Raw genomic sequence first — 137,947 nt, 5'->3', positions numbered from 1 at the left:
GTCGGAATTCCTTTGTCTGAGAAGTTGCTGAGAGACTGACGCTTTGTTTGATCAAAATTTTTTCTAAACCTGTGAGACACATCAAAGTGGACATGGTTCGAAAAATTAAGCTGGTTTTCAGTGAAAATTTTAACAGCTGATGAGAGATTTTGAGGTGATTCTGTCGCTTTAAGGACTTTTCACGGTGCGAGACGTCGCGCTGCGCTCTCAGGCGGCGTCATCAGCCTGTTTCAAGCTTAAAACCTCCACATTTCAGGCTCTATTGATCCAGGACGTCGTGAGAGAACAGAGACGTTTCAGAAGAAGTCGGTTTCAGCATTTTATCCGGATATTCCACTGTTAAAGGAGATTTTTTTAATGAAAGACGTGCGGACGGGACGCAGCCGACGCGGCGCGGCGGCACAGGAAAAACACCTCCGTGTTGATAACCATTTGTTAAAATCCAGTTGGCTTTTGATGGCTTTCAGTGGAGTGAGTATATGAGAAATTGTTTATCAGCTGGAGATGTTCCAACTTGTCCTTAAGGCTTCCAGCAGAGGTGTTTTTCCTGTGACGGAGCGTCGCGGCGGCTGCGAGCCGACGCTGCAATCCGCCCGCACGTCTTTCATTAAAAAAATCTCCTTAACAGTGGAATATCCGGATAAAATGCTGAAACCGACTTCTTCTGAAACTTCTCTGTTCTCTCACGACATCCTGGATCAACAGAGCCTGAAATGTGGAGGTTTAAAGCTTGAAACAGGCTGACGACAGCGCCTGAGAGCGCTGCGCGACGTCTCGCACCGTGAAAAGTCCTTAAAGCGACAGAATCACCTCAAAATCTCTCATCAGCTGTTAAAATTTTTACCGAAAACCAGCTTAATTTTTCGAACCATGTCCACTTCGATGTGTCTCACAGGTTTAGAAAAAATTTTGATCAAACAAAGCGCCAGTCTCTCAGCAACTTCTCAGACAAAGGAATTCCGACGAGGGGCTGGACGACTCCTCCCACAAGGAGTGCTCACAGGCGAATGACGTCACCGACAGGCGTGGAAAAACTCACGCATGCGCACGAGGGTTCAAGCATGTCTGACGTAAAAACATATGAATGAAATCCATATAGTTTTTGAAAAAAATAAAAAGGACCTATACTTTACGGACAGCCCTCGTATACTGAGATAAACTGTGACTTCTAATACTGTGTTTTACTGCTTTTGAAAGATGATGACAGTGTTTGGGGTTTATTTTTTTATTCATTCATTTTTCGTGAGTTTTTATGTGTTTGTGATCCTTGAATTTACCCAGCAGCCCCTGTGGCGCTTAAAGTGAAACTGGTTTATCAGAAGCCGACAGTGTAATCTGATGTGGCCACGTCCGAATCAATACTAAAAGTTATCGGTTATCTGTAATAAAGATACATTTTTTTTCGGAGTTTATCGGTTTAGCATCACTAAAGATAACTTTTCAGTTATCGGATTAATGGTTATCAAAGCTAACATTTAGGTTAGCTGTATCCACCACTGCTGCTTGCTGTGCCCCCCCAGCTGGTGTACAAAGAGCACTTGCTGCCTTTCGCACACACTTTTTTAGATTTTGCTGCATGCACTCTGACCTTATGTGCATCAATTCAAAGCTTTGAATTAAAAGCCTGTTATTTTGACAATGTGTCAATTCTCTGACTTTATTTCCTCACACAGCTTGCTCTAAAATCCTTTTGAACTCCACACAGACCAGGCTCAGTTGGGTGACCATCTGCTTGGACCATACCAACAAATTAAACAACAGTCAAGACATTCCTTGACAGACATGTTGCACACAAACAAACATATATTGTCCATGTGTTCACAATGACAGATTAGATTAGATTAGAACTTTATTAATCCCTTGAGAAGACTCCTCACAGAAATTAACATTCCAGCAGCATTGTACAGCAGCACAGAGGGTACGAAGCACACAGAGTATCAAAAGTAAACGTAAATTACAATTTGCAAAATGTAAATACAAATATGAATACCAGAAATACTGCTCGCTACTGGCTTACTTGCTAGTACTCTTCCTCTCCTTCCTGTCCTCTGTCTTCCTGTAAACCCCCCCCCCCCCCACCGAGTGAGGAGTTGTACAGTCTGATGGCCTGAAGGACAAAGGAGTTTTTCAGTCAGTTGGTCCTGCACTTGAGAAGGAGTATGGACGTCAACCACTTGAATATATTAAAGGTGATCTGTTTGGGTCGTGGTCCTTAAATGCAGATTGGACTTGGAGCAGTTTCGGGTTTACTGTCTTTCTCATGGACTGTCTGACATACACAAGTACTTTGTAATTAATCTGTTTGCACTCTAGTTTATGAACATGTTCTCCCGGGAGTCACGTCCAAATGAAGGCGCCTTCTTCAAATGAACGCTTACAGCCCATTTTTATTATTTAACTCCAGCGTATGAGTCTGCCTCAGTAAAGGAAATAATCACATCTTAGAGCAAGAAATAAGTATTTGTCAAACATTGTGCTTCACAATAATAAAAAAAAAGAATAATAAAAAAAAATAGGTGGAAAAAGTGAAACAGTGTCCATCAGTGACTGGAGCTCTGCTAGTGGTGGTGGTGGTGGGGTTGTCCCTCATCGAAAAGGTCACCGGATCAATTCCTATCTGCTTTTGTATGACACACACTTCACGTTATTCAAACATTGCATTAGTATGCTCATTAAACTTAATTTAACAGAAATTAACAGAATGTTTCTTTTACTTAACTAAAATAAGATTTGGTGGTTGAATCATTCAACTAAATTTAACCAGGTTCAAGACTGAAACAGAATCCATGACTTCATCATAAATTAAATTAAGCATACTTTTACACATTAACGTCATTTCCCATCAGGTCCACGTGCTGGGCGTGGGGTTTGATTTACAGACTGAGCTGAGAACCCCAAGTGGAGAACGTCCCACCGGGAGTTTGAGTCATAGATCCATGATGACGTAGCTGACATTAAATCCATGTGATGGGTGAATGTGTGCAAATGGATGCTACAGATGTTTCAGCAGGATAAAAATCTTTTTCTGATTGGCTCTGTGAATGGAATCTATGCTGCACAGTCGCCATTTGTGTCATTTTTACCCAAGGCCATCAAATATGGTTTCTTATTGTGAAGGCTTTGCGTCTGTCTGTCCTGAGCATAAGTCCAGTCCTATTACTGCCAGAGACATATACACTTTTAAAACTGAAAACACTATTTTTTGAACCTAATAACACCTCTGAACTTATTTACAAGACATTTTGTGGATGTTAGCATGGTGACATCACAGGCTGGTAGCTAGCTGCAAAACTCTGTTTTGTTTGTGTGTAAGTATAACCTCTTTGTCATATATTATGTAAAAGCTAGAGAGAAATGAACACTTCTAAAAACAGAAAACACTGCTTGTGTAACCTGATAACACCTCTGGAGTCATTTACAAGACATTTTTCAGATATCAGTGTGCATGCTAACATCCGCTAACTCAAAGCTAACTTCCTATGAAGTTCAATTTGTCTCATTAATACCTGAAAATGCACAGAGGGTGATCTACAAATAATCCTTGATTTGCACAACTTCCGCTCTTAAAATGTAAATATTGTTTTTGATTGATAGATGGGCTTTATTAAACATGTACAAATTGTACGTAAGTCAATAGGATCTTAATAATTAAACAACTGCAAATTATAAAGAACAGAATGCTTATACAGCCAAGGGTATTTTAGCATTGCGTTATATTTAACAGTTTTACTGTCCTTGCTAAAGGAAGACGTTGCAGTCTTGGACAGACACCAGACACAGCGGGTGGGACAGAGACCCATGAATAAGACAGAGACAGTGTATAGGTTTTAATGAAATACTGGAACAATTAATTGTACAAGTAGTTGTAGCTAGCTGGCCACCAGACCTAAGCTTTAGAAATGAAAAAAAAAAAACTGACAAAGAAGCCCATTTCAAGCTACCGGCAACTTCAAAACTACAGACATATTGAGACTGAAAGGAAGAGAGTGAGAGAGATTGAACAAGTGTCTGCTTCAGCTAAATTCATACAAAATCTTTACCTCAGGGTTGGATGGATGTCACTCTAAGAAATTAAATGCTATATTTACTTATATCAGCCACTCCCACAAAATGTGGCTGTTTAAATGGGAAATCAAATTGTAGCAAATTGTTACAGTTAATTTTAGATTATATTTCCCGTTCATACATTTTTACAACAACAACAACGTTATGTTGGGCCAGGTGACATAGTTACATTAAAATATTGTATGGATGTAATAACTAATCAGTACAAATTGAAAACTGACTTAGATATAACTGACATAGATATAACTGCACAGACGCTTAAGTATTAGGCTTGAGACCAAAGAATCCTTGGTTCAAACCCCCGCCAGACCAGATAATCGTTAAGGGTCCTTGCTTAAGATTCTTAATTCCCTAGTTGCTCCCGGTGTGTAGTGAGTGCCTTGCATGGCAACCTCCTGACATAGATGTGTGTGTGTGTGTGTGTGTGTGTGTGTGTGTGTGTGTGTGTGTGTGTGTGTGTGTGTGTGTGTGTGTGTGTGTGTGTGTGTGTGTGTGTGTGTGTGTGTGTGTGTGTGTGTGTGAATGTTTTCACTATAAAGTAGCTTCTGATTCAGATAGAAAAGCACACTATAAATGCAGTCTATTAACCATTTAAAATCAATCTAAACATACTGTGAACTCATTTATTACTTGACTGTAATGTTACAACTTCATTGAGCTAATCTTGTTTCACTGTCATGTATCTAGTTATATATCTTTTATTGTTTTAAGAGAAAGACACGCAAAAACCATTTCGGGTTTTTTTTTTTTTTAGAGTGTCCTAACATAATCTCCGTTAAGCATTCTGAAAATAAGTTTGTTTACACTTTGTATGTATGTCCATTTCCTCTGCAGCAAACCCAACCCAGTCTCACAGCATGTTGTGATTCAGCAGTACGAAATATTCATTAATCTATTGTTTTGTCATATTGTCACAAAAATTGCAGTATTTTAATCATGGGAACACAAATTTATTCTAATTCATTCCGTGACGGGTGCACGTATTTAAAAGTGTAGCGGGGTGGGGGGGGGGAAGGAGTAGGGTTAGTAATAGTGAGTTTTAAAAAAACACTGTCATGAAAATTTGAATCATTTTGTGACGGGAGGACAAAAAAAAAGTGAGATTGGGCTGGAAAACCTCATGTCTGAGTCTGAGCATAGAAATAGCAATGCACCATATTCTGGCACATTTGTATCTCAAAAGAAATGACTGATGATGGTCTGAATGGTTTGATTCTTACTGTCAGCTCAGAATTTGTGCAGTGTCAATAATAACATGGAACTGGATCCATCAGAAATGCACTTGTGCACTTTAGACCACTCACCATACATCATCAAGATAGGGCCCTCTGGGTCCATTGTCTTCACAAGATTTTGAAATCCCTGCTTCTTCAGTTCCTTAAAACATTTTTAATACTTTTAGGATTTTAAACTAAAGTTATGGCTAGGTTCTTTACAGAAGTGGTATTATCTAATTGCACAGGCAGTGAGCAGCGTTTCCCTTCTGGCTTCCTCATCCATTTTCCCAGAAAAAGCTGAATCAGTAGTTCAGAAGTGTATAGCCTGTAGTTTATATCTGCAGCATTTTATGGAAATCAAACATTGCTATTTTTTTTAAGATCCATATCTTTGCATTTTTGTATTATGGAGTCGCGATTAGTCCACGCAGCTTGAAAACAACTGTAAACCACCTCTTCCACCATCACAACACCATCAAACCTGCTTACTATACAAATGATATTCTAGATTTGTGTGGTCCTGGGAAAGATCAGGTTCATCAATCAGCTATTAGTGATGTTGTGACTCAAACATTATCTAAAACATCACAACCCTCCATGACATTATGTGTCTTAAGTACTTATTTCTTCATAAGGGAATGCCCAGCGAGTCTGCTCAGGATCACACAGGAACATCAGTGACTATGTCATGTTTGCCTTGAGGGGAAGACATTGGGGGGTATAAGCTGTTTTTCAGCTTCAACAGCAGCTGACCACAAGGGAAATGGTTAACTTGCTGATGCCCACTCCTTGTGGTGTGCTCAGAACGCTGTCGTCTGCTCCGACATCCGCCCGCCCTTCCTTTGTTACATTTTGGTGTCTGCCAGCTCAGCTCACCAGCACGAGCTGGACTGCGGCACTAAAACCGCTGCTTGGTGCCTGCTTCCGCATATGCGCACATGTGCACACTGGGCGGATATGAGAAGTGCGCGTGTGCGTGTATGCGTAGAACCACAAAGCATACAGTAAGGGGCAGAAAAACAGATGAGTCAACCACTCAGTCATCCAGTCATCCTGTCTGTTTGCTGGAATGCTATTGGAGATGTTTGTGCGACTGAGTGTGGGTTTTTTTTTAATGTGTGTGGTGGTAGCAGTAGAGTATCCACTTTGGTTGAGTGTTTTGCCTTCAGTGTTCTTGTTTTCTCTCTGTTCCTCCTTCCTTTCTGCTGCCTCCTTTCCTTGTCTCCTTTTAACCTCCCTTTCTCCCCCTGACTCTCCACTTCTCTGACCCAGTAAGTAACCTGATGCCACCATCAGCCTCAGTGGGGTCTAAATAGACCTGAGTGAGAATTTAATAGTGTGGCCATGATACTTAACAAGTGTCTGTGCAGCAGGGTGACATCAGCAGAGGGGTATCTGCTGGTATTCCAGCCAACCTATTGGCATCACCACCAAGCACTGAGGGGGGTGGGGCTGCTTTTTCAACACTGCCTACACTTGTAAGGCTAGTACTCGTATCTCACTCGACCCATGACTGTTAAAGAGTAGCTGGAAACACAAAATCTCAACAAAACACACAAATTAGCGACAGTTTGTTCAGTTGGAATCTCATTAAACTGATATTAACGAGATGTTAGGGCATGTCGCCCTAATGTGGGCGGAATGTCACACGGACTCAAGGTGAAAATAGGGCCAATGATCACGAGTAATCTGCATACATAGCATGCAAGTGCCACTCGCTTGGCTGAAATGATGACACGTTTGTGAACAAAGTGCTGCTATTGTGCTGTTACTATGTGAAAAGAGGCTGTGGAAGTACCCCAGACTGTAGCCACAAAACACAACCCTCTAAATAATAACAATAAAATAAATAAATATTTAAATAATAATAAATAGATAATTTAAACTTCTTGTCAGTATTTTGTCTCCACTAGATCCACTGTCCTCTCCTCCTGTCAGGGTGGGCAGGAGCCTGTCACCAGGGACGGCTGGACCCTCAATGCAAAGCCCCAGACAAGGCTTTGGTGTGGGAGAACTCATGGTCTTTATTCCAGGCTTGGTTTCGGTACACAGGTTATCAGTCAGCATGGCAGAGGTACAAACAGGATTAGGCTGAGACGTAGTCACAAACGAGCAGGGACAGGCACAAGCAAACTCAGACATCTGGGAGGAAGCAAAAGGCGTGGTCGAGGTACAGAGCAATGGTCAGAACAAGGTAAGACAAAAACAACACTGTGAAGGGCGCTGGAAAGAGTACAGAGACTACAATCTGGTGAAGAAGTGAAGGACTGTGGAGTTTAAATACTTGTGGACTAATTAGGGAGAAGTGAGGGACAGATGGTGTAAACGAGGTGCACGTGAGGAACAATCTAGAAGGGGTGTGGCTTCTGGCTAAAGAGTAAGACAGGGCAAAAGTGTGAGGAAGGGAGTGAGCAAAGTGGCGTGATGTAATAGACAAAGACACGGGAGCAGGTGCAAGAGTGTGAGTGAACAGAAACAAAACAGACTGCATCAAGGTGAGGGAAAAAACATAATGTCAGGTGCAGGGCGTGGAGTGAAGAGAAGTAACTGGGCGTGAGACTAGGAATGAAGACATGATGGGAGGTGCAGAGTGGAAACAAACAGCAAAAGCAGAACAGAAATCAAACAGACGACAAGAATAGAGCATGAACATGAGAACAAAACCAGACATAAAAGCATAACTGAAATCACAAATGAGAGCAGCCAATATAAACTACTGAAAAACAGAGAATAATGCAAATAATATCAAGATAACAGATAAACAGAAAATGCAATAACTAACGAATGGAACATAATCAAGTAAGCAGCACTGCAGGTAAATAACAAAAAACCCTGTGACTAAAGTATAATAAAGTAACACAAAATAAATGGCAAACAGAGTGCAACAAATAACTAAAGGAAAATAACCAGACAAGAAACAAGACCAGCAGAAGCATGACTATGATACATGGAATGAAGGAGAACACAAACGTGGAAAAAAGGCTTCAAAATAATAACAGCCAGGCCTAACCCGGCTGAATCATGACAGCACCCCCCCCCCACCCCACCCCCCCTCAACGGACCGACACCGGCGGGCCCCAGGGAACCACAGACCCAACCCGACAACGGGCGGGAGGCCGGGGGACCCAGGAAGGGGGGAACCCAGGGACAGGGGGCAGTCCACCAGGCCCAAAAGGCTGGAGACCCTGAAGAGGACCGAGAACATGACCAAAAACAGGCCAGGGAACCAGTGGGCGGAAAACCGCTGCAGGAGGTCGGCCATACAATGGGACCCAGTGCATGACAACGTCATGGGACTGACCTAAGACAGGGTCCAAGGGGCAACCATGAGGCTTCTCAAAGTGGCCAGCCATATCAGTGACCGGACCCTTGGGGGCATGGGACACAGAAGCGGAGATACAGGTACTCAAAGGAACCGGTCCGGGGACTAGACGCCTGGAACCACATAAAAGAAAAACAGCCGTCGAAAAGGGAAATAAACCAAGTGGCAAAACCACAGAACTGAACAAAACAACGAAATCCAGACTGCCCCAAAACCCCACCCAGAGAGAAGGCTGTAGCTAGTCTCCAAACCCCAGGACTGTAAAACCATCCAAGTGCTTGAGGGCCAGGAGCATAGTGTATTCAAATAGGGCTTCAACCAATGAACCAAAGCACTAATATGAGCGGCAAAAAGAAGATTAAACAAGGCACACGAATACAAGATCAAAAAACTTATTATGTTTAGCAACCACTTGCAGGATCTAGTATACTGCCAAGGAACAGAAATATCACCTGGGAACAGGCCCCCCCTTGTGGATCTTGTTCCGCAAATCATTCACACTGATCATACCAGATAAATCTGTAAAGTGATCCAGCCCGAAAGAATAATTTGAGAACCAATGAACGGACACAGCACCTGTCTGAAAGATGTTATAGTCCCCACAATAACGGCCATCTGGGAAGGAACCAAACACAGAAAAGAATCTGCAGATCTGGAATGCACACAGGGCAGTCAGCAATAGAAAAAGGCGTTTGCATGACGCATGTTTCGGAATGTGACAAGACAAATTTAGCAACTTCGTAAACAATTTATAAGGAAACCTTCTCTGGCTCGGAAGCGGTGCTTTTAACGTATTTCTCACCGAGTCATAGGAAAACTGTTTTGGGTTCAGACAAGGCAGTTTTAACAGACTTCTGAGAGCATCACAGGCATGTGAACCGAACAAAAGCAACCCGAGGAACAACGAAAAATCACTGACCGACCTGCAGTTTCTGTATTTGGAGGTAGTCTTCAGGACAGACGCTGGTGCAGCTTGTAGATGCCCTGGAACGGATGAACCATCAGCGTGTGGGCGGGCTCCTCCCTCTGGAGCCTGCGCTGGTCGAGTTTCCCAGTGTGGAGAGACTCCGTCAGCGGCCAGCGAGAATGAAGCAAAGGCAGAGCCCAGTGGAGCTTCAAAGACAGTAGGAGAGGGAGAGACGGAAGATTGGCGTGACGTCACCAGTGAGGTGGTCGCGATGCACACGGAAGCCGAGTCAGCTACAGGTGACTGAGAGGCAGAACTGGCTGTGGGAGATTCAGTAGCTGATGAGGACAACGTGAACGTAGGCTGCGCCGAGACGGCCTCAGCTGGTACCGCTGAGAGAGCAGGGACAGGTGACGTGGAGCGTGCCGGGACCAACACCGCCGGTGTCATTGAAGCAGTTGATCTGAGTGACGTCACCGGCAAGGCTGCCATGTGGCTCGCGGAAGCAGACGCGGTTTCAGGCAGCAAAGAGGCCGGGCAGGCTGCAGGTGACTCGGTGGATGAAGGCGATGTGGTGTGCGCCGAGACGTCGCTGACTTCAGGCAGCGAGCCGCGCACCATGACGGCTTTCTCTTCGGGCAGCGGGCCGCGCACCATGACGGCTTCCTCATCGAGCTGCGGGCCGCGCGCCATGACAACACCATCAAGCGGCAGGCCGTACGCCGCGACCGAGGCGGGACACACAGAAGACATGGGCGACTTAATTTGCTCATGAGACACGGGCTCCTCCAAGCTCCATGACGACAGGACTTCTCCCGATGGCTCGATTTGCGACCTCAGTGGCAGGTGTTCAGCCGAACTTGGAGTGGTCGCAAAAGAGGGTTCGGGCAACACTGGAGCTGGAGAGATCGCTGTGGCTGGAGCTCGTGATTTTGGCAGTGGCGTTCGGATTCTCCGAGGTGCAGGGACTGGCGCTACATGGAGCGGCCGCGCTGTGGAACCCGCGTCAGGGACGCACAGCTCACCAGGAACAAGCCGCGAGGCCTCGCGCACTGCTTGAACTTTCCGTGGTACTAGCCTTGGGGGAATCTGGAGTGTGGCTGGATCGTCTGACTGCATTTTAGGAACAAAGGGCAGCAGGTAAGCAGTTTTCCATGGTGTAGTGTCGTACCAGGCTGGAGCGAGAGCAGCGTCTGAAAGCGTAATGACGCGCGGCTCCTCACAACAGGTGGTGGTGAGCTCAGGAATGAACATTATACGATCCTTCGCTTATACAATCCTCCACTAGCTGGTCTCTGGGATTCACTCGAAGTGCTCCTCAACGCGCGCTGGGGCTCCATTATCCACTTGAAGTGCTACTTAGTGCACTAGAATGGCCACCTCTCCATGATTTGTTGAGGATAACACAATAAAGCATTAAATTTATTTCCTCTGTATTCCTTAAACTCAATAAAAAATACTGGGCTTATATTCAAAATGTTAGACCTGATTGTACATTAAAAGGCCATGACCCTCAGGAAATGTGCACAATGATCATTGGGAATGGCCTCAGAGCCTGAGATTAGGGATTTTTGGCTATTCTGAGGTCAAGACTAGATGCTAAAGGTGAAAATTTGTTGCTTCTCGATGATGGAACAGCCTTGCACAAATTCTGAAGGACGTTACATACATGTCTGCACTTTTGCAAATGTTCATTAATTTGAATTTCCTCTCCTCATAGCTGTATGGGTGTTAGCGTGTCCCTTGGGTGGCACTGCATTTACTGTCCAGGAAACCACAAAGTTAAGAAAGAGAAGTCCGATTTCCACCATAGTGAAATGAACCACAACACGATGAGCACAGCAGTTACAATATATGTGAAATACGTAAATAGGAAACAAGTGTTCTTACATTCTTCTTTTCTCTCTACACTAGTTGTAACTTTACTATACTGTGTTTGTTTTCCAACATTTTTCATGTTTTGAGCATCTATAAACCATGCTTTGTGACCCACACAGTAGACTGACGGATGATGATTGATGGAGGTACAGTAGTGTTCAGAATAATAGTAGTGCTATGTGACTAAAAAGATTAATCCAGGTTTTGAGTATATTTCTTATTGTTACATGGGAAACAAGGTACCAGTAGATTCAGTAGATTCTCACTAATCCAACAAGACCAAGTATCCATGATATTCACATTCTTAAGCCTATGAAATGAGGCTATTAGTAAAAACAAAAAAAAGTAGAAAAGGGGGTGTTCACAATAATAATAGTGTGGCATTCAGTCAGTGAGTTCGTCAATTTTGTGGAACAAACAGGTGTGAAGCAGGTGTCCCCTATTTAAGGATGAAGCCAACACCTGTTGAACATGCTTTTCTCTTTGAAAGCCTGAGGAAAATGGGATGTTCAAGACATTGTTAGGAAGAACAGCGTAGTTTGATTAAAAAGTTGATTGGAGAGGGGAAAACTTATACACAGGTGCAAAACATTATAGGCTGTTTATCTACAATGATCTCCAATGCTTTAAAATGGACACACACAAAAAAGAAAACAGACGCATGGAAGAAAATGGAAAACAACCATCAAAATGGATAGAAGAATAACCAGAATGGCAAAGGCTCACCCATTGATCAGCTCCAGGATGATCAAAGACAGTCTGGAGTTACCTGTAAGTGCTGTGACAGTTAGAAGACACCTGTGTGAAGCTAATTATTTGCAAGAATCCCCCACAAAGTCCCTCTGTTAAATAAAAGACATGTGCAGAAGAGGTTACAATTTGCCAAAGAACACATCAACTGGCCTAAAGAGAAATGGAGGAATATTTTGTGGACTGATGAGAGTAAAACTGTTCTTTTTGGGTCCAAGGGCCGCAGACAGTTTGTGAGATGACCCCTAAACTCTGAATTCAAGCCACAGTTCACAGTGAAGACAGTGAAGCACGGTGGTGCAAGCATCATGATATGGGCATGTTTCTCCTTCTATGGTGTTGGGCCTATATATCGCATACCAGGTATCATGGATCAGTTTGGATATGTCAAAATACTTGAAGAGGTCATGTTGTCTTATGCTGAAGAGGACATGCCCTTGAAATGGGTGTTTCAACAAGACAATGACCCCAAGCACACTATCAATCAATCAATCAATCAATTTTTTTATATAGCGCCAAATCACAACAAACAGTTGCCCCAAGGCGCTTTATATTGTAAGGCAAGGCCATACAATAATTATGTAAAACCCCAACGGTCAAAACGACCCCCTGTGAGCAAGCACTTGGCTACAGTGGGAAGGAAAAACTCCCTTTTAACAGGAAGAAACCTCCAGCAGAACCAGGCTCAGGGAGGGGCAGTCTTCTGCTGGGACTGGTTGGGGCTGAGGGAGAGAACCAGGAAAAAGACATGCTGTGGAGGGGAGCAGAGATCGATCAGTAATGATTAAATGCAGAGTGGTGCATACAGAGCAAAAAGAGAAAGAAACAGTGCATCATGGGAACCCCCCAGCAGTCTACGTCTATAGCAGCATAACTAAGGGATGGTTCAGGGTCACCTGATCCAGCCCTAACTATAAGCTTTAGCAAAAGGAAAGTTTTAAGCCTAATCTTAAAAGTAGAGAGGGTGTCTGTCTCCCTGATCTGAATTGGGAGCTGGTTCCACAGGAGAGGAGCCTGAAAGCTGAAGGCTCTGCCTCCCATTCTACTCTTACAAACCCTAGGAACTACAAGTAAGCCTGCAGTCTGAGAGCGAAGCGCTCTATTGGGGTGATATGGTACTACGAGGTCCCTAAGATAAGATGGGACCTGATTATTCAAATCCTTATAAGTAAGAAGAAGAATTTTAAATTCTATTCTAGAATTAACAGGAAGCCAATGAAGAGAGGCCAATATGGGTGAGATATGCTCTCTCCTTCTAGTCCCCGTCAGTACTCTAGCTGCAGCATTTTGAATTAACTGAAGGCTTTTTAGGGAACTTTTAGGACAACCTGATAATAATGAATTACAATAGTCCAGCCTAGAGGAAATAAATGCATGAATTAGTTTTTCAGCATCACTCTGAGACAAGACCTTTCTGATTTTAGAGATATTGCGTAAATGCAAAAAAGCAGTCCTACATATTTGTTTAATATGCGCTTTGAATGACATATCCTGATCAAAAATGACTCCAAGATTTCTCACAGTATTACTAGAGGTCAGGGTAATGCCATCCAGAGTAAGGATCTGGTTAGACACCATGTTTCTAAGATTTGTGGGGCCAAGTACAATAACTTCAGTTTTATCTGAGTTTAAAAGCAGGAAATTAGAGGTCATCCATGTCTTTATGTCTGTAAGACAATCCTGCAGTTTAGCTAATTGGTGTGTGTCCTCTGGCTTCATGGATAGATAAAGCTGGGTATCATCTGCGTAACAATGAAAATTTAAGCAATACCGTCTAATAATACTGCCTAAGGGAAGCATGTATAAAGTGAATAAAATTGGTCCTAGCACAGAACCTTGTGGAACTCCATAATTAACTTTAGTCTGTGAAGAAGAATCCCCATTTACATGAACAAATTGTAATCTATTAGACAAATATGATTCAAACCACCGCAGCGCAGTGCCTTTAATACCTATGGCATGCTCTAATCTCTGTAATAAAATTTTATGGTCAACAGTATCAAAAGCAGCACTGAGGTCTAACAGAACAAGCACAGAGATGAGTCCACTGTCCGAGGCCATAAGAAGATCATTTGTAACCTTCACTAATGCTGTTTCTGTACTATGATGAATTCTAAAACCTGACTGAAACTCTTCAAATAGACCATTCCTCTGCAGATGATCAGTTAGCTGTTTTACAACTACCCTTTCAAGAATTTTTGAGAGAAAAGGAAGGTTGGAGATTGGCCTATAATTAGCTAAGATAGCTGGGTCAAGTGATGGCTTTTAAGTAATGGTTTAATTACTGCCACCTTAAAAGCCTGTGGTACATAGCCAACTAACAAAGATAGATTGATCATATTTAAGATCGAAGCATTAAATAATGGTAGGGCTTCCTTGAGCAGCCTGGTAGGAATGGGGTCTAATAAACATGTTGATGGTTTGGATGAAGTAACTAATGAAAATAACTCAGACAGAACAATCGGAGAGAAAGAGTCTAACCAAATACCGGCATCACTGAAAGCAGCCAAAGATAATGATACGTCTTTGGGATGGTTATGAGTAATTTTTTCTCTAATAGTTAAAATGTTGTTAGCAAAGAAAGTCATGAAGTCATTACTAGTTAAAGTTAATGGAATACTCAGCTCAATAGAGCTCTGACTCTTTGTCAGCCTGGCTTTAGTGCTGAAAAGAAACCTGGGGTTGTTCTTATTTTCTTCAATTAGTGATGAGTAGAAAGATGTCCTAGCTTTACGGAGGGCTTTTTTTATAGAGCAACAGACTCTTTTTCCAGGCTAAGTGAAGATCTTCTAAATTAGTGAGACGCCATTTACTCTCCAACTTACGGGTTATCTGCTTTAAGCTACGAGTTTGTGAGTTATACCACGGAGTCAGACACTTCTGATTTAAAGCTCTCTTTTTCAGAGGAGCTACAGCATCCAAAGTTGTCTTCAATGAGGATGTAAAACTATTGACGAGATACTCTATCTCCCTTACAGAGTTTAGGTAGCTACTCTGCACTGTGTTGGTATATGGCATTAGAGAACATAAAGAAGGAATCATATCCTTAAACCTAGTTACAGCGCTTTCTGAAAGACTTCTAGTGTAATGAAACTTATTCCCCACTGCTGGGTAGTCCATCAGAGTAAATGTAAATGTTATTAAGAAATGATCAGACAGAAGGGAGTTTTCAGGGAATACTGTTAAGTCTTCTATTTCCATACCATAAGTCAGAACAAGATCTAAGATATGATTAAAGTGGTGGGTGGACTCATTTACTTTTTGAGCAAAGCCAATAGAGTCTAATAATAGATTAAATGCAGTGTTGAGGCTGTCATTCTCAGCATCTGTGTGGATGTTAAAATCGCCCACTATAATTATCTTATCTGAGCTAAGCACTAAGTCAGACAAAAGGTCTGAAAATTCACAGAGAAACTCACAGTAACGACCAGGTGGACGATAGATAATAACAAATAAAACTGGTTTTTGGGACTTCCAATTTGGATGGACAAGACTAAGAAGCTTTGCCAATTATCTATGAAGCCCACCTCATTTTTTGGACACCACTCAGACAGCCAGCAATTCAAGGAGAACATGCGGCTAAACATGTCACTCCCGGTCCGATTGGGGAGGGGCCCAGAGAAAACTACAGAGTCCGACATTGTTTTTGCAAAGTTACACACCGATTTAATGTTAATTTTAGTGACCTCCGATTGGCGTAACCGGGTGTCATTACTGCCGACGTGAATTACAATCTTACCAAATTTACGCTTAGCCTTAGCCAGCAGTTTCAAATTTCCTTCAATGTCGCCTGCTCTGGCCCCCGGAAGACAATTGACTATGGTTGCTGGTGTCGCTAACTTCACATTTCTCAAAACAGAGTCGCCAGTAACCAGAGTTTGATCCTCGGTGGGTGTGTCGTCGAGTGGGGAAAAACGGTTAGAGATGTGAACGGGTTGGCGGTGTACACGGGGCTTCTGTTTAGGGCTACGCTTCCTCCTCACAGTCACCCAGTCAGCCTGCTTTCCCGACTGCCCGGGATCTGCCAGAGGGAAACTAACGGCGGCTAAGCTACCTTGGTCTAGCTACACTAGTAAACAAGCAAATTCTTGGTTCCAAACCAACAAAATTAATGCCTCGCAGATGTGAAGAAATCATGAAAGACTGTGGATATACAACTAAATACTAGTTTAGTGATTCACAGGATTGCTAAAAAAGCAGTTTGAACATAATAGTTTTGAGTTTGTAGCGTCAACAGCAGATGCTACTATTATTGTGAACACCCCCTTTTCTACTTTTTTTTTACTAATAGCCCAATTTCATAGCCTTAAGAGTGTGCATATCATGAATGCTTGGTCTTGTTGGATTTGTGAGAATCTACTGAATCTACTGGTACCTTGTTTCCCATGTATCAATAAGAAATATACTCAAAACCAGGATTAATCTTTTTAGTCACACAGCACTACTATTATTCTGAACACTACTGTATGTGCTCTTTGAGTGTTTTCTAGTTTTATCTTTCTTTTTTTAGATTGCACATATTTGCATGTCCTCATTTGTCTTTTTATACCTTTTTTCTGTATATAAAGTCATTGGCCTGTAACTATTAGTATCATTATCTTTTTACTATTTTATTTTATACGTTGAGTCTTTCTTGTGATGCAATTTTCAAACTGTGATTTTAAAAATGTTGTGCTCAGGGAACAACTTTACTCTGTTGCAGGTACTGGCACACACAGATGACTGAGAAATTTTTAAAATAGCTCTATATGTTTGTGATATGGCATCTTATTTATGATTTTTACCTGAGCCCATCAAATATGGCCATCGGGTATTGCGCTCAACCGTCCATCTGTCCGTCAGTTCTGTCTGTCTGTGCTCAGCATAAATCCAGTTCTATTACTGCCACAGTCTTCAAATTTATAGGGAACATTCTTGGGACGCAGACCTTGAACAAGATCAAAGATGACTCCCCTTAACATATTTTAAGAGGTATTTTAAGAGGTTAAAATGTCACATTCTGTTTCAATCCATTCCGGGTATTTCTTTTTTCTTTTTCTTTTTTTTTTTTGAGTGGTGGGAGTGACAGCTAATTAGAGTAGAGCTGCACCACAATGTCAGTGGCTGGCATCTCCAGAGCTGCTTTGTTTTATGTGTTTATATTGACTTCGTCGCGGTCACGTCACTGCCAGTTTGCTTCCACGTCAGCTCCGTCACTGGTGTGAAAATGCACGGCTGTCGATGTGTTTTACCAGAGAGATACATTGCGTTTTTGGGAGTGGTATTTGCTCTTGAATACAAGATTTAAGTAATTATTTGTTTGAATTTAGTTATATTTCTGTTGTTGGGACCTCAGTGTGATCTTCAACTATTCAGAGGGTTTGGATAATATTGCCCGGGAATGATATAAAACCAAATTAGCAACAGCAGGACTGGTATCTTGTCCGTACTAACTCGAAGATGGAAGATGGAAAAATGGTCCCACACAATCGCCAGATGTTCAATATCCTGATATTTATTCCTACCACATAGACACACCAGGTGTTTTTGTTTTTTATATCATTTATGTCATGTATGCATTGTGAATTGTTGGTCTGCCTCAGGAGGGGCCAGCTGCTGATTATTTTCCCAAAGTAGCGCATGATACTGATCAATGTGATGCCTAATCCTCTTGGATTTTCTTTCTCGCTTTGTTGTGACAACACACAGCCTCGCATTGGCAAGGCATAAAAAAGAAAAATTAAAACAGCGGTGAAAATGAAAAAACTTGCATCACCTTCATTGTCCGCTAGTGATTTACACCCCAGCCGCTGTTGCTAAGCACGTTGCTAAGAGCTCACAGAGAGACTGCCACCGAGTCCATACATGTCTCTCATATATTATGTCAAAGCTAGCATGAAATAAACACTTCTAAAACTGAAAACACCGTTTTTAGAACCTAATAACACCTTTTACCATTTACAAGACATTTTGCAGCATTAACATACATGCTAACTTATGCTAACTCAAAGCTAACTTGCTAGGGAGTTAAATTTGTCTCATTAATACCAGCAAATGCACAGAGGGTGATATACAAATATTCCTTTATTTGCACATTTGCCTTCATTTACACTTTTGTCAAAACCTCATGTACACGCACAGGCACTCAAGGCCTCCTGCAGACGCCGTTAAAACGTAAATATTGTTTTTGATTGACTGATTGATAGAGGGGCTTGAACATATACAAATTGTACATAAGACAGTGGGATCTTAATAATTAATTACACAACTGCAAATCATAAAGAACACAATGCTCATGCGGCTGAGGGTATTTTAGCATTGTGTTATTATTTTATTATTTTTAATTGTTTTTCTACTATGATGACATTATGCAGATCGAGTATATGGGTTGAAGACCATAAGCGGGGTGAGTTTTGTTAACACCGTAACCATAAATGGCATTAATTAAATGCATTCATTGTCTGTTGTCTGTGGGGTTGACCAAATGCAGGATTTGCGGTCATGCAGTATATGAAATGAAAGAGTCACTGTCCTAAAAAGACAGCCTCTGTGAGCACTGTCCATCCTGACAGTGAGCATCACCACAATACACTTAAATGCTAAATGAAGTCATATTCATACCTTTTCAGAAAGCTACTCTGGGTCACCGAGTGTTTTTAAAAACACTGAGGCGATTCAGCCTAAATAAAACAATTGCAGATTATCCAGAAATGTTCTGTTTCAGGGCCTCGCCTCTTTAAATCTAAAGAAGCTTTTGCACAGAATACAGGGAGATTCTCACAGTCAGAAGTCTATGTATCATTTCAGTGCTATATTTTGCTTAGAGAAGGAGAATTTTTTCATCTTAGTCATGAGATTGTCAGATGTTGGTGATGATTAACGTGAAACCCAAACCTTACTGTAATCAGCTGTGGCCTTGGTGACCAGCAGACTTCAGATTTAGAAATGAAAGAAATGTACTACTTTAAAACTCACTTAAAGATAGATGTAAGCTCAGCTGCACATGCTCTTAATTTCCATCATCCTACTAGCATTTACCAACCATCCTGCAGGTGCCAGTGTACAGCAGGTGGCATATTACCTATGCAAAACAAACTTGCTTTTGTGATTGAGCTGTTCCAACAAAGTTAAGCAATGGCTAATAATTTATTCTCATTACATGTCCTTTTAATTTGGTGAGTTATAAGATGAAAGTATTTATTACCCTGCATGTTGGTGAAGTGGCAAACAGGGAATTATTTTCACTGCTGTCTCTGTATGTCTGTGGACAAAATAACGTAAAAAAAATATTTAGAGTTGATGGGAATATTATCTGAATAGATATCTCAGGGTGATTAGATTTTGGAGTAGTTTAGTCCAAGGTCAAGGAAACATGGTCTAAAAACACATTGTTTTGGTAACAACCAAGAAGCCGGGGTGGATCATACTTGGTGGTGATATTATTTGGATAGAAATCCAGAGGTGATTAGGTTTTTGGAGTAGTTTGGTAAGGTCAAGAAAAAAATGGTCTTGGAAAAATATCTTTTGTGTATATCTCTACAACCAAGAAGCCTAGATGGATGATCTAAAGTATATATTGATCAGCAAAATGTCATGACCAGCTCTGTTCCAGGCTTTGATCCCTTTTTTGCCCCTTTCTTTGTTGCATCTTCTGTTCCCGCTTTGATTTATTAGTGGTTTATTTTCATCATGAGTTATTCTGTTATGTTTTTCTTATCACTTTGTTACTTTCCATACTATAGCCATTATCCAGTTCTGTTCTAGTTTTGTTCAGCCCGTTTGTGTTTTCATTGTTTATCATTTAGCTTTCATCTGTATATGTTTTCTGTTATACTTTTATATCGGGTTTTGATTTCTGTTTATTAGTCTGTTCCTGTTTAATTCTGCTTTTCTATTGATTTTCTGATCAGTTCTAGCTACTGTTGTGTTCATGCTCATGTTTGATTTTGGTTCCTGTTGTTGCATTACATTCTAACCATGATTTCCATTTTAGCTCTGTTCTGCTTTTGCTGTTTGTTTCCATTCTGCACCTCCCATCATGTCTTCTTTCCTGGTCTCACGCCCAGTTACTTCTGTTCACTCCACGCCCTGCACCTGCCATTATGTTTCCCTCACTTTGATGCAGTCTGTTTTGTTTCCATTCGCTCACACTCTTGCACCTGCTCCCGTGTCTTTGTCTATTACATCACGCCACTGTGCTCACTCCCTTTAGTCACACTCTTGACTCCTGTTCACACATCTTTGTCTTTTCTTCTCTCCACCTTGTGCTCTCTTCCCTCACTGTCTTGCACAACACTGTCTTTGTTCATGAGCCACGCCTCCTGTCTGGATCCTTCCTCTCACGTGCACCTTGTTTACACCACCTGTCACTAATTAGTCCACATGTATTTAAACCCCACAGTTCTTCACTTCCTCTCCAGATTGTTGTCTTAGCACACTTTCCAGCGCCCATTACAGTCCTGTTTTTTGTCTTGCCGTATTTTGGAACCTTGCTCTGTTACGTTGACCATGCCTTTTGCCTTATCCCGGATGTCTGGTATTGCTCGTGCCTCTTAACCCTGCTCGTTTGTGACTGCGTCTCAGCTTGATCCTGTTTGTACCTCTGCCACGCTGACTGACCACATGTGTACTGAACCTTTGCCTGAAATAAAGACCACGTTTTCTCTTACACCTAAGTCAAGTCTGAGAGTCTGTATTGCGGGTCCAACCGCTCCTGGTGACGGGCTCCCGCCTGTCCCGACAAAAATATTTGTGACTGATTTGGTAGGAATTATTTCACACTGAAGTCACACAGAAGTCATATGATGAAGTCATGCATAGTCAAAAACACCATTACAGACACATGTACGAGGTCTGTTAGAAAAGAATCCGACCTTTTTATTTTTTTCAAAAAATATATGGATTTGAATCATGTGCGCTTGCATCAGCCAAGCTTGAACCTTCGTGCGCATGCATGAGTTTTTTCACGCCTGTCGGTTGCATCATTCGCCTGTGGGCAGGCTTTGAGTGAGCTCTGGTCCACCCCCCTCATCGGATTTTCATTGTCAGGGAAATGGCTGAGCGATTGGAGCAGCGCTGAATCAAATTTTTCCAGAAACTGTGAGAGACAGCCAGGTGGAAACCATTCAGAAGATTCAGACGGCTTTCAGTGAGGATACTCTGGGTGTCACACAGAATAAGGAGCATTACAACCGGATTAAAGATGGCCCACAGCAGCTGAGGGCACGCCGCGCTCCGAGCGGCCATTGACAGGCTGAAACGACCAGATCATTTCCAAAGTGAAGGCTGTGTTGATCCAGGACGTGATCTGACTACCAGAGAAATTGCAGAAGAGGTGGACATCAGCACTTTTGCGGCACATTCCACTGTTACAGGAGATTTTGTAATGAAAGACGTGCGGAGGAATTCACGCGTCAGGATGGAGCCGCAATGGCGCACAAACCATTCGGAAGATTCAGGCGGCTTTCGGTGGCTTTTCAGTCGAGTGAGTATCCAAGAAATTGTGTAACAGCTGGGCATGTCACAACTTGTCCTGTGAGACTTCCAACACGGATGTGCTTTTTGTTGTGTGCCATTAGCGGCTCCGTCCTGATGCGTGAATTCCTCCGCACGTCTTTCATTACAAAAACTCCTGTAACAGTGGAATGTGCTGCAAAAGTGCTGATGTAAACCTCTTCTGCAATTTCTCTGGTAGTCAGACGACATCCCGGATCAACACAGCCTTCACTTTGGAAATGATCTGGTAGTTTCAGCCTGTCGATGGCCGCTCGGAGCGCGGCACACCCTGCGCCGCTGTGGGCCGTCTTTAATCCGGTTGTAATGCTCCTTAATCTGTGTGACGCCCAGAGTATCCTCACCAAAAGCCGTCTGAATCTTCCGAATGGTTTCCACCTGGCTGTCTCTCACAGTTTCTGGAAAAATTTGATTCAGCGCTGCTCCAATCGCTCAGCCATTTCCCTGACAATGAAAATCCGACGAGGGGGGTGGACCAGTGCTCACTCAAAGCCTGCCCACAGGCGAATGATGCAACCGACAGGCGTGAAAAAACTCATGCATGCGCACGAAGGTTCAAGCTTGGCTGATGCAAGCGCACATGATTCAAATCCATATAGTTTTTTTAAAAAAATAAAAGGTCGGATAGTTTCTAACAGACCTCGTATGTTTATTTGTGCATTTATATCATGGAGTGCTGAGCATGCAGGGTATGTATCAGCCCTCTGATAACATTGTTTTGAGTTGAAAAACTGGAAGGGATGGACTCACTCATTGACTCATTGCATTTTCCACAGTACATGTCTAGGATTTTCCATAGTCTAGCTGTTAAAGCCAAGTAAAAGCTGGTTATGTACAATAAGACCCAAGTTATTTTTATCTTCTGTTGCTGAGCACAAATTTCAGGAGTTAAAGGAAGAGGAAGAAAGCGGGACAGGAAAAGGATGATGGAGATAAGGATTTGTGGAAGACGGGATGACGACAGCATAATAAAAGCGTAAGTCTAAATAAATGTCCTGAATCTTCCCTGACTCAGTCTCATTTTTGTTTTCTTTTTTTTCCAGATGAAGGCAGGTCAACACCCTTGAAGTGTAAATCTAACCATGAACCAATCTGCATCTGACTCTACTCACCAGTTACTCCCTCTCTCATGTTACAGTCTCAGTCTTACCTCATGCTCCTTCAGTCCTGCTGTCTTTCCTCTTTTTGGCTGTCCTCACCTCCCAAAGAGGGCAATGCAAATTGTGTATGACACCCTGATCCATTGGAGCCACTTTGACATGCGACAATGACATTATTACTGTCGCCACCTCATCCATCAAGCCTGAGCGGCACGCTAAGACTATATTACTTCACTGAGACTTTGTAGGAGCAGTCAGCGTTCTTACACCAGCATCATTCACGCACAGTCGTACACATGTTGTAGCATTTTACCCAAATCTCAAAATGTGCTTGTACAATTAAAGCCAAATCTGTCACACGCTATTAATTTTTGGTAATTATGTGTCCTGTTGATGACATCCGGTTGATGTGAGGACGTAATTATGTTTCCAACTGTTGCTGTGCGCACTTCCATATCGATGTGGAAACTACCCATTGTTGCTCCTCACCGGCGCAGGAAGCACCTTTCACAACAGCCTCACTCTCCTAACACTGATTCAGTCCAATGCAACCACAATCATATTATTCAACTTAAGTCAACTTGGCAATGTATCAAATACTGAAAACCAAAGTGGTTCTTTCCACTAATGGGTTCAGATCTTTTCAGAACCATTTACTGTGTAATATTAGAAGGATACAAACATACAACTGAATCATCAATCAGACTGACAGCTTAGGGTGATACAGTACTGGCAAATCAGAAAAGCAGGTGAATACTGCTACTACTACTACTACCACTTGTTATGTGTCGGACGCAGCCCGGAGAACCGACCAGCGTTTGAAGGACCCAGTATGAAATAAGCAGAGCACGGTACAAAGGATAACTAAATTTAATGACATAACAGTGAAGTGGAAAATACAACAAATGAGTGCGCGGTCTGGCGTGGTGGATTACGGTGCGCTCCCAGCAGCACAAACGGTCCGGAGCCAGAAACTGTTCGGACCCAAGGACCCCGCCGACACCCCCCCAGGTGGCCGCGACAAACCGAGTCTGTGAAAGAAGAAATCATCATGTGAGTCCACACTCCACACACAGAGAGACCGCTCAAAAGTGTTCATAAACAGCAAACACTTCCTGGCTTAATTACTAATCAGCTTCCCACCCTGCAGGCATGGAACACCCTGTTCACAAACTCAACTGCAGTGGAAGCTGATTAAACGACTAACATAACAGCTCAATATAATAAGGTGTGAGGGACACCACATTTACTGACTGTACAAATGTTAGTCACAAAACCTAACGTACCTCTGGAAGTGTGCTGACAAGCGTGAGACCTCACCCCCTCCTCTTTCACAGACCATAGCATCAAACCTGGACGTTCTCTGCATCCACTGATGATGAGATGGCTCTCGAGACGACGATCTCACCCGTCTGGTCACAAGGTCGAATCTCTGGCAAATACACACTGTGTACTCCAGACTTAAATGCCACCATGCTCCGATCCGTGTAGATGCACCACAGCTGTGCGTCCTGACGAGCTGCACTTGATCAGCTTCAGGTGATCAGGGTGAGGTCCTGGTAACTCAGCCACACAGTCCTAAAAGCAAGCCACCTGGAAGGAAAAACAAAAGACAGGACAGAAGACAGAAACAAAAGGCAGCCAGGCCCCCCCAGCCATACAACAGTACCCCACCCTCACGGGAAGCCTCCCGGCGACCACACAAACCTGGCCCAGGAGAAACACCCCCCTCCAGGGACCATGGCTGGAAACCGTATCCGCATTCATCTTCCAACAGAATCTTCATCTAACAGAACGGTTGATGTCTTCTCCTCTGGCTGCATCTTTGCCTTTGTTTCTGTCAGTCAATTAGCACAGGTGTGGCCAGGAGTTCTTGAACCTGTGCGGTCAGCCTTTGTCCAACCATGTTCAAAGTCTGATTAGTCATAAAACAAAAAAGACAAACACAAACAACCAAACCACACCCCCCTCCCCAGAGGACCGTCCGATCAAACCCCGGGAAGAGGAGAAAAGAAAAACAACCCAAACTCAAGCTTGCAAATAAAAATGCTAACACCCCCCCCCCCCCCGACGACATGTAGGGACCAACACCCCCCAGAGGACATCCCGCCAGCTCCAGGAGTAATAACCACAGCCGAGGTCCCTCTGGGATCCAACGTCACCCACAGGGACCCCCAGCGCCTCCCAGAGGACCGTTCCATCAACCCCAGGAGACGCCTCCCCTCATGACCAACGGACCCAGCCCCGGCCGTCCACAGCTAGATGGACCCACAGCCCTTTCCCCCCCCGAGGACACCACAGTCACACCCTGAGGGCGGAAACTGGGGGGAAAAACAAAAGGAAAGAAAAAAAAAACATACAAACAAAACAACCCCAACCCCACCCCCTCGGCGCAGTGGAAACTGGAAGCACGTCCAGCGTCACCAACCATGACTACACCCCAGAAGCCAACCGGGAGGAGTGGAACAGCGGCTAAGGCAGACAGCACAAAACGGCGCCACCCCTCTGACTTCCAAACCAGCCACCAGCTGCGGGTATATCCCACTGCCCCAAACCTCAGCCACGGCGATGGCAGACGGCTCAAAGGCGCGCTGAAGCCGGAGGTGGAACAGGGAATCAAGAAACAAAAAAAAAAAAAAACAACACCACGAACCCCCCCCCCCCCCAGGTGCAGAGGTTACCTGGGAAATGCCCAGCATAACCAAACTGCACCACTCCAGCAACACCGACACTACGGCTCACACGGCTGGAGTCAGTGGAGAAGAGAGGGCATAACAAAAAACAAAAAAAAAAGAAAAAAGAAAAAACAACCCAATTACCCCCCCATCACCCCCCAGGCGACCGTCCCATCAAACCCTGGGGAGGTGAAACTAAAAGAAAAAAAAAAGAAAGACTAACAGACTAACATAAAGTTGCTTGGGTCCTTTTCATGCTCCAAACAGAACTGCAGGGTCACGACCCCAGACACTAATAGTGTAAAAAATCCCACACAAAAACCAACTCAAAAAACACCCACAAAAAATGAACCAACACAAAACTAATAAGTGATGTATACCGTTAAGCTCAAACAAATGGAACACACCTGTTCCAACTTAAGAGCTTAACGGTAATGTGACTCAGTCACCAACAGAGGGAGCCAGAGTGCTAAAAATAAAAACCCCCTTTGGTAACAGAGAAAACAAACTCAAGCTGCTTTTCCGTGCGCAGCTGTGTGTAACACACAACCAAAATGTGCTTCAACTAATAACGCCGGAGCTGACACAACAGACGCAGTAGTTATCTTCACCCGGGGAAACGGGGCTACAACTGTAACACAGGAAGCACAGCGACCCGTGCCACAGAGCTCCGCCGTGCGCGTTCACCCATTACAGACACACTCTTGCAGCTCCCGTTTAAACCTCTTATCCGGTCGAAGTGTGACGCGAAGCCGTCGCCAGTCACACTCCACCACGACCCTCGGATAAGGCACAACACAGGAACACGGCTGCAAGAGAGCTCAAATCAGTATTCAGTAATGGGTTCTCAAACACGCACCATCCGGGCGGAGAGCACCCGCAACTGATCCGGATAACTTCTGAACGTCTGCTGCCGCCTTCCCGGCGCGTTACCGTCTCTGCTACCGCTGGGTCCATGATGTTTGGCCAGAGACTACTGTTATGTGTCGGACGCAGCCTGGAGAACCGACCAGCGTTTGAAGGACCAGTATGAAATAAGCAGAGCACGGTACAAAGGATAACTAAATTTAATGACATAACAGTGAAGTGGAAAATACAACAAATGAGTGCGCGGTCTGGCGTGGTGGATTACGGTGCGCTCCCAGCAGCACAAACGGTCCGGAGCCAGAAACTGTTCGGACCCAAGGACCCCGCCGACACCCCCCAGGTGGCTGCAACAAACCGAGTCTGTGAAAGAAGAAATCATCATGTGAGTCCACACTCCACACACAGAGAGACCGCTCAAAGGTGTTCATAAACAGCAAACACTTCCTGGCTTAATTACTAATCAGCTTCCCACCCTGCAGGCATGGAACACCCTGTTCACAAACTCAACTGCAGTGGAAGCTGATTAAACGACTAACATAACAGCTCAATATAATAAGGTGTGAGGGACACCACATTTACTGACTGTACAAATGTTAGTCACAAAACCTAACGTACCTCAGGAAGTGTGCTGACAAGTGTGAGACCTCACCCCCTCCTCTTTCACAGACCATAGCATCAAACCTGGACGTTCTCTGCATCCACTGATGATGAGATGGCTCTCGAGACGACGATCTCACCCGTCTGGTCACAAGGTCGAGTCTCTGGCAAATACACACTGTGTACTCCAGACTTAAATGCCACCATGCTCCAATCCGTGTAGATGCACCACAGCTGTGCGTCCTGACGAGCTGCACTTGATCAGCCTCAGGTGATCAGGGTGAGGTCCTGGTAACTCAACCACACAGTCCTAAACGCAAGCCACCTGGAAGGAAAAACAAAAGACAGGACAGAAGACAGAAACAAAAGGCAGCCAGGCCCCCCCCAACCATACAACAGTACCCCACCCTCACGGGAAGCCTCCCGGCGACCACACAAACCTGGCCCAGGAGAAACACCCCCCTCCAGGGACCATGGCTGGAAACCGTATCCGCATTCATCTTCCAACAGAATCTTCATCTAACAGAACGGTTGATGTCTTCTCCTCTGGCTGCATCTTTGCCTTTGTTTCTGTCAGTCAATTAGCACAGGTGTGGCCAGGAGTTCTTGAACCTGTGCGGTCAGCCTTTGTCCAACCATGTTCAAAGTCTGATTAGTCATAAAACAAAAAAGACAAACACAAACAACCAAACCACACACCCCTCCCCAGAGGACCGTCCCATCAAACCCCGGGAAGAGGAGAAAAGAAAAACAACCCAAACTCAAGCTTGCAAATAAAAAACGCTAACACCCCCCCCCCCCCCCCCCCCCCCCGACGACATGTAGGGACCAACACCCCCCAGAGGACATCCCTCCAGCTCCAGGAGTAATAACCACAGCCGAGGTCCCTCTGGGATCCAACGTCACCCACGGGGACCCCCAGCGCCTCCCAGAGGACCGTTCCATCAACCCCAGGAGACGCCTCCCCTCATGACCAATGGACCCAGCCCCGGCCGTCCACGGCTAGATGGACCCACAGCCCTTTCCCCCCCAGAGGACACCACAGTCACACCCTGAGGGCGGAAACTGGGGGGAAAACAAAAGGAAAGAAAAAAAAAAACATACAAACAAAACAACCCCAACCCCACCCCCTCGGCACAGTGGAAACTGGAAGCACGTCCAGCGTCACCAACCATGACTACACCCCAGAAGCCAACCGGGAGGAGTGGAACAGCGGCTAAGGCAGACGGCACAAAACGGCGCCACCCCTCTGACTTCCAAACCAGCCACCAGCTGCGGGTATATACCACTGCCCCAAACCTCAGCCACGCCGATGGCAGACGGCTCAAAGGCGCGCTGAAGCTGGAGGTGGAACAGGGAATCAACAAAAAAAAAAAAAAACAACAACACCCCGTGGAATGCTTTGGGGTGAAAAGCGTTAAGTCAGATATGCAGTTTCCCTGTAAGCTACATGGTCATGGCTGAACCTATGGATAACACTGCAGCAAATGTCTGTAACTTGCCCAAATAAAGGTGGACAAAGTCTCTTAAATGTGTCCCAGCTATGACAATCAGAATTCAATTTATTTCAGTTTATTTAGTTTATATAGTGCCAAATCACAACAAAGCTGCCTGAAGGCGCTTCACACAAGTAAGGTCTAACCTTACCAACCCCTAGAGCAAGCACACACAGGCGACAGTGGTAAGGAAAAACTCCCTCTGATGATATTGAGGAAGAAACCTCAAGCAGACCAGACTCAAAGGGGTGACCCACTGCTTAGGCCAATCTACCAAAAAGGTTTACAATACAGAACACAACAACAACTGACGAGAGTCCATGCAGGTGTCCAGTCCACCGTCAGGGGGAGAGTAGGCTGGGGGGGGGGGGGGGGTCGGGTCAACGAGCCACTCAATGGATCTGTTCCTACAGCAGAGTCCATCCCGCGTCCGCCACAGAAATCATCCAATCCAGCATGTGGGTCCAGCTGCATCTCGGACAGAGAGAAAAAGAAAACAGAATCAATAGGCCAGAAAAACTATACTAAAGGTATAATTCGCCAGCATTAAGCAACAGGAAAGCAGAAGAAATACTAAGGTGATCAGCGGCCACTAGCCCTAAGCTTCACTAACAAACAGAACAATAAGATCTTTCTGGTTGGTAACACACTGTCACAATCTTGGGTTAATGCCTTTGCTTCCCAAGCCAATAGCGGAAGTGGGACTTCACGCTTAGTCACGTGAGATTTACACACTGCTGAGCATGTGTATTCAGTTAGTAACATTGATTTAATACCCTTCAGAAAAATGTGTTTTATTACTATTTCCAGTTTGGACAACAATCAGTATGTTTCTTTTATTCTGTCATTTATTATCAGAAATATTTGTTCATTGACATCAAAAGGCCATTGAAATTAATAGATTATAGTTTTTGTAAGATTATTTTGTGAGCTCTGGTACATATAGAGTTGAACCAGTTCCATAATAACAATTAAGGAAAAATTGTTTGTTTTTTTACTGTTTGCCTTTGGGCTGCCTGCGTATTCATCATCACCACAGCAGATCCAGGACAGATCTGCATTGGGATTTGACATGTTTTATGCAGAATGCCCTTTCTGACATAACTACAATTCTACATGAAGAAACAAAAAAATAATTCTAATGTATTTGTATAATTTGGGAAACACATTACACGCGAAGTTATTCTTCAGTTCTCTTCTCATTTGTAACATTTTGTCACCATATTTACTATTTGCACCAGTTTTACATGGTTGATGGACTAAAAGGTGAAAGCTATTGTGTTGTCAGTGTGTGAAGCAAATCAAGCACAGTTGTAATGTTAAACTACTTTTTTAATCAATACCTGGGTAACAGCTTAATGTTAACCCAACAAAGATATATTTGTGGAATATTTGGTAGCAAATTACCATAACCACCTTATATTCAAGTCATGCCTACATTGCTAAAATACCTGGAACCGCTGCTAGCCATACAACTCAACAATTACATGAAAGAATTGCATTTCTACTGTCCAGTATTGTTTTATAATTGGATGCTAATTATTGTTAAGTATTTTAGAGCAGTTTACTGTTTGTCTTGGCTGATTTTTTAATTCACTGTCATATCATAGTTATGGTAGCACCATCATAAGCTAGCACAGAGAGCATCGCAGAAGCAAAAGCTGCAGCACAACAACAACAACAACAAAAAAAAAATAGGAGACAACATAAATGTAGTGCATGTATGACACAATACTGCCTTAAAATTAACTAAAAATTACAACAGTTTGTTCGTCAGCAGGGCTGAACTTATAGAGAATCGGGCAGCTAGCGGATATAAACCCTTGCTGTAGATGGCTTGACCTACCTTAGGGAATAAAGTGTACTAAAAAATTATACTGAGGTATTAATGTGAATCTAAAGAACCATAGAGCTTCAAACAAAGGTGTGCCAATGGAATTTTGATGAGTATACCTTGTACTGTACAGAGGCATTGTCCCAAGACACAATGACTGCTGGCACTTCAAACAAATTTTCAGAAACTGGCAAGGAAATACAACTACTGACTTATGGAAATATCCTCTTGTGCCTCTCGGAACATTAAAAAAAACTCAGAAGGTAAGCATGAGGGACATGCGGAGATTCTCCAGGGCTGTTCGTCTCACCCTACAAGGAAAGCTCAGGAGTGGTGAAGCACTGGCCCAATGATGGCCCATCATATGAAACATTGTTTCTTGGCTGTGATCCACCAGGATACTAAGAAACAGAATGCAATGAGCAGCCTTCTCTTGCAGCATTCTTGTTGTTTAGTGCCCATCGAAACCCGGGAATAGCAACTATGTGAGCATGACTGCAGGGCACTATTTCTGTGTGCTCTTGACATTGAGAAGCTGGGATTATATGGCTCCACTACTGTAAATGACTAGCCTCTGGCACACATACAATCACATATACTCACGGGTGCTACAGCAAATATTTGGGTTGTGTTCACATATTTTATTCTACTTGTACACCTAATCATGAAATTTTGTTAAAAAAAAATACTGTTCCTGAAGTCAGACCTCCAACTAGCATAAACAGTAATACGAGGGCTGTCAATAAAGTAACGGTCCTTTTTATTTTTTTCAAGAGCTATATGGATTTCATTCATATGTTTTTACGTCAGACATGCTTGAACCCTCGTGCGCATGCGTGAGTTTTTCCACGCCTGTCGGTGACGTCATTCGCCTGTGAGCACTCCTTGTGGGAGGAGTCGTCCAGCCCCTCGTCGGAATTCCTTTGTCTGAGAAGTTGCTGAGAGACTGGTGCTTTGTTTGATCAAAATTTTTTCTAAACCTGTGAGACACATCGAAGTGGACACGGTTCGAAAAATTAAGCTGGTTTTCAGTGAAAATTTTAACGGCTGATGAGAGATTTTGAGGTGATTCTGTCGCTTTAAGGACTTCCCACGGTGCGAGACGTCGCTCAGCGCTCTCAGCCGCCGTCGTCAGTCTGTTCAAGCTGAAAACCTCCACATTTCAGGTTCTATTGATCCAGGACGTCGTGAGAGAACAGAGAAGTTTCAGAAGAAGTCGGTTTCAGCATTTTATCCGGATATTCCACTGTTAAAGGAGATTTTTTTAATGAAAGACGTGCGGACGGGTCCGCGCGTCGGGACGCAGCCGCCGCTACGCTCCGCCACAGGAAAAACACCTCTGTTGAAAGCCTTAAGGACAAGTTGGAACATGTCCTGCCTGTTAAACAATTTCTCATATACTCACTCCACTGAAAGCCATCAAAAGCCGCCTGGATTTTACAAATGGTTATCAACACGGAGGTGTTTTTCCTGTGCCGCCGCACCGCGTCGGCTGCGTCCCGACGCGCAGATCCGTCCGCCTGTCTTTCATTAAAAAAAATCTCCTTTAACAGTGGAATATCCGGATAAAATGCTGAAACCGACTTCTTCTGAAACTTCTCTGTTCTCTCACGACGTCCTGGATCAATAGAGCCTGAAATGTGGAGGTTTTCAGCTTGAACAGGCTGACGACGGCGGCTGAGAGCGCTGAGCGACGTCTCGCACCGTGGGAAGTCCTTAAAGCGACAGAATCACCTCAAAATCTCTCATCAGCCGTTAAAATTTTCACTGAAAACCAGCTTAATTTTTCGAACCGTGTCCACTTCGATGTGTCTCACAGGTTTAGAAAAAATTTTGATCAAACAATGCGCCAGTCTCTTAGCAACTTCTCAGACAAAGGAATTCCGACGAGGGGCTGGACGACTCCTCCCACAAGGAGTGCTCACAGGCGAATGACGTCACCGACAGGCGTGGAAAAACTCACGCATGCGCACGAGGGTTCAAGCATGTCTGACGTAAAAACATATGAATGAAATCCATATAGTTTTTGAAAAAAATAAAAAGGCCCGTAACTTTATTGACAGCCCTCGTATAACAGAAATGACTTCTTTTAAATTATTTTTGTCCTATATGCTATGAAACAAAATTTCTCCATGTAATGTGGAGTTGCATCAGGAAGGGCATCCTGCATGAAACTTGTGCCAATTCAACATGTAGATCCACCTCAGATTTGCTGTGGCGACCCTGAGTGCAAACAAGAGAGCAGCCAAAGGGTCTTACTTTTTACTATGAAACATCAAGCATTTAAAAAGTTCAATGATAATAAATGTAAGTTGATGAAAACAGTGTTACTCAAACAACTACAGAAGTCTAACCAGCTTGGCTAGCTATAACAAAAGTCATTACTGCTACAAGTTGTTGTTCTTTAGCTGTTATAACACTTTTTTTCCTTTTGGCTGCTCTCCCTTTTTGCTTGGAGTTCCACAGGGAATCCTACATGGATCCACATGATTTGGCACAATTTTTAAATCAGGCTTCATTTGGCTGTGGAAGATGGCTGGTAACTTCAGAGAGGTGAAGATGGATGGATTGTCTGCCTGGGTGGTTGACATCCAGGGCCCAAGGCGGCTCCGTGATGTGGTATGTGGCATGCTCGCAAACCTGACATGACTTGATTTTCTTAAAATCTTGGTGTGGTGCCAAAGTGTTGTTTTCCAATTTATTAGCAAATGTCGGGCTCCGTCTTGAATCAGGTGCTACACCCTTATGGCTGAGCTGAACCTCTGTGTTTAAGTACCATCCTTCAGCATCAGATATGTAAGGCGGTGCTGAAAACATTCTCATAGCAGTCATGTAAACACTTGTGTTTTGCTGCAGACTTTTGTTTGCAAAGCTTCGGTTAACCCATGTGACCCACACGGATGAAGCACGAAGGTATGTCTATACCACATATGCAGTCAGCGACACGCATGCACACACAAAGTGTCAGTGTAACAACATCCGTAGGAGGTGACATCAGTGGGTGACTAACATGGGTTTGGTCTCAGCTTGCCTTTGAGACCAGCTGGAGCTGTTTTAACTGCCGTTACCCCATTAAACCTGTGCAGCGTACGTGACGGTATTGTTGCATTCTGCTGCTGTATGCGGTTTCTCTGAACTCTGTGGCATTCAGGTGTGGTTGAGGTCTCAGATGTTGCAGCAGTGGTGTGTCTTTGAACATGGCATCTGTTGGTCATGTGAGTAATGGCGTGTTACTGTGAGATCAGGTGTTCCCCGGCATACGCTCCACATCTGTTCTGCACAACTGTGTGGTAAGTGAGTCGCACCGCACTCGTGATTGATCTGTCAGTGAATCTAATGGTGCAGCTGTCAATGTGTGAAATTGATCACGCCTTCCTTTTGCAGAAAGACCTTCATTCAGAGGAGGAAACCAAAAATTGGGGGATAGTCTGAGTGAGTCTTTTAAGAGCTGCTCCTCTGAGACCCTTTTATGGATTTCAGTGAAACTTCACACAATGGTAGCACACCACATGAAGATGTGCATGAAGGAAAATAATTCTGGTCCAGCTTCTTCAAGGGGAGTTCATTGGATTTTTGTGTTTAATTAAAGAACTCATGATATTGACCTCATAAGCGCAACTCCTCCTAAGCTATTTTACGGATTTCAATGAAATCTCACACAGTGGTGCCACACCATCCAATGGTCCAGTGTCTTCAAGGGGAGATAACTGGACTTTTGTGATTCATTAATCCATCACACGATAATGACCACCTCATAAGTGCAACTCTTCCAAAACCACTTTCTGGATTTCAGTGAAACTTCATACAATGTGTAGATCCTGGTGCAGTGTCTTCAATGGGAAATAAATGGGTAAAAGACAGAGAGATTAGCTGGAATATATTGTGGAAAATGTTCACATGTATTGGAAATACCCCAGTGTGGTTAAACTCTAGAAGTAGATACATATCTCATGGTTCGAGTGATATACTATAAGTTAGCATTCCACTTTCACCATCTAGTATACTCCTACTCAATAACTTCTCTGGATTTGACGCTGAAACAATGATGTATTCTGTAGATCGGTTTTACAGCAGCCAAAAACAATGCTGACCTTGAGATGGTAACCAACACACTCACTAGTTTGGCAGCGGTGGGCCTTTCCTGATATTGTTATGATGGTACCGTGGTCGGAATGCATGCACTCTTCCGAGTCTGGCATGTTGCTTACAGTTTGGTTCAAATAAAACTGAAGCCTTAATAACCTTAATAGTCTGGAGTTTTTCATTTGTTTGGTTTTTGTGTGTGTGTGTGTGTGTGTGTGTGTGTGTGAGGAGAGATCCAGGTTGGGTATAGGGTCATCATTGGGGCAGTAGTACGTCAGGGGTGAGGGGGTGGTGATGGGTTTGTAAAGAATGAATATGTATGTTGTTATGTTCTCAATAAAAATTGATGAAGAAATTGAAGATACTGGAATAATGGAAGACTTTTGACTTTTAATATGTCATATTTATGTACAGCAGTTGACCAGTTTGTTAATTGAGGTATTTTATCACAAGGTATTTGGGATAATACATGTAAATAGTTCGTATGAGAGTAGAGGATGTATTTTTCATCTTGCTCACAGGTGTCTAGCTGTAACCAGATTTACGGGTGAAGCAGGAACTGTTTTACCTTCAAATGTGGACATGAGACGTTACTGACTAAATCTATTTGCCTGAACACAACAGCATTAATCACCAGGATGCAGGTGTTTGGGGTAAAAAAAAAAAGGGTTGCTCCCACGTCACAGACACAGGAAATAAAAATATTGTGTTTACTATAATTATAAAATTGTGATTGAGCCAAAAGAACACTCTTGTGTGACTGGATCCAGACAGCCCACTTTAAAATATCACATCAACATGAGGTCAGACTCAGGAAGAGAACCATGGTGCGAAAATAAATCTGACCTTCCTTAAAATAAGACTTTCATCGCAACATGAGACTTAATCCAAAAACACTGTGATAATCAGTATACTTGGGAAGCAAGATCTAAGGACAGTGAGTCAGAAATTATGAAAAAAAAAATTTATTTTTCTCTCTGAGACAATCACATAAATAAAAAAAAAAAAAAAAAAAAAAAAATCACTTCAAAACTGCAGAGCAGGTTTCTTTGAAAAAGTGGAACACTTGAATTCACATTTTTAATGACAGCTTAACAGGGATCAGTGTGTAACGATAAACTGTAGTAAGACGAAATTATGAAAATGCATCACGTTAGTGTTTCTACCGAATTCTCACTACAGCGTCTCAGCTTAGTAAGGCCCCGGGTTTGACGGCTTGCTTTTAAATGCTACTTAAAAATAAAGATGAAGCTGAGAGCTCATATTCTGCTGGTTAAAATCTAAAAGTAGGCAGACAAAAACAAAAAACAACGCACTGTAACACAATAGCACGCTGTAAGTTGCCGACACAATATTGGGTCAGAGTACAAAAATTAAAGTCCAATCACAGTGCTGCTTATCAATGCCAATATCGAATATCTGTGGGTGATATTTATTTTGAAATACATATAACTGAAGGAGCTTCTGCAGTTTTTGCATTGTCTAATAAATATTGTCCAATGTGAAAACAGTAATATCTTTTCTTTTGTTTTTGTGTTTTACAACCTTGACAGTGCATTTTGAAAGGATGAAGGCAATTTAATAATCTTCATAAATACAGCAAAATACATATAAATAAATAAATTAAAAGTATAAATATGATGTTTACAGTACACAAAAAAAAAAAGAAATATAAAATGCGTTCTGTTGAGAAAAAAAACGCTCTTTCTTTTTGGTTTGTTTTGTTTGTAAGGGGATAAACGTTTATCTCATTCAGTCTGACACTCTTCTTTAAACACAGCCGAGAAGCAGCACAACAAATGTCTCTTCTTGTTTCTTCTTGTCTGTCAGTCCGTGCGCGCCGGGCCGATCAGTATTCCCATTCCGGGCCGGCTCTCTCCTCCTGATGAACGAGGGGCCTCCCAGAGAATCCTGAGCTTCCTGTTTCCATCTGACCAACCCATCGCTTTTCCAACTGAGGGTTAAGAGTGCTTTGCCGCAGGGCACACCCACTCGGTTTCTTTCTTCATATACCTTCCTTTTTCCTTCTCCTTTTGGCAGTTCCCTTCTCTTTTTCTATTTTGAGGTAGAATTTCTGCATCTTCGCCTGATGGAACAAAAACAGAGTTAATGAGCAATCGTTTTTTCTTTCAGCTCAAGTTAAATATATATATATATATATATATATATATATGGTCCACTCACCTCTCTTTGTCCCTTCAGTGGTTTGATGCTAACCCTAGTTTGACCTTCTCCTCGCTCTCTACATCATACGCGCCCCTCTTGTGATACCTATAATCACATTAAAAACAAGAGGCATTTAATTTACCTAAAGTTCCACCAGAATTTAGGCTATTTGAATTTATACATGTTGAATCTTAAATGTCCATCATAAATTTTTCTTGAGTTAAAAAGACGACATATCTCCTTTAGACACCTATGCAACAACTTAACCGAACGTCAAATCAATTCAAGTACTTCCCAGTAAGTAACTGTGGTGTAATTATGAAGTGGCTATCACATACTGTCGGTGAGTTAACATTTTCACAGAGCCCAGTCTCACATTTTTTTTCCTGCCCGTTACGAAACGTGCCTGATTTTCGTGATACAGTTTTTTTTTATTTTGATATTTTTAATCCTCCCCTTCTCATAACTCTAACTCTAATCATAGCGTTAGTGTCTAACTTCCCCTAACACTAACCATAACCCACCCCCCAGACCCCCCCATCACAAAATGAATTTATGCCCCCGTCACGAAAAGCAGCTCCTTTTTCATGCCCCAGTCACAAACCCATAGATTAATGTACTTTTCGTAATGCCGCCATGAACAAGCATGAGATGAGACTGGGTTGTTTTCACAACAGCAATGAAAAAAAAAAAAAAAATCACTTCCACATTCAAACAAATATTATACCTTAAACAACCCTAAAATATAATCAGATCATCAGTGCCATTTGCGTTAATACATTGTCACTTTACCATTCAGACATGCCTAAAATCTAATCAGCTTTTCCTTCTACCAGGGTATACATATGGTGTAAGTATCCAGTGTTTACTATGTACTGTTAATGGATTACTATATTCAAAAGAAAAAACAATCACTTCAGCATTGAGATATAATAACTATTATACAACAAACAACCCTAAAATCTATTCATATCCTCTAGTTCATAGAAGATACATATTGTGTATGCATGAAGTGTGTATACTATTTGTGTTAATAAGTTACCATGCTGGAAAAAATACACTTCATCTCCATTAATATATAGTCAAACAACTATAAAATCCAATCACCTCATCTACTACCCATGGTGTACCTATGATTTAAGAATCAAGTGTCTACTATATATTATTAGTGAGTTACCATGTTTACAATATTTTAAAAATCCATGTTCAGGTATATACAAATGTTTGTACAAAATAAACCGACAATTCAATTACCTCATCTACTCCCTGTGGTGTACCGAGGTCTACCTATTCAGTAAGTATCAAGTGTCTGCCACGTGTTGTTAATGAGTTATCATGTTCACACGTATTACACGTCACATCACAACACACAGTGCACAAAATCCTTCACGTGTCAGAGTGAGTGTGTGTGTGTGTGTGTGTGTGTGTGTGTGTGTGTGTGTGTGTGTGTGTGTGTGTGTGTGTGTGTGTGTGTGTGTGTACATTTTACTGACCTGAGCATTAGTAAAAGCCCAATAATGGTGAGGCAGAGAGTTGACAGCACCACGGCAACCACAGCCAGGGCTGTGGTCCGGCTGTAACCCTCTTGGGTCTGCCCCCCAACGGGCAGCGTGAAAAGCTCACACCTCTCCCCGGAGTAACTCGTGTGGCACCTGCAAGCAGAGACATTTAAAGCAAAAACAGTAAGAAACCCTGATCATCTAAAGTGAAACGCTATTTCAGAGTGCAGCCGTTGATTTTTATTTCACAGAGGTCAGAAGGCGAAGGTAATGTGAAGGGGACACTCACACACAGGACGGGGCCCGGAGCTCCCGGTGATACTGACAGGTGCCGTGGATGCACAAATCCTTGTACTTCTTCAAGCAGGGATTCCTCTTCTTTCCTTTCCCTTTGCCCTTCTTTCTTCCCTTTTCTCTCCTCCTTTTGATTTCTTCCCGTTCAGCCTCCAGAATGGCAGACGGGTCCTGGGGTTTACTTGACATGGCCACTAAACCGAAAAAGAAAAAAGGCGGGGAGCACATGATATTTATAATCCTCATCTGGTGAAAACTACTGCAGGAGGGATGGTGGTGAAATGTGTCTCACCTCTTGGTAATAAGTCGTGATCTCCAGAAAAACCATCTTCATCCTCGTCTTCATCGTAGTAATAAGCGCCATCCTCCGCCTCGTCCTCCTCGCTGTACGTCACCGTGGTTGCTCTCTGGTCCTCTGTCCTCCTGTCGGTATTGGTGTCCATCAGGTTGATGACAGTCGTGTGGTGTTGTCTGCCCACCGCAGCGCCTCTGACCGGCTCCGACCCTGAAGAAAGAAGAGTTTAAAAATGTTTTTTAAAAAAAATCACATTTACAGTCCATCTGCTGCTGTTTGAAGCTCACACAGGGACCACAGAGGACACTGTGCCAAGGTGGGAGGAGCCCACCAGGGCAAGTTCAAGCATGTTGCGCGCAGAAGCTCCAGGTGGGTTTTTTTTTTCTTCTTCTTCTTCTTTTTTGAAATCAGTTCAAGGTTCAAGGTTACTTTATTTGTACCAAAAGGTAAATTTGTTTTGGCAGTGAGTCACACCATTCATAACAATCACATAACACATAAAAACCGATAAAAAATACCCTAAATATAATTAAAAAATATAAAAATACAATAATCAGTGGACGGAAACCAAACACTACCGCCTTGCCCGTAGGCACTTCGGCTAAACTACCGGCCCTGCTGTCGCATATACACAAACCACATGGGCAGACACTTAGATCATGTCAGTCCAGAATATATAGGAGTTAAAAATAAATGTATCCGGTTACATAAAGCGTGCGCTAAAATAGAGAGATGAGTCCCGTTAGCGCTCAGATATATATCCTCCGATCATTAAAAAAATATTAAAAAATCGTAAACTTGTGAAGTTTATGAGGCGTGTTTTAGCTGTGTACAGAAATCTCTCAGCATGTGCGCGCATTCAACTCACCCAAGACATGAAGCAGCAAGAGCGCAACTCCGAAAAGCCTCATGGTGCAGAAAAATAAGGAAACTTCCAGTGGAAAAAGACAATAGAAAAATGTATGTAGTCCCTTTTTTTAAAAGTTTTTAATATTCCGGTTTGTTTGGGGCTGAGTTCCCGTCCATGCGCCTCTGATGGCACCGAGTGCAGCGCAGTGAAGCGACTTCCCGGCAGACAGCATTTATAGCCTCCAGCCTGACCACGCCCACAAACACCCAGCCAGCTTTTTTTTTTTTTTTTTTTTAATTAGGCAGGCGTGGGTCTTTATACATGAAAAGTCAACCTTGTTGTTAGTTGTTACTGTCATCAAAATAAATCCCCTCATTTGATGCTGTAGTAAAAATACGGATCACCGATCAGTGAAGTTTAATATCCTATAGTGTATTATAAAAATGTCATGCTGAGGTTATAAAGTATTAATAGTGTGATATTGCTTTGTAGAATTTATAGATTACTGTAGTTTAAACATAAAAAATGCATGTACAGCCAGAGAAAGTGATGGTCGAGTGCTTACATGGTGGGCTTGAGATCATCTGTCACCATTTCATCCTGTCCACATCATCTGCCACATCAGGGACCTCTATGTCCTCCCTCCCCACATCCATAAACCTCCTCTTTGGCCTCCCTCTCCTTCATTCTCCATCTTCTGCATCCTTCTCTCTATGTACCTTGGATATCTCCGCTACACATGTTCAAATCATGTCAGTCTCATCTCTCTGATTTTGTCTCCAAACCATCTGACCTATGCTGTGTCTAGATACGAGGGCTGTCAATAAAGTATAGGTCCTTTTTATTTTTTCAAAAACTATATGGATTTCATTCATATGTTTTTACGTCAGACATGCTTGAACCCTCGTGCGCATGCGTGAGTTTTTCCACCCCTGTCGGTGACGTCATTCGCCTGTGAGCACTCCTTGTGGGAGGAGTCATCCAGCCCCTCGTCGGAATTCCTTTGTCTGAGAAGTTGCTGAGAGACTGGCGCTTTGTTTGATCAAAATTTTTTCTAAACCTGTGAGGCACATCGAAGTGGACACAGTTCGAAAAATTAAGATGGTTTTCGGTGAAAATTTTAATGGCTGATGAGAGATTTTGAGGTGATACTGTGGCTTTAAGGACTTCCCACGGAGCGAGACGTCGTGCAGCGGTCCCAGGCGCCGTCGTCAGCCTGTTTCAAGCTGAAAACCTCCACATTTCAGGCTCTATTGATCCAGGACGTGGTGAGAGAACAGAGAAGTTTCAGAAGCAGTCGGTTTCAGCATTTTATCCGGATATTCCACTGTTAAAGGAGATTTTTTTAATGCTTTTGGTAGACATTAACAAGTGTCTAGTATAATTCTGGCTGGATATTTGAGCACAGTTCTTGGCAGAATTGGTAGAGTTCATTTAAATGAGTTGGTGTCTCGGCATGGACCCAGCTTTTAACCATAGTCCAAAAAATTTCAATATGGCTGAGGCCTGGGCTTTGGGAAGGCCATTTCAGATGCTTAATATTAGCCTGGTTTGTCCAACTCACAACCAGTTTTGATGTGCATTTGGAATCATTGTCTTGCTGGAACAACTAATTGTGACCAAGTTTAAACTGTCTAGCTGTTGATTTGATGTGATATTGAAGAATTTGGATGATATAATATGTATAATAGGTACTCCTTCTATTCTCTGACTCATTTTCATTCCCCTTCTCTCCAGAGCATATCTCCACCTCTCCAGGCTAGTCTTAGTATACTCTCTGCTCTCACTACAGATCTGCAAATATCAGTCCATCTTGGTCTTGTCTGTTAACCTCTCCATTACCACTGCAAACAAGAAAGGGCTCAGAGTCGACCCCCAATGTAATCTCACCTCCACCTTGAATGCACCTGTCATTCCTACTGTGCATGTAACCACTGCCACATTGTTGTACATATCCTGAACTACCCTCACAAACTACCCTGCCACTCCAGATGTCTTCATACGATATGACAACTCTTCTCTTGGCACCCTGTCATAAGCGTTCCCTAAATCCACAAACACACAATGCAGTGCCTTCTGGCCTTCTCTATACTTCTCCATCAGCACTCTGAGGACAAACAAAAATTGCACTTCTACTGTGTTTTCTGGGCATGAAACCATATTTCTGCTTGCAGATCTTCACCTCTTTTCCAAGCTTAGTTTCCACTATACTTTCCCTCAACTTCGTGTTCTGGCTGATCATCTTTATGCCTTTGCTCTGCACAACACCCTCCTCCTTAAAAATCATTACCAGTGCATTTCTTCTCCAATCCTCAGACATCATTTCACTTTCCAACATTTTATTAAAACATTCTGGTTGAAAAGTAAACTGCCATCACTCCTAAAGTTTTCCACGCCTCCACTGGTATGTCATCTGTCTGATGGCCTTTCCACTCTTCATTCTCTTCATAGCTATCCTCAGTTCATCCTCACTAATCCCTTGGATGTCCTGATTCACTGCTTCCACATCATCCATCCTTCTTTCCCTCTCATTTTCTTCATTTACCAGAGCAAAGTACTCCCTTCACCTTCTCAACACACTCTCAGTACATTTCCATTTGCATGTTAATACCCCAACCTGCTGCAGAGCCTTTCCAGCTCAGTCCCTCTGTCTGCACAATCGGTACAAGTCCTTTTCTCCTTATGTTTAATTGCTGTATGTCTTTTCCTTCACACATCTCTTTTCACTTTACACTGCATCTCCTTGTACTCCTGTCTACTTTTGTCGTCTCTCCAGACTGCATGGAACAAATACAGTATATGAATAAATTCTGACATCTAAGAGAATACATGAATGCTACACATATGAAAGCCGAAAATACATTCATTATTGATTAATTTGCTAATATAGAGCACAGGGCCAAACAAAGCTACTCTCTTGTATAGTGGAAAGCAGTGAAAGTCGGGTTTCCTGTTGCATGTATTGTATTGTAATCTCAAATTTACTGCTTTAGATTTTCCCATAGGGTTCTTTGCAAAACTTTTAATCTTTCCTTTGACAGCTGACTTTTAAAATGCTTCTGTACAGCTGAAAATATCATACCTTGCTTGCTTGCTTTTCTTCTTTTTTTTTCTTCCTGTTATTTTGCAGTGCATCTGGAGAACGTTGATGGACATGGTCTTCAGGACAGATTGGGAAATCTAACTTGGAAAGAGGACTTCACAATAAAGGAATTGCAAAGTCATATCGAATCTATATTTTAAAGTTAAATATAAATATCCTCAAATTTTCAGACTTATGTCTGTGCATGTTGAAACTATAATGCTACTAGCGAATTTTGAGTTTGCAACAATTATGTTTTGACTTCTGTAACACATGTAACATCCATATTTGCTCTGTGAGACACTCACTGGGCTGTGGAAGAGCGATAGAGACAGAAGCCCCCTATTGGGTAATGAGAAAGTGGGCTTGGCCAGCAGCAGCTCCTTTGCATTGAAAGCAAAAGACACCAAAACATTCATCCATTTTCTAAACTCCTTTACTCCAATTCAGGGTCACAGGGGGCTGGAGCCTAACCCAGCAGTCAGGGCGTGAGGCGGAGTACACCCTGGACAGGATAACAGTCTATCACAGGGTGACATATAGACAGACAAACACATTCACACACACACACACACACCTACAGACAATTATTTATTTATTTATTTATTTATTTAAAGTAACCAAGTCACCTAATCTTCATGTCTTTGGGTGTGGGAGGAAGCCGGAGCATCCTGAGGGAACCCATGCAAACATGGGGAGAACATGCAAACTCCACACAGAAAGGCCAGAGATGGGAAGCCATCCCATGACCTTCGTGCTGCGCGCACCAAAACAGTTTGTTTCTTATACAACCTTGCAATTAATTAATTAATTACATTAAAGTAAATTCAATCAAAAATATTATTTAAAAAGTACACGACCCACTTCCGTTTGACTTGTGTAAAGAAATTTAATTAACCTTATTTACTTTTATATATATATATATATATATATATATATATATATATATATATATATATATATATATATATATATATATAGTTGATGAAATTGATGATCCAGCAGAACATATTACAGCTTCTCTCGTGCAAGCATTTTACAATATGTTTGATATTATTTTCTGTTGAATATCATTGAAAAGTAAAACTATAGACAACATTGGTTGAGTCAGAAAGTATTTATGAACTTTTTACAAAACGTCTTTCAGTTCTTCAAGCTTTTCCATTGGAACTGTTTAATTTGCAATGTGTTTTTCTTTTCTTTTGGAATTTTACTTTTTTTTTTTTTTACTTTTGACAGCATCACATTTCTTATGCTGGCCAAACTCTGTCTATAGAAATTCAGTACTATTTAACCCATATGAACGAGTACTTATTAAAGTTTGTTAATGTGAAAGAATTTTGTGAGAAGATAATTTACATTAACATACATTTTTAAATGAAACCCATGGGTGTTTCCTTGTTATTCTATTCTTTTCATTCTGTGCTTTTCTGAAGTGTTCTTTTCTTTTTTTAGAGCTAAATGAAGGAACCATGCAACAATTGTATGTTTAAATGGCCAAGATGCACATATAAAGTCCAAATGTGAAAAGAAATGGCTAAATAACTTCTGAGTGTTATTGTGGAATGTCATAATGACAGATAGATAGATAGATAGATAGATAGATAGATAGATAGATAGATAGATAGATAGATAGATAGATAGATATATATATATATATATATATATATATATATATATATATATATATATATTGGTGCCTATCCTGCAAACGGTAGCTCAATACAGCTTAGCTGCCCCCAAGTGTTTAAAATAAGAATTGCAATTCCTCAACATCATGAAAAAAACAAGCTGTAGTATGTGATTAATGATTATTGGATTTATTAACTTATTTAATTGATTAACCACATTAACCTTTGACCCCTATACAAACTGAAATTGCCCTTTGTCACAATTTTTGCTGTTTTTACCCCATAAATCCGTAACAAGCATTCATAGATAATCTAAACTATTTGTAATCTTTATAATCAGACAAATAATGTGGAGTACTTTTCAATATAATTATAGCGTTTTTATATTTTGCCACCTCAGTAATACTTCATTGACCTGGCTATAGCTTACCACCATGGGAAGGCTGACATACATTTTTGCACAGGCCATGGTATACTAAGACTGGAATGTCAGTGTTGTTTAGTACCCTTAAGTGGTCCTGAAAATCTGTTTGGCCCATGGATTAGGCCGGTGGCAGGTACATACTATATATGGGATATGATTTAGACTTAGACTTGTTTTCATTGTCAGCCTGTAAAAAACATCACAGATACTGTCACAGAATGAAATATTGATGCACTAGACAAATAGATATAAACACAGAATAAAAGCACAGAATAAAAGTCCAAGGTGTGTGATAGTGATAAATAGGGTTTGAAAAAAACTATTATAACTGTCTCTATACAACATACAGTAAATAAAGGACCCGGGATAATTGCACATATGAAGATGCTACAAGGATAAAGTTGCTACCAGATGCTACAGTGTATTCTATATCCTACATTCTATACTGCACAGTTCTTTCTGTCAATTTGTATTTAACTGTCTTATGGTGGTTGGGTAAAAGCTGTCCCTGAATCTGCGTGTTTTGCACTTCAGGCTACGGTTGTTGTGAAAGTGTAGTGACACGGACCCACAACAGGGGGCGCAAATGAACGGTCAATAGATGAGCCAAAAAAGTAACAATTTAATGTTGTGAAGGTGCACAACGAATACACAGACAATCTCAGAATCTGATAACAGTCAATCCACAAAGGTGACGTGTGGGCAGGCTCGAGGATAGAAGACGTCTGTCCTGAGAAGAGCCGGAACCACACGATTTCCGCCGCCACCGAACCTGGTGAATACTGGAGCCGCCAAGTCCCCAATTCCCAGGTGATCACCGTCCCCGACTGTCGGATCTGGTACTGCTGGCGAAGAACAAAGACAGTCAAGTGTGGGTGTGTGTACACCCCGTAACAACAACGGTGGGAATGCCACCTCCACCTCTAACACACACTCGTGCAGCGTCTGTTTAACCACTTATCTGACGGGACGTAGGACGAAACAGTCGCAACCCACGCCGGTCCTCTGGTTGACAGCTGCAACACAATAGCTCTTGGAATCAATTAATACAGGCAGAGAAGTTACCTCCATAGAAGTACGATATCTCGGCAAAGAGGTGGAGATGACGTCTGGTCTTTATGGAGTGAGATGATGTAGAGTAGATGGGTGACAGCTGTCAAGAGATAATGAGTGACAGCTGTCACCCTCGGCTGTATCCGTGGCGGCAGCGCCCTCTCGTGCCTGAAGCCTGCACTTCAGGCAGGGCGCCCTCTGGTGGTGGGCCAGCAGTACCTCCTCTTCTGGCGGCCCACACAACAACGGTACTGTTTACCTGCGGGCAGGAGGAAAACCAGTTTGTTATAGGGATGTGAAGTGTCCCTGATTATCCTGTTCTGGACAAGCAGCGCTGTTCTCCCAGGTCACCATTGGTTGGCAGCCTGACCCCATTAATGTTCTCTGTTGCCCTTACAACCATCCCCAGTGCCTTCCTGTCTGGAAGGCTGCTACTTTCATGAAACAGAGAGATAATACTGGTTAGTACACTCTGTTGTTCCTATGTAGAAGGAGATGAGGACAGCCGGGGTCAGATGGGCACTCTTTAATCTACGGAGAAAGTGCAGACACTGGTTGGCCTTTTTAACCAGACAGGATATGTGCAGAGACCAGGTCAGGTTGTTAGAGACATGAACCATCAGGAATTTTGATTTCTACACAATCTCAACAGCAGAGTCCTCAACGTAAATGGGTGTATGGGGCGGGGGGCATCTTCTTCTGAAGTCGATCACCAGCTCTTTGGTTTTCTCCACATTCAGGATCACATCGTTGTTGTTGCACCAATCAGTGAACCAATGTGGGTAAGTTAGCAGTGGCTTCGATTGTGTTTTTTCGTCGGCAGAATGGGGAGATTGGGGAGCTCTACTTTAGATTGTAAAAACACGACCGTCACCAACCTTAAACCTGACCCTAAACCAAAAAATCAATGTTCAGAAGAATCCAGCTCCAGTGCAACTGGAGGTCATGTTGACAGATAGACTCACATAAAGCTTTTGACATTGATCTTTCACAAGTTTTTAATGAGTTTGTTCTCATTATACGCCCTTTTAAGACAGAGAGGTAAAAAATGACAGCATTTACTATTAACTGTTGCTTTTTCAAGCTGACCAGGATGGACTTACCAGAGTAACCCAACCACATTTTTGCAGTGCAGTGAACATACCACAGACGCACACATACACAAACGTTGTAGCTTTTTGTTGTTGTTGTTTGTTTTGTTTTGCTATTGTTTATACTTAGTTTGTTTTTTTTATCTGATGAGTTGTGAATATTTTCTTATTTCAACTGTGTAGCGCTTGATGTTTTGATAAAACTGTTACATTCACGTCAATATAACAGGAGTAGAGCGCGCGCCAACTCGATTGCTCTGGTCTGATCACGTGAGCACTGGCAGCGAGAGGAGGACGGGGGACAAACAAGTATGGCGGACGAGGGAGGAGAGGTAAACACAGATGTTCCGGACGGCGAAGTTAAACACCGAGACCCAGATGAAGGCTCGGAGGTCGTGACGGACGCCGTTGACACGAGCTGCAGTGACGGTCAGAACCGGACCACGGAGTCGGTTTCGGCGTCGGAACCGAGTTGGTCCGCGCCGCTCGTCTCTATGGCTCGGAAGGCCACGGAGACTCTGAGACACTCTACACCAGCTCACACTGCCAGTTCCCCTACGGACAAGGAGCCCGAAAACGGGATCAGCAACGCCCCGAAAAAACTTCCAGGTACGTTGTGAACATTTATTATTATTATTATTATTATTATTATTATTATTCCCTTCATTAACTGGTCAAGCATGGAGTCAATGAGTCAGCGGGTTAGCAAATATTCCGTCAGTAACTCGACAAAAAGTACAGAACATTCAGCTGTGAAAGTTTGTATTGTGATAGATACAGACGAGAACCAGTCAACCACCTGTTTTGGGCCATGTTGGAGACTTTTAATGTTATAGTTTGCAGTAATTATTTGGTGTGTGACGATACATTCAGCTCACCAGATATGTGTATAGACGTGGTGATTCTAAAATGCCAAACATGCACTGTGCATAGGTACTCCAATCACAGCCACAGAAGCCTATAACTTCATTTGGGTGTCTTTGTGGCTTTCCTCACTCTTCTCCTTCTTGCAGTCATTCAGTTTTTGAGAACTGTCTACTCCACACAGATTTACCATAGAGTGCCATACTGTTTGTATTTCTTCATAATTGATGTAAATTAAGTCCAAGACATATTCAGTGACTTGGAAATGTTCATGTATCCATCCCATGACTTGTCTGAAGAAAACTGGCAATAAAACAGATTATTTACAGGTGTTATATCAGGGGGGCCCATTACTTATACAACCTATCATCTTGGCTTTTACATTTTTATTCCTGCATTTATATCAAGTTAGACCGATTTGCTTTGAGTTTAAAATTAAGGAAGATAATTTTAGAAATTTTTACATTGAGAAGCCAGATTTGCTTTTTGTATTTGAAATGGTATAAACAAATTAAAACGTGTGAAATACCAAGGGGCCAAATACTTTTGGAGGTAAATGGTGAAATCCGTATTTTTGTTCAGACAGGCTCATATAAAGTTGGCCTTTTGTTTGGGTGCCTTTTATGAAGCCTGTTTGCTAATCACTGCATTCTGGTGACCAATAATGCCACTGCTGCTTGTTGCTGCTGTAACCAAAAGTCTCTATTTCTCCAGTCATGTGATAACTTCCTCCTGCAACTGTCTGCCAGATCACATTTCATTGCTTCTTCTTTTTTTTTTTTTTTTAAATACAGTTCCACCTGCCAGCTACCCTTTAGCGATAGAAAGATCCAATCTTCTCAGCATGCTAAAGCTCAGCATTAAAGGGTTAATTCAGTCCTCACTGAATCTGGGCAGGACTCTGGACTCTGACTACCCTCCTCTACAGCAGTTCTTTGTCGTCCTGGAGCACTGCCTAAAACATGGATTAAAATGTGAGACTGCAGTCACATCCTTTTTGCATTATAAACTCCACTTCAATTCAGATTATGACTTTGACACCAACCGATCAACCTCCATAAGATTGTTTTTGCTTTTTGTCTTAATAGCAAAGAAATCCTTCATTGGTCACAGTAAGTCTATATGGGGCCCTCTGGAACTGATAGAGAAGTTGTGCCCAGAGTCCGTTCATATTGCCACAAGTGCCAGAGATCTGCCCGGTATTAAGTAAGCAGTTGCAGATCCTTTTCCTGCAGGCCAAATACACCTCTGTCCTTTGTGGTTTAAATTTTGGTTTGTTGTCTTTCAGGACGGGTTTGGGACGAGGAAGGGCCTGGCTGCATTTAGCACTCATGCAAAAGAAAATAGCCGACTATATGAAAGCTCTGCTGGACCGTAGAGATCTCCTCAGGTTAGTTTCAGTGCTTATAGTACAGTGCAAAGGTTTTACTTGCATTTATTTTATCTAACAAATAAGAAGAAACTGCAAAATATGTAATACTTTTTTAAAAATGTACATCTACTTTTCACCTTCAAAAATACACTGTTTTTTGTGATCATGTGACTCTTATGAGTCTTATTTAGTTGTTTTTATTATGTGTAACTTATTATTTATTTGTTCTTTGTTTTCATCATTCCTTTAAATGCATTCACTACCATTTTGCTGTGAAATAGCCATAGATGTTGATATGACAATAAATCACAATCTCCCACCGCTATTCTGACATGTGAAAAAAATCAGATATTTTCCCCTGCAGTTTGAAAGAAAACTGAGAGCTATTTAGCAGATATATATGTTTGATGTTTAAGATCAAATGGGACCATGACGTTACAAAGTGATGGGTTTTAGGCCTGTACTTATGTGTATTTGTTGTCAGCTCTAAAAGATTCCAGGGTGTCTAAAACTTTTGCACAGTACTGCATGTGATCTGTATTAACTTGTTCACAAAATAACTTCAGAGTTCTTTTTCCAGATTTCCACTTACATCCATGTCTTTTTTTTTTTTTCAGTGAGTTTTATGACCCCGGAGCTTTGATGATGGAAGAGGAGGGGGCAGTGATGGGGGGAATGTTGGTTGGCCTAAATGTAATTGACGCTAATCTCTGTATTAAAGGTGAAGATCTTGATTCTCAGGTGAGGTGTGTGTGTGTGTGTGTGTGTGTTTTTTAACACCCATGTGCAGCAGTGGTATCCAGGTATATTGTTTTCAGTCTTACAGTATGTGACTGTCCACTGTGTGAACAAAACAACTTAAGATTTTTAAAGCCATTTGGGCCAAACATAGAGGAATATTTGAGGATCAGCCAAGGGCAGTCATTTCATTTTGAGAAAAAAATGGATAAAGTCAAGGTCACAGGCCGATATCAAAATTTGGACCATTTGTGGGGTGGGTATGCGTGTTCCTCAAGCTCGGGTCCTCTACCAGAGGTCTGAGAGTTTGAGGGTTCTGCACAGTATCTTAGCTGTTCTTAGGAGTCTGTTGTGCCTGGAATCTGATGGAGCCACTCTTGCAGTTTGGGGGTTATAGCTCGTAATCCTTCTATTACCACTGGCACCCCTTTGGACTTTACCTTCCACAAATGCTCCAGTTGCTCCTTCAGTCCTTGGTACTTCTCAATTTTCTCATGCTCCTTCTTTCTGATGTTGGTGTCAGCCACATCAATCACAACTATGGTTTTCATTCCCTTGTCAACCACCACTATGTCTGGTTGGTTGACCAGCAGCTTCTTGTCTGTCTGGAATTTGAAGTCCCACAGGACCTTAGCCCTGTCATTCTCAACCACCTTTGTCGACATCTCCCATCAGGACTTGTTGACTTATCGGTATGCAGCACAGATGTTCCTGTACAGTTTTCATAACACTTGGCTGTGTCTCTCATTGTACACTGTCCCAGTTTGCATCTTACATCCTGCTTGTCTTTTAATGGGTGAATCAAAATGTATTGAGCATTTGTTTTTTTTTCCTCATTTTAGGTAGGAATTATTGATTTCTCCCTTTACCTCAAAGACCAGGCTAATAGTGAGACTCCTAAGGAGTAAGTGTCTGTTTCCTGATTAACAGAACAGTTCTTATTTACTCCTTTTTTCTGTAGCACTTGACATGATAATGATAACATTCCAAACAGATTCTTCCTCCTCCTTTCCGCTCTCATTCTTTTGTTCTTTAGTGATGCCAAGATGACAGCCATATTGGATCAGAAGCACTACATTGAGGAGTTAAATCGTCACCTAAGTGGCACCGTCACTGACCTTCAGGCTAAGATGGACTCCCTGGAGAAAACTAATTTTAAACTTGTAGAGGAGGTCAGTAGTTTGGGTGGAGGTGTTGTCTGTGCTCACATTTAGATGGTGTCTGAACAAAGTCTTTACTTTGTGACTCAGGCAAACCGTTGCACATCACTTGCACATGTAAACATGAAATGTGTGTGTACATGGTGCAACCAGATCAACCAGTTATCCTTTTTCTCAGCTGACTGCAGCGACGGACAGAATTAACTCCCTGCAGGAAGAACAAGAACAGCTGAGGAAAGATACTGAGTCAATCTTGCAGACCAACCAAAAAAAGGAGGCGGTCAGAAGGATAAATGGTGTTGCATCCACAGTAATTAAAAGCAAAAAAAAAAAAAAATAGAGTTTATTGTGTTTATGTTTGCAGGCAGCTCTGCAAGACAGTCAGGTGGAGCTGGAGACATACAAGCAGACTCGGCAGGGCCTGGATGAGATGTACAACGTGGTGTGGAAGCAGTACAAAGAGGAAAAGCGCATTCGCCAGGTCCGGCCTTCTCAAGTGTAGAATAAATTTATTGTTCATCATTAATGCTTGTCTCACACATGCAACAAAGGTGATCATATGTGATCACACCTCATCACAATATTGGCTCAAGTACTGATGTTGCAGCAGTTAGCAAGTATGTGTGAAACCAAATGCAGTCTCCTGCAGTTTTGGGTGACAAACACACACACACAAAGCTCATGCAACAGCCACATATTGTCAATGGATTGCAAAGTAATTGTCAAGGATTATTTGCAGCATCACAGTTCAGATGGTGATGATGAAAAGGTGAGAATGTGACAACCAACCAAAGCAATAATTCTGCTGTTGCTTCCAGTTATTGATTGCAGATGTGAGACAGCGAAATGGACACGGAAAGAGATGAAACATGGAGGGAGGGGTTCATCAAATTCAACCTGACTGTTCTCTCTGAGATCAGGTTGATGTCTGATATGTACTGGGATTTAGTGGCCCAAATCTGAACTGGAAAAAGCTCCAGCACATGGCAGAAAAGGATCAGATCTCTCCAACTTCACCATGTGTGATGATGTCTTGTCAGAAAAATAATCTAAGGGAAGCTGGCGGAGTTGCGCGAGTGTGCTAGCTAGCGTCAACAAGGTGTGCAGTCCACAACACAGGACTTGAACCCTCGTATTTTAGTTGACAATTTGTCCTTCTTGCACAAAGATAATCTGAGTATTCACTGCAGCTTTCAAACCCAAGAAGTGAATTTGACTCTTGCATTTTGTGCGTTTGCAATGGTGTTAGGAGCTTGAGCGGGAGTTGGAGCTGCAGGTGGGACTGAAGCAGGAGATGGAGGTGGCCATGAGACTACTGGAGAAGGACACACATGAGAAACAGGACACCCTGGCAGCACTGCGGCTACAGCTTGACCAAGTCAAGGCTCTTAACCTGCAAATGTTTCACAAGGCACAGGTAGACTCACACAGACATGTTGTCTTCTGATTGACCTCCCAGAGAGAATGCACACTAACACAACCTGTCACTGTGTGACTCCTCAGGACTCTGAACGAGAAGCAGAAAAAAAACAGGCGGAAGCTGTTCAGCTGGAGCAGAAGATGAATGATATGGAAAAAGTGATGATGGAACTAGAGCAGAGGTGGGTGCTGTTGCGTGTGAGCCTTTGCGTCAACATTCTTTTGGGACAACTGCTTCTGCATAGTTGCAGGCATGAGTTTACATACACTCTGACTAAAATCTTTCAAACTCCATTTTGTCATACTTCACATATTCCATTTTATCAACAATGTGTGTGTTGTCTCGTAGCATGTGTATTTCATATAAAGTCATTTAAATATGCATAATTGTTATAACAGAATTATTGCTTCCCCTCCATTATGCTGGATTTTTAGTGGGTCAGGTGATGCTGAACAAAAATAATTCATATTTAAATGCCATGAAAGATTCTAGAAATAGATGAAAATTTTTGTAAAAGCTTCTTTGTGAATGTTTAGCTGTATTTAAGGCTTGAACTGAAGAACTATTGCCTGTCAGGTTTATTAAACGTTAAAGAGGAGGTTTCAGTTACACTATTTCCTCCATGCATTTATCTCCCAAAAACAAAAAAATTTACACTGTAAGGTCATTTGGTACAAAAAGATATGAAAATTTAATTTATATATATATTTGACATGTAACAGATTATACAGCTGCTCATGGCGCCATGAACTATTGCAGAGTGGCTCCTGAGGAGCAAACTGTTTTGTGGAAATCCAAAATTGTGCTCCAGAAGCTTTGACTTAATTATTCACATTTTCTCCCGTGCCTTTTATGCAATAAGGCACTGCTTTGTTTGATTTTGTTTTTCCTTTCTTTTTCAGTTAGATCCTCAAATACAACCACACACTCCCAAACTAACTCCACATCATGCCAGTTAGAAGCAACTCAGGAAAAAAATTAAATCCGTCTTGTAATTGTTATATTTAAATAGCTCTATAGAGTCTATATGGAAATAAAGCAGACTCTCTGACTGATTTCATGCACATTTGATCAAATGAAATATGTGCAGCAGCAAAAAATTGAGTTTGAAAGATTTAGTCCAAGGTGTATTTACTGAAGTCCTGTGTATTCTAATTATTTCAAAAGTCATTAATTCCAATTACTGTCAAGTTCTTTCTCTCTGCCGTTGATGTGTCACAGACTCGACATGTCAGAGCGTCAGTGCAAACAGAGTGACCAGTCAGACAAAGACATGAAGGGGCAACTGGAAGCAAAAGTTGACACGTTGCAGAAACAGTTGGCTGACCTGGACAGACTGAGGTGAAAACACCCAGCAAAAAAATATATAGATGTACAAGTTCAAACTTGCAGAAAGTTCTCAAACAATAAAACAGAAAGTGCTGTGTAGAAGGAAAAAAGACTATAAAGGCAGTTATTTGGAATAAACAACCAGTCCATCCCCACATCTCTAAAATAACCATCTGTCTTATAGATAGACGCTAAACTGTTCCACAACATCATTCCTTCTGTTCTCAGCTTGATAGTGTTAAGAGTGAAAAGCAGGAGCTGTGCTGCCAACCTAGTGAACAGTGGCACCCGCTGGACCTTTCAGGAAGGTGCATGTCAAATTATGAAGTTCATACAACCCCAATTCCAATGAAGTTGGGACGTTGTGTCAAATCTAACTAAAAACAGAATATGATGATTTGCAAATCCTCTTCAACCTATATTCAATTGAGTACACCACAAAGACAAGATATTTAATGTTCAAACTAATAAACTTTATTGTTTTTGTGCAAATATTTGCCCATTTTGAAATGGATGCCTGCAACGTGTTTCAAAAAAGCTGGGACAGTGGTATGTTTACCACTGTGTTGCATCACCTTTCCTTCTAGCAACACTCATTAAGCATTTGGGAACTGAGGACAATAATTGTGTGTGTCATGATTGGGTATAAAAGGAGCATCCCCAAAGGTTTCAGCTGTTCACAAGCAAAGATGGGGCGAGGATCACCACTTTGTGAACAACTGCATGAAAGAATAGTCCAACAGTTTAAGAACAATGTCTCTCAATGTTCAATTGCAAGGAATTTAGAGATTCCATCATCTACAGCCCATAATGTAATCAGAAGATTCAGAGAACCTGGAGAAAGTTCTTCACGCAAGCGACAAGGCTAAAAACCAACATTGAGTGCCCGCGACCTTCGATCCCTCAGGTGGCACTGCATTAAAAACCAACAACATTGTGTAAAGGATCTTACCGCATGGGCTCAGGAACACTTCAGAAAACCATTGTCAGTTAACACAGTTCGTCGCTGCATCTACAATTGCCAGTTAAAACTCTACCATGCAAAGCGATAGCCATACATCAACAACATCCAGAAACACCGCTGCCTTCTCTGGGACTGAGCTCATTTGAAATTGACAGGCACAAAGTTGAGTCCACATTTCAAATTGTTTTTGGAAATCATGGACGTTGTGTCCTCCAGACAAAAGAGGAAAAAGACCATCCAGTTTGTTACCAGTGCAAAGTTCAAAAGCCAGCATCTGTGATGGTATGGGGGTATGGTGGCATGGGCAAATTACACATCTGTGATGGCACCATCAATGCTGAAAGGTACATCCAGGTTTTGGAGCAACACATGCTGCCATCCAAGTAATGTCTTTTTTCAGGGATGTCCCTGCTTATTTCAGCAAGACAATGCCAAGCCACATTCTGCACATGTTACAACAGCGTGGCTTTGTAGTAAAAGAGTGCTAGACTGGCCTCCCTGCAGTCCAGACCTGTCAACCATTGAACGTGTGGCACATTATGAAGTACAAAATATGACAACTGAGACCCCGGACTGTTGAACAACTGAAGTCGTACATCCAGCAAGAATGGGAAAGAATTCCACCTTCAAAGCTTCAATAATTAGTGTCCTCAGTTCCCAAACACTTATTGGGTGTTGTTTGAAAGAAAGGTGATGTAACACAGTGGTAAAAATACCACTGTCCCAGCTTTTTTGAAACGTGTTGCAGGCATCCATTTCAAAATGAGCAAATATTTGCACAAAAACAATAAAGTTTATCAGTTCAAACATTAAATATCTTGTCTTTGTGGTGTATTCAATTGAATATAGGTTGAAGATGATTTGCAAATCATTGTATTCTGTTTTTATTTACATTTCACACAATGTCCCAACTTCATTGGACTTGGGGTTGTATTTGAAGCCTGCTTTCAGTGCCATTTCTCACAATTGAAAATGGGTAATTCTCTTAAGGTGATCTGTTATGCATCATTTTAGAATTCGGTTGCAGAACTGCGTGAACTTTTACAAGCTAGTAAATTCAGTAGTTTTTGAGCTCCATTTTAACACAGATAAGGTGCAGAGATCTGGTTGCAGTTATCCTCAGGTGTCAAGTATAAAAAGTAAAATTATACATGAGACACTTACACCATGCACTGCTTTAAATAAATTAGTTTATTCTGGGCTGGGGATCAGGTAGGTGTGTGTTTTCCTGAAGATCTGTTAAAACTCTGGCCCGTTAGTGGTGAGTCAAACAGAATAGTTTGCATGCTGTGGTCTCTGTAGTCAAGATCCACTGCACGCAAAGGTAACTCAGTTGATGGTCCGACAAGAACTGAGTTAGAATGTTCCTTCTGTTTCTAGACTGGATTTGGAGAATGAACTGCGCACTGAGAGGGAGGAGAGGCAAAGCCTACAGAGAAGTCTGCAGAGGGAACAGGACAACAGCACTGAGCTCCGTACTCAACTCCAACAGTTCCAGGGCCTGCAAGCAGTCTGTACTGCACACACCACAGGGCTTACTTAAATCAGGGATATGGATGGGAATTGACAATTGTTTTTCAAAGTCATTATCGATTCTGCTTATCAGTCCAATTCTTTATTGATTCCAATATCAGTTATTGATGAGTTTCCTGTTTGGGGAAAAAATGTAGGCCTACACAGGTTTCAAAGTCAGTGCAGCTGTTTGCCTTGTTGCTAGATGCAGATTTTAATGTCATGATGTCAGATGTGATGTAATAATGTGTACCGTTTTGCATCACATAGGTGTCAGAATAACATGCTGGCAATAGTAATACTCCCATGACACATACACCGATTGAGGCCGAATTGCGTCAGAATGACACATCCGGCCACAATCGGGAAATATTGAGGTGTGGTCTGAAGACCAATGGACGGCAGTCTGTGAGCATCTACATATTTTTCCCATTCGCTCGGCTGTCCCGAGTGTGTTGCACATGTTCAAAACACTCTTGGTGCCATCGAGATGCGATGCACATCTGATGGAGGTCTGTGTGCAGTTTTGGATCGCAGTTTTCTGATCACAGTCTACATATTCTAACGGCATCAAAACAGCATCTGAAATTATCTGATCGCAGTAGTAGAGAAGCTTGAATCTTCGACTGGACTGGGTTGCTTGACGCGAGGACGTTTCGCTTCAAATCGCAGAAGCTTCCTCAGCTAAAATTCTTGCTCTGGAAGTCTGACTTCTGTCTGACTCTTGTAGAGAAGAATAAAACAGAAGCCAACAAAAGCTGGAGTTTTAAACCTAACCAGACCCCTCCTACTGAGTGGCAGACTGCTATAGGCTAGTGACTAAACAATAGCTCTAATTAGCACCTATTGTGCACTCTCCTAATGATGGGATGGAAGCCTCCCCTGATGGCTCCCTTGTCGACTCTAATTAGCAACTATTGTGCTGTAGTTAGCACACCTAATGGTAGGACAGCTGTCCCTCTAATGATGGGATGGATGCCTTTCTGATGGCTCCCTTGATGACGTGAATGACTCATTACCATGAACAAAAGACTGAAACTCCTTTGACCTGAGTACCCCATTGTAAACAGGGGATAGTGTATGTCTCAGACCCCCTCCCCGGTTAAGGCTGGGTTTCAAACGTTTCACAAAGAATGCCTCCTTGACCCCTCTCTCAAACCATTTCTTCTCTCTGGCTAATATTTTAACTTCCTTGTCCTCAAAAGTGTGGTTAGTGTCTTTCAGGTGGAGGTGAACCACAGACTGAGGTCCACTGGCGCCCTCTCTGCGGTGCTGGTATAGCCTTTTGTGTAAAGGTTGCTTCGTTTCACCTATGTAGTGTTCGTTACAGTTTTCCTGACATCTGATAGAATACACTACATTGCTCTGTTTGTAACTAGGGATCATGTCCTTAGGGTGAATTAATTTCTGTCTCAAGGTGTTAACCGGTTTAAAGTAAACTGGGATTTTGTGCTGTCTGAAGATCCTCTGTAGTTTTTCCCCTACTCCTGCTAAATAAGGGAGAGACACTCCTCTTCTTCTTGTCTCCGTCTCCTGTCTATCTGGCCTCTTTGTTCTCTGGGACTTCTGCACTTTGTCCAGGGACCATCGTGGGTACCCACATACTGTGATAGCTTTCCGGACACGTTGTTGTTCTTTAGCCCTTCCCTCTGCAGTTGTGGGCACCTGTAGGGCTCTGTGTTGAAGCGTCCTGATCACCCCGAGCTTGTGTTCAAGGGGGTGGTTTGAGCCGAAGAGCAGATATTGGTCAGTGTGAGTTGGTTTTCTGTAAACCTCTATCTGGAGCTGCCTGCTCTCTCCAATCGTAACATCACAGTCCAGGAAGGCTAAATGGTTGTTTCTGGCATCCTCATGTGTGAACTTGATATTGGCGTCCACCGAGTTGATGTGTTCTGTAAAATCCTCAACTTGCTGTTGCTCGATTTTGACCCATGTGTCATCAACATATCTGAACCAGTGACTGGGAGAGATGCCTGTGAAAGACGTCAAGGCTGTCTTCTCCACTCGCTCCATGTACACATTGGCCACAATGGGGGATACCGGAGACCCCATCGCACAACCATGAATCTGCCTGTAGTAATTCCCTCTAAACAGGAAATACGTGGTGTTGAGACAGATCTCCAAGAGTTGGCAGATGTGGTCTGGTGTGACTTTGGTCCTTTCAAGTAGAGACACATCCTCCAGCAGTCTCTGCCTCACAGCTGAGACGGCCTCAGCAGTGGGGATGCAGGTGAACAACGATGTCACATCAAATGACACCATAGTTTCATCTGCCTCCAGCTGTAGGTCCTTGATCTTGTTCACAAAATCTTGTGTGTTGTCCACATGGTGGTCTGAGTTACCCACTAGAGGAGCCAAAATCCACTTGAGGTACTTGGCCAAATTGTACGTGATGGAATCTGTGCTACATACAATAGGCCTGAGTGGCACGTCCTGTTTGTGGATTTTGGGCAGTCCATAGATGCACGGAGTGGCGTCCCCAGGGTACAGTCTGTAGTATGTCTGCCTGTTGATGAGTCCCTCTTTCTCCAGGTTTTGGAGGTAGCTAATGATTTTCTTCTTATAGCCGCTCGTGGGGTCTCTCTTCAGACATTCATATGTGTTGGAGTCACTGAGCAAGTTGTTGATCTTGGCCTCGTAGTCCGATGTGTTCAGGACCACTGTGCATCTGCCTTTATCCGCTGGCAGGATAAGGATGCTTTGGTCCTTTTGCAGTGCTGACAAAGCTTTCCGTTCTTCTCCTGTGATGTTGGACAGAGGAGGCTTAACACTGTTCAGCACTGCTGTGACTCTTAGTCGGAGGTCCCCAGCTTCTGACTCTGACAAACTGTTATGTTTAATGGCTGACTCTACTGCAGTGATGTAATCTACTGTCGGAATATGTTTAGGGGTCACTGAGAAATTTAGTCATTTAGCGAGCACATCCTTTTCTGTCTGTGTAAGAACCCTGTTGGAGAGATTCTTTACCCAATTTTCCCTGTTGTCACTAATTTGTCTGGGTGTATCTTTAAAAATACTCCCACTGAAAGTACACCTTTTCTGCACTAAAAGGTTGTAAAACTTCCTGATTTGCCGCTCCTTACTTTTTAAATGCTCAGCCATTTGAATTTTAACTATGAACTTTGTGATCTTATTATGGGCCTCTTCCCCCACTAAGGTTTCTAACATTTTGTGCAGACTATCCAGATTATTTTGGAGGTCTAATATTTTAAAATGAAGCCTTCTAATTCTAAGACTCAAAATCCTCCTAAGGTAACTGTGCTGGATCTTTTCTGCTGTGTGACCTGCTTCTAGTGCCTTTTGCTTCATGCATTTGGGAATAACATTGTTTTGTTTGCATCTCGGGTTAAATCTTAAGTGGTTTCTAAAGTTAGCTATCTTTTTAGCAGTCTTTTCCAGCTTACATACCAGTGCCAGGGCCTCATGCCCACAGTTGGTCGCAATGTTTCTGTGTAGGCTCTCAGTTGTCCAGGTGGTTTCCATAGTAGAGAAGCTTGAATCATCTTCTTCTTCTTCTCTGATCGCAGTTGATTGAGCTCTGAGATTGATCGGTCCCAGCAAAGCCTGCTGGCATGTTGTCATGGATGTCTACCTCCACTGGACCCCGGCCAGGGAGGGCAAAGGAAATGTTATGTAATAATATGTATGTAAGCAGGCGTTCATCATGTACAGTGGGTGTGACCAGCACACAATCAAACTGAAAGTACCGTGTGCTGCTGCGCCTCTCGGTGGTCTCATGAGCAGTAATGCGTCATAATGCACGTCAGGCACGGAGCTGAATGGAGCTTACCGCTGTAATATACTTATTATTCCCTGATCACCATCTAAACTCTGAGGTGTGACATGGAACTGTATCGCCAGGCCATGCAAGGTTATTAAACATGAAACTCACCACCAGGACAGTGCAGAGGATCCAAACCACAGCCTGTAGTGAAAAGCCTCTCACCAGGCTGCTGTGCTGCACATAACCATGGCAAAATTAAATCCCATGTGATAATCCAACCGACATCACAGTGTACAGACTTGCATTGTGCTCCTGAAGTGAGCAAAACAGTTGAACAGGCTGCATCTGACGCATGGTGGGACTGCTGCAAACTTTCAGCAAAGGTGTTCAGTGGCACGCATACACACACGCTGGCATGATCACTCAGCTGTGTGCGTGTGTGTTCTTTACGGCTGCATGAGCCACTAAGCGTGCGAGTGTGCCACTGGACACCTTTGCTGAAAGTTTGCTGACAGTGGATCAAGCAGTCACACCATGCTGCTTTGTAATTCATCATCAGCTTTGACATACGGTGTGAGTCCGGTCTATATGTCGGTTGTAGTGTGATGTCCAGTACCGGCAGGGACTGTGCAAAGGGAGGAACACAGCGCTCCCTCCCACTCCGGTCCCATATTTGCTATCCAGACGTTAGGACATTGGGCAGTCTTTATGGTCATCTGACGGCAGTCTGTCATCTACCTGTTGTCCACATACACTTTGGATGCCATTGTGTAGGTGTGGACGAGGTAATCTGTATGGGTTGTGACACGGCTGTCCATGCCTCTTTTCCTCGCGACTGTCCAATTATATAAATTTTTGCCGTTTCGGCCTGGTACCTACACATTCTTGCTATGTGTGACGGGGGCTTAAGTCCCTTCGGCTATTCCCTTGTTCTCACTCTGGGTCGCCACATGACAAATCAACATGACCTGCACATTGATTTGGCATAAGTTTTACACCGGATGCCCTTCCAGACTACAACCCCTGGCAAAAATGATGGAATCACCGGCCTCTGAGGATGTTCATTCAGTTGTTTAATTTGTAGAAAAAAAGCAGATTACAGACATGACACAAAACTAAAGTCATTTCATATGGCAACTTTCTGGCTTTAAGAAATCAGGAAAAAAATTGTGGCAGTCAGTAATGGTTACTTTTTTAGACCAAGCAGAGGGAAAAAATATGGAATCACTCAATTCTGAGGAAAAAATTATGGAATCATGAAAAACAAAAGAACGCTCCAACACATCACTAGTATTTTGTTGCACCACCTCTGGCTTTTATAACAGCTTGCAGTCTCTGAGGCATGGACTTAATGAGTGACAAACAGTACTCTTCATCAATCTGGCTCCAACTTTCTCTGATTGCTGTTGGCAGATCAGCTTTGCAGGTTGGAGCCTTGTCATGGATCATTTTTTTCAACTTCCACCAAAGATTTTCAATTGGATTAAGATCCAGACTATTTGCAGGCTATGACATTGACCCTATGTGTCTTTTTGCAAGGAATGTTTTCACAGTTTTTGCTCTATGGCAAGATGCATTATCATCTTGAAAAATGATTTCATCATCCCCAAACATCCTTTCAATTGATGGGATAAGAAAAGTGTCCAAAATATCAACGTAAACTTGTGCATTTATTGATGATCAAAATCAAATCAATTTTATTTATATAGCGCCAGATCACAACAAACAGTTGCCCCAAGGCGCTTTATATTGTAAGGCAAAGGCATACAATAATTACGGAAAAACCCCAACGGTCAAAACGACCCCCTGTGAGCAAGCACTTGGTGACAGTGGGAAGGAAAAACTCCCTTTTAACAGGAAGAAACCTCCAACAGAACCAGGCTCAGGGAGGGGCAGTCTTCTGCTGGGACTGGTTGGGGCTGAGGGAGAGAACCAGGAAAAACACATGCTGTGGAGGGGAGCAGAGATCAATCACTAATGATTAAATGCAGAGTGGTGCATACAGAGCAAAAAGAGAAAGAAACACTCAGTGCATCATGGGAACCCCCCAGCAGTCTAAGTCTATAGCAGCATAACTAAGGGATGGTTCAGGGTCACCTGATCCAGCCCTAACTATAAGCTTTAGCAAAAAGGAAAGTTTTAAGCCTAATCTTAAAAGTAGAGAGGGTGTCTGTCTCCCTCATCCAAATTGGGAGCTGGTTCCAGAGGAGAGGAGCCTGAAAGCTGAAGGCTCTGCCTCCCATTCTACTCTTACAAACCCTAGGAACTACAAGTAAGCCTGCAGTCTGAGAGCGAAGCGCTCTATTGGGGTGATATGGTACTATGAGGTCCCTCAGATAAGATGGGACCTGATTATTCAAAACCTTATAAGAAGAAGAATTTTAAATTCTATTCTAGAATTAACAGGAAGCCAATGAAGAGAGGCCAATATGGGTGAGATATGCTCTCTCCTTCTAGTCCCTGTCAGTACTCTAGCTGCAGCATTTTGAATTAACTGAAGGCTTTTCAGGGAACTTTTAGGACAACCTGATAATAATGAATTACAATAGTCCAGCCTAGAGGAAATACATGCATGAATTAGTTTTTCAGCATCACTCTGAGACAAGACCTTTCTAATTTTAGAGATATTGCGCAAATGCAAAAAAAGCAGTCCTACATATTTGTTTAATATGCGCATTGAATGACATATCCTGATAAAAAATGACTCCAAGATTTCTCACAGTATTACTAGAGGTCAGGGTAATGCCATCCAGAGTAAGGATCTGGTTAGACACCATGTTTCTAAGATTTGTGGGGCCAAGTACAATAACTTCAGTTTTATCTGAGTTTAAAAGCAGGAAATTAGAGGTCATCCATGTCTTTATGTCTGTAAGACAATCCTGCAGTTTAGCTAATTGGTATATGTCCTCTGGCTTCATGGATAGATAAAGCTGGGTATCATCTGCGTAACAATGAAAATTTAAGCAATGCTGTCTAACAATACTGCCTAAGGGAAGCATGTATAAAGTGAATAAAATTGGTCCTAGCACAGAACCTTGTGGAACTCCATAATTAACCTTAGTCTGTGAAGAAGATTCCCCACTTACATGAACAAATTGTAATCTATTAGATAAATATGATTCAAACCACCGCAGCTCAGTGCGTTTAATACCTATGGCATGCTCTAATCTCTGTAATAAATTTTTATGGTCAACAGTATCAAAAGCAGCACTGAGGTCTAACAGAACAAGCACAGAGATGAGTCCACTGTCTGAGGCCATAAGAAGATCATTTGTAACCTTCACTAATGCTGTTTCTGTACTATGATGAATTCTAAAACCTGACTGAAACTCTTCAAATAGACCATTCCTCTGCAGATGATCAGTTAGCTGTTTTACAACTACCCTTTCAAGAATTTTTGAGAGAAAAGGAAGGTTGGAGATTGGCCTATAATTAGCTAAAATAGCTGGGTCAAGTGATGGCTTTTTAAGTAATGGTTTAATTACTGCCACCTTAAAAGCCTGTGGTACATAGATTGATCATATTTAAGATCAAAGCATTAATTAATGGTAGGGCTTCCTTGAGCAGCCTGGTAGGAATGGGGTCTAATAGACATGTTGATGGTTTGGAGGAAGTAACTAATAAAAATAACTCAGAACAATCGGAGAGAAAGAGTCTAACCAAATACCGGTATCAATGAAAGCAGCCAAAGAGAACGATACGTCTTTGGGATGGTTATGAGTAATTTTTTCTCTAATAGTTAAAATTTTATTAGCAAAGAAAGTCATGAAGTCATTACTAGTTAAAGTTAAAGGAATACTCGGCTCAATAGAGCTCTGACTCTTTGTCAGCCTGGCTACAGTGCTGAAAAAAAACCTGGGGTTGTTCTTATTTTCTTCAATTAGTGATGAGTAGTAAGATGTCCTAGCTTTACGGAGGGCTTTTTTTTATAGAGCAACAGACTCTTTTTCCAGGCTAAGTGAAGATCATCTAAATTAGTGAGACGTCATTTCCTCTCCAATTTACGGGTTATCTGCTTTAAGCTGCGAGTTTGTGAGTTATACCACGGAGTCAGGCACTTCTGATTTAAGGCTCTCTTTTTCAGAGGAGCTACAGCATCCAAAGTTGTCCTCAGTGAAGATATAAAACTATTGACGAGATAATCTATCTCACTCACAGAGTTTAGGTAGCTACTCTGCCCTGTGTTGGTATATGGCATTGGAGAACATAAAGAAGGAATCATATCCTTAAACCTAGTTACAGCGCTTTCTGAAAGACTTCTATTGTAATGAAACTTATTCCCCACTGCTGGGTAGTCCATCAGAGTAAATGTAAATGTTATTAAGAAATGATCAGACAGAAGGGGGTTTTCAGGGAACACTGTTAAGGAAAGAAGCTTGAATCTTCGACTGGATTGGGTTGCTTGACGTGAGGACGTTCAAATCACAGAAGCTTCCTCAGCTAAAATTCTTGCTCTGGTAGTCTGACTTCTGTCTTGACTCTTGTAGAGAAGAATAAACCAGAAGCCAACAAAAGCTGGAGTTTTTAACCTAACCAGACCCCTCCTACCGAGAAGCCGACTGCTATAGGCTAGTGACTAAACAATAGCTCTAATTAGCACCTTTTGTGCACTCTCCTTATAATGGGATGGAAGCCTCCCCTGATGGCTCCCTTGACGACTCTCCTGATGACGTGAATGACTCATTACCATGAACAAAAGACTGAAACTGCTTTGACCTGAGTACCCCATTGTAAACAGGGGACAAAGCGTGTCTGAGACCCCCCCCACATATAATATATAATGACTGATTCACGTCATCAGGAGAGTCGACAAGGGAGCCATCAGGGGAGGCTTCCATCCCATCATTAGGAGAGTGCACAATAGGTGCTAATTAGAGCTATTGTTTAGTCACTAGCCTATAACAGTCGGCCTCTCGGTAGGAGGGGTCTGGTTAGGTTAAAAACTCCAGCTTTTGTTGGCTTCTGGTTTATTCTTCTCTACAAGAGTCAAGACAGAAGTCAGACTACCAGAGCAAGAATTTTAGCTGAGGAAGCTTCTGTGATTTGAAGCGAAACGTCCTCACATCAAGCAACCCAGTCCAGTCGAAGATTCAAGCTTCTCTACTATGGAAACCATCTGGACAACTGAGAGCCTACACAGAAACAACACTGTTAAGTCTTCAGTTTACATACCATAAGTCAGAACAAGATCTAAGGTATGATTAAAGTGGTGGGTGGACTCATTTACATTTTGAGCAAAGCCAGTCGAGTCTAACAGTAGATTAAATGCAGTGTTGAGGCTGTCATTCTCAGCATCTGTGTGGATGTTAAAATCGCCCACTATAATTATCTTATCTGAGCTAAGCACTAAGTCAGACAAAAGGTCCGAAAATTCACAGAGAAACTCACAGTAATGACAATATGACAAATCAATATGTTGATCAATTATTATATCATTTACTAACAGGGACTTAGAAGAGAGAGACCTAATGTTTAATAGACCACATTTAACTGTTTTAGTCTGTGGTGCAGTTGAAGGTGCTATATTTTTTCTTTTTGAATTTTTATGCTTAAATAGATTTTTGCTGGTTATTGGTGGTCTGGGAGCAGGCACCGTCTCTACGGGGATGGGGTAATGAGGGGATGGCAGGGGGAGAGAAGCTGCAGAGAGGTGTGTAAGACTACAACTCTGCTTCCTGGTCCCAACCCTGGATAGTCACGGTTTGGAGGATTTAAGAAAATTGGCCAGATTTCTAGAAATGAGAGCTACTCCATCCAAAGTGGGATGGATGCCGTCTCTCCTAACAAGACCAGGTTTTCCCCAGAAGCTTTGCCAATTATCTATGAAGCCCACCTCATTTGATGATGTAATGACAGCCATCTCCCCAGTGCCTTTACCTGACATGCAGCCCCATATCATCAGTGACTGTGGAAATTTACATGTTCTCTTCAGGCAGTCATCTTTATAAATCTCATTGGAACGGCACCAAACAAAAGTTCCAGCATCATCACCTTGCCCAATGCAGATTCGAGATTCATCACTGAATATGACTTTCATCCAGTCATCCACAATCCACGGTTGCTTTTCCTTAGCCCATTGTAACCTTGTTTTTTTCTGTTTAGGTTTTAATGATGGCTTTTGTTTAGCTTTTCTGTATGTAAATCCCATTTCCTTTAGGTTTCTTGCAGTTCGGTCACAGACGTTGACTCCAGTTTCCTCCCATCCATTCCTCATTTGTTTTGTTGTGCATTTTCGATTTTTGAGACATATTGCTTTAAGTTTTCTGTCTTGACGCTTTGATGTCTTCCTTGGTCTACCAGTATGTTTGCCTTTAACAACCTTCCCATGTTGTTTGTATTTGGTCCAGAGTTTAGACACAGCTGACTGTGAACAACCAACTGTGTGTGTGAACAACTTGGTTAGACCAAGCAGAGGGAAATGAAAAGGAAAAGGAAAAAGTAACCGTTACTGACTACCACAAATTTTTTTTCCTGATTTCTTATAGTGTTTCTTAAAGCCAGAAAGTTGCCATTTGAAATGACTTTAGTTTTGTGTCATGTCTGTGATCTGCTTTTTTTTTCTACAAAATTAAACAACTGAATGAACATCCTCCGAGGCCGGTGATTCCATAATTTTTGCCAGGGGTTGTACATGAAGAAATGTGGCAGGGATGGGGTTTGAATCAGAAACCTTCCACACTGAAACAAAGCGCACTAACCACTTGGCCACTGCCCCTGTGCAGAATAACATGCTTGCATTGATAAGCGGAATCATCATGTCTGTGGCATTTGATTCTGAAACCAGGTCACGTTCCTAATCAAGGAGGGGGTTTCCTTTTGAAATGATGGAAAACGGGTTCTTTGGCAACTTGAGAATTCATGTATTTGTTTTAAATTCCTTCTGTAAAAGGTTGCATAATTTGCTTGGTTGGTTACATTTGGTTATAATATGGTTAATGCATCTTGTAGCTTTTTATTTATTTTTAACTCTTGATGCAGTGAAACCTTGAATCAGTATCTCCAGCACAGTTATGGCTGAGGGCCATTAATTGATGCTTTATAAATTGATATAAGCTATTTACTTGCAAACCGTGTTGAGATATGTCGCCATATTTTTGAACTCCTGTTGGTTGATGGAGCAGCAGCTGCAGGACTTGAAGGAGGAGAAGCAGCAGCTCCAGAGGATGTGTGAGGAGCAAGAACAGGCACTACAGGAGATGGGACTGCATCTTAGCCAGTAAGTGCTCCTAATTCTGTTTTTTTTTTTTTTTTTTTTTCATACGGTAACATTTTTAAGTCTCATGTTTCACTTTACTTAAACCTTAATCACAGGTCTAAACTGAAAATGGAGGACTTCAAAGAGGTCAACAAAGCCCTGAAGGTAAAAAGTCTTGGGGAGTTCAGAATGTAACATTTCATGCTGGATTGTGTGGAAAAACATTCCTGGAATGTCCGTTGCCTCTATCAGGGTCACGCCTGGCTGAAAGATGACGAGGCCAGTCACTGCAAGCACTGCCAGAAGGAGTTCTCAATCTCACGCAGAAAGGTAGAATTGAGTTTCTGTGAAATGTAGATGTAAAAAACATGCTTCCTCCGTATCAAGCTTAGAAAACTTTTCTCCATTCATTTTCTGCTGCTTGTCTGGATCGCAGTGGCAGCAGACTAAACAGCTCCACTTGGATTCTGAGGGAACATCAGCTACAATATTTTGGCTATGTGGCACATTTTTCTGTGCATGATCCAGCACACTGTTGAGGACCCCAGCACCGGGAGGAGGTCAAGGAGAGATGCCCATGTTTGAACTGGTTGCCACAGATAATTGGTAGTTTCAAGGGGATGGGGGGAAATGCAAGTTGTCCACCCATGTGGTTGCTATCCAGAACCCAGAGCAGTTCTGTGGTGTGGCAACTGCACTTGCTCCCTGACCTGCAGTAGCTACTGTTCATGTCAGATTTCACTTCAACACCCTAATACTCACAAGGCCTCAGTTTATGTCCTCCTGTACCCCCACAGCAGGGGCCAAGCTCTTTCATCCTCCATTCCAGGTCTTCTCAGTGTACCTCAGATACATTAACCCCCAAGATTGCTACTTGTACATGTAAAGATAGAACAATGGGTTATGCTTTTTTTTTTTTTACTTTTATTCTGTATCTGTCTTATTTTAATTGTGAAGCACCTTGTGACTAATGTATATGAAAGTTGTTACCTAAACAACATAACTCCATTAACCCGAGTATATCTGATTGCAGCACCACTGTAGGAACTGTGGAGACATCTACTGCAACAGCTGCTCGAGCAACGAGCTGGCCCTGCCGTCCTTCCCTCGGCCTGTACGGGTTTGCGACGTGTGCCACTCCCTCCTGCTGCAGCGAAGCTCCGCCACAGGCTCGTGACAACACATGCACGTTCCTACAAGAGCTTTTCAGATCTTCATATCCGTCTGAATCTAAGAGATTGACATGCCATCACATCTTCAGGAATTTGACTGTTCCGTTTTCCACTGTTGCCTGAAATTCAGGAAAAGCAGCTCATCTATATTAAGTGAGGGGCTGTATTTATGCAGATGGAAGGTTGACTTATTTGTAGCTTATCAATGTTTTGCTATTAACTATGGTTATGTGCAGCAAGGCTTGGGTAACAGCAGATGGATTTTTCCTCAAATTAATCTTTTTATAGTTCTAATTGAAGGCTTGTGCAGATTACTTTGGGATCCCTTAATGGTTCTCCCCAGCCTTTGATATGTACTTTGATACTCATTAAAATTATGGTCCCATTCACTGAAATCCCTAGAAACTATTACAGTTGTGGTGCCATTGCTGGACACATGCAATTTATTGTAAATGACGGCAGAACGTTAAAAATCCTGGACTATTGTAAATTGTATAATGAGGGTTTTGTAGTTTGTGAAGTGCTATGAAGCCATTTCTTAAAATTAACAGCAACTTCAAAGTTTTGTCTATTTGATAAATAAAGCAACTCATTTTCAGTTTTAATTAGGGACTCCAGACTATTCCATTTATTCATTTTATGCACAAGAAAAACAAATACTATTTTAAGCAGTAGACGCCGTCATTTCCACAGACACCTAGCCCTCAATGACCCCCCCCCCCCTTCAAAAAAACAAAAATGCTTTCAATCTTGTGAAGACCGAATTTAAGATGAACACAAATTGAAGTGCAAAAGGGCTAAAACACATTAGGCTCAACTTGACCGTCAAAAGGTACAGACTACTGTTCATGCATTCAGACATCTAAACTAATGTTAATGCCATCAGCATAAAATGAATTAACGCCAAAGAAGAAGCCAGTGTCTGGCAAATACAAAAACGCATATAATAACAGCAACTTAAAGCAGTTTCTGTGATGTGTCAAATCTGAAGAGGATTGAGGAAGACCAACAGCACTTCCCTCTGACAGATTCCATTTCTCAAAAGGTCATTTGCTTAAAAAAAAGTCACAAACCCTGACATGCCTAAAATTACTAGGTGATAATTTCCAGTCGTATCAAAATGCTGTTTAAAAAAAAAAAAAAAAAAACACCCCTACATTCCCCATCCCCCACCAAGTCCATTCATGGAGCTTCTGCTTCCTCCTCCTCCACCACTGCCGTAGTAACTGCTGCCCAGTCCGCCCTGGTTACCTAACAAGAGAGAGAATATGCACCATTGGACCCAGTAGTTCATCCATCAATTCATGTACATGGACTATCGGCCCCGGATAAACCCTCCTTGACGCAGTGGTGGGCACAGATAACCAAAAATTAACTTCGATAACAGATAATCAGATAACTGAAAAGTTATCTTTGATAAAGATAAAACAATAAACCACCCAAAAATGTATAGGAAGCTACAGATACTCACACTGTGCCTGTGTAAACACCGCAGAGCTGTCTTGTAATGTTATTTTTTTGTTCTGTTTTAAACTTAATTTGTTAAAAAAAAAAGCCATTTGCAAAGTCAAAAAGTTGATTTGACAACCATCTGATATAACCGGGGTCAAAATAAATAGAACACTGCCATCTACTGGTGCCCAGACGCTTAGTACTTAGTACTACATTTAAGATGCGTGCAATTTAACAAACGCAAATACAATAACCTATAAACCCAGTGAATATATTCACGAGAGTTTTAGGCACTAGAGTTCAATGCTGCTGTCCGTGGAGCCTGAACAGAGTGAATGAAATGCAATTGTCCTGTCGTGAACATACTGAGATTAGACTATCCTACCCATAATGCACTGCTGGACACAGCATGTGCTCACTAAAATTACTTTAAAACTAAAACATATATGATATTTTCACTTTATAAAACGTCAATTTGGTTAAAATTTGAACCATAAGTTAAAAATGTATGCCTCTGGATGACTTGGGTAATATTGCCAGCGTATCAGTATGGTGTTGAAGGAAATGATTTTTTTTTTTTTTTTTTGTGAGACCACTTCTCTTTTGCCTGCAGAGGATAGAGTGGTTTCTTCAGGAAGCAGCTGTTCTGTTTGCAGAGGGTAGAACTATGCATCTGTTAGGAAACTTAACAGGTAGGTGCTCAACTGATTTTAAATTTTAAAAGTGTTTCACTGTTCATCTTTGTTTACTATGTTATCAGTCTAAAAGTTATCGGACAAAAATGTATTGTAAGATAATTAGTCCGATAATGGTGAAATGAAAGTTATCTAAAGATAATCCAATAATGAAAACATTATCTTCGATAATTATCTGTTATCGGCTTATCAGAACTGTGCCCACCACTGGGTTTTCTGAAGAGCAGGTTTGAAGCTCAAATGGGGCAGAGTTAGGCACTGCCACCTTGGCAGTGCGTGAGTCCACCATGAATGGGTGAAAAGGTGGAGTGAGGGCAAAACTGCTGTGATGAATCAAGCCCAAACACACCCACCTGTCTAGACGTTGCCTAGCTAGCTAACCTTGCTTTTTTTTTTTTATATATACTATAACTATAATACTAATTAGTACTAATGACGCTAACAACAGCAAAATGTCACTCAACAGAAATACAGCAGCACAAATGTAGATGGTCCATCAATACAATTACTCGCACAGTGAGCCATATTATCGCAGATATTTGTAATAAAATGCTAAAAAAAAAAAAAAAAAAAGGGACAAACCGAGGTACACAATGAAGTTACGCACTGACACTCGCCAATTCGAGGAAAGTGAGTACCGTATGTCCGTGATTAAAAGACCGGCGTTGCGGACCGAACGCCCCCCCCCCCCCCCCCAAAAAAACTGGCCTGCCCTGCCTTCACTGCGTATGCATAATTTTAGACCACAGCAGCACATCTGAGACAGACTCTCTTCACCTAAAGCGATCAAAGGGAAAAAGTGATTATTAACCATCAGATGACAATTTAAAACCTCTTAAATCATTCTAAAGTTGGTTTTAAGCAGAAACAAGGTGATAATCGGTGACTCGCTGGTGATGCTCGGAAATAACGCATGTGCAGTGAAGGCAGGGCGGACCGTTCAGTCGGCGACACCAGCCGTTTTTTTCCCAATCCATGCTCAGATACGGGACCTTGTTGCCTTTAATATAGTAAATTTTACAAATATCCCTGGGTATGATGAACCAAAGCGCTTTAGATCACAGCCCTCCTCCGCCTGGCTCTCCAGAGCCTGACGCACCTGCTAAATTGGATACGGCTCTGATTTGTCACTTTTACTTTTTCACTCCTTGCTCTCTCGTCATATTTTTAAAGTTTTTGCAGTGTGCACGCTGATTGCATTACGATCATGGGTCAAATACGTTTGGCAGAAACGTCCGAAAATATGACCAACTTCACAACAGAGTCGGAAAGACGCTCAAATGATCCGCAATGCATGGAGGTAATTGTACACCTTACCTTTGGTTTGAAGGGTGAGAACTGTATAAAAAAGCTTGTTGACTTGTTGAGGGACAAATTAATCCACAAAAAGACACTGTTCCTGCTGCAAACTGCATAAAGATGCAATGGAGAACTTTAAAAGATTAACAAGCACATCAACGTCATTGCATGCCCAGAGTTACAGAGCTGCACAACCATAATTCAGGCTTTAGGATTTAAAGGTACCAAGCCGCAGCAGACTTAGAAAAAAGAGTGATTCAACTAAATGTAATCCTTTTAATGCACATAATTTCTGGCGTTGGCAGGCGTTTTTGTTTTTTCCACAGAATAATTTCTGACCCAGTCATTAAATGAGGCAGGTCCCGATTCAGGATTCCTGGGAAACTGTTCGGTGCCTCCTGATTGTAACTAATCCGTTACATACATATAACTTATTGTGTGTGTTAATGTAGACATTTTGTGTGACAGAGCTGAAACTCACTATAATCACTGTAGCCTCCCATATTTCCTTGACTGTTGTAGCCACCTGAATATCCTGAACTCATCTGGCCACCACTGTAAGATGATTGGCCTCCTGTAGAAAGGACAGAAAACAGTGAATTGACCAATAGTGTACAATGGGGTGGGCGGTACACCGGTCTCAGTCATCACCAGTTTGAGTGCACAATGATGTAGATTGCACAATACCGCTAACACAATAATACATGTTGGGCCAATTTTTTTTAACACACCAAAGAAAAAAAAAAAAGCTAAATATCCACTGTTTTTGAGATTAATAAACATTTTGGCGCAGCTCTGATCAGCACTGCAGGCTCTGTGATGAGAGCCTGCCAGACGGTGATGGTCTGTATGGCCATTTATTCCAACCCCCAATGTTATGATGTGTCAAAAAAGGTCTTTTGATGGCAAGTCAAAACTCACCGTATGCAGAGGTGCTAAACACGAATGCTGTGCAGTAGAATACATGGAGGAAAGTGCTTTTCCGACGAGCCGGCGTCATCACTTCCCTCCTTGTTTTCTCCTGTGCAGCATTTTATTTTTGGCACACATGGGCACCGGAGGATCAGTTACATGCACGCCAGTATAACATTTTCACAAGACATACATAATAGTCGCCGAAATGGCAAAACTGAATCGGCATAATTTTTCCACTGTGATTCTTAATTGTTAATTAACACAGCCATGGACCTTTAAATATATAAAAGTGTAAACATCTTTGATTCATTGTTTCACCAAAATGTTTAACTTTCAAAGAGCAGATCTAAAAATTAAAACAAAGTTAAGTGTTTACTCAAAAAATAAAACAAAAGATTATTAGGAGCATATAATGCAAAACTTGTAGTAGTGAGACATAATACTCTCACCATTCAAAAAGTGGAAAAATATAACATTCATTTTAGGTCATACTGGTGAACCCTAGTCTACAGACTCCAAGCACAGGACCCCGTCCAATTATGTGATTAGTTTATAATTACAATGAGACTGATACCACCAAAACATTACACAGCACAGAAGTTTAGTTTTGGTAGCTTCATGACACCGAGCTGTCATACGGAATTGTTTTTCTTAGCTAATGCCCTACAAGTTAACACATCAGAATACTAAGTGCTTCAAATGAAGTAGGTAAAAATATTAATGTTCTTAATTTAGTATTTTCAACCTTAAAAGGAACAAAAAAAAAACATGACACTGTACTTCTCTTTGTAATACTCACCCATTCCACCCATCATCTGGCCACCATAGCCTCCATTACGGCCTCCTGCTGTAGAGTTCAGGAAAAGCTCTACATAACGATGTTCTGAGGGTCAGAGGAGGCCATTAGCTTCAACATGAAAGAGGGCGAGAATGGTAATCTAATTTATCAACAAACTCCACTATACTCACGCATATTGGCCTTGTCTTTCGACATGGCCGCCACAGCATCTTCATGTGTAGCAAACTCCACGTCTGCTTCACCGGTTACCCGACCATCTCCTCCAATCTCAATATGGACCCGCACTGGATTCAGCGGTGAGAAAAACTAAGAAATGGAAATAAACGGGACCTGCTGACTAACATTATCCATTATAACCACACAAGAAGTAAAAATGTGCAATATTCCCAGAATAAAGAAGAATATATGGCCTTGAAAAAGTCATCTTGTACCATTTCTTGTCAAGGAGCACCACATCAGTGGTGAAGTCATAATGAAAACTCACACAAGAAACGAAATAAGGAATTCAATTCATGTCTGTCACAATTTGTGTTCTCCTTATGATTCGAACATCTCAGTAGATTTCACAAAGTTTTAACACTGGTCTGAAGCAGCATGAAAACAATGGTAAAACTGAAGAACAAAAAACATGTGGCCTTAAAAGTAATATTAATAAAGACTTGCACTGTAAATGTCCGTCTCTGTGGCTCTGTATGGGAGGCCCCTCATGTGAACACAATGGCCTGTTGTACTCTGGAAGGAAGAGCCGCCATCGCCGTAGCGCCCATCTGAGGCACCTGAATGAAAGTAAGAACAACACAAGATGACAAGTTTTATGACTAATTTGGGTGGTGTTGGCATGAAAGGGCATCAAGGGAAGCATGTTACATTAACAGAACAAGTTAAAGCTCAAGTTCACTTTTTTCAACACCACTAGTCATTAGAACATCAATCCTGAGTGCCCTGTCTGTCCCTGAATGTAACTCATACATCAGTTGGTCGATTTCAATGAAACTTCACAATACTAGTGCACCAACTACTAATGCAGAATGGGAGGTATCATTTAGTGAGCTCACTCACAGATCTCGAGTCAAGTTTGTGAGGAAAAGAAAAAAAAAAACGTTAAGCATTCCATGAGTTAATAAGATAGTCCTGGGAGCAAAGAATCCACAATACCCTCAAAATTAACACCAACAATGTACTTTTTTTTAATTAACATGTTATGGTACAAAACATCTGAAGAAATATGAGGTGCAATTTTTTTTTTTAAGTCAGTGCTGTAGCGGTTAGCCTGTTATTTGTGTTATAGCAGATGTGGTATATGGAAAATTATCCCTGTTGAAATTTAGTTATCACCAGAAATGTATCCAGGCCTGTTATTTATAAGCATTGTAAGCAATCATACAATGTATAGTTTGGTCCTAAAGTAGTTGGACAGCGACGATTTCACAACGCCAAATCAGAAAACATGGAGACAATACGGAAAAGAAAAAAATAAGTGATCCTTACACTTACTTTGACTTCTGTTTCATTTCAGACAGTAAGAACTCAAGATATTTCATGTTTTGATTTGTTAATATCCTTTCCTGCATTTATGGTCTGCAACACATTCCAACAAATGATGCGATGCAAAAGCATTTACCACTTTGTGATGTTGCCGTCCCTTCTCATAACATTTGGACATTTTCCCGTTGAGGATAAAAAGTGATGAAGGGTCTCTGTTATTTTGTCTCATTCTTCCTGCAAATGTCTTGAGGTGTGTAGTAGTACAGAGGTCATCTTCTTCACATTTTTCATTTTAAACATCTCCACACACTGTCTCTTGGGAACAGGTCAGGACTGCAGGCAGGCAGATCCAGTCAATCAACTTTTCTGTATTAACTGTGATGACAAAAGGTGTAAATTTCCTTCACCAAAGGTAGCCGACAACCCCATACCATGACAAACCCCGGCCTTTTCATCTTCACATGACATCTACCACCAAAAAAAACAAACCTGGAGTACTGATCTGTCTGACCATTATACACATTTCCACTGTGTGATGGTCCAACCCAGATGCCGTCGAGGGCAGAGACGTCAACGCCATTTCTGGGTGAGGTATTTGTGAACACAAGTCTGTATTCTAGTGCTTGATAAAGGCTTCCCAAAGTAAACCCTTGCCCATGTGGTTGTAACCACTGTTAATGAATGACAGCTCTTGATGCAGTGGCATCTGAGGGATCAGATAGAACTTTAATAATCCCTTGGGAAGACTCCCTCAGGGAAATTGAGGTTCCAGCAGCATTGTATAGTAGAACACAGCGTACTAAAAACAAAAATTAAAAAAATTGCAAAACGTAAATACGAGTACAAATACAGGTGAGCCTCATTAACTCACGCGAGTTGGGGTCCACAAAATCGGACCGAGAAACTTAAGTTGACCAAAAAAAAAAAAAAAAAAAAAAAAAAACAACCCTTAAATCAGCTTACCTTGCCATATTATAATAGTTTTGACCATTTGAAAAGCGATTCCTAACTGGATGGTCTGGAGTGGATTTGGGACGCTTTTTCCTCCTCCGGCTGCTGCAGGTCAACGATGAGGGTGTGTGTCAATGCAGACGATTCTGAACGATAATTTCTTCATGTGGAGTGGGTCCAGAATGTTTTTTTTTTTCCCCCCCTCCGCCGGCTGCTGCAGGTCAGCAATGAGGGGTTTGTCAGTGCGGATGATTCTTAATAATTTCTTCATCTGGAGTGGGTCCGGAATGTCCCCCCCCTCCTCCGGGTGCTGCAGGTCAGCGATGAGGTTTGTCAGTGTGGATGATTCTGAATGATAATTTCTTCATCTGGAGTGGGTCCAGAATGTTTGTTTTTTTTCCCCCTCCGCCGGCTGCTGCAGGTCAGCAATGAGGGGTTTGTCAGTGCGGATGATTCTTAATAATTTCTTCACCTGGAGTGGGTCCAGAATGTCCCCCCCCCCCTCCTCCGGGTGCTGCAGGTCAGCAATGAGGTTTGTCAGTGTGTATGATTCTGAATGATAATTTCTTCATCTGGAGTGGGTCCGGAATTTGTTTTTACCCTCCTCCAGCTGCTGCAGGTCAGCGATGAGTTCGTTGGTGCGGATGATTCTCGACGATAATTTCTTCATCTGGAGCGGGATTGAATCTTTTTCCTTCACCAAAGGTAGCCGACAACCCCATACCATGACAAACCCCCAGCCCTCATCACAGGTCAGCAATGAGGGCTTCATCGGTGTGGAAGATTCTTTAGATCCTTACTGCTGGATCCGACTGGGCCGGAATTTCTACACGCGCCCACCACAAATGCACCTGCCATTCCCCCCCCTCATCGCTGACCTGCAGCAGCCGGAGGAGGAAGGAGGAATCATTGTCTGCACTGACGATCCTTCAGAAAAACAGCCAAATCAAAATGGACTTTTATAGGTAGTCTAAATGTTCAAGGTCCACAAGTTGATTGCGAGTAAAGCCGAATCGCGACTTGCGTGTGCACGAGTTAACGAGACTCAAGTATAAATACCAGAAATACTACTCGCCACTGCACTGAAATTCGATTCCTTAAATCCTATAATGACATTGTGCACTGCAGAGGAACAAATACGCAAATCCCTTCCAATCTTTAGTTGAGGAACATTGATTTTAAACCTTTCAAACGTCTGGCCATCTTTGTTCCTCAAAGACCCAGCCATTCATGCACACTGTTTTTGTACCAAATCACAATCATGTTTGAAAATTTATTTATTTTTTTTAAACCACCTGGTGGTGGCCAAGTAGGTAGTGCGCTTGTGCAGAAGGTTACCGGTTCAAGGCCACCCCTGCCCATTACAGGGCTGTGAAATGAAAATTGTGAAATCCGAGGAAAATTTGCAGGGGGTCTTGGGGGGGGGTACAGCTCCCCAGGAGCCGGGGTGTAGGGCCCAATTAAATTTTTATCTACTGATACTTTTTCAGCATCTCCTGGAAGAACAAATCTCAAAATTAGTGGATATTTAAATGATCCTATATTCAACCTTTTATTTGACCTGTCAATGATGTTGAAATAACAGTATGACGTGGATGTAGGACCTGGAATGATTTTCCTTTTAATTGTAAACCAAATTATGCATTAACTCAGAACAATTAAACTACATGAACTTTATGAAGACTGAAAAGACTGTTAAGCATTTCAAAAACCACAGCTAAAGCTTGTAGAATATTTGGAAAATCATGGTAAAATATCAATAACATCTTATAGTAAAAAGTCACATTCTTGTGTAAATTCATGCAGCCTAAATCTATTCAAAGCCACAATGTCTTTTTTTTACAATGAAAGAGATTAGTGACAAAAGTCACAATCTAAAATCCTGTTTGAACAGCAGTATGTTTATTTTCCAGGGAGAGAAAAATTCTTACCGTGTTTTCCTGAGGGGGCACAGTTCACTTTTCCTGTTTCTTTTATCTTTCAGGTGCGTTGATGAAGCCAGTGACGATTCCATGGATTCTTGTCCTTATAAGACTTTTTCAAAACGTCTTTCTCGCCATCTTCGCTCTGTGCGAAGTCGGTCCGTGACACAGACATGCTGCACAAATCTTTTTTTAAAACTTGAAAACAACTCTGGAATATCCACATGCTAAGTTTAGCTTAAGTCTTGCACAGGAGCCACACAGCGTCGCTGCAGCAACCAACCAGTCCTGCTTTACGACAACTGTCGTAACAGCTACGCTTTGAGTGGCATTTTTCCTCCGGATACTTGATTTGTATCTGTAACACAGATCAGTGTCCAGACTTATAAAACTTACACGATGTCGTAAAAAAGAGAACGCTTTGCGATAAGCATTTTAAAAACTCAGTGATGTTCACAATTAAGAGTACAACAATAACACCCCACCCCCCATGATGAAATCCGCGGAATCCCGCGGATCCGCAGTTTTCACAGCCCTGCCATTACCCATGTAATATGGAGTTGTGTCAGGAAGGGCATCTGGTTTAAAACCTCAACATGCATTGCCACCTCAGATCTACTGTGGCAACCCAGAGTGGAAAAAAGGGAGAAGCTGAAGAGACTTACAAACCCTAAACTGTCCCCACCCCAAACTTTTTTTTTTAATAATGTGGCAATGTGGTGCATGTGTTAAAGGCAAGAATGGATGTAAATTTAGCTATATATATATATATATATATATATATATATACACATATATACACAAAAAATGAAGTTGACTACACAAACATGAAATACTATATCTTGGGTTCATACGGTCTACAAAGAAAGAGAAAAAGCACGTGCAATGATCAGTTTTTTTTCCCATTGCATTTACCACATTTTCCCAGCTTCTTGTTTTACGTTTGCTGTAATTCTGCATTTGTACACCACCACAATAAAGTTGAAATTCAACAATCAAGATGTGCTTGTAGACTTTTAGCTTTATTTCAATGGGTTTAACAAAAATATCAAACCATTTAGGAATTACAGGCATTTTCTTCACAGTCCCACTTTAAGTAACTGAAGCAGCTAAATATAAGGATCATTAATACAAATCATCACTTTACAGACAGTTTTCTCTAGACAAGAACATTTCTGAGTCACTGTCTTGGATATTCTTAAAAAGACATGAAATTTCAGCTACAGTTTTCAAAAAGGCACATGAGAGACTTGAGCCTAGATTGAATCAGTTTGTGTGTGTGGGTGAGAGAGAGAAAATCCTTTTCTGTTCCACTCCACCATGAAGCCATTACTGGGGATGCAATATGCATAAACTGCACTATCCCCAATTCTTCCCATCATAGCCACAGAAGACCAACTCATTTCGGGTTGCCATGGGTGTCTTGGAGGCTTCCCTCACTAGTCTCCTTTCTGTAATCACTCAGTTTGAGACTTGCCTACTCCAGACAGATTTACCATATACTAATCACACTGTTTGTATTCACTAATGATTGATGTAAATGAAGTCCAAAACACATTCAGTGACTTGGAAATATTCATGCATCCATCCCTGACTTCTCTAAACTAAACTGGCTGTACAAGTGGTGATTTTTATTAACAATAATACACATTATTTATTTTATCCAATTCCCCATGGTCTCCAAAAATTGAGACTGTTTATAACAAAATTGCTGTAATTCCTAAATGGTTAATGTGATATTTTTGTTAAACTTCTTGAATAAAAGTTTAATGTCTACACTACAAGCACATATAGTAAAATTACAAAAATTGTATCAGTTTAACTACTTCTGGACCTGACTTAATGAACATGTTAATTACGAGGGGCGATGAGAGGTTTTCAGCCTGGCCCAGAAAAGTAAAGTGTGGTTCTCCATCTTTTGCATTCTGAGAAATCAACATTTCTCAAGAATGTGGTCACATTTTGACTCACTGGGTGCAATGGTGAGAAATGCTGGTTTCTCAGAGTGCAAAAGATGGAAAACCAAGCTTTACTTTTCTGGGTCAGGCTCAAAACTTATCAACTGTCACTTGTAAAGACTACACAATTTATAGGTTCACAAAATGCCATTATGACTCAGTTTACAGCTTTACTGCCACCAATTCTTTTATAGAATTCCTTTTGAAAATGGAATTTATCTCAAAGGACGCAATTGTCAAACACGAGTACAGCACTCACTGGCTCGATTGCTAACGATGTTTTAATGACTAATGTTGAAACAAAGTGAACTTTCCCATTAACATCAATTAATAGGACTTCAATTCTTCCCTAATACATTGAACCCCCACCTCCTCCATAGCCTCCACGACGCATTCTGTCATAGGATCCCCCACGGCTCAACATGTTGTAACCGCGACCACCAGAAGGACGGTCGTAGGGGCTCGGTCTCTGCATGCCCATGGGCTTCCGCTGGGGTTCATAGTGGGTCCGCACCTCAGCGCGGCTGCTCTTGAAGATCTCTATGTACCTAAGGTTATAGAGATGGCACAGTGAGCACATGGGGAAAAAACTAACAAAACTGCATTTGCTCAAAACTGATGAATCAGGCCTATTGAAATTCTGTCTTATGCAATCCACAGTTGAAAATGTCTGAATACATAATGGTAATGAAAGACTAGAATGAAACTATTAAACTGAGGTGCAACAAAGAAATTACAGACTGTCATAAGGGCCTTATTGACTTACTTTTAATATATAGTAATAAGGCCCTGTCTCTGCAATGACAGCCTTTGTCCTGTTTCTAGAGGGACAGAGAGGGCTTGCGCCCTTCTGCAACCCACTCTAAGCATTACCTGTGAGTGGGCTCCAGATCCTTGTGTACAGTGGCCCTCTCATTGTACCACCAGGGACACTTCCTTTCCATATATGAACTTTGACTCATGTTTAGTGCTCTGGCACCATTTGTTCTCATAATAAATTGTAGTTACTCTCAGTAAGGTTTTTATTTCAAGTGTTTAAGGGGAATGGTGCCCAAGCACTAATGTTCCCACTCAACAGTGGGACTACTTGTTGTAGATGAATCTAACAAGGTAATAAGCATATTTGTGTGTATTATATGTGTGTGTATAATTATTACAAAGGTGTTGAAATTAGCCAATATCAATACAGTGTCAGTTCTGTATTTGGATCACATGTTGAAAATGCACACCATAAGAAAAGCAACTTATCCAGCCAAACCAACCAACCATCCCACCTGTGCCCTATTCTTTCCTTGTGTTTTCTTTAGAGCCTTTTCAGCTATATCCTGTGAAGCAAACTGCACGAAGGCCTCCCCCGTACTCCTCCCCTGGATGTCCACCGGCAATGTTATCCCATTTGGCACGATTTCCAACCCTTCAACCCAAGGACAGATAACCCCAGCAGGGGGACATATTAAATCACATGCCCAATCACAGAGAGAGAGAGTAGTTTCTCTAAAGAGAGAGATAGAAAACTTATGGAAAACTACACAACATCACACATACCAGTTCAGCTTTCAACCAATGACTGGCCATTTAAATATAATTTCATTATGTTTTGGGGATGAAATAGGGATGAGAGGATAGAGGAAGAATATGGAAAAGGGCACTGTGTCAGAAAGGCTAGTATTGGTGTTTTAATGAACAGAGAATAAGATCCTTGTGAGTGACATGACCTTACAAATCACCATCTGCCCATTATTTACTTTATTCAACAGGAGACATCTGCCATTTATAAATTAGAAAAAGAAAAGAAAAAAAGATCCTGAAATAAGAAACTATTCAGTGGGTGATTACTGAAAAACCACTTCAATAAATCAAGATTTGGTAAAACAAACTTAAATATATATATGCAACTCAGATAATGATAGACTCAATTATGGGGAAGAGAACGTGGCTTAACATGGAAATGATAGGCAAAGATGGGGAAAGGGTGTTTGAATAAGAGACTGTTACCTTGAACAAATACAGGAAAGTAATTCCCATTTACATTTTAACTGGCTTCCTTTTCTAGTGTCATTTTCTCACTGCAATAGATCCAAAAATGAAGGAGTTCCAATTAAATTATTTAGTATCATGCAGTGTAATTTGTTCCTTATCCACTGTTGATTTGTTTAAGAAGTGTACAAATTGCTCAGTGCCCATGAGAGAAAGGAAACAAGAAAAGGAAGATACAAATATTTTATTAGAACTAACAAATACTGACAAACCTATCCAATTAACCAATAATCAGGACTTATTCCTACCTGAGAAAAACTGTACTATTCCTCCTGCTGCAGCCAAATGGAAGCCTCTGAGCCGGACCGCCCATCTCCTGCTGTTTCTGGACAGTTTGGACCGGTGTGCTCATAACCCAGTCCATCTCAACGTTGTTAGATTTAAACACTACATTGCAGAGAAGAAATAATCACTTGACCACATCTTAAGTGCTAAGGTCAGGAGATGGCCGCTGATTAATCTGTTATATGCACCTTCAACGTATCTGTGGCCCATAGTTTCTCTGTCTTTCTTCAGTGCAATTTTCAGATCTTCTTCAGACTCCAACTCAACAAATGCCTCCCCGCTGGGACGGCCTTCTCTTGTGTATGTGAAGTGGATGCCACCTCCATTGCTGACAATTTTGCAATCTGCAATTAAAGTATAATTTCTAAAAAAAAAAAAAACCTCAGATCTTTCCCTTAGTTCCTCAAGTACACTCTTAAAAGTACCTACCTGAGAAAAACCTCTGCACTTCATCAACTGAGCAGGACCAAGGGAGGCCTCTTATGCGTACAACGTAGCCTTCATCTGCCATGACTGGATCAAAAAACCTACAATGAACAAGAGTCATCAGGAAATGACCTATACCCCTGACCCCACAAATCAGTAATACAAAGTGTTGAGGTATCACCAAAGTACACCCTTATGCTAAATATAAATAAAATTGGTCAACTGGTTCTTGAGATATCGTGCTAACAAGGGTGGCAATCACAATATCTTGAATATCCCGCTGTAACCTTGAAATTGACTCAAAGGTCATTGTAATTGACCCAAGTATACCCTTATGCTAAATATTAATGAAATTCGTCAATTGGTTCGAGATATCACGCTAGCAAGTAAAACGGGCAAACGTACATGCTGATCACTATATCCCCCTGTATTTCATACAGGGGGGATGGATACTAATTCAGTCTTTAACAATTACAGGACACTATTTAGGTATTAGCAGGTGATTTCACAAATGAGTACCAGTTTGAATCAAGGAACTCAAATGTTCACTCTTTTTTAACAAACAGGTCTCAGGTGAAGCTCAACAGCGCACACTCTCTGGAGTCAAATATTGTAGTACAGGGGTACCTCAGGGCTGCGTTACCTCTCCCATCCTTTTTACTTTGTACACTAGTGATTGCAGGAGAAAGCAGCCTAATAACTACGTGGTCACATTCTCAAATGACACAGAGATTTTAAATCTGCTGTTTGGGGACATTTGCCCCTCTGTACATCACAACATCATTTTTAAAGCTTGGTGTGACAGTCACCATCTCATTTTTAATGTTTATAAGACAAAATAGACATTTGATTCAATAAAGGTGATGGTCCATGACCCATCGATTATTAATGATAAGGTGATTGAGCAGGTGAACACCTTTAAACATTTAGGTATCCAAATGGACAGTGGTTTAAGATGGACCACCCATGTAGACTCTGTCTGGGAGGTTGGCTCAGAGGCTGCATTTTCTTCACAGACAGACTGTTTGGTGTGAGTACTCCCATCCCTTCTACTCTGCTGTGCTGGAAAGTATCTGATACAGCATGGCAGCATGGTTTGGAACTCTCACTGTGCGGTTGCAATCAAAAATTGAGTATATGATGAAAACAACTATGAAAGTGATGGGCATAAAAGATTACCCCTCTCTTCAGACCATCTATTAAGATTCTGCAATTAAGTTGGCACATAGGATCTTGAATGACCCATCACACACTGTTCTCAGAGTACGACTTTTTACCCTTCAAGTAGACGGCACAGAGCAAGCGAGTGTAAAACTAATAATCTTAAGCTCTCATTCATCCCAACGTTCATCACACTAGTCAATAAGGAAAAAAGACCCATCTCGATGGAATTTCCTTTTCTGGCACTTTGGCATCCCTGCATTTATTCTTGCACACCGGTCTTTAATGTTATTTTTATGGAGTTTTTCAAATTTTATAAAGGGATAGTAGTATCTTGCATATGTCGTATGTTGCATCTGTCTTTTTGTGTCATCAATCATTTCTCTACTCTGCAGATGTGTAGCACATCAGGGCAGAATGCTCAAGTAGTGTTAATTTCGTCAGACGAGACTGGAATAAATACATTCATCAACAACCATTTTTTTCCATGACAAAAACGAGACGATGAGAAGACTAAGTCAGTATTCTAAAAGGCTGACAAAGATGATATTAACATGCATTGTTGTTGATGAAAAAAAGTCAAGACTAAAATGTTTTGCATGAAATAAAAATAAAATATCTTCATTTTCATCTATAAACTCTTACACCTTGAAAATGTTATCAAAACGTGTTGCATTCAGAATGAGCCACTCTAGTTCCTGTGCTACTGCTGCCACCCTGTGGCTGTAACACAAAACTACATGGAGTATAATCCAGTATAGTCCTGAGCGACAACATGCCAGGGAGGACAAAAAGCCTTGATATCTGGTCCCATTTTAAATATCATGAGCGTTCCCATGGGATTTAAAAAAGCTTTTCAACCTACCATCCCTGGTTCTCAAGACCAGGCACCTAAGTGGCTCTACTCTACTTCTTTTTTTTTTAGATATTTAAATATACCTTAGTATACACTAGTAGAGTTCTACCTTAGAATTGGAGTATATTATATAAGACATACTTTACTGAATTTTCATGAGACTTACAAGAAAACCAAATGTCTAACTGTATCTGATGGGAAACCTTGCAGATTTTAAATATCGAGTGAAAACCTGCCCCCACCCCCCAAAAAGTGAATAAACAAATATAACAAAAACATATAGACATTTAACACAAGATTAAGACTTAAAAAAAAAAGAAGAAAAAAAACAGGTGACACAATTAACACTATTCTGAAGAGATGACGGATGGCTGAATGCTGGTGTGGATATATGGAGCGCTGTGACGCATTCAATTTTTAATTAAAATAAGTTATTTTTCTTTTAGTTGGTGGAACAAAGCACTGGCATCCTCTGGTTCAAGCTGAGAAATGCACCTGAACCAAACAAATACAGGGGAACTGCTTTAAAAACACTATGTTTATTCAGTAATTTCCATGATAAGGAATTAAAGTACTTCCAGACATTGTCTTCCAAAACAAGGGCGTCTTATGTGGATAAGTTTTCATCAGGGTGAAATGTCCCCACAGGTAAGATGACTTTATATTTACTCAGTGTGTGAATGGTTTTAATATTTGAAACAATGCGAGGTCTGTTGGAAAAGTATCGGACCTTTTTATTTTTTTCAAAAACCTGATGGATTTGAATCACGTGTGCTTGCATGAGCCAACCTTGAACCTTCGTGCGCATGTGTGAACTTTTTCACGCCTGTCGATTGCATCATTTTCTGGTAAGCAGCCTCTGTGTGAGGTGTGTCATGCGCTCAGCGTTTTTTCATTCCAAAGAAAAAGATGGAAGAACTGGAACAGCGCTGCATCAAATTTTGCCAGAAACTCGGCGACAGCCAGGTGGAAACCATTCGGATGATTCAGACAGCTTTCGGTGATGAGCCTATGGGCATCACACAGATTAAGGAGCGGTACAACCGGTTTAAAGACATCCGCACAACGGTAGAGAGCGAGCCCCGCTCCGGTCAGCCATCAACATGCTGAAATGACCAGATCATTTCCAAACTGAACGCTGTGGTGATGCGGGACCGTGGTGTGACTGTCTGAGAAATTGCAGAAGAGGTGGACAGCAGCACTTTTTCGGTACATTCCACTGTGACAGAAGATTTGGCGGCGAAAATCATGCCGATGGCTTCGGCACGAAGCTGCACACGGCGCAGCAAAAGCACCTTTGTGTTGAAGTCTCACAGGACATGTTGTGACATGCCCACCTCTTCCAAAATTTCTTGGATAGTCACAGGACTGAAAAGTCACTGAAAGCCATCTGAATCATCCAAATGGTTTCCACCTGGCTGTCGCCCAGTTTCTGGCAAAATTTGATGTGGTGCTGCTCCAGCCGTTCCGTCTTTTTCCTTGAAATTAAAATCTGCCGAGCACGCTGCACACGTCCCACACAAAGGCTGCTTACCAGGAAATGACGCAATCGACAGGTGTGAAAAAGTTCACGCATGCGCATGAAGGTTCAAGGTTTGCTCATGCAAACACACGATTCAAATCCATCAGGTTTTTGAAAAAAATAAAAAGGTCCAATAGTTTTCTAACAGACCTCGTATGTTGGAACTGTATGAATGGTCACGTGAGGACTTCACTGAAAAGTAATATACGGTCTGTACATGTTATACTGCACCTCTGTATTTAAGTGGACCACCCTGAAAAGATATATTTTATTATTATTATTATTAATAATGTGCCACTTTGTACTGTAGCTTTAGCTGCAGAGCCAATCAATGGGCAGTAGTGGTGCCTCCTTTTTGATACCATTCCATTATTTTGGTACCCCAAATGAAGGGTGTCAAAAGAAGTGGTACAGTACAGGTCGGTTATCTGGTACCCGTCCCGAAATCTGAATGTGTAAATGCACAAAACAGCATTCCGTACCGTACCACCCGGACACTTTTTTTTTTTTTTTTGAGGCATTTGAAAGTGTGACTGGTGATGCAACAGAGAAAAGCTGCACTTCTCCAAATACAGTCACAAAAGCTTTAAATCCTGTAAAATCGCTCTTGTAAAGGCATTCACTTTTGAGAACTGCCTTCTCCAGACAGATTTACCATCGAGTAGCTTACTCAATAAGGTTTATATTTCTAAATGACTGATTTAAATTAAGTATAGAACAAATTCAGTTTCTTGTAAATGTTCACATATACATCCCGACTTGTTGAAAATGACGTTGAAAGGTACCACAAATTCAACAGTGTCAATAACTGTTAGGAAGTGGCTATTCGTATGTTGCTGTATAATCCCAAATTCTACTCGTGCATAACGCAGCTAACACGGTTCAGGACTATTTTATCAATACCCAATACGTACAAATACGAAACCTCGTGATCACGTGACCTATACTGACCAATGACAGAGACATTATGTACCAATAGAAACTTACTATATGAATACGGTTATAAACGTACAGATAGCCACTGATTAACTGTTAAGCATACACCGTCTGAATTTTTAAATAAAGATTTACAGTTCCTTTCAACTTTTGTGAAATACAATTACCTTTGATGTCTGCTTGCATGAATCCATAATACAAAAGTGAACCAAGTTAACTGATTGCTAAAGCACTTCTAGCGTTTTCCAGTTATTTAGATGATACGACTCTTATGTCGTGCTTTTGTCTTAAAAAAGAAAGCTTAATCATAAAACTATGTAGGGCTATATTTTTAATAACTAGGCCTACAATCCACCACTTGAGAAAACGCGCAAATCTGCTGCTCCAAGTCCCACAAGTCGGAGCTAACGCTAGCTCGCAACATTACGTAGTAATACACTTACTCTACAATATCTAAAGTATTAATTCCCTCAAACTGAAACCTATAACTTTTTTGCGGCTAAAGAAGCACCTTGTTCTTCCGTGCCGTAGGCTCACACCGCGCCCTGAAACAAGAACAAAAGCGGCCTTCCTGCCTGCGCCACGATGTTAGCGTTAGCACTTAGCCTTTTGGCTAACACTTCTCTAACTTTCACCTGCAACACTATTTAGAACCTGGCACCGAAAGATGTCTTACATTAAAGTAAACACACTCGGCGTTCCGTTATAATGAGCAAAATCGTCCAAAATATGCATTAAGCAAACATACCTAATACACAGACACAACAAGCCGCAGGAAATCAGCAAACCCACGTGATGCAACCGTCTCAAAGACAGACTTGTATGAAGTTGCCAGGAATTTTCAATCATTCCGCATTCGGAAACTATAAAAGAACAATACCTTTAACGCTCATTATCCAAGCAACAAAATAACCACGCTACTGATTACAAACAAACCTCGTTTTTTTATTTAATTATTGTGTTAACACTGGGATCCGATTGGTTTTAAGTGTTTCATTACAAACTACATTGCGTTTAACTGAAATTGGGGGGTATTTTATATATCTGGCAATCCAGCCTGACAAACCACGCCCAACAAAGCTCCGGTTAACAATAAGTCATTTGAGCAATGCCATACAAACAGTACAATAAATGCATTTGCATTGCTTTAAAACCCAAAGCTGCAGAGACCATTATGACTTATTTTTTGTTGAAATGTTTTCTTAAACATTAGTCATAGTGTAAATTATGGGTACCAGATTTGCAAACTTCTCTGCAAGCAATTTCTCCATATTTATTTTATTGCTCAAATAAACGTAAGTTCCTGGCTGAGAGCTGTATTAGATAGTGCAAATGATTTGTTTGGAAAACGGGTAGAGAATCATCCCTGTGAGTGGTGGTGGGTCACAGGTTCAATGCCCAGACAGGGATTGAGCAAAGTCCTTGATGCCTAAATTGCTCCTTGTGTGCTGCAGAGTGCCTTGCATGTCAGTACCTTGACAAATTATACACTACGTTGAGTGTCTGCTGTAGAAAAGTGCTATAGAAATGTTGTACGTACTACTTGTAAGTCTTCTGCCATCCCTTTAATTTCAAGTTTTTTCAAAAATGCCAAATCTACTTAGCATACCCTTGTTTAGAGATAATGCTGAAACTTCACCAACCACAAAAAAATGCTGGTTTTGGTGAATGAAAGGCTGGCTGGAACCAGAAAATCACCTGTTTCCCAATTGAGCAGAAGTGAACAAGCAGCACGGCCCAACTGGTTCAGCACTTTAACTTGTTGATGATATGTAGGTACTGGAGTCGTGGCACTCTAAAAGATGATCAAGGTAAGCCTGATAGCACTCTCTCATCAATAACATTTTTAAGAATATGGGCAGGACAACTAAAGTCTTCTACAGATTTGTAAGGTAACATTCTTTCAGTGAAAATGTTCAGTGACCGGCAGCTATAACAGTGACCAGCTCATGTATCTTTCATATGTGAAAATAAAAGCAGTTATCAAGCAGACACAATTCAGAAAACGAGGTCGCAATGGTGCCAACAGCACATACGCTGACCAGTGCTGTGTAGTTTGTTTTTGAGGCAATGGTGCGCTTCAGTTTGTCTTTCCTTTTTGTGCAGAGTGGATAAAGTCGTAAATAAGCCCTAGAATGGAACTCAGTAAAGGGCCAACTCACACCATTCATGCATTTTAGGAGCAGTAGCATCATCCTGTGGTTGTTGCCTTTAACTACAAATTATAACAGTGGCTTGCAAACATTTTCCTTTAAAAACCACTTTAAAAGTCAACAAAATGTTTCTCAAACTGCCCACTTACCATCTGATAAAGGGCTTTCGTTTTAAATCACCAATTGAAAATATTGGGCATCCTAGAGGGATAAAAGTCCAAGGGAACTTTTTTTTAGGAATATTATCAAACTGCAGACAAGGAAAGTTAGAACACCCCCCACCACCTCCTCCCACTCCCTCCAGGTTTTATGGCATCTTAAGATCACGTCTGAATATTAGCATCTGTAAACAGACAAACAAATAAAATGTCTGTCATCTGTCAGTTAGTGGATACAAATTTATGAATACAAACCTGCAGGGAACATAAAAGTCAGATGCACTTAGTGTTTTGATCTTGACTGACACATTATCTTGATGAACATCCCTTATTTTCCATCTCATATTTCTCGTGTTGTCTGTGAATTAATCTCACTAACCTGAGCCTTCATATGTTTCCAGCACACCCTTGCCACTCCTTTAAGCAGAAGGAAATGCACTCACACACACACCCATTCTTCCATAAGGAATAACCAGTAATGGCTAATAACAACTAGACTTGACATATAATTCAACCAACAGCTGTTACAGTATTATTCAATAAAATATGAAGAAGAAGAGAATGAAGAGGATAAGAACATTGCCCTATCATGCATGTAATAAACACTGGTAATTTACAATCCAATTTTTTAGGGAATAAAGAAAAAGATGCATTGAGTGACCTTGACCTTTGACCCTCTGAATCACAAATCATAGATAGATATATTAATAGATTGACCGATCTATATTAAAAACTTCATAATGACTTAGCCATAATAATAAATGCTTTTTCACTTTTTTGTTGTGAGAGTGCCTTGAAGTTATTTTTGGTTGTTTGTATTAAGTATCCCATCCAAAGAGTACCTCAAATAAACAATTTTTTTGAGTCCAAGAAGCACTCCTCAACAGATATTTTTGTTTAAATTTCCCACTTTTAATAGAAGATATCAGATTTAAGGTTGTGACATCTACTTCACAGATTATGACTCTGCTCAACATATAAGTGGGTCATTGCTCTATCTCCTCAAATATATTTCTGCACTGCAGAATTTTTTTCATGAAATCCTCTCTCATCATTTGTGCGATCTGCTGGTGCTGTCAAAACTCAAGCTTAATCAGGAGTGTATTTCGGTATTTGTTAATATAAAATATACTTGTGTATTTTTCTGTAAAAAGGAGTTTTGTCATCAAGTTGTGCAGCAATAAGATGATACATGGTGGTCCCTTTGGCTTTTTCCAGTCCCATTGTTTGGCATCATCACTGATTTTTGTATTTTTACATGATAAACACTTTTTTTGACCCAATGCAACACACCCTGTTTTTCTTGGATGTTCAGTCTCCTGCATAGATATCTGCATTCACCAAACACCTCTGTCCAGTGATCTCTTGACTTCATAAGCTCTTGCCAAAGATGTCTTGATCTCAGAGGCAGAGGTTCAAGAGACATGTACACCAATGCCAACATAAATGAATTTCCCATGAAGCTTCACACTTTTACCACAAACATATACATTTCTCATTGGTGAGTCTAAGAAATCATCAAAAGTCTGGATCTTATTTTAGTCCAGGAAAACCCTGACATTTCATCCCTGGCTTCTCAAGTATTGTAATTAGGTCATCTATTTATTCCACTAAGGTCACAACATGATCTGCTAAGTCAAGGTTAATGAACCTTTCCTCAGCAACAGAAGCATCCAAGCTGCTGGAGAACTTGACCCAACACCTAGACCATGCAAACACTGAACAAAGTGAGAGCCTGAACACATCCCTGACAAAAGCCAGAATTCACTGCCAGAGTTCACTGGGAATACGTCAGAGATTCTGTCTGTACCCAGGACAGCACTCACAGTGCCTAGACTATGTCCAGCAACTTACTGGGGATACTTCAAATTGTCATAATGTCTCACAGAGCCCAGTCATCTGATTCAACTGCTTTGTAAAAGGACATGCGTACAGGTACCAAACTCGTATGCCATGTGGGAGTGGATACAGGTACAAGATATTTCCATGAATGGCCAAAAGTTGTACTGAGTGTGTGACACTCCAACACTGAGTGGCTTTGAGAGATCCCAGGAGAATAGCATCTCCATCTGTCTGAAGGACTTCAGCCACAGAGATTGTTGCACCATAACAGACATTCAGCTGTTTCATTGCCTTTTCAGTCTCATTGAAATTCAGCCGTTCCCATTAGGTCCCCCAGAAGAGCCAAAAATATCATTTTTAACACATTTTAATTTCACTCATCTTCCTCAACTTATCTGGGATTAGATCATGGGGCAACAGCTCCAGGAGGGGACCCCAAACTTACCTTTCCTGAGCCACATTAAGCACCCCTGACTCTGGGATACCAAGGCCTTCCCAGGCCAGTGTGGAGATATAATCTCTCCACCTAGTCCTGGGTCTTCCCCGGGGTCTCCTTCCAGCTGGGCGTGCCTGGAACACCTCCTTAGAGAGGCACCAGATCCTTCAGGCCTGCCAGTACCTTGCAAATGCTTCCGGAGTCCTCTGAGATAACACATCCCGGAAGGACTCCTTCTTCAGTCGGATGGCTTCCCTGACCACCGGTGTCCACCACAGTGTTTTATAGTTGCTGCCCCTTGAGGCACCTAAGACCTTCAGGCCACAGCTTTCAACTGCAGCTTCAGCAATGGAAGCTTTGAACATTGCCCCTTCTAGTTCAATGCCCTCAATCCCCAGAGGGATGGCAGAAAAGCTCTACTGGAGGTGCGAGTTGAAGATCTGTTGGACAGTGGGCTCCTCCAGGCATTCCCAGGTCACCCGCACTATCCATATGGCCTTACCAGGTCTGTGCAAAGAACTGCCCCACCCTCTGATCCAAGTCAACACCAGATGGTGATCAGTTGACAGCTCTGCCCCTCTCTTCACCCGAGTGCCCAGAACATGCTGCCTCAGATCAGATGACACAATCACAAAATCGATCACTGACCTTCGGCCAAGGGTGCTGTGTACACAAGGTACACAAGGCCCACCAGATCTAACTGGTAGCACTCCATGTACATTTATGACTTATGAGCATCCTTATGTTTGAACATTTTGTACGTTATGGACAACCCATGACGAGCACAGTAGTACAATAATAAACAACCACTCTGGTTTAGACCAGGGAGGCCGTTCCTCCCAATCCCGCCTCTCCAGGTGTCTCTGTCATTGCCCACATGTGTGCTGAAGTCCCCAAGCACAACAATGGAGTCCCCACTGGAGCCCCATACAGGACTGCATTCAGAGACTCCAAGAAGACCGAATACTCCAAACTGCTGTTCGGTGCATACGCACAAAGAACAGTCAGAGCCCGCACAGCCCGCACAGTGGTGGAACCAGGGAGCCGCAGTCCGCCGATGACGGAACCAGAGTGGTGTGGATCAGCCTGAGGGAGGACACAGGTGCGGAAACCAGAGCCAAGGTGCAGAAGGAGTTGTGGAGAACATCCGGACCCAGGTGGCTGTCCACGGCGCTGAGGGAGGAGATCCTGAGGAGGAGAGACACAGGTAAATTGGTCTGCGGAGCACACGAGAACGCAGTACTGAGTGGCAGAACACTCAAGTTCAAAGGAGTCAAAAGCAGCGGCATAGGAACGCCAGAGAAAATGGCAGCAGTAGGCAGCGTAGGAATGCTGAAATATAACGCTATTATGGAGAATAGAGAGGCCAGGTACCGAGTAGGAATCACTGAGTTTCTGGCGAAGATGCTATGAATGACCGGGGTTTAAATACACGGCAGTGATGAGGCGCAGATGAACTGCAGGTGTGGTAATCAGCACTCATCTCTGTGTCAACAGCCACCTGGGAGAGAGAGAGAACAAACAGCAGAGCGAGGCAGGGACCAAGGTGACACACACCACACATGGCTCCAAACAAGGGCTGCGGGCTTCCTTCGGACCAGATCACGTTTCCTCTTCCTCATTTTTTCATGGTGTCATAGTGAACCATTCTAAGTCTGACCCCTTGCCTGAGACAAATTTGCCATGGAAGACCCTTCCAGGAGCACGAAGGCTCCAGACAACACCATGATAAGGTGGTGGTTCCTGGAGAGGACTTTTTAATTTAGTGCATCTAATTTTTTAAATAACATCTTCTCTAATGTTGCATAAAGATTCCTTGGGAGGCTGCCTACGTAAGGAATGTCTACTGACATGTAGATTTTCATGGACCTTGAATAATTAATGCTACTCCCCCCATATTTGGTCAAAGTCACTCTTTCTTTGCCCAAAAGAATAATTGTGGCAGTCAGTAATGGTTACTTTTTTAGACCAAGCAGAGGGAAAAAAAAAATGGACTCACTCAATTCTGAGGAATAAATTATGGAATCACCCTGTAAATTTTCATCCCCAAAACTAACACCTACATCAAATCAGATCTGCTCGTTAGTCTGCATCTAAAAAGGAGTGATCACACCTTGGAGAGCTGTTGCACCAAGTGGACCGACATGAATCATGGCTCCAACACGAGAGATGTCAATTGAAACAAAGGAGAGGATTATCAAACTCTTAAAAGAGGGTAAATCATCACGCAATGTTGCAAAAAATGTTGGTTGTTCACAGTCAGCTGTGTCTAAACTCTGGACCAAATATAAACAACATGGGAAGGTTGTTAAAGGCAAACATACTGGTAGACCAAGGAAGACATCAAAGCGTCAAGACAGAAAACAAAGCAATATGTCTCAAAAATCGAAAATGCACAACAAAACAAATGAGGAACGAATGGGAGGAAACTGGAGTCAACGTCTGTAACCGAACTGTAAGAAACCGCCTAAAGGAAATGGGATTTACATACAGAAAAGCTAAACGAAAGCCATCATTAAACAGAAAAAAACAAGGTTACAATGGGCTAAGGAAAAGCAATCGTGGACTGTGGATGACTGGATGAAAGACATATTCAGTGATGAATCTCGAATCTGCATTGGGCAAGGTGATGATGCTGGAACTTTTGTTTGGTGCCGTTCCAATGAGATTCATAAAGATGACTGCCTGAAGAGAACATGTAAATTTCCAGTCATTGATGATATGGGGCTGCATGTCAGGTAAAGGCACTGGGGAGATGGCTGTCATTACATCATCAATAAATGCACAAGTTTACGTTGATATTTTGGACACTTTTCTTATCCCATCAATTGAAAGGATGTTTGGCGATGATGAAATCATTTTTCAAGATGATAATGCATCTTGCCATAGAGCAAAAACTGTGAAAACATTCCTTGCAAAAAGACACATAGGGTCAATGTCATGGCCTGCAAATAGTTCGGATCTTAATCCAATTGAAATCTTTGGTGGAAGTTGAAAGAAAATGGTCCATGACAAGGCTCCAACCTGCAAAGCTGATCTGGCAACAGCAATCAGAGAAAGTTGGAGCCAGATTGATGAAGAGTACTGTTTGTCACTCATTAAGACCATGCCTCAGAGACTGCAAGCTGTTATAAAAGCCAGAGGTGGTGCAACAAAATACTAGTGATGTGTTGGAGTGTTCTTTTGTTTTTCATGATTCCATAATTTATTCCTCAGAATTGAGTGATTCCATATTTTTTTTCCCTCTGCTTGGTCTAAAAAAAGTAACCGTTACTGACTGCCACAATTTTTTTTCCTGATTTCTTATAGTGTTCCTTAAAGCCAGAAAGTTGCCATTTGAAATGACTTTAGTTTTGTGTCATGTCTGTGATCTGCTTTTTTTCTACAAAATTAAACAACTGAATGAACATCCTCCGAGGCCGGTGATTCCATAATTTTTGCCAGGGGTTGTAGATGATGGAATCCCTAAATTCCTTGCAATTGAATGTTGAGAAGCATTGTTCTTAAACTGTTGGACTATTTTTTTCACACAGTTGTTCACAAAGTGGTGATACTCGCCCCATCTTTGCTTGTGAATGGCTGAGCCTTTTGGGGATGCTCCTTTTATACCCTATCATGACACAGACTTAACTAGGAAAGTTGAAGTATGCTCAAAGAACACCTAATTGGAAACTATTCCAATTAGGTGTTCTTTGAGCATACTTCAACTTTCCCAGTCTTTTGCTGCCCCATCCCAACTTTTATGAAATGTGTTGCAGGCATCCATTTCAAAATGAGCAAATATTTGCATAAAAACAATAAAGTATATCAGTTCGAGCATTAAATATCTTGTCTTTGTGGTATATTCAATTCAATATAGGTTGAAGATTTTATTTACATTTTACACTACGTCCCAACTTTATTGGAAATGGGGTTGTATTACTGATGAAGTATCCCATAGTTTTACAAATGTGTATGTTTGTCAGGATGCTGCTCAGTTATTCATTATTGTCCTGTATTTGTTGTCTTTGAGGAATCATCATATTCTAAAACATCTGTTGTTTTCTTTAAACTCACATACACACACACTCACTCATCTTCAACCACTTATCCAAGATTGGGTCGCGGGGGGCTGGAGCCTGTCCCAGCAGTCAGGGGGTGTGAGGCAGGGTACACCCTGGACAGGACAACAGTCTGTTGCAGAGCTGCATATAGACAAACAAACACATTCACACCCGAGCCTATGGATAATTTAAATTGTCCAATTCACCTTACCTGCATGTCTTTGGATGTGGGAGGAAGTCAGAGCACCCGGAGAGAACCCACGCAAACACGGGAAGAACATGCAAACTCCACACAGAAAAGCCACAGGTGGGAATCAATGCCATGACCTTCTTGCTGTGAAGCCACAATGCTAACTACTAAGCCACCGTGCTGCCCGCTTTCTTTAAATTATGCTTTTTCATAAAATAAACATAATTGGATGCAACATTGATTTTTTTTAAAATTACAGTTAGAAATTTTTTTTTTTCTTTTGTTAACATACGAATGAAGAAAAAACTCTGAACACTCCATTTATGCAATAACACTCAGATGTTTAAAAGTTACGCATAGTGCTTCATATACATTTTATTGATATTTATTTAATTGATGTGAAAATAATGTGCTATATTTTGATAATTCTCTCGTTTTACAAACCAACATTTTTAGATATTATTGTCTTTTAACAATTTTCTCATGAAGATGAGATGTTGTATATCTGAACTTATTTTGTGACATCCTCGTCTAGACTCTTTCATCAGTCAGAGTCATATGTTCTTCCTAATGAGCTGAAAGGAGCATCAGTTCTACTCCACATCCCTTCTGGATATTGCAACTTCTCATCCTGTCCCTCCGTGTAAGCCAGATATTCTACGGAAGAACCTCATGTCCACCACTTATATCCACATTCATGTTCTTTCAACCACTACCCAAAGCTCATCATCATCATCATAGGCAAAGATAGGAGCATAAATCAAATGGTAATTCACCCTGTGGCTATACTTAAACTCCTCCACTTGAGGCAATAACTCTCCTCTGACCCAGAGAGAATAATTCAATTCATTTTATTTATATAACACCAAATCACAACAAAGTTGCCCCGGGGTGCTTCACATGGGTAAGGTCTAATGGTACCAACTTCTCTGAGCAAGCACAAAGGAGACAGTGGTAAGGAAAAACTCCCTCTGGTGTTCTTGAGGAAGAAACCTCAAGCAGACCAGACTCAGAGGGGTGACCCACTGCTTAGGCCATTCTAACAGTTAAAATGTTACAAGCATTTACAGCAGATAAATTGTATGATAGTTCAAAGTCCAACATAAGGCCAAGTCCATGAATTAGTCCCATCCTTGGCACTGGGAGTGGTACTCTTGGCTATTGTTGTGGAATGCAGGGGGTTAGGATAGTTAAGATAATCCACCCTTTTCAGTGGTTTTAGATTTGTAGGTGCTGATCCTCATCCCAGTTGCTTCACACGTGACCTCAAACCTGCTCAGTGCAAATCAGTGGTCACAGCCTGAGGAAGCCAACAGAACCAGATCATCGGCAAAAAGCAGACAACCAATTCTGAGGTCATCAAACTGGACACCCTCCAATTTCTGAGTGTATCTGGAAATCCTCACACACACACACACACACACACACACACACACACACACACACACACACACACACACACACACACACACACACACACACTCATCTTCAACTGCTTAGTCCAATTAAGGGTTGCGGGGTGCTGGAGCCTATCCCAGCAGTCATAGAGCACGAGGCGGGGTACACCCAGGACAGGACACCAGTCTGTCACAGGGCCACAAACAGACAAACAAACACATTCACACCCACTCACACACCTACGGACAATTTAAAGATCCCAGTCCACCTAACCCGCATGTCTTTGGACGTGGGAGGAAACTGGAGCACCAGGAGGAAACCCACACAAACACGAGGAGAACATACAAACTCCACACAGAAAGGCCACAGGTGGGAATTGAACCCATGACCTTCTCGCTGTGAGGCAACAGTGCTAACCACTAATCCACTGTGCTGCCTGATTTTGAAATCCTGTCATTGAAAATTACAAACAGGATTGGTGACAAGGGGCAGCCCTAGTGAAGTCCAATATCCACCAGAAACCGGTCTGATGAAATGTCGTCAATGTGGACACAGCTCCTGCTTTGGTTAAATAGAGACCAGCTCATGCATTGCAGTGGCCTCGATACCCCATACACCTGCAGAACCTTCCACAAGACACGATATCTGGTCATAGGCCTTTTTAGAAGTCTACAAAGTAGATGGAGACTGGTTGAGCATACCTTTGCACCTTCGCCATTATCTGTGCAAGGTTAAAGAACTGGCACATCATTCCATGACCAGGACAGAACCCACATTTTTCCTCCTGAATTCAATGTTCGACTATCAGTCTAAGTCTCCTGTCTTGCACCCTGACATAGGCTTTCCAGGGGAGGCTGAGAAGTGTGATTCCGCTATCATGGGAACACTCTCCACTCCCCCCCCTTTTTTAAATATGCAAGTCACCACCCCTCCATTATGCTGATCCAGATGTACCATCCCAGACTTCCATGTAACACTGCATAGGCATGTCAGCCATGACAACCCAGCAGCGTCCAAACACTTCAGCATCTGGTCAACAAGGTGAATGTGGCAATATCAACAAAACACAAAGAGTAATTTCAATCAGACTTGATGGATAAACTCACTGGACCATCTTCGCACAACACAAATCATGCCAAGGTCATTGACCTAAGGTCAAGGTTAGAGACCATTGTCTAAATTACTTCAGTGGCCATATCTCAGAATATCAACAAGATATTGAAATGGAATTTTCTGCACAGGCCTCTGTTCTCCTGGGCTCTGATGTCAGTGACATCACGGGATGATGTCAAGCCAACTCGAAAAATTCACTGGCAGTATATATACAGTATGGCGGTGACACTGTGCGGCAATCATTTGGATGCCTTGTTTTGTTTTATTGGCTTTAACTTTTATTATGAGGTATTTTTTACTACAAACTTTAGTATCTGTTGTTAATAAACTCAGTGACCTCCATTACAATGCTGAAACAATGTTTAGCCTCTTTAATGTATGAAAAACCACCAAAACATCTATCAAGAAATAAAATTACTAAAGTTAATTATGAATGTGAAATACAATTACTCTGTTGTCTGATTGCCCTGCTGTTTTTGTCTCTTCTCATATTTACTGCTAAATATTTATATAAGCGAAGCGACAGTGCTGCAGGCACCGGAGCAAGCTCGCTTTATGGTAGAGCGATGCCAAAACTGGAAATACCAAATGTTGAGTCGACACTAAAAAAAGAAATGCCAAATGTTTAACTTTTCCTGAAGCGACAATAGAGGAGATATCACGCAAATTCAGTGGACAGTCGACACTGAAACTGTAAACGTGTTACACGTAAAAATCACTCCTCCAATCACAACACCCCCCCCCCCCCCCCAACAATTAGATATCTTGCATCTTTTTTGTACAACTACCTTGGGGGGCAAAATCAGGGCCCCTGGCTTCAATACCAGATGATGGACATCACCAGGAGCTTTATGACCCTTGCCGGTTATGTGCTTCTGCAACAAATTTTTCTTCATTATTATACAGAAACAAGTCTGAAGAAACCATATGACCCTTGACGGTTAAATGCTTCTTCTACAATTTCATTTTCTAACTCTAAATTCTACTGAAAAAAGTCTGATGGACCTTGCTTATTCAGCAATTTAATTTTTTAACATTTAAGTTTACAACACTCATACTGAAAAAAGTCTGAAGGACCAAAATGACATGGTGAGGAGCTTTGCTCATTAATGTCGGCGACATGAAACACATTATTTTCATATTTATTGATAACTTATTTATAGTGACTAAAGACTGCTGCCTTTAGTGGCTTGTAAGGGCAATGCATATTACTACTTTTCCATATTATTTCAAACCAAATTTTCTACTTATTCAAATGTAAAACTTCACTGAAGCGTTCTGTTGTGCTTTAGCAGTTTTCCATAAATTAGTAAGTAACCCTAACTGCTTGTTAGGTTGGTCTACCATGTCATGTCTTGACGTTCGTTCTACAGCCTCGTGATATTGGTAAACCTAACATGACGTTGCGGTCTCATATTTGACAAGCATTAATGTTGACCAATTGAAAAGCGACTTTATTCCCGTTTAGCCAATAGGATCTTCAGAATCCACCAGCTCGGCGGCCTTTCTGTGAAACTTGTGCGTATCACGTTTGGTTGTTAGAAAGTTAATGGCTGGGGAAAGAGATCCTCCTCAACCCTCGCTTCGGGAGAGTTTCTGGATTCCCTGAAGTAAAAACCACGTAAATACCTTAGGAGAAGGAGCCTGGACGGACGCTTAAGTCTACAACTAGTTTGTTAACATACGTATCGTGAGCACAAGTATGCAGGATGCAGTAGCCGGGACGGCAATGCTGACGGACGGCTTCGAGGACGAGATTGACTCGGTGACTCCTCGCTCCCCAGCGGCAGGGATGGGGGTAGGAGCACCGCCAGGAGGAGTCGGACTAGGGGGCATTGGAATTGGTGTAGGCGGAAAGAAAGTACGCTTGTACGGCGAGCCAGGCGGGCCTGCTGCAGAGAGGCTGGATTTCAAACTAGCGGCGGCCGCCGTCCTCTCCTCTGGTCCTGGATCCGGCAGCGACGAAGACGAGGTTTCAGAGGTAGCTACGCTAAGCTAACTAGCTTAGCCTTAGCACAGAGCTAACCTAGGCAACACTCTTCTTCTTGTGTGAGCTTGCTGTTAGCTAGCAAATTAGCTCGCCTCCCCAGACAGGCCGCTGAAATGACGTTAAATAAGCCAGCGGTTAATTCGCACAGTGTTTCTCCTCGGCTTTGACGTGCTGAACGTCGAGAGTGTTTAGTGAGACACGAGCAGTTCTTCGCTCTGCCTGGGTGAAATGTTTTATTTATGCAGCGCAGGCTGTGGTCGCGGCCTAGTTCGGGTGGAAGCGACGACGGCCTCGTTCGGGTGCTGTCGTCTCACAAAAACCCGTCACAAGTTTGCTGCTCCCCGTCCAGAGCAAAAGTAAGTTGCCCCTAAATCCACGGTCTAACTTGACCGAACTAGCTGCCTGCCATTTCGTTGCTGTGGTGCAATTACGTCAGTTTTAGCACATCGTGTACGTTAACTCGAATCACCCCCTTGTCTTAACTTTTTAGGATTTTTTTTTTAACTGCACTTTTTTGGGATAACTACTCGAATTTTAGTCAGTTGCGGTTGTCAAATAAACCATTCGTTTTTCATCCCTCGCGTCTGTCGGTCAGGTAGACACTAGAACGGCGTCAGCACGATCTTGGTTGTTACAGTATTGAAATAATTTAGTCCAGGCTCTGTGTTGTCCAATGTTTCATGAACTGATGGTCACACGGGGACAGGTGTGATGACACTTCATTATTCAGTCGTCCTGTTTTACCAATATATTACCAGTATCTATATACTGAACAGAGCCATTATCATTTGCGTAAAACAGAAACAAAAATAATTCAACTACTTCGATGTTACATAACGAAAATCATTTATTGGGGTATTTTCTGCTTATAAATGCTTCACTATTCGTAGTCAGACATTCATTCTATTCTGTATCTAAAAGGTTTCACAACATGTCACTTAAAGGCGTAGCACCGTAATGTAACTTTAGTTTACATGACGATGGATAAATACACCTTAACATGACATTGGGAATGATGCTTGCTAGATTGTTGGATGGCACCATGTGAATTGAATCAATGTGTGCTGGTGTCACAGACCGAACAGTCGCCTCTAAAAAATTGGTCCGCCCTGCCTTCAATGTGCATGCGTCATTTCGGACCACAGCAGCACGTCTGAGATGGACTCTCTACACCCAAAGCGATCAAATGGATCAATGGGATTATTAACCATCAGATGACAAGGTAAAACCTCTTAAATCATTCTAAAGTCAGTTTTAAGAAGAAAACGAGGCGATAATTGACAAGTTGTTACTGAGGCTTTGAAATGAGGTAGGCATCGCAGAAGCTGCTGTGCGCTCTGATCGGTCCACTGGCTTTTATTATGAAATAATGCTGAATCTCTGATCGGTCCACTTTCTTTTATTATGAAATAATGCTGAATTTATGTGGAAATGATTGTTGTACAAAAGCTTCAGATGTCACTCACTGCGATAGATGGTTGGAGTGTAGTTTTAAGCAGAAACAAGGTGATAATCAGTGAATCACTGGTGACGCTCACAAATGACACTGCTGTGCTCTGAAATGATGATTGTGCAGTGGAGGTAGGGCTGACCGATTTTTTTTTTTTTTTTTTTTTTTTTTTTTTTTGGGGGGGGAGGGGACCGTTCCGTTGGCGACACTGGCATCACAGCAGAAGCATTTTTGTCGCTGGTTAAAATGGAATATTCAAATTACGTAGTCATTGATATTAGCAATGCTGAGTGTGTTGAACAGTGCACATTGTTGAGCTAACTAATGTCTAGGAAGTTTTCCTGTCTGAAACATACTCCATCAGGGGGTCTGGTCATGTCGCCCCACTAACATCTCGTCCCTACATTCATTCAGCTCCTTTATTATTTGACCATTTTTTATTTTTTGGTTTGTTTTTAAAGAATAATTTGCCTATTTATAGACGATGAATAAAAAAATTCACTTTTAGACTGGTCAGTGGTTTTGCACAATTTGGAAAGACTTCAGACGTGTGACATGGATAATGGTAAGAATGGTAAATGGACTGCATTTATATAGCACTTTTCCATCTGCATCAGACACTCAAGTGCTTTGCAAATGTCTCACATTCACCCCGATGTGAGGGTGCTGCCATACAAGGTGCTCACTACTCACCGGGAGCAACTAGGGCAGGGGTGGCCAAGTTTGGTCCTCGAGAGCCACCTTCCTAACACTCTTAGTTGTGTCCCTGCTCCAACATACCTGAATCCAATGAAAGGCTCATTAAAAGTCTGCTAATGAGTCTTTCATTGGATTCAGGTGTGTTGGAGCAGGGAAACAACTAAGTGTCAGGAAGGTGGCTCTCGAGGACCGAACTTAGCCACCCCTGAACTAGGGGATTAAAGACCTTGCCCAAGGGCCCTTAGTGATTTTCCAGTCAGGCTGGGATTTGAACTGAGGATATTCTGGTCTCAAGCCCACTAGACCATCACCTTCCCCTCCCCTGATTAATAATGATTATTAATCTTGCGTGTCAGAAAATGGTATAATTTTATATAATTTATACTCCTTACATCGGTTTTGTTTAAGCTACTCATTGAGACAATTTGGACATTACGTGGGGGGACTTGGTTTTAAAGGTGGGTGAGTGGGGAGGTGGGGTGAGAGCAGTATTGCTGACCTCAAGGACTTCTTCCAATACCAATGTCAATGCAGTGTCTTCATTTCTATTTGAGCATCAGACATAGTAACAGAAGATGGCAGTACCAGTTTGACAATCACATCACAGACACTGAAACTAAGTCATGTTATGAGTGTATGTCTTCAGTGTTTTTCATCGCTCCGGTACTCGAGTGTCTTCCTGAAGGGTAGGAATTGTTACATTAGTCCAGTGGAGAACTCTCTACTCTAGACAGTAGTTAAAATCTAAGATCCAGGATTCAGCAGATGCCATTCTAGGCCTTTCCAGCACTCTGGATCCAGCACTCTGGAAACTGTAGTTCATTAAAAATGAAGACTGATGTCTGTTGTTGATCAGGGGATGCACCGATCCACATTTTTTCATTTCCGATCCCGATACCTGAATTTGGATCTGTCAATACCGATACTATTCTGATACCAGAGCTCTGTTTGCTTTAATTTTATTATTACTATCATTATTGTTGAGGATATTTTGTATCCCCACTTATACAGCTTCATGATGAAGTGGTATAGAGGAGGATTTTCTTAAAAAGACCTGAAAGTTCAGCTACAATTTGCCAGAAGGTGCATCTAAGATGCAAGCCAAGATTCGATTTTTTGGTGAAAGAATTAAGTATTTTTATTTATTTATTTATTTTTTGGTGGTTTCTTGTGGCATTTTAGAAATACAGAAATGTGCTCCTTCCTCAAAACGGTACATGTACTCGTACGCAATTTTTGGGGCGCCCCTGTGGGGAAAAAAAAATCAAGAGCACCCTGTCACAGTTATCCGGTGATTATTAGAATAATACTGCTTGCTGCCTTCACTGTAACATGGTGTTGAATTTCACACATATTCCTGGGTGTGACAAAGCAAAGATGACCACTTTAGATCACAGCCCTCTGCGGAGCTGCGAACCGTCCCTGTGATGTGCACCTGTTAAATGACAGAGACTGCAATGGCTGTGATTTGTCACGTTTACATTTTCACTCCTTCCTCTCCCATCATATTTTAAAAGTTTTTGCAGTGATTACATTTCAATCATGGATCAACTACGTTTGGCAGAAAAGTCTGCAAACTTCACAACACTGAGTCGGAAAATGAAGCTCAAATGACCGCCAATTCATGGAGGAAATTGTACATACCGTATCGTTGGCTTAGAGGTTGATTGTATAAAGAAGTGGAGCTCATGGAGGGACAAATTAATCCAGAAAAAGCCACTGTTCCTGTGGCAAATTGCATAAAGACACAACAGTAGTGATGGGATGAACAACACTGGTGTGTCAGCACTGTGCCGAGCACACAAGATTGAAACCCCGTATTGGTGCATGTATCGCTTTAAGAAAAAAATCATGTGACCGATACAGGAACTGTCGTTCGACTACGCCGTGCCAAATTGTGTTTATAAGGAAACAAACTGTATCGACATGTTGCGGATTTGTTGGAGTTTTGCTTGCCCTCACCTTGTTCCACTGACTTCATGGATTGTTCAAAGAAGTTTCCCCAGTCTGGAATAATTTTGATCTTTTGACGCCAAATAAGATAAATCTTTTCCTCCTTTGGGTATTGTTTACTGTTATTTTTCCAATTAGATATGTTTGTACTCCTTTACAATACTGGAAGAATAACCAGAAAACATATCCACACCTTTTATCAGCTCGCACTGAAATTTTTATGCTCACCATCTTCATCTGTACCCTGTGAAAGAGTTTTTTCTAAGGCAGGGGAGCTGGTATGTAAGAGGAGAAATTGCCTTGGATCAAAGACACTTCAGAAACCTTTGTTCCTCATAGGGCTGCAGCTATCGATTATTTTAGTAATCGAGTATTCTATCGATTTTTCTGGCGATTAATCGAGTAATCGGATAAAAAGTACTTCTGCGTTTTTAAACAACATCAATAGTCCAGGGCTGTCCCTAAGCAGTGGCACAATGTCACTGCTCCAAAGTATTGGCATTTTGCTGAAGTGGCGATGGGATGTGGCTTTGTTTTGTTTTCTCCAACTTGTAAAATTTAACCATTTTTAAGTTTTGTTTTTTGTTTGTTTTTAATAAAGGTTGATGGACTGGGTCCCTGCGTGATATTTTTTTTTAATCCCTCTTTCTCTGCAATTCAGCAGATGCATTTCAGCTGGAGGTTGAACATGCAGCCTCGCAGTCAGTTTTTTTAAATTATTATTTTATTTAAGTTACTGTGTTTGTGAAGTGTTGTGTGTTGCCCAAAAAAGCAAAAATTAAAAAGTCAAACACTCAGTGTGAGTCTGAGGGAAACGCAGAAGAAAGAGTGGACTTCTGCTGTTTGTCAATGTAGCCGGGGACAGAGCTGTGACTCACCCGGTCTGAGAGCCCCTCACACCGGGCAGAGAGAGACAGCAGCCGGCCACCGGGTCAATAGTCCCTCCCCAGAGCAGACAGTGTGTTTTTTAAAAATACACAAACACACTGCTTCGCTTTAAATGCACAGTAAGTCTATTTCAGATGATCAGTGTCGACCATCTTTCTCTTAAGGCTTTATTTTACTCTGTCACGTTGGAAAGCGGTAGCTATCGTTGCTAATTTGATTATCTGTTACGCGCCAGTCGTCTTCTGTTTTTTTTTTTTTTCCGGACGTTGCAGCGCCACACACAGGCCTGGCATATGTACTACAACGTTATATGAAGCCTCGAGGCACAGAATTTGCCTCCAACATTTTTTGTAATCGAATTACTCGAGTTACTCGATTAATCGTTTCAGCCCTAGTTCCTCAATAAAAATGCATAAATGAATCTATTTTTAGTCTTTAATTTCGTATGCTTTAACGCTTAAGTTAACAAATTTCCATACATAAGTTACAAATTTTAACTCAGAATTTTATTAGACAAATTTGCTATATTTTACAAACCAACTCAGTTTAGCATTTACACAAACAAGGTTTTAAGCAAATTTTAAGCTCTTCTCATGAGCAGCTTAACTTGACACACAAATTGAGCACATGAAATTATGCGATGATGAGATCATATTTTAAATAGAGGACTGGTGATTAACTATTTCACAGGTTGATGTTGGGTTTGCAGCACATTAGCTTTTCCATCTTATTTTCGTTTTATTTACCTGCAGTGATTTTATAACTACTGCAGGGGTCACTGTTGAGTGACCAATACAGTGCCGACAGGGTTTGTGTAGTGCAGTGGTCTCCAAACTATTCCAGAAAGGGCCGAGAGGGTGCAGGTTTTCTTTGCAGTCACTGACTTCAGCAGGTGATTTCACTGATTAACATCACTTGGAGCAGGTGGGATCAGTTCATCAGTGAAGTCACCTGCTGGAGTCAGTGGCTGCAAAGAAAACCTGCACCCTCTCGGCCCTTTCTGGAATAGTTTGGAGACCACTGGTCTAGTGTGTCAATACACTCCTTGAGGTATCATCGTCCCATCACTACATGACAGGGCCACGCTGGGTATCAATCAAAAAGTTTCGACACCGGTACCAATTTCAATACCTTCACTTAGATAACGGTTCCTGAGCGATACTTTGTTCTATACCAATTTTATAAGATCAGTTCTAACAAAAAGAAAATTACTTACACATAGTACAATTCTTGAGTTTTATTTTTCAGCTTTGGTAATTTTCCACTCCAAGCAGTTTTCTTACAGAAAAAAATAAGCAACTAGAAGCACTCGGAGAGTGCAAACCTCCGCCAAGGCCGTATGGTCACTGACGTCACATGAAATACCCTTTGGCAAAGAGACTTATTCCGCGTCGTTTCACGCATCTACCGTCATGTTTCAGATTCAGTGGTTAAACCCTTAGATGTTCAGCAAATGTATTTATAAAGAGAAACTGCATGAACTACACAAGTTTTTTTTTTTTCTAATAAGTTTATTCAATGAGGAGAAACAAATGCTAAATTAGTGTTGTCGTAACTTAATTTTTGTTCAGCCTTTGTGACCCGCCTTCATGAAGTTAGATGCAAAAATGTTGAAATTGGCCCTATCCTGCAATGACAAAGAATCCGTAAAAAAATTACTTGATCCGGATCGTGTTCTGGATCATCACTTCTAAGTTAGGCCAAGATACACCCCTGGTAAAAATTTCATTGAAATCCGTTGAGGTTTTTTTTTTTCAGTAATCCTGCTAACCAACCAACCAACAAACAAATGATTGCGACCGAAAACAACCTCCTTGCTAGAGGTAACATAATTTCCAGTGCAATAGAACATTTGAAAACACTCAAAGCATTTCCTTTCATTCATTTTGGCATGAATGTCTCCATAGATCCTGAGCTGAGCTCAGCTGGTGGCTGCACATCATCGGATGAAGTCTCATTTTGGGAGGAAAAAACGATTGCAGGTTGTTTGTATTACAACGTTTGGAAAGAGGTGTCATTTGATTTAAACGGCGATTCGCTTTGAAGTTATTAATTCCGAACGGTCTCTATCTTTCTAACATGACTCGCTCGACAGAGAGCCGCACAGTGTTTGGAGCTGTTTGAATGGAATGTTTCTTTTTCACAACAAGACAGGAGTCCCAGTTAGTGACTTTAATCCGCACAAAAGTGACTCATGATTGACATATTTTAATGGCTCTGAGAGGGGATAAGAAGCGGATTTGCCACTTCTGAAAGGCAGCGAAGCAAAGAACCAAAGCAGCGGGTCGGAACAATGCTTCATTGCTTCAAGCTTCAAAACAATGCATGTATTAAGTTGCAGTTGAAGCGGCGTCCGGTGGTGGAGATTTTGAATCAGGCTGCTCATGCTCTGTAATGTCCACAGGTGGACTTGAATGCTGAGAGGAGGGTGGCTGCGGACCACTCTTCTTGCACGTGATTAACCTCTTGAGTACTGAAACTTGGCACAGAAAGACGACACGTTTCGATACTCGCTACTACCGAAGCATTTCTTTTGGTGCCACAAAAGAACCGAAGTTCGGTACCCAGCCATATCAATATCATTGCATGGCAACAGAGCTGGAGAAGCACAAATCAGGCTTTAGGATTTTAAGGTACCATTCTGCAGCGGACTTAGAAAAAAGAGTGACTCGACCAAATGTAATCTTTTTAATGCACAGTGCAGGTATTTATTTTTTTCAGACGAAGTTTTGACCCGGTCATTAAATGAGGCAGGTCCCGATTCAAGGTCAGGCGTTTAATCAAGGAAATCCATAAGCCTAATTGGTGCTGGGGATTCCCTATAAATTGTTCAGCGTCTCCTGGCTGTAACTAATGCGTTACATACATACAACCAGGCATTGACATTAAGCTTTTTAGTGTACTTGTCCATAGGACAAGTAACCCTGGCAGTTTACTTGTCCTATAGGAAAAGCTGGTTGTCCAGACAAGCGAGCGCCGCAGGCGCGAGCCACGTGAAGCATGCCAAAGGCACGTGATACGCGCCAATGGTGCTTGTCACCTAGGGGTGTCCAAGGGCATGCTACTGTGGAAGTACTGAAATTACACTTTTTCATAAATTGCTTCTCTCCTGTGTGGGTGGTAAAATTCAAATTTCAATGGTTTTAGATGCATTGAAAGCAAGAATAATAGACAAAAAAATTACACTTATGTTGTAATATCAAAGTTCTTTTTTGTATTTTTCTGTCTGTTAAGAAAATAAATAACATTGAAAAGTTTAAAAACATTAATATTTGATGGACATAGCATTTGCTCTCTTCTTTAAAAATGACACACTGTACCTTTAGTCCAGTAAGAGTCCAGGCAGAATTTTTCTGTCATTTTGACAGTTTAGCTTTTTTTTCCCCCAACATTTTTGAGTGGAATTGCATACTTAATAAAATAAATAAATATATATATATAAAACCCCTAATTGTCTTGTTTGAACAAGAGCTAAATCTGGACTGATTTGATTGTCAAATCAGAATAAAATTTATTGCCGAGTAAGTTCTCACATACAAGTAATTTGATCGAGTGTCATTAGTGCATAAACAACAATGGCGGGAAGACGCTTCCTTGCGAGGTGCGAGACGAGACATGAAGTAAATAAGAAAACAAAAAGGCGGCGGTCAGGTATTTTGGTTCCAAGCGACGAAAATAAAGAATTTGAACGTTTTAAAACCAAAAAAAATGCCACTTGTCCGGTTGGACAGCGATTTAGAGCGATTGCTTGTCCGATCACATTTTACACTTGTCCAAGACAATCGGACAAGCATTAATGTCGATGGTAGTATAACAGATTTGTCCGTTTTATGCGTATAACGGATTTTGTCAGTTTTGTACGTATAATGGATTTCAATTACAACAGACAATTTCGCTGGTCCACCTAAATCCATTATATGCAAGTTTTACTGTACATGTAAACAGGACTATTGTTGGGTCAATGGCTGAAGTTTCATCTCTTGAACACCAGATGGCCCACCTGCCACGGGTACATGTACCATTTTGAGGTATGAGCGCATTTCCAAAATGGCACAAGAAAACGCCAAAAAACGAACAAAAGTATTTAATTGACTCATATTTGGGGTCAGTCTGGGCAAGTCGTCATACCCTTCCTCCCGGCTTCTTTCGTCTGTCTGCCTCTAGGTGTGCCCCCTAGATCGGAAAACTCTGCAGGGTGTATTGGACATTTCCTATCCATGAATTACGTTGGTATTGAAACCCGATATTGGATTGCCCCATCCCTGTTATTGAAAAGGCCTTCACAGAACTACAACTCCCATGAGTTGATGTAAGCTTTAGGGCTGAAATGATTAGTTGAATAATTCGACTACAAAATATGTTTGAGGCAAATTCTGTGCCTCAAAGCTTCATTTAAAGTTGTAGTACATATGCCAGGCCTGTGTGTGGTGCTGTAATGTCCCCAGAAAAAACAAGACGAGAGCATGCACTTAAGCTGCGTAAATGCTAATCAATTTAGCACAAAAGCTACCGCTTTCCGTTGCCGCAACAGAGTAAAATAAAGCCTTTTAGGAAAAAAGACGGTCCCCGCTGATCATCGGAAATAACTTACGGCGCATTTAAAGCAAAGCAGTGTGTTTGTCTGTTTTTAAAAAACACTGTTTCGTCCACTGTCTGCTCTCCGCTCTACATGGGGAGTGGCTATTTGCCTGATGACCGGCTGTCTCTCTCTGCTCGTGTGAGGGGCTCAGGGCTCCTCACATTGGGCGAGTCAAAGCTCCGTCCTCTGCCACACTGACAAACAGTTTCTGAAAGATCCTCTCAGCAAAAGTCCACTCTTTCTTCTGCGTTTTGTTCAGACTCGCACTGTTTCATTTTTTAATTTTTGCTTTTTTGGGCAACCCACAATGCTTCACTAACAAGGTAACTTAAATAAAATAATAATAATTAAAGAAAGTGACTGCGAGGCCTGCATGTTCAACCTCCAGCTGAAATGCATCTGCTGAATCGCAGAGAAAGGGATTAAAAAAAAAATAATGCAGGGACCCAGTCCACCAACCTTAAAAAAAAAAAAAAAAAAAAAAAAAAAAAAAAAAAAAAAAAAATTAAATCTTACAAGTTGGAGAAAACAAAAAACAGAAGCCACATCCCTTTGGCATTTCAGCAAAATGTCAAGACTTTGGCCCGACTTTGGCTGAGCTCCTGACACTGGGAAAGATCCAAAACTTGTAAAGGTGTGAAAAAAATAAATAATTACTCAGGAAAACAGAAAGGGATATGCTAAATTTGACAATCTGTGTGATGGTGCAGCAACATTATGCCATTGCTTAGGAAGAGCCCTGGACGGTTGATGTTGTTTAAAAACGCAAAAGTACTTTTTATCCGATTACTTGATTAATCGCCAGAATAATCGATAGAATACTCGATTACTTAAATAATTGATAGCTGCAGCCCTAGCAAGCTGCATTCCTGTTGTATAGCAGGAATGCATTCACATTCGGGGTTTTCACGTATCCCATAATCCCTTGCGTGCCAGAGAGTCGCTGCAGTCTAAACAACATAGAGAATCCACACGATGACAATTGTAAATTAATATTATACTACAAAAATGCCATTTTTTAAATGCTTTTCATCACGTTAATAAGAGACTGCTGCATGATACCCTGAAAACTTGCTAAAACAATTATAACAAAAAATCCGTGTCTGCTACGTTTAATCTGCGTGGAATTTAATAAGCACAAACCGAATTTCAGACATATTATTATATATATTAGTCTGGAACAAAGAGGACAAACAGTGTTGTAAAGAACAATAATCAAGACGTTAAAGAGCAAACTTCACTTTTCCCCAGAACGACATGAACAGGAAGCGAGCGGAGCTCCGATTGAAAATAATGGAGAGACAGCCTGTGATTCTCGCATGTTTACATAAAATAAACGCAATAACGTCTAAAAACCCAGAGAATATATTCACAAGAGTTTTAGGCACAATATAAAAATAGTTTTATGTTGCGATGTTAATTGTGTTGTCCGTGTGCAACGGTTAAAGTGAAGCGTGATCAGAGCGTATCAATGCAGTTCTCAATGTTACTGAGATCTCGCAGTGCGGCGACCTCTCCGAGGTTTTGCGGGATTTGAAACCTGAGAAGTCTCAATTGCAGAACTTTTCGATCATTTTGGGCCAGTTCCTCAGTCTCCAATAGTCATTAATTTAAAATAGGCAGCAAATTTCACTTTCACATTTCACTGTTATTTCATCCCCCAATATGAAAAAAGTTTGGCTTAATTAATTTATTATTGTTGTTGTTGTCATTAAATAAGGTACAAAGCCCACTTTTGTTGTTAGTTATTATCTCCTATATGTCACTGTCAGGTCCTCTTAAATATAAACTGTTTTGAGTATTCCAAGTCCAGTAATGTTTTCTGGGAAACAGTAGTGTTATTGTTGTGGAAATGTGTAATATGGTTATTGTTGTATGCAGTGTTCTATGCAGTATTCAGTTTGTTTTTCTTGATAAAACTACATGCAGTTAGGCCCGTCAAAAAATCTTTTTGTTGGGCGATCTGTTGTCCGAGAAGTAATTTAAAAAAATATTGCTGTTTTAAACGTGCAACAGAAAACAAAAATCAAACAGTAATTTTTTTTAATTCTTAAGAATACTCAGACTTTGAAATTGTAATGTGGAAGAGAGATTAAAATAATCCAGATTATGGGGAAAATAAAGAAAAATAACATAGATTCTCTTAAAAAAAAAAAAAAAAGGAGGCTTGTTCAGGTTAATGTGCTTTTTTTGTCTCATTAGGTTTAAAGAGAGAATGTTACCACAGTGACAGGGCTGTGCATTGTGCCTTTCAAGTTCATTTGGACTTATTCTTTCAAACATTCTGGTTGGAATTATGCAGTTGTTGAGGAAAAACATTCTTGTCAAGTAACATGTTATCTTTAGCTGCTTCACTATCAGTTTTTGTATTCGCATGTACGGTAGAGCAACCTGAGCACTGCCCAAGGTAAATGTGAAGACATTGGTAGTAGTGCATTAGAAAATTACAGCAAAATATGATTCCATCTGTGTTTTCTGTTCATTTGACTTTGGTGGGTGGGGCACTGCACCACAATAGTGAAACCATGCTGGTTATTCTGACCTCATGTTGGTGACATGTTTATTGTTATTATTTAAACTTTATAACCATGAGTTCATATGTGTGCTGTTTTTTTTTGGGGGGGGGGGTGGGGGGTCGTACTTAGGGTTGGGTATAAGACTTTGTCTGTCGATGCCATTATCGATTCTGCATATTGTTCTGATTCTTTATCAATTCCCTTATCAATACCTGCTGTGAATTTTCTGTGTACTAAAAGTAGGCTTTACAGGTTTTCTGTGTCAGCAACATTTTATTGAGTCTTAAAGTAAATAAATCTGTACATGGCCACTGGATCCTTGATCTGGACATAAATAAAATCTGTACATGGTGGATCCTAGATCTATGGTTAGAAATAAACAAAAATATGTAGTTTTGTCAAAAGCATTTCCTTTCAGATATTAATGACACAAATGTAACTCCATAGACCTGGAGCTGAGCTCTTGCAGCCGGCTGTGCTGCAAGTCATGATCAGTGTAATTCAGAAAGAATGGAGGACGTCTCATTTGGGGGTGGGGAAAAACTGTTTTGGTCTTTTGTCTTTTGCAGTGGTGGGCATAGTTCAGCTAATCCGATATCAGATAATTATCGACGCTAATGTTTTTGTTGTCAGATTAGTGTTTCAGATAAGTTTTAAAATCATCATCGGACCAATTATCTTACGATAAATTTAGTTCCGATAACTTTCAGTCCAATAACATTTTCTTTGCTGGTAAAGTTTAATGGTCAAAAACGTTTGTAAACCCTAAAATCAAACGTTTTAGTCCGTTTGTTGTGCATTTGTAGCCACGGAGCAGACTGGCTGCCTGTTGCTTACTGATGACGTTTTCATTAAGCGCAAAACGTGATTGGCCGGTCGTCGCAGGGAGCATTGTGGGTAGTGTAGTTCAGGTTCACTTTGGACGTTACAGTGAGTTGTCCACTCGGCACAAAAACAAAACATTAATTTTAACATTTTATTTCTTTGTGGCTGTAATTTAATCGCCGAGACTCAGTGGTTGAGAGGAGCTCTCATGGCGCAGCTGTGTGTTCAGAGGATAGGACTTTTCTTCACGTTTAGACATTGTTTTGGATTTAAAAAAAAAGGATGCTTTATGTGGATTATTTATTCAGATGAATCCCACTGAAACTAACAGGTAACAATTTATATTTACTACATGTATTTTACTCTGCCAGTCATTGCATTTATGGACGTATTTCAGTTGTTTAAGCCACAGGGTTCAAAGTGTGTGAAAAAAGCAGCAGCTTTCAGCTCGTAAATGACGGTGTATCTAATATTGAGATAAACTGTGACTTCTCATACTGTGTTTTACTGCTTTTGAAAGATGATGACAGTGTTTGGGGATTTATTTTTTATTTATTCATTTTTCGTATGTTCTTTGTGATCCTTGAGTTTACTCAGCAGTCCCTGCGGCGCTTAAAGTGAAACTGGTTTATTAGAAGTCGACAGTGTAATCTGATGTGGCCGCGTCCAAATCAATACTAATAGTTATCGATTATCGGTTACCTGTAATAAAGATAATTTTTTTTTTAGCAGTTTATTAGTTTATCGTATAAAATAACTTTTCAGTTATCTGATTAATGGTTATCGAAGCTAACTTTTTGGTTAGCTGTGCCCACCACTGGTTATTTGTTGTCTCTAATACAATGTTTGGAAAAAGGTGTCATTTGATTTAAAACGGCATTTCGCTTTATGTTAGTTCTGACCAAAATCTATCTTACCGACTTTACTCAGCAGAGAGCTGCGCAGCGTTTGAAGCTGTGCGGTTAGTCCTGCAAAACAGAGGAATGGAACGGAGGACGGTTCTCATTTCTTGCCTGCAACAAGACAAGACTTCCAGTTAGTAACTTTAATCAGCAAAAAGGTGACTCATGATTGACATCTTTAAATGGCTTTGAGGGGGCTTAAGGAATAAATTGCGGACCCGGCACTTCGTTGCAGCTGAAGCAGCAAAGCGCTTGTGCTGCGACCCGCTGCTTCGCTTCGCAGCTTCTCAGAAATGGCGGGTCTGCAATCAAATCAAATCCCTGATACACATCCTCAAAAGAAACAGCCGCTCCGGCGTAATGTGAACCGATAAAGGAATCGTTAAGCAAAAAGGCTATTCATTTCTTATCGATTCTTAATCCTCTCCCTCCCAACTCTCCTGTACTTTGCTGCATGGTGAAACTGTCTGATAAGACTGATGATTAAGTTGTGCACATATCATTCATTACAGAACCTACTGTGGACAAACTGTATCTGATCTTCTTATGGCCTCGGACAGTGGACTCATCTCTGTGCTTGTTCTGTTAGACCTCAGTGCTGCTTTTGATACTGTTGACCATAAAATTTTATTACAGAGATTAGAGCATGCCATAGGTATTAAAGGCACTGCGCTGCGGTGGTTTGAATCATATTTGTCTAATAGATTACAATTTGTTCATGTAAATGGGGAATCTTCTTCACAGACTAAAGTTAATTATGGAGTTCCACAAGGTTCTGTGCTAGGACCAATTTTATTCACTTTATACATGCTTCCCTTAGGCAGTATTATTAGACGGTATTGCTTAAATTTTCATTGTTACGCAGATGATACCCAGCTTTATCTATCCATGAAGCCAGAGGACACACACCAATTAGCTAAACTGCAGGATTGTCTTACAGACATAAAGACATGGATGACCTCTAATTTCCTGCTTTTAAACTCAGATAAAACTGAAGTTATTGTTCTTGGCCCCACAAATCTTAGAAACATGGTGTCTAACCAGATCCTTACTCTGGATGGCATTACCCTGACCTCTAGTAATACTGTGAGAAATCTTGGAGTCATTTTTGATCAGGATATGTCATTCAAAGCGCATATTAAACAAATATGTAGGACTGCTTTTTTGCATTTACGCAATATCTCTAAAATCAGAAAGGTCTTGTCTCAGAGTGATGCTGAAAAACTAATTCATGCATTTATTTCCTCTAGGCTGGACTATTGTAATTCATTATTATCAGGTTGTCCTAAAAGTTCCCTAAAAAGCCTTCAGTTAATTCAAAATGCTGCAGCTAGAGTACTGACGGGGACTAGAAGGAGAGAGCATATCTCACCCATATTGGCCTCTCTTCATTGGCTTCCTGTTAATTCTAGAATAGAATTTAAAATTCTTCTTCTTACTTATAAGGTTTTGAATAATCAGGTCCCATCTTATCTTAGGGACCTCGTAGTACCATATCACCCCAATAGAGCGCTTCGCTCTCAGACTGCAGGCTTACTTGTAGTTCCTAGGGTTTGTAAGAGTAGAATGGGAGGCAGAGCCTTCAGCTTTCAGGCTCCTCTCCTGTGGAACCAGCTCCCAATTCAGATTAGGGAGACAGACACCCTCTCTACTTTTAAGATTAGGCTTAAAACTTTCCTTTTTGCTAAAGCTTATAGTTGGGGCTGGATCAGGTGACCCTGAACCATCCCTTAGTTATGCTGCTATAGACGTAGACTGCTGGGGGGTTCCCATGATGCACTGTTTCTTTCTCTTTTTGCTCTGTATGCACCACTCTGCATTTAATCATTAGTGATCGATCTGCTCCCCTCCACAGCATGTCTTTTTCCTGGTTCTCTCCCTCAGCCCCAACCAGTCCCAGCAGAAGACTGCCCCTCCCTGAGCCTGGTTCTGCTGGAGGTTTCTTCCTGTTAAAAGGGAGTTTTTCCTTCCCACTGTAGCCAAGTGCTTGCTCACAGGGGGTCGTTTTGACCGTTGGGGTTTTACATGATTATTGTATGGCCTTGCCTTACAATATAAAGCGCCTTGGGGCAACTGTTTGTTGTGATTTGGCGCTATATAAAAAAATTGATTGATTGATTGCATGAATTACTGACCAATTCCCATTTAAGTCAAAATGGGAGCCTTGCTACTGTCAAGACATGAAGATTGTAAAATGTGTAAAAAAACAAAAAACAAAAAAGATTATAATTTTGCCTGGGCTGAAGAGGATTAACAGGAACCCGTTATCAATACCCATCCCTAGTCATACAGCTCAACTGTGATCTGTTACACTACGACATTGAAGTAAAAAGCAGTATACAATTTAAATAAAATGTTTATATTCTGCTAACTTTGCTGTACATTTATTTCATACTGTACCAGTGTCAATTTCATGTATCAAAATTAGATTCTTCCAAATTACTGACTTTTTTTTTTTTTTTTTTTTTTTTTTTTGACAGGGGAGCACAAATATCACAGTATTTTCTCAGAATAAAGAACTTCATGGCTAAATACATGTGCTTTTTACTTCTCCCAGGTGGAATCATTCATCCTGGACCAGGAAGACCTGGATAACCCTATCATGAAGACAGCATCAGAGCTGCTTTTGTCCAGTGCTACAGACGGTGTGGATTTGAGAACAGTTGATCCAGAGACACAGGCGCGACTTGAGGCTCTACTGGAGGCAGCAGGTATGACAGATTGTTTGAACTTGATTTAGTATTACAAATTTGTTCATTAGAAGTTGACCAAAACTCGAAACTTCTGTTTTTTTTTTTCCAAGTCACTTTTCCAAACAGATCAAAAATTAGTCTTACTTTTCTGAATTGGTAACATTGGTGACTTTGGGTCTGGTGAATTTGTGCCAGCATGCACTTTAAATCTGAATAGGGCAAATTAGTTTTTTTAGAACAAATAATGTAGTCATAATTTAGTGACTGTGCAAAATAATCTGTTAGGGCTGTGTGTCCTGGCCTAGTTTGTGTCTATAAACTTTACCAGGCAGATTAACATGGCAAAGTGCCTGAGCCTCCACTGCATGCAGAAAGCTCATGGTGAATGGCTAATGGCTAATAGCTAATCTTATTCTATTCCATTGTCTCCCTGATTAGTTAAGGAGAAGAGAACCTTCCATTATTTGTTTACTATATTGTTTTATGTAATATCCTTTGTTATTGCATTCATTTGGGTGGAACTAAATTCAGGGGAAAATGTAACAGCATTGTGTTTTTTTGTTTGTTTTGTTTTGTTTTTTAAACCAGTAGTCACATATTACGTAAATCTTGGCCTATATTGTTATGGTAGATACGTATGTGTATAGCATAATCCTAAAATTCATTCAGAAGTTTTTTTTTTTAATTCATCATGTGTCATTAAAAGGAGCAATGAGCCCCAAGGGAGAGTAGTTTTTAGGGGTCCAGTATCTTCATGAAAGATTATCAGGACTCAGTGCTGTAAGTGGACAACCTACTGTAAGGTGATGGTTGCCCCCTTATTTTCAAATTGAAAGTGTGTGTATGTGTGTGTGTATATATATGTGTGTGTATATATATATATATATATATATATATATATATATATATATATATATATATATTTTTTTTTTGGATCCCCATTAGCTGCAAGTCACAAGTCAACAAACACAATATACAATAATCAGAAATGCATTCAAAAATATAAAAAATGAAGCAAAAACAATCAAATTCCAATCAAATTAATCATCACATCTAGTCAGTCCATATACACACACAAAAAAAACTTGTCTATAAATGATCAAAAGTTAAACTCAGATTGCTCGCGATATCAACAGATGCTGCTTTAGAAGTTTCTTAAAAGAACATTCATTTGAAGTGAGTTTAATGCATTCCGGTAATAAATTGCATTCCTTCATACCCCTAAATATAACAGTGTTCTTTATGGCATTAGTCCTGGCTACAGGTAGCGTAAAGTTTCCCTTCGCAGCATGTTGGTTATGTATCTATGGTTTTCTGAACTGAAAGAGAAATTCCTAAACAAAATACAAGGTAACTTAGTGACAATAATCTTTCTGGTAAAAAAAAAAAAAAGATCAGTGAATATAAAAGTCTTTCTTTAACTAACAGCCATTTTAAATTTTTATGCATTGTAATGTTAGTCCTGTAACTGCACTTAAAGTGGATACGACACTTAAAGATCTAAGCGTTTTGGGAAAATGGATGCGGTTCTCCAGTTATATATAACATTTGAACGTCCCGCCACTGAAAAATTTGCACACCCCGTGACTAGCTTCCCGCTGAGCACCAAGCCTGAAATACGTCACTACGTGTAGACCATATCAGCCTGCACGCCTGGCGGCTGTTGTTTACACTTTTTTTTAGCGGCAGAAACTTTGATTAAACACAGCTCTCAGGGACTTGTTTGTCGATATGCCTGACCAGTGCGTCGCAGCATATTGCACAAACACAAGGGCGAAAGGTTTTAGCCTTTTCAAGTCCAGGCAGATTGATCGAAAGCTGAGTTGTGCGATGCACGAAATGTCCGGCTGCCGCTCGCTCCTCTCGCACACATGCATTTGCTCCCGACAGCAGACACTTTCCTCTACCGTCTCCATGTTCTCACCGCTCACAGCAACACATAAACTGTCAACCCCAAATAATGTGTTCACAATAATCTTGAAATGGTCAAGGAACTTGTAAAAATATCTGCAATATGTAGTAAACTTTTGACCCCTGTACAAACTCAAACTGACGTTTGTCACCATTTTTGCTGTTTTTACTCCATAACTCCTGATCATTTAGTCATTGATAGTCCAAACTATATCTTTTTGGAATCTTTACGATCAGACAAATAATGTGGTGTAGTTTTCAAAATGATTTGAGCATTTTTTATTTTGACCCCTGTGTAATTCTTCAGTTGACCTCTACCTGGCCGTCTATTGAAAATTCAAGTGGCCAGTCGTTTTTTTTCAAAAGAGTAATGTCTAAGGAGTAATTGTGCCAACTTTGGTGCTTGTATCACCTTTTGCATGATTGTTTATCTGCTGCACTAAATACTTTTAGCCTGTTTTCATGCTTGCGGACATGTGTTGCAAGTAAAACTAAGGTTTATTATATGGGCTAAAACAGGAGCGATCAGCTGCTAGTTTGAGAAGCCTACTGTCAAGACTGTCAGCACCCGGGGGCTTGTCTTTACAGGATTTCAGGAATTCCTTTATCTTATTTATACTTAATTCAAATTTAAACCTGGTGTTTTTATTACCTCCACCAAGGAGGTTATGTTTTCGGTCGCGTCCGTTTGTTGGTTGGTTGGTTTGTTTGTTAGCAGGATTACTCAAAAAATCCTCAACGGATTTCAATGTAATTTTTACCAGGGGTGTATCTTGGCCTAACTTAGAAGTCATTAAATTTTGGTAATGATCCAGAACATGATCCGGATCCAGTAATTTTTTTTTAAGGATTCTTTATCATTGCAGGATAGGGCCAATTTCAACATTTTTGCATCTAACTTCATGAAGACGGGTCACAAAGGCTGAACAAATATTAGTGACCCTATGGCCTTGGTGGAGGTTTGTGCTCTGAGTGCTTCTAGTTATTCATAATTATATTTCTTATCAATAGATAGGATTTAACATTACTCATATTAGGCGTATTGTTTCTTAATTTGTCTAGTTTGCTTATAAAATAATCATTAATATAATTAGCAATATCTACAGGCTTTGTTATGAATTTATCTCCCTCAAGAAAGGACAGGTTGATTTGTTTTTCTTACAAGTCAACTGATTTAAAACATTCCATATCTTTCTGCTGTCAGTTCCTGCTTTCTGAACTTGATCCTTAAAAAAAAAGAAAAAAAATCTTTTTATTAAGTTTAGTGACAGAGTTCTTCATTTTACGATAAAGGTCCCAGTCAGATTTATTTCCTGTTATAATTGCCGTCTTTTTCATCTGATCTCTCATTTTAATAGTCTTTAATTTCATCATCCAGCCAGGGTGTGACGATGTTCCTGACAGTAAACTTCCTCAATTTAAAATGTTCATATTTAATGATCAAAGTTTGAATTTTTTGGGAAAAAAAAATCAGCTTCTAAGCGTTGGGGATATCGGGAGAACAGATACTTTGGTACAAAGTCAGTACCAAATTCTGAAAATGTGACTATACTAGTTTTACTACTGTCTGTGGTATCATCAATACTGAGCATACTTTTTTTAACAACTGCTGTTAAATTCCATTGGTGAAAAATAGCTGCTACTCCAGCAGAAATGGCTTTGCTGTGTCATCAACAAGAGATGGACCCAGTACCTTCCGTTCCCAGCAGATGAAAAGTAATAATTGATCCACAAAAGCAGTTTGCAGACGTCCCATTGTGTATTTCAGACCAAAGCATCTAAAAGATGTATCTGGATCTGTAGTACCGAACTGACGATTCTGTGTTGTGTAATCAAACTGTTTGCCCTTTAAATACATATATCCAGTCAGGAGTTGCACATCAAACATGAAAAAAATCTTGCAGCCTGGCATCTGTACAGGTGTTTGAATTGCTCATAAGACAAACCTGACTGTGTCATGAAACAGTGCTTCATAGCACCTTGCAGTGCCATACAGTGCAGTCAAAGACAGCGTACTGCAATGTGACATTGTCGTTAGTAATAAAAATGAAAACTTGTCAAAGAAAAAAGCCACAGACTGATGTTCCATGTGATGTGATTAAACTCTTGTTTCAGTGCCATTTGGTGTTGAAGTTGTAACTCCCAAGCTTTGCGAGAAGGTTCATTACTTGAAGTATCATACGAACGTCGTCTTCTTGCTGCTTTGTTAGGTGTTGTCGCTGCAGCTTTTTAGCTGTGTCCCAGTTCAATATTTGCAGACTTCTGAGCCATTTATGTCATAAGCGGCTTGATTAGTATGCTTCATTTATAAGACTGCTTGTTAAGCGGCCAACATTCATAGCCTTCTTGCCCTCGCAAATGAAGGATACATCAGATGGATCTTTCACGGTCCAGGCAGTCAGTCGTTGCACAATTTGTTTTGTTTTTTGTTTTTTTCCTCCCCCTAAGACAAAATGTTTGGTGGGGGAGGCAACAAAGGACACATTTAGATTCCGTATGTACAGTTGTAAATAAGAAATATTTGTAACTAAACCATGAATAAGTACTGAAAGATTACCAAACTATAGGTTACACCCACTATGCTAGCTTGGCATGTGTAGTTGTTAGGCCACAGGAGGTAGGAAAATGATGCAATCACAAAATGCTTCGTGGTTTAGGCTGTCCCATTTCTGAGCGGTTTGTTTCACAGTCACTAGAAGGGTGCAGACCCTGAATTGGAACACAGCCATTCTCACCCTGAAATCTACTGGTTAAATCATTTGTGGCACAATACTATAATTCGTGCAGCAGATAACTGAAACAATCCTGCAAATGGTGATAGAAGCAACAAATTCAGGACAAACACTCCTTAGACATTACTCTTTTGAAAAAAAAAAATCGATTGTCCATTTGAATTATCACATTAATAAATGGAATAGTTTTGACTGTGTTGAATGTTTGGTCTGCAAAGTAAAGGTCAAACAATGTCGACGGCCATTGGATTCTATGACATGTGACATCTTAACCTGTAACATAACTAAGCATGACCCATGGTGCAAACTATTCCTTTTTAAAACCCTATTAACTCAACAAATAATTTGCATCACTTTTTACCAAAATTAGAGCAACTTTTGACCCCTGTACAAACTGAAATTGACCTTTGTCACCATTCTTGCTGTTTTTACCCCATAACTCCATAACATTGTCACAGATAGTCCAAACTATACCTTTTTGGAATCTTGGTGATCAGACAAATAATATGGTATAATTTTCAGTCTGATTGGCGCTTCTTTTAAAGGAGACCTGCATTGAAAAAAATGCAGTCAGATTTTTTTGAACAAAAAATGACTCACATGAGATCCTTCTGAATGTAGTAAAGTAAATCTGCAAGCCCAGATCTGTCATTCAATGGAGAAATCTTCATTTGAAAATGACAAATTTACAGCTAACATTTAGCCCTCCGCAAACTGTCCCTCTCATCATGGATGCTGCCGAGACGTCACGGACAAGACCCTCTCCCAGCATGCATTGCGCCAATTGTAATTTGTGGATTTACGTCAGTTTGCATCTGCACCTTTTTCTTGTCTTATACGGAAGGATCTACTTTTTTTAAAACTTCATATTGTCTTGCGGCACGTTTGGTGAGTACACATTTCTTTTATTTGTGCTTGAAAATTATTTTGGGGGACTTTTTCATACGCCTGTTTGTTTGAGTGGTGTTGCAATGAAAATCTACTGTCTTTCGCCTCCGGTACCATCGCGGGATATGGAGGCGAGACCCGCAAAGAATCCCAGTCATTAAAAATATATAAACCTCTCTCAGCGTCCATGGAGCTCTGGGGCTCCGATTGCCGAGACGTGTGGTGCTGTGGATTTTGCCGCAAGAAGTCTGTCCTTGCAGCAACAGGTGTACCGGCCGCTTCGCATTAAAACAGCGAGCGTAATCTCAGGACTTGTGCCAAGTGTGCTGCAGCTCCATTCAGTAGACAGAGAGGTGATGCCGGTGTTGTGCGCTGAATCTGACACAGCACCGGCTGCAAAGCAGACACGGGCGGTGTGAGTGGCCCGCGTCGGCGGTTAACGAGCTCGTTAACGAGCCCGCAGACTTAATAAGCGCAGTGGAGGCAGAGAGCGGGAGAGGAAGAACGGCGCCCGCTGTCGATGTCGTTGCTGATCTGAGCACACAGATCTGTATCTCACATTCATTGCAGCTTACTTTTGGATGTTGAAACCAGGACGTGTATAAGTAACATTACTAACAGATAAAATCAATTTCAATGCGGGATCGGACTGAAGACGGGAGCGCGTCGTCTTGTCGCTGACGTCATGGAAATAATACGGCTGTACAAACTGTTTTCACAGAGGGCTAAATTTTAGCTTCAAATTTGTCATTTTTAAACGAAGATTTCTCTGCTAAATTACAAATTTGGGCTTACAGATTTACTTTACTGCATTCACAAGGGTCTTATAAATACATATCAGCTATTTCTTTCTGAAATCTGACCACATTTATTTCAATGCAGGTCTACTTTAATTTTGACCCCTGTGTGATTCTTCATTTGACCCTTACCTGGCTGCCTACTGAAAATTCAAATGGCCAATCATTTTTTTTCTCCGTGCCGAATTTGGTGCTTCTGTCATCATTTGCACGATTCCTCTGTAAATATTCTATTATCTGCCGCACGAAATGTGAAAACAAATTTTTGTTTTGGTTTCTTCAAGTAATATTAGGGACATTATTGTCAAGGTATAAAGAAAAAATACAGCTCAACAAACAGTTTAACACCTGCAATTTTTTGTGTGTGTCTGGATCAGAAAATTCAGGGGTTTTGCGAGGAAAATTTAGCAAGGGGGCAACACCTTATGCGAGGGAGTGGAGCAGATGGTGCAGAATGGGAGCCCTAACCCCTTATGTGATGCAGCGCTTCTGAAAATTTGAGGTCAAAATGGGGCATTCTGAGGCTTCTTGAAGGACTGGAACAACAACCAGCTCCGTAGCCAAGATCTGAAAATAAGAGGGGGGTGTGGTCTTTTTCAGTTAAAGTGGATCTTTGTTGGCAGGGGGTTTGGGGGCTGCTGAAGCCCAACAGAAAAGTTTGGAATTTTGATGTCCAGGAATGGACTGGAGGGTTTTTTGCTATTTGGAGCGGCCGCTGTTTTTGAGGATGTTTATTGGGAAAATTATCCTTTTTCTATGTTGATTGTAGACCCTGCAGGGAGTCTGCAATGAACTGCTTCTGCTGCAGGACTCTTCTTGAAGCAACGTAGCAGTGCTCCAACCCCTTGCTTCCTTGGTTCTTGATTTTCAGAAGCGGAAAATCTGCTTCTGAAAAGCAGCTGGTCTGCTCTGTGTCAGCCTAATCCCGTCAGATCTCAGAAGCGAAGCAGAGTAGGATCTGGTTAGTACTTGGATGGGAGACCTCTCTGGAACACCAGCGGCTGTGTGTGTGTTTTCCAGGTAAAACTGGAGTTGTGTCAGGAAGGGCATCTGGCGTAAAACTTGTGCCAATTACCAATTCGGATCTGGCTGTATCCACTGTGGCAACCCCGAACAAAAAAACCGGGAGCAGCTGGATGAACAACAAAGTCTGCTTCTTAACCCTTCTCAAAGCCATGAAAAGATGTCAGTCGTGAGTCACCTTTGTGTGGATTAAAGTCACTAACTGGGACTCTTCTTGCGGTTAAAAAACGAGACTCGCCCTCCGTTCTGTTCACACAGCTCCAAACGTTGCGCTGCTCTCTGCCTAGTCAAGTTAGAAAGATAGTCAGGTCGGAATTAATAATCACTGTTTTAAATCAAATGACATCTCTTTCCAAACGTTGTATCGACAACAACTATAACGGACCAAAATGTTTTTTTTTTCCTCCCAAAATGAGACATCCTCTTCTTTCTGATTTATATTCAGCGCTGTGAAAACTCCGCCGATCCGCGGGATTCCGTGGATTTCATCGTGGGGAGGCGAGGCGGGGTGTTAGTGATGTACTCTTTAATGAATGAATGAATGAATTTATTTGGCACACAAACTCAACAATAATCGTGAACATCGCTGAGTTTTTAAAATGCTTATCGCAACGGGTTCTTTCTTTTATGACATCGTGTAAGTTTTCTAAGTCCGCAGACACTAATCTGTGTGTCACAGATAAAAAATCAGTTTCCTCGGATCCACGGAGTTTCGCGGAGGAAACATGCCACTCAAAGCATAGCTGTTACAACAGTTGTCGTAAAGCAGGACTGGTTGGTTGCTGCGGCGACACTGTGTGGCTCCTGTGCAACGCCACAGCTAAACTTAGCATGTGGACATCCCAAACTTTTAGAGCTTTCAAGTTTTTAGAAGAAGAATTGTGCAGCATGTCTGTGTCACGGACCGACGTCGCACAGAGAGAAGATGGCGAGAAAGACTGTTTGAAAAAGTCTTATAAGGACAAGAATCCGTGGAATCGTCGCTGGCTTCATCAACACACCTGAAAGATAAAAGAAACGGGAAAAGTGAACTGTGCCCTCTCAGGAAAACACGGTAAGAATTTTTATCTCCCTGGAAAATAAACATTCTGCTGTTCAAACAGGATTTTAGACAAGATGTGACTTTTTTCACTAATCTAGACTTTCTTTCATTGTCAAAAAGACATTGTGGCTTTGAATGGATTTAGGCTGCATGAATTTACACAAGAATATAACTGACTTCTTAGTGTAAGGTATGTTATTAATATTTTACCATTATTTTCCAAATATTCTACAAGCTTTAGCTGTGGTTTTTAATGTCTTCATAAATTTCATGTAGTTTAATTGTTCTGAGTTGATGCATAATTTGGTTTACAATTAAAAGGAAAATCATTCCGGGTCCTACTTCCATGTCATATTCTGTTATTTCATCATCATCATTGACAGGTCAAATAAAAGGTTGAATATAGGATCATTTAAATATCCACTAATTTTGAGATTTGTTCTTCCAGGAGATGCTGAAAAAGTATCATTTAATTCTGGGGCCCCACAGGGCCCTAGACCCCCCCCCCCCCCCCTTGCAAATTTTCCTCGGATTTCACAATTGTCATTTCACAGCCCTGTATATTGATCTTGACTTGCATTGCAGCCGGCTGCAAGAGCTCAGCTCCAGGTCTATGGAGTTACATTTGCGTCATTAATATCTGAAAGTAAATGCTTTGGACAAAACTACATATTTTGTTTATTTTTATTTCTGTCCAGAGATCAAGGATCCAGTGACCATGTACAGATTTTATTTTTTTATTTATATCCAGATATCAAGGATCCAGTGACCAGTTTGATATTTATTTACTTTAAGTTTCAATAAAATGTTGACATAAAAAACCTGTAAAGCCTGCTTTTAGTACACAGAGTTATTAGTTATCGATAAGGGAATCAATAAAGAATCGGATCGATAAGCAGAATCAATAATGGCATCAATATCAATACCCATCCCTAAAAATATGTTTGTAAACTCTTGTCTCTGCGTCAGATGACTCCAGAGGGTTAAATGAGGCAGTCCCCTATTGAAGGTCAGGCTTTTAAAACCTTGGTTCCACCGAATAATAAGCTACGAATAAGCCACGCATGGGTGTGTCAGCGATTATTTGAAGAATGATCCATGTTTTAAGCTATCGTGTATCTGCTACTAAGGCGCCTCTCTGTACCTCACATGTGCCCGATATTGGCATCTAGTGAGCCACAACTGACCTGTCATTTGAGCCCCGTCAAGCCTCGAATGGCTTCTGTCGCTGCATATGATCCATGTCAAGCCACATGTGATCCATGTGGCGCCATGTAACGTGACGTTGGTGCACGTTTAGGCATGGGTTTGGTTCAAATCTCCAGCCTTACCACACTTGGTCCGTTTATGTGTGGGTTTTCAATTCACAGCATCCATTCAAGGTGTTGTCACTTTTTTTTTTTTTTTTTTTTTAAACACAATCCAAAAATAGACGCTCCAGTACAGTCCAGCTGGTGTGCTCATCCGTACGCCAGGCTGCTGTTCACCTGTGTTCCAGAATCATTAAATGCACCAGACCAGCTAGAACCGAATCACGGGTTCCTGGACAGTTGCCTCTGCACCTCCTCTCACTGGCTTTATTTCTTACAGCTTAGTCATTTTGACAACAGTGATCCAACTTTTAACTTTGTGTTCGTCTGTTACTAACTGCATAATCGCTCTTGTGTGCTGGCGTTCTGCGTTCCTGGACAGTTGCCTCTGCGCGTCTACACACTGGCTTTATTTCTTCTGTAGCTTCCCTGGCTTTATTTCTTCCGCGGCTTTAAACACAGTCGTTTTGACACCGTGATCCAACTTTTAACTTTGTATATGTCCGTTATTGACTCCAAAATCATTCTTTTGCAAGCTGGCGTTTTATGTAAATACTAGTCTTGAGTGAGAGTTATTGCATTAGTGCGCATACACAGCAGATTAGGGATGAGCGAGTACAGTGGTCCCTCGTTTATCGCGGGAGTTACGTTCTAAAAATAGCCCGCGATAGGCAAAATCCGTGAAGTGGCCAGCGTTATTTTTTACAATTATTATAGACGTTTTAAGGCTGTAAAACCCCTCACTACACACTTTATATACTTTTCTCAATCAGGCATGAACATTTTCTCACTTTTCTCTCGTGTGTAAACACTCTCAAAGTTCAAACCTGAGTAGAAAAATAAGACCAACCTGTTTTCAGGCCCAGACATTTGTTTGAGAAATAAAAATAGAACGTTTTCCTATAAATAATTATGATGGCTTTTAGAACTAACGATTTTAATTTTAACGATCAACGTACGAGGTTGGACACATAAGAAATTATTAATAGTGACTGACCAGTATTTCACAGTTCCTCTGATCGCGCCTCTTCGTCCTGGCGCCGCTGCGCTGTTGCGTCTTTTTCCACTGACTCACACCTCGCTGCAGGTGTCTTTTTCTGAGTGTAGAACACAGTTATGGGTAGTTGTTGGCGCTCTTTTTTTCTTCTGGGCGAGAAGATTCTTATAAACAGACACGCAGAACACAATGCGCGTGCTCTGCCTTCACGGTGTTGTGACCGGCTGCTTGATGAGGCCGCGGAACACAATGCACTGTAAAAAAAAAAAAAAAAAAAAAAAAAAGCATGCAAAATTGGACTAAAAAAATCGGCGAAACAGCGAGGCCGCGAAAAGTGAACCGCGTTCTAGCGAGGGACCACTGTACACCATTATCTGTATCTGTTCAACCATTTAAATTATCTGTATCCTATTTATTTCTACACATTTAGTAAACAAAAAGAGAAAAAATAAATAAATTACCTGTATTTGTACTCGGACTGGGTGGGGCCTAAACCTGAAGTGGGCGTGGTTTAACCGGGAGTTTGAGATTCAAATAAATGATTTTGATCACAAAAGTAAGAACTATTTACAGAACAAGTTTTTTTTTTTTTATGAACTCAGAGCATGAATATTCTTAAGTGTATGAATTAGGGCTGTGAAAACTCCGTTTTGAGGACAAAAAGCCTGGCTGTTGCGACAGTTGTTGTAAAGCGGGACTGGTTGGTTGCTGCGGCGATGCTGTGTGGCTCCTGCGCGATGCTTAAGCTAAACGTAGCATGTGGACATCGCAAGCCTTTAGAGCTGTAAAGTTTTTAAAAGAAGACTTGTGCAGCACGTGTGTGTCACGGACCGATGTCGGACAGAGAGACTGTAGTGAGAAAGACTGTTTGAAAAAGTCTAAGGACGAGAATCCGTGGAATTATTGCTGGCATCATGAACACAGAAGAAATGGTAAAAGTGAACTGTGCCATCAGGAAACACAGTAAGAATTTTTCTCTTTCGGGAAAATAAACATTGTGCTGTTCAAACAGGATTTTAGACAAGATTATGTAACTTTTTTTCATTAGACTTTCATCAGAAAAAAAGACTGTGGATTTGAATGAATTTACAAGAATATAAATGATTTTTTTATTAATGTAGACTTTTTTCTTGGGAAAAAGACACTGTGGCTTTGAGTGGATTTACAGGAATTTACACAATATGTTGCTTTTTTACTATAATGTATGTTATTGATATTTTATCAATCAAAAACCACAGCTAAAGCTGTGGTTTTTGATATGCTTTAACAGTCTTTTCAGTCTTAATGAATTTCATGTAGTTTGATTGTTGAGTTAATGCATATTTTGGTTTACAATTAAAAGGAAAATCATTCCAGGTCCTACTTTCTCATCATATTCTGTTATTTCAACATGGTCATTGGCAGTTCAAATGAAAGGTTGAATACAGGTAATTTAAATATGCACTAATTTTGAGATTTTTTTTGTTCCAGGAGATGCTAAAAATGTATCATTCGATTAAAAAAAATTTATTTGGTTTCTGGGATCCCACGGGGCCCGAGACTCCGGCTCCTGGGGACCTGCAGGGCTTGACATAAACCAATTTGACCCACTGGCCCACAGGGCCAGTAGAATTTAGAAGTTAGTGGCCCACAGTGTAGGAGCACTGGCCCATGGTTTTGCACACAAGAGTTCATGATATTCCACCTTGAAATCCTGCAGATAAAACTGCCTATATAATATAAACCAATCCAGAAAAAACATAAAATAGTCTGTGGACCATGAAGTAAAAAAAAAAAATAGAATTTATCAGAGGGCATTCTCAAGTGTAAAAAAATAGTGACTGCCATAAAATTTAGAGGGCATTTTTTAGCAACCCTCAAAGTTGGCTAACTCACAGTCAGAAATGTAAAATACAGATGTAGGTCCATATCAAAACTAAAAAGCATGCCTTGTCTGGATTGGAGTTATAGATCTAAAAATTGAAAAAAAAAAAGCTTGGCTCCTTTGCTAATGTTGTCACCGTGGGGTTTACACAAAGGCAAGCTAGTTAGACTTTTAAGCTAGCTTCAAAACAGCCAGGGTCTACCAGGACCAAGCATATACTTGTCAGCATACGACGGATAGGCCCTGCAGATTTTGCAGAAAACCTCATTCTTCTTTTGGTCATGACCAAGCCAGGGCCATTTCTGTGGCCAGGTCGGGACAAAACCTCTCTTCCTCTTGTTTTTTTCATATAGCCTGTGTCTCTTCCTTAACTCATCATCACTAAGCTTCCTCTTCTGGCCAATTCTTTTAGCAAAACTCTTTCCTGGTTGTTGTCCAGGTTTGGGTGGATGTAGTTTAAACATATTTTAATTCAAATTTCAAAGCGTTCTGTTAGATTTGCATCTTGTTCGTCTTCGTTTCCTGCAGCTTCCCATGCATTTAAAGATGCTAACGAACATTGCCGAAGATTGGTGATGGAAACGGGCAAACGCACGCTCCACGCATCGACAACATACATTTCAATATGCGCGAGATTCTGCAGGAGCATGGAACATGGTTAGGGATGGGTATTGATACAATTTTATCGATTCCACTTATCGATACCGCTTGTGAATTTTCTGTGTACTAAAAGTAGGCTTTAAAGGTTTTCTATGTCAACATTTTGAGTTTTAAAGTAAATAAATATGAAAATGGTCACTGGATCCTTAAACTCTGGACAAAATAAACTCTACATGGTGGATCCTTGATCTCTGAATATAAACAGAAATAAATAAAATCTGTGGTTTTTGTCAAAAGCATTTCCTTTCAGACATTATTGGCATGACTGTCTTTCCATTCCTCTGACCTCTTGCAGCTGTGCTGCACGTCAGCACCAGTTTAATTCATAAAGAATGCAGGACGGCTCATTTTGGGAAGAAAAAACGTTTTAGTTGATTGTAGTTTATTTTCTGTATTACAGCGTTTGGGAAGAGGTGTCATTTTATTTAAAGCGCAATTCGTTTTGAAATTATTAATTTCGACCAGACTATGTCTCAGCAGAGCCGTGCAGTGTTTGGAGCTGTGCGAACGGAAGGGAGGACGATTCTCGTTTCTTGACTGCCACAAGACAAGATCCCACTTAGCGACTTTAATCTGCACAAAATGACTCTGTCACGATTGACATATTTTAATGGCTTTGAGAGGAGTTAAGAAGCAGACTTGCTGCTTCTGAAGAGTTATTATTGCTGCTGGTGTTACTGTTATTATTATTAATACATAAATAAAAAATATTACCATTTTTAATACATTTGACTCTTTTCCGACAACAAGCGCTGAGGCCTTAATTATTATACAGAAAACAAATGCACACAAATGTGCTGAAATGCCATCAGCTAATGCTAACTTTAACATTGAAAACGCCTTAGACATGCTAACGCGTTAGCATCTGTCCTGTTTTTAAGTTATAAAATACATCTATCAACTGTTTCAGAAGACCATAACAGGTCGGTTTAACTTAAAAGGGTATATATTACTCACGGGCATATGCTCTTTAGGGTTTTAGCGGGGAAAAATTAAAGTCTACGACCCAGTGGATCGAACCATTGCTTCATTGGTTCACACTTCAAAGTGCAGTTGCTCTGCAGAAGCGGTTGATAACTGACCCGCTGAACCAATGAAGCAGCGCTTCGATCCGCTGGCTTGTTGGTTCTTTGATTGGCTGCCCTTCAGAAGCAGCAAGTCCGCTTCTTAACCCCCTCTCAAAGCCATTAAAATATGTCAATTGTGAGTCACTTTTGTGTGGATGAAAGTCACTAACTGGGACTCTTGTGTTGTTGCAGCTAAGAAACGAGAATCGTTCTCCGTTCCATTGGCACAGCTCCAAACGCTGCGCGGTTCTGTGCCGAGACAAAGTCTGGTCGGAATTAATAACTTCAAAATGAATTGCCGCTTTAAATAAAATGACACCTCTTTCCAAACGCTGTAATCCAGACAATAAACTAGAATCAGCTAGAACCTTTTTTTTTTTCCTCCCAAAGTGAGAAGTCCTGCAAGGGCTCAGCTCAGAGGTATGGAGTGACATTCATACCAATAATGTCTGAAAGGAAATGCTTTTGACAAAAACTACAGATTTTGTTTACTTCTATTTATGTCCAGACATCAAGGATTCACCATGTAGAGTTTTTTTTTTTTTATGTCTAGAGTTTGAGGATCCAATGACCAATTTCATATTTATTTACTTTAAGGCTCAATAAAATGTTGTTGACATAGAAAACCTGTAAAGCCTACTTTTAGTACACAGAAAATTCACAAGAGGTATCGATAAAGGAATCAGATCGATAAGCGGAATTGATGATAGCATCTATCGATAAAAACTTATCAATACCCATCCCTTATTAAGGTGTGTGTGCATGTCTGTGTGTGTGACTGAGTGAGAGAGAGTGATTGTTCTAAGACTTTTATTTTTTAAATGATCTGTGTGAACTTGTTGATTCAAGCAAACATACAGTGATGGCAAACAGGGAAATATGTCAGCCTTGTTCACTGTATTCTTCTCAAAAGCGCTGCATTCAGTACGAGCAGTTTTCCAACTGACTTTATATAACCAGCCAAACTAAGAGCAAACAAATGTCAAAAAAAAAAAACCCGGCCGGCGTGGAGGTGGTGACTGATGCAACACGAGCCGTTTTCAGCTCTGTCTTGTCAAATGAAGTGTGTACCTTACGAAACGAGTTCAAGTAACTTTAAGTATCATACAAACCAAAATAGAGGTGAATTGAAGAAAACCTAAGGAGTACTGAGAGAGCAACGTGAGGTAGAGTCAAGCCAAGCACAGAGAGATCAGTTCCTGTCTGTGTGTGTGTGAGAGGCTGCAGAGAGATGTCTGTGTAGGGAGGGACGGGCACTGTGTGTGACTGGCCAGTCACAGAGCATGAAGACAGTCAGCCAGTGAGGATTTTCCTTCAGCACAAGCACAGATATTGACGAGTTTTACTTGTACCATGCTCGTACTTGTCAAAAATGCTTTATCCGTATTGGATACTTGTCTGAAACGAGTATCTGGCTCAACCCTACATCGGAGCTCATCTGATCCATTAAAACAAGATGTTAAATCTATCATAAACATACATTTACAGCTGCTTATAAAGAATGAACATGCAACTGTTTTAACAAGCTATCTCAATAAAAACATTACAAATACTTACCTTTTGACCTGTTCCAAATATGTTCTCCACCTCAGCGCACAAAACAAAGACAGGAAAAAAAGCTGCAAATGGCCTCTGTGATTCCAGAAGCGATAAGAGGTGTTTTCAGCATCCAAGCTCTGACAGAAAATGATTAATCCTCTACAAAATTATTTTATATACAGCGTTCGGTGCACAAAGCAGGTGGGATTGTAGTGCTCAAGATGCCTGAGCCTCTCCATAATACCTTGTTCAGTCCTTGTAGCCGCCAGGTGCTCGGATAATGGGCTTTTAACAGCCTCGTTCTCACCACACACGTCTCTAAAGTCCTTGTTTGTCCTTGTAGTACCTCTTACACAAACTGCCCCACACTGTTGTTGCTAAATTTTGAACTTCCTGAAATTAGTGCCACGCTCAGGGATAAGCCTCGTTCAATCAATCAATCAATCAATCAACTTTTTTCTTATATAGTGCCAAATCACAACAAACAGTTGCCCCAAGGCGCTCCATATTGTAAGGCAAGGCCATACAATAATTATGAAAAACCCCAACGGTCAAAACGACCCCCTATGAGCAAGCACTTGGCCACAGTGGGAAGGAAAAACTCCCTTTTAACAGGAAGAAACCTCCAGCAGAACCAGGCTCAGGGAGGGGCAGTCTTCTGCTGAGACTGGTTGGGGCTGAGGGAAAAAACCAGGAAAAAGACATGCCGTGAAGGGGGGCAGAGATCGATCACTAATGATTAAATGCAGAGTGATGCATACGGAGCAAAAAGAGAAAGAAACAGTGCATCATGGGAACCCCCCCACAATCTACATCTAAAGCAGCATAACCAAGGGATGGTCCAGGGTCACCCGATCCAGCCCTAACTATAAGCCTTAGCGAAAAGGAAAGTTTTAAGCCTAATCTTAAAAGTAGAGAGGGTATCTGTCTCCCTGATCTGAATTGGGAGCTGGTTCCACAGGAGAGGAGCCTGAAAGCTGAAGGCTCTGCCTCCCATTCTACTCTTACAAACCCTAGGAACTACAAGTAAGCCCGCAGTCTGAGAGCGAAGCGCTCTAATGGGGTAATATGGTACTACGAGGTCCCTAAGATAAGATGGGACTTGATTATTCAAAACCTTATAAGTAAGAAGAAGAATTTTAAATTCTATTCTAGAATTAACAGGAAGCCAATGAAGAGAGGCCAACACGGGTGAGATATGCTCTCTCCTGCTAGTCCCCGTCAGTACTCTAGCTGCAGCATTCTGAACCAACTGAAGGCTTTTTAGGGAACTTTTAGGACAACCTGATAATAATGAATTACAATAGTCCAGCCTAGAGGAAATAAATGCATGAATTAGTTTTTCAGCATCACTCTGAGACAAGACCTTTCTGATTTTAGAGATATTGCGTAAATGCAAAAAGGCAGTCCTACATATTTGTTTAATATGCGCTTTGAATGACATATCCTGATCAAAAATGACTCCAAGATTTCTCACAGTATTACTAGAGATCAGGGAAATGCCATCCAGAGTAACGATCTGGTTAGACACCATGCTTCTAAGATTTGTGGGGCCAAGTACAATAACTTCAGTTTTATCTGAGTTTAAAAGCAGGAAATTAGAGGTCATCCATGTCTTTATGTCTGTAAGACAATCCTGCAGTTTAGCTAATTGGTGTGTATCCTCTGGCTTCATGGATAGATAAAACTGGGTATCATCTGCGTAACAATGAAAATTTAAGCAATACCGTCTAATAATACTGCCTAAGGGAAGCATGTATAAAGTGAATAAAATTGGTCCTAGCACAGAACCTTGTGGAACTCCATAATTAACTTTAGTCTGTGAAGAAGATTCCCCATTTACATGAACAAACTGTAATCTATTAGACAAATATGATTCAAACCACAGCAGCGCAGTGCCTTTAATACCTATGACATGCTCTAATCTCTGTAATAAAATTTTATGGTCAACAGTATCAAAAGCAGCACTGAGGTCCAACAGAACAAGCACAGAGATAAGTCCACTGTCCGAAGCCATAAGAAGATCATTTGTAACCTTCACTAATGCTGTTTCTGTACTACGATGAATTCTAAAACCTGACTGAAACTCTTCAAATAGACCATTCCTCTGCAGGTGATCAGTTAGCTGTTTTACAACTACCCTCTCAAGAATCTTTGAGAGAAAAGGAAGGTTGGAGATTGGCCTATAATTAGCTAAGATAGCTGGGTCAAGTGATGGCTTTTTAAGTAATGGTTTAATTACTGCCACCTTAAAGGCCTGTGGTACATAACCAACTAACAAAGATAGATTGATCATATTTAAGATTGAAGCATTAAATAATGGTAGGACTTCCTTGAGCAGCCTGGCAGGAATGGGGTCTAATAAACATGTTGATGGTTTGGATGAAGTAACTAATGAAAATAACTCAGACAGAACAATCGGAGAGAAAGAGTCTAACCAAATACCGGCATCACTGAAAGCAGCCAAAGATAACGATACATCTTTGGGATGGTTATGAGTAATTTTTTCTCTAATAGTCAAAATTTTGTTAGCAAAGAAAGTCATGAAGTCATTACTAGTTAAAGTTAATGGAATACTCAGCTCAATAGAGCTCTGACTCTTTGTCAGCCTGGCTACAGTGCTGAAAAGAAACTTGAGGTTATTCTTATTTTCTTCAATTAGTGATGAGTAGAAAGATGTCCTAGCTTTACGGAGGGCTTTTTTATAGAGCAACAAACTCTTTTTCCAGGCTAAGTGAAGATCTTCTAAATTAGTGAGACGCCATTTCCTCTCCAACTTACGGGTTATCTGCTTTAAGCTACGAGTTCGTGAGTTATACCACGGAGTCAGACACTTCTGATTTAAAGCTCTCTTTTTCAGAGGAGCTACAGCATCCAAAGTTGTCTTCAAAGAGGATGTAAAACTATTGACGAGATACTCTAACTCCCTTACAGAGTTTAGGTAGCTACTCTGCTCTGTGTTGGTATATGACATTAGAGAACATAAAGAAGGAATCATATCCTTAAACCTAGTTACAGCGCTTTCTGAAAGACTTCTAGTGTAATGAAACTTATTCCCCACTGCAGGGTAGTCCATCAGGGTAAATGTAAATGTTATTAAAAAATGATCAGACAGAAGGGAGTTTTCAGGGAATACTGTTAAGTCTTCTATTTCCATACCATAAGTCAGAACAAGATCTAAGATATGATTAAAGTGGTGGGTGGACTCATTTACTTTTTGAGCAAAGCCGATAGAGTCTAATAATAGATTAAATGCAGTGTTGAGGCTGTCATTCTCAGCATCTGTGTGGATGTTAAAATCGCCCACTATAATTATCTTATCTGAGCTAAGCACTAAGTCAGACAAAAGGTCTGAAAATTCACAGAGAAACTCACAGTAACGACCAGGTGGACGATAGATAATAACAAATAAAACTGGTTTTTGGGACTTCCAATTTGGATGGACAAGACTAAGAGACAAGCTTTCAAATGAATTAAAGCTCTGTCTAGGTTTTTGATTAATTAATAAGCTGGAATGGAAGATTGCTGCTAATCCTCCGCCACGGCCCGTGCTACGAGCATTCTGACAGTTAGTGTGACTCGGGGGTGTTGACTCATTTAAACTAACATATTCATCCTGCTGTAACCAGGTTTCTGTTAGGCAGAATAAATCAATACGTTGATCAATTATTATATAATTTACCAACAGGGACTTAGAAGAGAGAGACCTAATGTTTAATAGACCACATTTAACTGTTTTAGTCTGTGGTGCAATTGAAGGTGCTATATTATTTTTTCTTTTTGAATTTTTATGCTTAAATAGATTTTTGCTGGTTATTGGTGGTCTGGGAGCAGGCACCGTCTCTACGGGGATGGGGTAATGAGGGGATGGCAGGGGGAGAGAAGCTGCAGAGAGGTGTATAAGACCACAGCTCTGCTTCCTGGTCCCAAATATTCTGCCTCTAAAGCCACTTTCACACCGCACGCGACGCGATGCCACAAATTCGCTTCCTTTGCCTGGCGATGGACGCGCCACCATTGCCCGGTATGTCGCTCTGCTTGGGCGGAAACTTTTGCTGCAAAAATTCGCCTGCGTCATCAAATAGGAGGAGCTTCCACTCCGCTCGCCGTCGAGTCAACATGGCGGACTTTGATCACATGGATCGAGTGTGCTGTATTTGTTGTGGAAAGACGACAAACGTCGCCAGCGGCGCCGTCACTAGGTTCACAATATCTTCATGAGACGTTCCCAATTCGGGGAGTTTCATCATTTGCTGCAGGAGCTGTGTCTGGATGATGGCCGCTTTCAGCGGTACGTCTGCATCTCCAGGACCCAGTTTGAGGACCTCCTGTCCTGTTCGCGCGCACATGTAAACAAAGGGGGAAAAAAAACTGGCTGACCCATGCAGTTCCTCACTCTCTCTCCCCTCAAACTCTCATCATTGTGTTATAAACCAGTCATCATTTGTTTTATCATACATATGTGTAGTTAATAAAATTATCTTCACGGACGATTCGTTCGCGCGCGCACATGGAAAAAAACTTGCTGCTGCAGCTGCTCGCTCTCCCCTCAAACTCTGTCATCATTGTGTCATAAACCAGTCACCATTTGTTTTATCATACATCTGTGCAGTTAATAAAATGATTTTTACGGACGATTTGTTCACGCACGCACATGTAAACAAAGAAAAACTGGCTGCCCCTGCAGTTCCTCACTCTCTCTCCCCTTAAACTCTCATCATTGTGTTATAAACCAGTCACCATTTGTTTTATCATACATCTGTGTAGCTAATAAAATGATCTTCACAGACGATTCGTTTGTGTGCGCACATGAAAAAAAAAAAAAAGCTGCTGCTGCTGCTGCGTTGCTGCTCGCTCTCCCATCAAACTGTCATAAGTCCTGCTCACAGGCTGGCTGCCAGACACAGGACATGTCCACATCAAGTATAAACTCCAGACATCTTCACGTCACTACATATCCTGTCCCTGATTGGTCATCATGGTGCGACAAGAAGAAAAAGTTTTTTCAACTTGGGGAGGAGGGCGATGCGATATCGCGCCACAAACGCGCCAATTGCTCAAAATCGCTTCATTCGCGTCCATCGTGTCGCGTTGCGTGGCTTGAACTTTTGTGGCGCCACAGCGCGTCCTCCCATAGGGATTACATGGCAACCTGTCACCGCCGTCACTCGCATTGCGTGCGGTGTGAACACGGCTTAAGAGCCTCTCAGAGCCACTATTGTTGAATAACTGGACTCATACCAAAAAAAAAACAAACAAAAAATGCTACGTGGCTCATTATTCATCCTTCATTATTTGGTGGGACCAGGGCTTAATCAAGGAAATGGGTAAGCCTAATTGGTGCTGGGGATTCCATGTAGATTGTTCAGCATCTCCTGACTGCAATTAATCCGTTATAAAAATATAACGGATTTTGTCCATTTTATACATATAATGACTTTCGATTATAACTGAAATTTGCTGTTCCACCTG

At 41.3% G+C, this 137,947-nt stretch overlaps 4 protein-coding genes and 1 long non-coding RNA gene across 6 annotated transcripts in view; 3 read left to right on the top strand and 2 right to left on the bottom strand.

Moving 5' to 3' along the window:
• The first annotated feature begins 17,326 nt into the window (after window positions 1-17,326).
• LOC117520374 lies at window positions 17,327-38,901 on the top strand. Its single transcript, XR_004563628.1, has 4 exons — window positions 17,327-17,337; window positions 20,905-20,914; window positions 26,894-26,896; window positions 38,754-38,901. It is a non-coding gene; the product is annotated as an uncharacterized LOC117520374 (long non-coding RNA).
• Window positions 35,260-39,595, bottom strand: hbegfa (heparin-binding EGF-like growth factor a). 2 transcript variants are annotated; one of them, XM_034181715.1, is made up of 6 exons: window positions 39,406-39,595; window positions 38,535-38,750; window positions 38,238-38,436; window positions 37,943-38,101; window positions 36,468-36,554; window positions 35,260-36,369 (listed from the first exon to the last, which is right to left on the bottom strand). In XM_034181715.1, exons 1-5 carry the CDS (start codon window positions 39,446-39,448, stop codon window positions 36,482-36,484), a joined length of 690 nt encoding a protein of 229 aa, XP_034037606.1. In that variant the 5' UTR covers window positions 39,449-39,595; the 3' UTR covers window positions 35,260-36,369; window positions 36,468-36,481. The 2 variants fall into 2 exon arrangements, with proteins under 2 accessions (XP_034037606.1, XP_034037607.1); XM_034181716.1 differs by having other exon boundaries at window positions 38,535-38,747.
• Window positions 39,596-46,940: 7,345 nt separating this feature from the next.
• Window positions 46,941-68,723, top strand: rufy1 (RUN and FYVE domain containing 1). Its single transcript, XM_034181458.1, has 17 exons — window positions 46,941-47,277; window positions 48,327-48,506; window positions 48,621-48,738; window positions 48,821-48,922; window positions 49,522-49,645; window positions 50,485-50,546; window positions 50,679-50,814; window positions 50,981-51,082; window positions 51,167-51,283; window positions 52,052-52,219; window positions 52,306-52,403; window positions 53,444-53,563; window positions 55,896-56,025; window positions 66,873-66,967; window positions 67,063-67,111; window positions 67,199-67,276; window positions 67,980-68,723. Exons 1-17 carry the CDS (start codon window positions 46,980-46,982, stop codon window positions 68,121-68,123), a joined length of 2,121 nt encoding a protein of 706 aa, XP_034037349.1. The 5' UTR covers window positions 46,941-46,979; the 3' UTR covers window positions 68,124-68,723.
• Window positions 68,724-68,869: 146 nt separating this feature from the next.
• LOC117520153 (heterogeneous nuclear ribonucleoprotein H-like) lies at window positions 68,870-95,468 on the bottom strand. Its single transcript, XM_034181459.1, is given in 15 exon segments — window positions 68,870-69,369; window positions 72,046-72,138; window positions 73,279-73,362; window positions 73,449-73,584; window positions 73,942-74,054; window positions 79,964-80,142; window positions 80,869-80,894; window positions 80,896-81,008; window positions 81,880-81,939; window positions 81,942-81,980; window positions 81,983-82,018; window positions 82,105-82,260; window positions 82,346-82,443; window positions 92,381-92,382; window positions 95,463-95,468. Coding segments are annotated over 13 exon segments (1,215 nt in total). The 5' UTR covers window positions 82,428-82,443; window positions 92,381-92,382; window positions 95,463-95,468; the 3' UTR covers window positions 68,870-69,271.
• A 4,216-nt stretch (window positions 95,469-99,684) lies between these two features.
• ankhd1 (ankyrin repeat and KH domain containing 1) overlaps window positions 99,685-137,947 on the top strand; it is a 158,257-nt gene continuing 119,994 nt past the window's right edge. The window contains 2 exon segments of the mRNA XM_034181457.1: window positions 99,685-100,131; window positions 116,510-116,663. Coding sequence (XP_034037348.1) covers window positions 99,853-100,131; window positions 116,510-116,663 — 433 coding nt within the window. The 5' untranslated portion in view covers window positions 99,685-99,852.

Source organism: Thalassophryne amazonica, chromosome 11, assembly GCF_902500255.1.
Source record: "Thalassophryne amazonica chromosome 11, fThaAma1.1, whole genome shotgun sequence".
NCBI lineage: Eukaryota > Metazoa > Chordata > Actinopteri > Batrachoidiformes > Batrachoididae > Thalassophryne > Thalassophryne amazonica.
The sequence above is the reverse complement of the archived record's forward strand: the minus strand, read 5'-3'. Positions and strand labels throughout refer to the sequence as shown.

Coding starts and splice junctions, on each gene's coding strand:
- hbegfa (XM_034181715.1), bottom strand. CDS start 39,448: ATGAGGCTTTTCGGAGTTGCGCTCTTGCTGCTTCATGTCTTGG. Junction 38,751..39,405: donor CTTGCTGCTTCATGTCTTGG/GTGAGTTGAATG, acceptor CTCTTCTTTCTT/CAGGGTCGGAGCCGGTCAGA. Junction 38,437..38,534: donor TCACGACTTATTACCAAGAG/GTGAGACACATT, acceptor TTTTCGGTTTAG/TGGCCATGTCAAGTAAACCC.
- rufy1 (XM_034181458.1), top strand. CDS start 46,980: ATGGCGGACGAGGGAGGAGAGGTAAACACAGATGTTCCGGACGGCGAA. Junction 50,547..50,678: donor AATAGTGAGACTCCTAAGGA/GTAAGTGTCTGT, acceptor TTTGTTCTTTAG/TGATGCCAAGATGACAGCCA. Junction 52,220..52,305: donor AAATGTTTCACAAGGCACAG/GTAGACTCACAC, acceptor GTGACTCCTCAG/GACTCTGAACGAGAAGCAGA.